General features: G+C 37.3%; 9 protein-coding genes across 14 annotated transcripts in view; 2 read left to right on the top strand and 7 right to left on the bottom strand.

Annotated features, from left to right (window-relative positions):
- The window catches only part of hikeshi (heat shock protein nuclear import factor hikeshi), a 6,341-nt gene extending 6,273 nt beyond the window's left edge, over positions 1 to 68 (bottom strand). For both annotated transcript variants that reach the window (XR_014530351.1, XM_083521982.1), the window contains exon 1: positions 1 to 68. This exon is cut by the window's left edge and continues 217 nt beyond it. The gene's annotated coding sequence lies outside the window, so the exon portion shown is untranslated.
- A 4,227-nt stretch (positions 69 to 4,295) lies between these two features.
- Positions 4,296 to 17,870, bottom strand: eed (embryonic ectoderm development). 3 transcript variants are annotated; one of them, XR_014530340.1, is made up of 12 exons: positions 17,687 to 17,870; positions 13,155 to 13,307; positions 12,890 to 12,982; positions 11,517 to 11,582; positions 9,641 to 9,766; positions 9,277 to 9,358; positions 9,109 to 9,200; positions 8,818 to 8,951; positions 7,827 to 7,932; positions 6,521 to 7,395; positions 4,756 to 6,462; positions 4,296 to 4,626 (listed from the first exon to the last, which is right to left on the bottom strand). XR_014530340.1 is itself a non-coding variant. In XM_083521946.1 (12 exons), the coding sequence occupies exons 1-12, from the start codon at positions 17,837 to 17,839 to the stop codon at positions 4,500 to 4,502; spliced, it is 1,365 nt and encodes a 454-aa protein (XP_083378072.1). In that variant the 5' UTR covers positions 17,840 to 17,868; the 3' UTR covers positions 4,296 to 4,499. The 3 variants fall into 3 exon arrangements, 1 of the variants encoding a protein (XP_083378072.1); XR_014530341.1 differs by having other exon boundaries at positions 4,756 to 6,467; positions 6,528 to 7,395; XM_083521946.1 differs by having other exon boundaries at positions 4,756 to 4,829; positions 7,237 to 7,395; positions 17,687 to 17,868.
- Positions 17,871 to 34,892: 17,022 nt separating this feature from the next.
- Positions 34,893 to 40,967, bottom strand: nfkbiz (nuclear factor of kappa light polypeptide gene enhancer in B-cells inhibitor, zeta). The gene is made up of 12 exons (XM_083522165.1): positions 40,641 to 40,967; positions 39,862 to 39,962; positions 39,705 to 39,738; positions 39,502 to 39,599; positions 38,975 to 39,369; positions 38,654 to 38,759; positions 38,300 to 38,446; positions 36,412 to 36,475; positions 36,042 to 36,211; positions 35,836 to 35,946; positions 35,331 to 35,498; positions 34,893 to 35,161 (listed from the first exon to the last, which is right to left on the bottom strand). Exons 1-12 carry the CDS (start codon positions 40,858 to 40,860, stop codon positions 35,105 to 35,107), a joined length of 1,671 nt encoding a protein of 556 aa, XP_083378291.1. The 5' UTR covers positions 40,861 to 40,967; the 3' UTR covers positions 34,893 to 35,104.
- A 3,615-nt stretch (positions 40,968 to 44,582) lies between these two features.
- On the bottom strand, positions 44,583 to 57,995 carry cep97 (centrosomal protein 97). The gene is made up of 11 exons (XM_083521815.1): positions 57,901 to 57,995; positions 56,986 to 57,131; positions 56,599 to 56,757; positions 56,419 to 56,520; positions 56,193 to 56,306; positions 55,927 to 56,093; positions 54,632 to 54,796; positions 53,502 to 53,647; positions 51,473 to 52,088; positions 50,804 to 50,879; positions 44,583 to 46,075 (listed from the first exon to the last, which is right to left on the bottom strand). Exons 1-11 carry the CDS (start codon positions 57,959 to 57,961, stop codon positions 45,617 to 45,619), a joined length of 2,211 nt encoding a protein of 736 aa, XP_083377941.1. The 5' UTR covers positions 57,962 to 57,995; the 3' UTR covers positions 44,583 to 45,616.
- Positions 57,996 to 58,064: 69 nt separating this feature from the next.
- On the top strand, positions 58,065 to 61,777 carry rpl24 (ribosomal protein L24). The gene is made up of 6 exons (XM_083521816.1): positions 58,065 to 58,200; positions 58,327 to 58,402; positions 58,907 to 59,017; positions 59,763 to 59,899; positions 61,194 to 61,257; positions 61,659 to 61,777. The coding sequence occupies exons 1-6, from the start codon at positions 58,196 to 58,198 to the stop codon at positions 61,737 to 61,739; spliced, it is 474 nt and encodes a 157-aa protein (XP_083377942.1). The 5' UTR covers positions 58,065 to 58,195; the 3' UTR covers positions 61,740 to 61,777.
- A 2,357-nt stretch (positions 61,778 to 64,134) lies between these two features.
- Positions 64,135 to 116,688, bottom strand: mxg (myxovirus (influenza virus) resistance G). Of its 2 annotated transcripts, none has more exons than XM_083522359.1 (14): positions 116,683 to 116,688; positions 70,919 to 70,974; positions 70,632 to 70,828; positions 70,287 to 70,424; positions 69,814 to 69,968; positions 69,592 to 69,730; positions 68,196 to 68,394; positions 68,025 to 68,103; positions 66,892 to 67,014; positions 66,671 to 66,803; positions 66,215 to 66,373; positions 65,354 to 65,430; positions 65,020 to 65,238; positions 64,135 to 64,735 (listed from the first exon to the last, which is right to left on the bottom strand). In XM_083522359.1, the coding sequence occupies exons 2-14, from the start codon at positions 70,972 to 70,974 to the stop codon at positions 64,511 to 64,513; spliced, it is 1,899 nt and encodes a 632-aa protein (XP_083378485.1). In that variant the 5' UTR covers positions 116,683 to 116,688; the 3' UTR covers positions 64,135 to 64,510. The 2 variants fall into 2 exon arrangements, with proteins under 2 accessions (XP_083378485.1, XP_083378486.1); XM_083522360.1 differs by lacking the exon at positions 116,683 to 116,688 and adding an exon at positions 71,070 to 71,168.
- mxh (myxovirus (influenza virus) resistance H) lies at positions 82,367 to 89,290 on the bottom strand. Of its 2 annotated transcripts, XM_083522354.1 has the most exons (14): positions 89,213 to 89,290; positions 88,943 to 88,995; positions 88,632 to 88,840; positions 86,426 to 86,563; positions 86,114 to 86,268; positions 85,887 to 86,025; positions 85,579 to 85,777; positions 85,420 to 85,498; positions 85,212 to 85,334; positions 84,997 to 85,129; positions 83,998 to 84,153; positions 83,093 to 83,169; positions 82,735 to 82,992; positions 82,367 to 82,620 (listed from the first exon to the last, which is right to left on the bottom strand). In XM_083522354.1, exons 2-14 carry the CDS (start codon positions 88,990 to 88,992, stop codon positions 82,396 to 82,398), a joined length of 1,941 nt encoding a protein of 646 aa, XP_083378480.1. In that variant the 5' UTR covers positions 88,993 to 88,995; positions 89,213 to 89,290; the 3' UTR covers positions 82,367 to 82,395. The 2 variants fall into 2 exon arrangements, with proteins under 2 accessions (XP_083378480.1, XP_083378481.1); XM_083522355.1 differs by lacking the exon at positions 89,213 to 89,290 and having other exon boundaries at positions 88,943 to 89,018.
- Positions 99,107 to 105,846, top strand: fdx1 (ferredoxin 1). Its single transcript, XM_083522509.1, has 4 exons — positions 99,107 to 99,520; positions 103,049 to 103,173; positions 103,403 to 103,532; positions 105,420 to 105,846. Exons 1-4 carry the CDS (start codon positions 99,351 to 99,353, stop codon positions 105,523 to 105,525), a joined length of 531 nt encoding a protein of 176 aa, XP_083378635.1. The 5' UTR covers positions 99,107 to 99,350; the 3' UTR covers positions 105,526 to 105,846.
- On the bottom strand, positions 109,115 to 139,076 carry arhgap20 (Rho GTPase activating protein 20). The gene is made up of 15 exons (XM_083522278.1): positions 138,695 to 139,076; positions 134,506 to 134,591; positions 130,526 to 130,696; positions 128,604 to 128,753; positions 126,566 to 126,607; positions 126,318 to 126,402; positions 126,156 to 126,230; positions 125,683 to 125,749; positions 123,598 to 123,786; positions 123,246 to 123,427; positions 116,969 to 117,133; positions 115,701 to 115,816; positions 115,423 to 115,612; positions 113,153 to 113,258; positions 109,115 to 113,071 (listed from the first exon to the last, which is right to left on the bottom strand). The coding sequence occupies exons 1-15, from the start codon at positions 138,794 to 138,796 to the stop codon at positions 111,390 to 111,392; spliced, it is 3,408 nt and encodes a 1,135-aa protein (XP_083378404.1). The 5' UTR covers positions 138,797 to 139,076; the 3' UTR covers positions 109,115 to 111,389.
- Between the last annotated feature and the right edge of the window lie 5,103 nt (positions 139,077 to 144,179).

The following is a 144,179-nucleotide window of genomic DNA, read 5'->3' as shown; positions in this document are numbered from 1 at the left end:
CTGCTAGAAACTTCGAAAAGTGGGCAGTCCTCCACCTGGAGCTGGAAGCTGGAACAACTGCTGTAACCTCTGACCCCGGAAATAAAATACGGAAAAGGCGTGACTGGTGGTCACATGTAGATGCGCGCGCACACACAAACACAGTCGTTTTAGTTTTCAGTCAAAACAAAATTGTTCGCTGAGACCGATTTATTTTTATCCCACGAGAAGAATAAAAAATATTAAATAATAATAATATTTATGATAATAATTCATAAATAATTCATAACAATTGCAACAGCAATCGTTTTAACTATATATATATATATATATATATTTACCTGCTATATATAAATCAATCATATTCATAATAAACATATAGAAAATTTATAATTTGACTATAAATGCAACTAGCAGGCCAAGCATTTCACCCCTTTGACCTTCAGTGGTGTTTAACCCGAATCAATCCACCTCTTAATACTATCATGACATCCCAGCTATAGAAACCATTCATATTATAGAGAAAAACAATGAGCTGTATCACAGTCTCTTATAGTGTAAATGGATGCCATTACTAAAGCAAGAGAACCGATAAACACAATTCAACAAGTTTCCTTTCACTGCAGCCAACAGATGCACCACCCGCATACATCATCTCTAGCAGAAGCATCAATCTTAACCTCGTAAAATGACCCTGCATGTTTTCAGTGCATTGCGGTTTTTCATGGGGATTTGAAATAAAGGGAAATTGTGTGTATTTGTGCAAATTCTGCAAAAAAAGAAAAAAAATCAAAAGGATAAAGGGTTCATGAAAAACTGATTTGACTGTTTTGGCCAACCTTTCCTCACAATGTCTAAATTTTCTTGAAAAGTCCTTGTAAGTGGAATCAAATCAATTTCTTCTCTGTCAGCCACTGCAGAATAAAAAAAACGATTAACCAATATGTCTGAGCTTGTGCAGTTTGCTACAAACGTGGTTTGCAAGCTCTGATTAGTGACCTCTCTGACTATTCATTCAAAGGATGTGAAAATGCCAATGCTATTGTATTTACGCCTGCTAGACAGCCCCGGTGCCAGCAAATCGCAATCTGATTGGTTGTTGTCATGTATTCTCAGCTACAGCGCCCCACACTGTTAATTCTGAAGGCCTCAAGGCATATTTCTTTGACCCTGGCAACACATAAAGAAAGAAAGGTGCTTTATACATGTCACATATACTTTACAGCAGTGGTCCCCAAACTTTTTTGCGCCCGGCTTAATGTCAGACAATATTTTCAAGGACCGGCCTTTAAGGTGTGGTTGATAAATACAACAAAATAAAATGATACGACCATAAAAACTGGTATTTTCTAAATATAATAATAAACATAAATCCACTGTGGTGTTTTTTGAAAATTTTTCTAGCTTGGGGGTTTCAATTTAACGGTAATGTTTTATGTGTTAGCGGCCGGAGCAGCCCATTTAAGAAGGTTGAGGATGGAGGTAAGACATGTGACCGAGGCGTATTGACATGCATCAAGAGAGAATCCGGTCATTTTCCAAAATAAACATAGTTCAGAATCAGATAGTAAATAAAACGGAAATAATGTAAATTATGTATTCTTTCTATGCGGCCCGGTACCAATTGACCCGGGGGTTGGGGACCACTGCTTTACGGCACACTGAAACCTTTTCTTTGCATATCTCAGCGATTTTAGGAAAGAGCACAGGGTCAGCCATGATACAGCACCCCTGGAGCACAGAGGGTTAAGGGGTTGCCAAAGGGCCCCAAGCATGGCAGTTTGGCAATGCCAGGGTGAACCTTGACCTTCTAATCGATAACTCAGAGCATTTCCCACTGTGCTACCACCTCCAACACATGATGGCCGAAATATGTTTAGATAGAAACTCTAACATAAACATACACTACTGGAGCAGCACAACCATAAGAAATGCTATGAAATGATGAAAATAGACTATTATTAATAATTTAATGTTTTTTTCATGGAAGAAATATTAAAAACGTAAGTTAGTAAGTCTGTTTGGGACAGCAGAGAAGGCCTTGATGGCCCTGACAAGCTTTCAAAGACTTACTATCTTACTATTGCATACTATTACAGACATATTTTATGAGTTGCTCAGTAGCTCCTAGTTTTATAACCACAAATGGCTGTGAAAGACTGTAGAAAGAAAATTACTCATAATCTTCCATTCCAGTGCTCATGTTAGTTCTCTCTCTCCAGTGTTCCGTATTGTTTAAAGATTTATGATCACACTCTTGATGTCACCCAAATGAGGATGGGTTCCCCTTTTAAGTCTGGTCCCTCTCAAGGTTTCTTCCTCATAACATCTGAGTGAGTTTTTCATTGCTACAGTCGCCATGGCTGCTCATCAGGGATAAATACACACCATTCACCTTAACTGTTAATTTCTGTAAAGCTGCTTTGAGACAATCATACAAAAAAAAAACAATAAAACAAAAAAACTTATTTTATACTGTAAATTTTAATAATGCAAATAAGCACCTATAAGTGGATTAAGTCTTTCGATTTTATGTTAAACTGTTGTTAGTGGTGGTTTCTTTGTGACTGAGGGTCAATTCAAATCCATTAACAAAAACAATATAAGTACACTTTATAACCTATATACAGTATTTCAGGATACTATTCTTGAAAAGACAGAACTGGTTTTAACTTATACTTATTTTAATAGTCAGTATTTACTGCTTAATAATCTAAACAATTAATTTAATATCCACTATTTCATCCATGTTTAAAAATGTTCAAGCGATATTCAGCTTGTGGATTTTAACCGACCACAAATCAGAGGATTTACACAGCAGGACGTTGTTTTCTTGTCATTATATTGGAACAGTATAATACAAAATCAGAAGAAATAATACCCAATAATATATTCTCTATTCATCAGACATGGCAACGAATCAGTTTTACTGAAATTGGAATGGAGATTCCTAGTATGTAAATCAAATGCCTAGTATTTGCAAGAAAAATGTCCTTGATGCAGAATAAGGAAATTTCCTTGAAAGGAACTGGTCATTCTCTTCATTTTGGAGTCTGGGGATGGTTCCATATGAACAGTCTATATATCCATGAAGTTACTGAGCTACTCAAGAGCTATATCTAAGCCCCCCATCACCAAACACCACACCTCAACAATGATGAATGTGTAATAAATGTACATTCGGTGCCACCCAGACAACAATGGGTTCCCTTTTCTGTCTGGTTTCTTTCTGTGTTTCTTCCTCAAACTCATCTCAGGAAGTTATTCCTTGCCACTTGTTCGCTCACTCGGGATAAACTTAAAATTATAAGAAACAAACGTATAGGCACTGAACTTATACATTCTTTTATACAACTTTATCTCTGCAAAGATGGTGTATTGATCGAAGCGCCATATAAATAAAACTAAATTTAAATGAATGGTCTTCAGAATGATGCTGGATTATAGGATTGTAAAAGATTACACTTTGAATATTATAAAGCGAATGTCCAATATTAGCCTCATAGCAAGAATGATCACAGCAGCAGTCCTTGTGTACGAGTCTACAGGAAACAAGTAAGGTTCTTACTAAAGATAAACTTGGGGCATATTATCAGTATTTACAGAGGGTTTCACCCCAGCAGTAGAAGGGAAAAGAAAAATGCAAATCTGAGAGCAAAAATAGAGCATGAGGATGAATCAGGCTGGTCCAGAGAGTGAGGAACCATAGCGGGTGTAGCATCACATCAGTGAAGCAGGAGATATTGTCAAGAAATTAGCTTTCTGAATGGATTTATATTCACTGGCCTTATTAAATTTTTATTTGTATAGCACTTTAAACTTTGAACATTGTCTCAAAGCAGCTTTACACAGATAAAATACAATCGTATTCAATCTTTCTTACGTTTAAGTTTTTCCCTAATGAGCGAGCCGATGGCGACTATGGCAGGGAAAAACTCCCTGAGACGGCATATGGAAAAAACCTTGAGAGGAACCAGACCTCATCTGGGTGGCACTAATGTTATGTCATGCCTGATCAGTGCATCTTGTGTAATTAACTTCATCACCATTTGTTTGCAGCAAAAATGTATATATAAAAAATTATTTTATAAAAAATAAAAAAGTTCAGTGGTTAAGGCATCGGACTCTGGATTGGTAGGTCACACCAAGGCACCTCCAAGCTTTCTCTGTTGGGCCCATGAGCAAGGCCCTTAACCCTCAACTGCCCAGTTGTATGTTGCTCGGGATAAGGGTGTCTGCTGAACGTCATAAATTTAAACATGCCGTTTTAGAATCGCTCGGACAGATCGGTCCTAAAAAAAAAAAAAAACGAGGTAAACAAGTAAAAATAGGTTTTATTAAAGACAGAAAAGGTAACAAAAGAAGAACAAAAAAGCAGACACATCTGAGGTAAGCAACTTCCAAAGCTTAAGCTAATAAGCATCCATAGTCCAGGTTGCTCAGGCATGCAGAACGCAGCCTGTGCTGAGCGCTTGTTTCTAGCGGTCCGGGGAAAGAAAGCATGAGGGTATGGATAACCATCAACGTAGCCTGTCCCAGCGCCAGATAGACGCATCGTCGCACACCGCTATGAGAATACTGCTGTCTCTGCTGAAGCTCGTCTGCCTGATGGCCGAAGTGCATTTAGGTAGCGTGAGAGTGGTGCACCTGTAGAGTGAACAAAGTGACCATCAGTGCTACAGTCAGATAGTATAGTCAGCACTATGAGTATAAGAGTAGCGGCTTGCATTAAAACGAACAGTTCTAGCATGTGAGGTAGGCGTAGATCGGTCTTACTTTGCTTTATGAGGATCTTCGACCTCCAGGTCCCACACGTACAGTTTCCCAACCTGATTTCCCAAAGCCAGCATCTGCAGCAATAAAAAAAATACACCAACATAAATACATAGAAAATAACACTGCTTCACTAACTTTATTATAAGAGGCTTTCACACTGGAAGTTTAGTCCGAAACTGAGCATAGTTTGCATTAAAAAGGCTGATACGCAGACTGGAAAAAGCCCCATTGTACAGATCATAGATTACATGTAGGAGGTGGTTTGAGTTTGGTTGCACTTGAATTTGTCATTATTTTGTGAATTGTCTCATTATTTTTGTAATCGTAAACGGCTATGCACGTGTTCAAGACATGTAAAACCCTGTTGTACAAGCAACCTATAGTACGAGCAAACGGAGATACGAGCAACCTTGTTCGTAAAATTTTACCCTATTTCACGAGCAAATTTCGAAAGCACGAGGAAACCCACGCTGCCGCTTCCCCGTTTTCGGGAGAGGGTAGCATCAGTCGCTCTCGTTGATGACATATCACTCGGTCGCTCTCGTTGTTCAGTGCAGCAAAAACTTCACTTTTTTTAGTTTAATATTTTTATTTCACTAGAAATCTTGAAAAAATGTCTCCCAAGAAAATCAGTGATGGTGCTGTGAAAACGAAAGTTAATAGAATTACCATGGAAACCGAGGAGGTTACGAGCGTGGTGCGCGTCTCAACCGCAATCAACCACTATCACACGAGTAAGTGTTAAATTATGTTTACATTACAGTAATTTGCGGTGTATTTGTTTGTTAAAATAGGCTACAAATACTTTTTAAGTGCAGAAATAAGCGATCGGATGAGATCTCGGAACGGATTAAATCGCTTTTACATTCATTCCTATGGGGAAATCAGTTCGAACGTATGAGCAAATGGACACACGAGCAATTTTCAAGAACGCATTATGCTCGTACAACGGGGTTTTACTGTACCACAACTCAAAACAAAGCACATCTAATGAATTTCACCATGCAACCCACATATACACAGGCGTCATTCACTCTGCGGCACATAACCCCATGAAACTAATAAACATTTATTTAAAAATATGGGAAACACAAACGGGGTGCATAAGAATCCAGTGCACTAACTATCGCACTTTAATTCAAACTGCAGCAAACATGCCCAGAATAAAACCAGCCTGAAACCAGCTGTTAGAAATCTCTCTGCTACTCCTGTAACAAAATTAATTGCCGACTTTTACTAAAGCACCAACACTGGACACTTTCTAAATTACAAAATATTGTGAAAAATGTAAAATAAATACAAAAAAAAAAAAAAAAAAAAGCTGAGACAAGGCCATGTTTTCCAGTGAGTATAATCTGTATACCCCTGGGAACTGAGGAGGACCAGTTGCTGGAGTCAGTTCATTGGAGTCTAGTTGCTCAACAGTCCTGGGTCTTCTTTGCTTTATTTTTTTTGTTTCATGATTCAGCAAATGTATTAAAATGGTGAAAGGTCTGGACTGCAGCAGGTCGCTTAAGCACATGGACTCTTCAACTACAAAGCCATGCTGTTGTAATAGTCGCAGTATGCAGTTTTACTGTCTTGTTAAAATATGCAAAGCCTTTCACCATATTAGGCGGCTTTCCAGATGTGCAAGTTCCACAGGCACTAACGCACACCATACAATCAGAGCTGCATGTTAGCTAGATAGCAAGCCAGATGGACCCCCTACACTTTGGTTTGTTGCAGATTGGTGAAAATCTTCCCATCTTTACCTCAGAGAGACTCTGCACCGAGACAGACACTGTTTTTACCCAGTTTTTACTCAATCCTGTTACTGATCTGTTGCCATTGAACCGACTTAACACTTACACAACACTTACTTTTCCAACCTTTTGTTGCCCTGCCCCAATTTTTTTTTTTTTTAAGACACAAGTACCTGTAAAAGGATTGTTCTATAATATAACCTGGTGATTTGCAATAAATTTAGAGCTGCTTTTAGAAAGTTATTCAACCAGATTTGAACAAGCAGATTGAAAAAAATAAATAAATAAAATCACATTTTGCTATTATCAATTCTATGAAATATTATATACCTGAATAAATGTAGACAAAAACGTTTATACACAATTCGAATTTTCTTCACATTAAAAATAGTACAGTGGCTCACATCATTCCCAATTGATCAAATACAAAAATATTTGAGGAAGCCATTTTGAGGTTCTCTCTGTAAAACCAGGGACAAAGTACTTTCTATCTATATATCTCCCTATATAATTACTCATATGTCAGTGTAAACCCAGTGTACTACACGTTAGTGCTGTATTCAATTCTAAAATTTGCGTTTGTATTTTGTGGTCAGTGTTTGATTGGGAATTTGGTAATGTGGAAATTGTTTATGAATTCACTCTCCTGCCTCAAATAGCACTCTATACTGTAAGTCCACATAGTAAACTGTGAATCAATGTACACTGGTGAATTGGTTGTGCATTTTGTGAGCACCTTTTGCCAGAAGTCCATGGAGAAGCGCATGTACCAGATGTCACACTGACTGTAGTCAAAGCGGCCCAGAATGGTCACGTTAGACTCGCTGGGCTTGATGTGGTCAACATCATCCTCCATCTTCCCAGGTTTCCAGCACACGATGGCATTTTCACAGGACTAAGACATAGAAAGTGATCGAGTACAGACAATTTATTGAATAATTCAACTTCCTGAATTAAATATAAAAAAATAACTCTTGTTCAGTCCCAAACAAGTCCTTTGCTGTGACTAGGGCAAAACGGTGGAGAATTTCCAGTAAATTTTGGAAAGTAAAAAAATATATATATATTTGTAAAAAAATATTCCAAGTTGGAAACTTTAGGAATTCATGGGATTTATTTAGAAATTTGGGGAAAATGATCTAAACTGCATCATATACAAACATTTTGTTCGGTCTAAAGCTGACATGCATGCAAACTAATACAGATGAAAAAATAAATGTCTTTGCCTTTGCTTTAACTGTAAGTAGACTTTGTTACATAATAGGTTACATACATATACATATATTACGGAGGAACCCTAGCTGTGAACCCCGCGATGTTGTGTACCTTTGAAAGAATTAAATCCCCGAGCCAGCGCACACAATCTACGTAGTTTCTGTGGATGTCCCGTGTGGAGAAATCTGGAAAGTGAATCTTTTGAGACACAAAAGGCCTGAAGAGGGGAAAACAAATTATATAAAAATTTGGCATTTTATAAACAAAAGTTTGTGGACACCTGACCATTACATTCATATGTGCTTTCTAAAAATCCCACCTCACATTAGCTCCCTATTTGCTGGTATAATAACCTCCACTCTTCTGGGAAGAAGTTCCAGTAGATTTTGGAGTTCGCTTGTGCAGGTTTGTGCTAATTCAGTCACAAGGGTGTTAATAAAGTCCAGCAATGATGTAGGTGAGATGAGGAGGCCTGGGGTGCAGTCAGTGTTCACATTCATCCTAGAGGTGTTTAACAGGGTTGTGGTCAAAGCTCTATAAGAGGCCACTCAAGATCTTTTAGTCCAAACCAGAGTTGTCTTTGTGCACAGCGTCTTTGTTATGCTGGAACAGGTTTTGGTCTCCTAGTTCGTTTAATGGTACCACATCCAATGCGATTACGTGCCTCCAACTTTGTGCTAACAGTTTGGAAAAGGACCACAGATGGCTGGAAAAGGTCAGGTGTCCCAATACTTCAGTGTAGAGTTCAAAATTTCATAGTCCATAACGTAACAAAATGGCAATTAATTTACAAAACATGCTCAACATTTCTTTGTAGACCAATCCAGAGGTCATCTACACTGACTTCAGGTCTTGTTTCCTGTTCAAATCTACAGTATCATGATCCGGCCATGATGACGATTTCAACACAATGGCATGTTTAAAGTCTATCTAAAAAAAAAATGAAGATAAAAAGGTAAGCATCTTTCCTTTTTTGATTTTTTTTATTATTTGCTAAAAGTGCTCATTTCCACGGTGTATGTAAACCTTTCAGCAAAATGTGTGGTGGCCCCATAAAATATTTTTCACAATACTTTGCCCTACAAAGTCTAACTGGCTTTACCTGTTGGTCTTGCTGGGGTTGTACTCATAAGATCCTCGTATTGCTTTTTGCATCCTCTCTGAATTTATTCTCCACAGCTTCAGAGAGTGGTCCATTCCACAAGACATGATCTTCTCACCAAGTAGGTCAAAGTCCTATAATCCACAGGATCGTATCATAAGGCTGCATTCCAATGGGAATATTTATCTTTAGACGTTAGACAATGTAGACACGCCTTACTGGTTCATTTGTAATTTATAACTTATTACACAATTTCAATTTAGACAGTATTGTTACAGATTTCAAACTTACCGCACTCAAGACCTCGTCCCGATGGCCCTCCACACCTCCGAAAATGGCTACGAGCGTATCCGTCTGGATGTTCCACAGGCGTAACGCGTGGTCTGAACAGCGACAGTTGAAATGTTAATTATGCATTTGAGTAATGGTTCATACAAGAGTATTTAATATGTTCTTTACCTTTGCTCACTGACAGGAGGAGGTTGGGATCTCTCGGGTGAAACTTCAGCTCGTTGATTGCGTTTCCGTGTCCAACGTAATGCTGCAAGTTGGGAAATAATCGAGTTATTTGTATGGACTTTCTGGGACGTACAATTTCGTAATTCGTATGATTCCGTGTAGTACGTATTTGCAGTCATGCATTTTACTGAAATGTACATTGCCCTCATCTTATATTGGTCACAATGATTACAGTTCAGACATCATACAGGAGGATGGTGTGGGAAGGAGAAAAAAAAAAAAAAAGAGCTCATGCGTTATCATATAATAACCCCATAGTGCACATGGAGTGAAAATGATTACATACGGAAAAAAAATAACTTACTTTAACACATTGCATAGTAATGTGGTTGATGATGCGGATGATGCCACGGGATCCAGCCACTGCCAACAGAGGGTGGCTGGTGATAGTGTCAAACGTCCAAGCGCAGGTGTAGAAGTTCTCATCTGCCTGTGCAGTCGTTAAGAAGCAATTAAATGCACTCAAATACTTTACAAATAACCAAGGAACGAGCTAAAAGGTCCCCCCCCCCCCCCCACACACAATGCCAGCTATTGTACCAGAGATGTGAAGAGAAGGTTGTTAAAAGTTGTAGAACCTTAAATATTAATGATATTGGCCATAATTTGTTTGGATTCTGCTTCACAATTCAATTTAACTGCTAGAATATTTCGAACATAAACGTAAACGAAGGGAAAGCTGAACAAATCAAAAGTTGAGGTAAATTATTAAAAACAACAATGTACTTAAAGGTTCATTATCTCCTCAAAATCTCTAGATTTGGCCAAAATTTGTTGAGATTGTCAATGTCTGGGGAAAATCATCTATTACATATGAGAAACTTCATAACAGCTTCAGGAAGCACGGGTTAATTTGCAATGACATTATCTTGAAAAATTCACCGCTAGAATGCCAAAGGTCTGCAAAAGGTGGTTTGAAGAAAAGATTGTTTCCTTGGCCTTGCGTTTGGGATCATCGTCTTGATGAAACGTCCACCCTCTTTTCATTTTCAGCTTTCCGGGAGATGGCAGCAGATTTTTATCCAGAATGTCCCGGTACATTTCTCCATTCATCCTGCCTTCAATAATATAAAGTCTGCCAGTACCCCTTGCTGAAAAGCAGCCCCAAACCATGATGCTTCCACCCCCAAACTTAACTGTTGGTATGGTGTTCTTGGGGTGGTGGGCAGTGCCATTTCTTCTCCAAACATGGTGTGTAGGAAAGTTCAATTTTGCTTTCATCTGACCATACTGTAGTCTCCCAATATTCCACAGGCTTCTCCAAATGATCTTTTGCAAACTTTAACCGAGCCTCAACATGCTTTTTGTTCAGCAACAGAGTCTTGCGTGGTGAGCGTGCATGAATGCCGTGGCGGTTCAGTGCATTGCTTATAGTTTTCTTTGAAACAACAGTACCTGCTGATGCAAGGTCTTCCTGAAGTTCTGCCCAAGTGGTTATTGGCGAACTCTCCTGATTATTCTTTAGACTCCTCGGACAGGAATCTTACGTGGAGCACTTGATCGTGGCCGGTTTATGGTGAACTGATGCTCTTTCCATTTCCGGATAATGGCCCCCACAGTGCTCACAGGAACATTCAGCATTCTGAAAATGCGCCTATAACCATTCCCATCAAAATGCTTTTCAACGATAAGATTACGAAGATCTTGAGAGTTCTTTGCTTTTACCCATCATGAAGTCTTTCCTGAGTGCCTCCTGGGTAATGAGAAGCCTTTATATGCCATTAATTAAGACTAAAGCAACTGATATGAATTTCAGGTGATCTCCTGGCTTTCTATGCCATTTTGCACTTTATCTTCATGTGTTCAACACTTATTCCCTGTGTCATTTCACTTTATTTATTATGACTCAACTTGTATACTTAAATGTTCTGATTTCTTTTTATAAATTCAATATTTGGCTTGATGGCTACATCTGGTGGAAATTTTGTGTCAATCGCCCACTTAGAAATCCCCTTACTGATAAAAATGCTGATGTGTCAAATACTTATTTTCCCTGCTGTATATAGAAGATCTAAGTGGTTGTTGAGGAGCTCCTTTGATTATTGCGTTGTGAGAACACTTAAATGATATATGGTGTAGCGTCGTATTAGTTTTGACTCCTAGGGATTTGAACCATCGATAAAAAAAAAAAAAATTGATAGACAAAAAAAGAAAAAAGAGAAAAAGTGAGACAAGGATACATCTGCATCCACATAAGACTGCAGTAGTCGGATTTCTCCATGGGAATGACATTCATATAAGGTGACCTAAGAGAAAATAACAGTACAATTAATCATTCATTCACGGGTTTCTGCAGGTTTCATTAAATCAAATTTAAGACTTTTTTAATACCAATAAGAATGAAACTTAAAACTGATATCACATCATCAAAAACACACAAATACGCTGTTAACAACTCTACTTAACCAAGCCTGGAATTCATTTATTTTCAAGTCAAGTATCTCAAACTTTGGACTTCCCTGTAGCTAAAAAAACAACAAAAAAACTACATTTTCTCAAAAGAGATTTGCGCTAATAACAGGAAGCTGATTGGCTCTTGTATGCATCTCATTTGTAGTTGTAATACAGAGAATTATATTTGGACTGGCCAAAGTAAGAACTACAAAACCATGGAAACAAACAAACCAAAAACATTCTGAAGGAGCATTTTAACAAGCCTTTTATTAAGACTTTTCAAGACCTAAAAGTTTGATGTCTAAATTTGGCTAGTTTTTCTTTTTACTTTTTAAAACCCTTTAGAAACCCTGATTAATAAATTCATGGTTTCAGGATGTTCCTACTAACTGAATTCTAAGCTTAAATATAGTACAGGTCTTACAATCTGCTCAGTCAGAGTATTTAATTAGGCGTTAAGCCATTATTTTTATGGGGGCACTGCTTTTTCCCAGAAACCCTTTTCCAACATAAAGAGGCCAACATGCTTCAAAACAGAAATATAAACCATTTTTCTTGGCCTTTTTTTTAAGCAATCGATTATTCTAGCGATTAGTCCATCAATTAAGTGCATTTTCTTTATTAAAGCCTCTTAAGATAAACCAGTAATTTGTATCCTTTTTAGAAACTAATTACACTTTTATTGCTGAAACTGCCTACAAGTATATCTGTCAAAAATAAACCCATTTGGTGCATTTAATTGCCATATCACACCAAAAAACAACAAAAAAAAATAATTATATATATATATATATATATATATATATATATATATATATATATATATATATATATATATATATATATATATATATATATATATATAAATAAATAAAAATCATTAAAAAGATCAATCAATTTCAAATCACTTTAAAAACGGTAACCGCACTGTACTGGGATTTCTTTATGTTTTCATTTGAGATGATCCCAAACTTTGGAAACTTTCTGTTGTGTTCTTTGGCCTGAATCTTCTCCTCGTCTTGTGTGTTTATCTGTCCAGGGGTCTCGTTGCTCCTTTATCAAAGAGACCCTTGGACACGCAAGACGCTGCACTTTCCACGCAAAAGTTGTGATTTGTAAACAAAAACAAACTTGACTGGAGAAATCTGGATCCACTCACTCGGTTGCTTCCCACTGTGGCGAAGACAAGGGGGTCTCCCTCCTTACTGTGCCAATTGAACTGGACACCAAATAAAGGCTGGCCATGGTCTTCCTAGAGGGAATAAAAACAACTTACAATTAAGAGAGGTTTCATCATGCCACCTAATCTCTCTAAGAGAAAACATTTTCATTATCTTAAATGTCTAGTTTTAGAGAAAAAGGAAGTAGTGAAATATTACATAAAGCCCAGTGTCACTGAAAAAGACATGCTGCTACTTTCTTACCCTCAGGCTGTTAACACACTTGAAGGTGTATTTGCATTTCTTCGACTTCCACTTGCCCTTGCCCCAGCTCTTCCTGCCGGGGGCGCTGGCCGTGTTGGTAGGGGTGTCTGGGCGCTCCGCGTTCGTTCCGCTCTCAACGCTAACAGCGTCGTCCTAAAACATAGCGACATGTTCATGATTGATGTATAATCAAAAATGGCTTGATGCACTGATTACATTTGGCAGTAAATCCAGCATCTATCCAGTAATAAACACAAACACTAATTCTAGGCTTTTTTTTTAAAGCTCGGAGCGATTGTGTAGCTCAGAACATGGAAATATTTGGATCAGTACCATGTATGATACACTATTCAAAACTCAAATGTCGACAATGGCATGGTTGGACCACAAAAAGGGATTTGGGGTCATCAAACGGTTGAGGCTCTGGATTTCCATTTGGGAGGTCGGTGGTTTAAGCCCCAACACCGCCATGTTGGTAATATGTGAAGAATAAATTTCAACATGCTGTAATGTACATGTGACTCTTCTCAACTGTAGACACAGCCAAGTATTTACAGCAACCAAGCACTTGAAATAGACTTCAGCTAAACTGACCAGTGTGTAAAAAAAGAAATAATTCACGGTATATGTTTCTAAAAAATCTAGTCTAGCATGGCTTTTGGAGCAGGTCCTGTTGTTATGCCTTGTTTTGTCTTCCAATAACTGAAATAGAGAAAAACAGACTTTCGCTGAACAGTTGTGAGGTGAGGACATGGTTAAAGATGCATTTAGTTTCGAAACAGAAGTCTCATGATTTTCATTACCCTCTGATCATATTTATGAATTGCTCTAAACCAGGGGTTACAAACTTATTCACAGTGGGCCAAAATTAAAAACTGGGACGAAATCATGGGCCAAACTCATTATTTATTGAAAAAATGACTGCATGTTTTCCGTCTCTAATGTTGAACCGTATCATATGGAAATAAACTTTAGTTTTGCATAAACATTAAATCTGGAACAACCAAAGTTTAATATTATAAACACATGAGAAATTAAATTTGAAATAAAACACACATCAGTGGTTTCTTATTATGTCTCTCTCTCTCTCTCTCTCTCTCTCTTTCTCTCTCTCTCTCCTTTCAAATTCCTTTATAATGTAAATCATTTTTCACTCGCCAACAACAAAACCAAAAATAATAATAATTTCCTTCAATTAAAAAAATCTATCTTTCAGCCATAGTGCCATTTCTCTCCGTAGTGAATCACTATATCTATCCTGGCACCAGAACACTTTCGCTGTGGTTAGAACGGCACAACAGCGTCGATACTTCTTGAGGAGATTTCAGCCAGCTGATACAGCTGCATCCTAACAACTCCATCACAGTGTTTTTTCCATCTACCATCTCCCTACTAAATTCTACCCTGCACCACTAGGACACCGATGACTCACTGATTTCACTGCCAGAAATCATCATGCAGTTCTGCTTCAACATGTAGATCATCTAGATCGTCAGACAGCTGCGCAAAGTCTTCTTCAGCACATCCTAAAGATTCTCAATGGGGTTAAGGTCTGGATTCTGATGAATCCTGGCATATGCCCATGCCATTAGAGAAGAGAAAATGTATTGATGGAATAACCTGGTCATTCAGTATATTCAGGTAGTCGGCTGACCTCATTCTTTGGGCACATAATGTTGCTGAACCTCACCAACTGCAGCAACCTCAGATCATAGCACCGCCCCCACAGGCTTGTACGGTGGGCACTAGGCATAATCAGTTGCATCAGTTCATCCGCCTCTCTTTTTACCCTGATGCTCCAATCACTCTGGAACAGGGTAAATCTGGACTCATCGGACCACATGACTTTCTTCCATTGCTCCAGAGTCCAATCATTATGCTCCCTAGCAAATTAAAGCCTTTTTTTTCCAAAATTAGCCACACTGATAAGTGGTTTTGTGAAGGCTACACAGCTATTCAGTCCCAATCCCTTGAGTTCCCTTCCTATTGTGCGTGTGGAAATGTTTTACTTTCACTATTAAACACAGCCGCGATTTCTACTGTTGTTTTGTTACGATTTGATTTCATTAAACATTAAAGTGATCACAATCATTCAAGATTTTTTCCGACCACATTTCTTCCTCTAAGATGTTGGTTTCCCCACTATCCTTCCAGTTGGACAGTTTTTAACCTAATTCTAGACGTTTCAGCGATCTCCTTAGAGGTTTTCTCAGCTTGATGCATGCTGGTAATTGAACCCTTCTGAAACAGATTAACATCTTTTCCACTGCCACAGAATGTGTTTAAGAAATGAGAAGTTGCTCACTGCATCATTTCGGGTTAAATAACAATGATCATGTTCATGTTTTTGTCTCCTTGACAAAACCATACAAATTTGGTGTGTTGAGTACAATTCTCTCATACTGACCACTGGATCTTCAACATGGAACCTCATGGTAAAGAGTCTCTGAGGATTTGTGAATTAGAATTGCTGCTCTCCACAAAGATGCTCAGGCTATAAGAAGATCAGTAACACCCTGAAACTGAGTTACAGTACAGTGCTCAGGGTCATACAGAGGTTTTCCAAGACTGGTTCCACTTGGTACCGATCTCACAAGGGTCCATTAAAGAAGTTGAGTCCTCGTGTTGTGCGTCAGGTGCAAAAGGTTCAGCAAAACAGACGTGTCAGTGTTGCAGCATTGCTTTAGAGTTTGCAGAAGCAGAAGGTTCGCTTGTCAGTGCTCAGACCGTACGCCAAACACTGCAACAAGTTGGTTTGCATCTCCATCGTCCCAGAAGGAGCCTCTTCGGAAGTTGGCTTACAAGAAACCCTACAAAAAGTTTGCTGAAGACGACCTGTCCAAGAGCATGAATTACTGGAACCATGTCCTGTGGTAAACTTGTTTGGATCAGATGGTGTCCAGCATGTGTGGCGACACCCTGGTGAGGAGAACCAAGAAAATTGTGTCTTGCCTACAGTCAAGGATGGTGGTGGTAGCATTATGGTCTGGGGCTGCATGAATGCTGATGGTACTGGGGAGCTGCGGTTTATTGAGGGGAAACATTGATTCCAACACGTACTGTGACATTCTGAAGGAGAACATGATGCCCTCAATTCAGAAAATTAGCCTAATGGCAGTTTTACAACGTACTAACGACCCCAAACACACCGCCAAGATGACAACTGCATTGCTGAGGAAGCTGAAGGTGAATGTGATGGAGTGGCCAAGTATTTCTCCAGACATGAACACTAGAACCTGTTGGGAACTCAAGCAGAAGGTGGAGAACCGCCATGTGTGTAACATCCAGCAGCTCTGTGATGTCATTATGGAGGAGTGGAAGAGGATCCCAGCAACAACCTGTGCAACTCTGGTGAATTTCATACCCAGGAGGATTAAGGCAGTGCTGGATAACAATAATGTTCACACAAAATATTGACACTTTGGAAGTTTTGACATTTTCACAGGTATTTAGACAATAATGGACAGTAAATCTGTACTGATATACAAGCTGCACATTGACTCCTCTAAAATAAGTTTCATTTCTATAGTATCGTCTCTTGAGAAAATCTAATTCTAAAGAAACCGTTGCACTCAAATATTTACACAGTGTATGACTTTTATAGCATTCTACATTCAATGTAGGTATCTCAAACTCTAAATTTATATATTATATATACATCCCAGATTTCTCTACATATATTGTGCCTTGGGGGACATGGTAGCTAAGGTTCTGGGTTACTGACCAGAAGATCATGGGTTCAAGCCCCAGTATTGCCAAGCTTTCACCCTTGGACTCTTGAGAAAGGCCCTGACCTTGAATGGCTGATTTTGCGTTCTGACCCCAGCTTCTTAACATCCCTAGGACAAGGATTTCATGGTGTCAATGTTTCTTTTATAGATCATATTTATGGTTATTTGTTTTACTTTCTCAACAGCTGCAGCACATTTTTCACTGCTCAGAGCCTTTATATTCATTTGTTGTACATATATTTTCATATTTGTGCGCAATTGTCAGTTTGCTATCCATCAGTCCACCTATCAGATCTTTTAGAGGAGTGATCAGTAAGATCAGCACTTCTGCCTATAAACACACACACACACACACACACACACACACACATCAGACATGATATTGCATGCAGTGCAACCACAAAGCACATGGAGTGAAATCAATGCGTCTCGGTTTTGTAACCATATTGAGTTAGTAATGGAAGAAATGACCTGAAATACCATTAGGAGGCATCAAAACAAACAAACAAACGCAGACCATTGTCCACCACGCAGCTCAGCTAGCAAGCTAGTATCTCCTTACAGTCAATAAAGCACCCTGGACTCTCAGGAGACCAAAACCATACGAAGATTTAAAACGTAATTAAGAGAAAAAAAAAACATGTGACATTCAGGATAAAGACACGGCCATGCTGCAGGTCCTCGTTCTTCTAAAACGCGCCATGTAAACTTTCCTACACACCACAATGGAGCTCGGAAAACCCAGCATTAGAACCAGCCCCGGCGTTAAAACAGTTTTTAAAAAATACACACTTCGCTTACATTTTCATCCCCTGAGAGGTCAGGGTTGCTGTTTTCATCGCTGCTTAGTTTCTGCTTTTTAGCCGGCATGATGTCGTTTCCCGCCTCGGCATGAGCCTCGGACATCTTCCCCCTCATCCTCCGCGGCCTCGCTGCAGGAAAGCAGGCGCGCATTGTCGCAAAAATGAGTTGCCGGATAACTTCCTAATACACACGCACTCCGTGTATTAGTGCACTACGTAAGGCACAAGAATCACGCTTTCTTCGCTGGAGGTAGTGCCCTACTCGTGTAAAAAAAAAGCACGATTTAGGACTAACCCTGTTAGGTAACCTAGTACACTAGATGGAGCTCTTTGCTCGTGAAACCGCGCGTTTCTTGCAAAAGAATTCTCGCTTCTGATTGGTCCAAATTCTTTGATTCTTTTTCTGTTAACAGCAGCCATGAGAATAGTTCCTGCTGCAGGGCTTATTCTTTAATTGTATTATTTTCTAATTATACTTCATGCGGCTTCCGGGGATAAATACATATTATTAGAGGGTAATATGCAGAAAATATAAAAATAAAATGTAAATAAATTAAATAAATTAAATAAATTAAATAAATTAAATAAATAACTAACTAAATAAATAAACAAACTTATTACTGTTATCATTCCATCTGCAATATTGGAATAAATTCTCTCTTTTACTTTAGTTGTACTTTAACCAAATGAAGATGATGATGATGATGATGATGATGATGATATTCTTCTTCTTCTTCTTCTTCTTCTTCTTCTTCTTCTTCTTCTTCTTCTTCTTCTTCTTATTATTATTATTATTATTATTATTGGAAGCGGTGGTTAAATACTATTTAAGTATTTTTTACTTTAAACTTCTTTTTAAATAATATTAATATTATTATTGTTATTTTCATGATTATTGAATTATTACTTTTAAAAAGTATTCAATAAATCAATAAAAATATAATTAAATAAAATATTTTATTTTAAAATATTTTAATATTTTTACTTTAACATATTTTTATTAAATAATATTTATATTATTATTATTATTATAATTATTAATTTATTACTTTTATAAATATAAAAAACTTTAAAAAAATCAATAAATAATAATTTAAATATTTCATTAAATAACTTTTTTCTTTTTAAATATTCTATTAAAGGTATATTACTTTTTCAAGAATTTTATAATAATAATAATAATAATAATAATAATAATAATAATAATAATAATAATAATAATAATGATTATTATTATTATTATTATTATGATTATTTTAATGTCTTGAATGTTCAAGAAAAAGGAATATTCCCATTATCCAACACTCAGACATTTGTTTGCAGATCCACTAGTATTTAGGATACAAGATAAAGTTTATGTAATCATCAGGTCAAAAACACGAGTGACAAATACCACAAGATGTACTTGCTAAATTTGGTAGGATCTGGACAATAATATCAACTTTAATCTGTCATCTTACCACAAAAATACATATTTCAGTGTGGCCCTTTTATGTTCTATATTCCCTTATTTTCAGTGAAATTGTAGCTAAAACAAAGTTACAAGGTTTCTTTAGTTCCAGCCTCAGGTAGACCCTTAAAACTTTGATGTAAAACCTATCAACTGATGTTTATTCTGAAACAAATAATAAAAAACCCCTACAATTTTAGAAATAAACCGAAATGATCACAATCCATGTAAAGTTAATCAAGTAAAGTTTATAAGGAACTTTATCAAATCCAAAAAAACCAAACAAACAAAAAAAAACATGCTTGTGGTTTGTACTAGTTGTGATATTTAGTGCAACAGTACGCAGGTTTGAACTTTGAGAACTTCGACTTCTCCTTGCACTTCCTATTGCCATATTTGAGCATGAGGAAGTGACCTGGTTACCTTCATGGGAAGAAAAGTTCAAAGGTCCTGTGGGCAAAAAGTGATTATGCACAACATGGGCTAAAATAATTGTGGGTTTTCTTATTAAAACCTAATGAATGGCCCTTATATCCATTATCAACCCTCATTGAGGGCTGCATTGTACCTCACAGAAGTGTAATTTTACACTGGTATATTATATTTCATGAGCCGGGAAATGAACTAGGGCGATGCGAGAGCATATCAATCTTGAACAGTGTTGAAACCGTTGCGTGATTGTGGGACATGCAATCATATGGAATGAAGCAAACTTTCTCATGCAGGTCTCAACAGCTCCGAGTGTCCAAGTTTATCCTACTGATATCTAGGATGAAAAGAAAAGCAGATTTTATATTGACTTAACTTCTTGGAAAGTATGCAGGAATTCCCATAAGTCAGTGTGTGTTTGTTTAAGTGTGTGTGTGTGTGTGTGTGTGTGTGTGTGTGTGTGTGTGTGTGTGTGTGTGTGTGTGTGTGCCATTGCCTGGGCATGAAATTCAACCTAAATTTTTGAATGATTGCGTGTGACTATTTTATAATCCCTTTGTTTACCAGGTTATTATAGAGAACATGATTGCATAATAAGGAAGTGCTAGGGTTTGTTGAAATAATCCTTAATTAACAAGGCAAATGAAAGAACAAATATGTTTATGTGTTATCTATTTGAGCAGTTTGTGACTATTAGGACAATAAACACATTCATTTGTACATTCATTTATTTGTCCCTGTTTTCTGTGTTGTATTAGCATTATTTTAATTCCAGAGTGTTGATTACATAATGGTTGAACTGAGTTTTGACAGGAGTCATGAAGTGGTGGACGATAAATGTCCATAAAGACAATAAAGCCTTTTGTGTATCTGTACTGTACTGAAGTATAATCATTTGGGGAAACTTTAACTTCACTACATTTTGCAAAATCAGCCGTTACTTTTTAATTATGAGTGGATAAAAACTTAAGCAGTCAAACACGCAGCAAGTCACCAATCAGGGTAGAGTTTTGATCCACCAATCAGGGTAGAGTTTTGATCCACCAATCAGGGTAGAGTTTTGATCCACCAATTAGGGTAGAGTTTTGATTGGCGCTTGGTGGTATCTACTTAGCATGAACGTACAGTTCAGCATCAGTAAAACAGCAAGCAGAACATTTTTAAAGGAATAAATGATGGAAGAAACTCCTGACTCGAATCTGCCACAGCACCCGTGGTTTTATTCGCACGATATTTTTGAAGCAGTCGAAAAGAACGTTTTGTCCTCATGATCATTTTAATACATTTTAATCAGTGTTTGACTCATTAATATCATTCTATTAACAGAACGGTGTGTTAAGAGTAACGTTAGAGTCTTTTCACATAAATAAATAAAAGAGTTGATTAAGCAAAGAGACTTGTTGCATAAATTATCATAGGAACATTATAGCCATAATAAATCAGAGACAAACTTACACTTCTAAAGAACGTATTCATTTTTATCACCACATTATCTGTGTAAAGCTGCTTTGAGACAATGTTCGCTTTCGTAAAAGCGCAATACAAATACAAATGAATTGAATTGAATTAAATCGTAGTACTTTGGATACTTAAGTACATTTGAAGGCAAATACTTTTGAGTGAAAAATGCACTTTTGCTTTTACTGAAGTAACATTTGATCTTGTACATTGTGGTAGTTCATGGAAAGGGGAGATGAACACATTCACTTTGAAAGCCACAGGCAACTCCCTCTAACTTTCACAACATTTGATGTTCCCTTGTGAAATGCTCTCTGTCATGGGTTTTCCAAGCCTGATCCAAGGAACACAATGTACGCATGCTCTTTCTTAGGCACCACACAGAAATGTAAAACAATGGGTTTGAATTAAGACTGGGTTCAATCCTTATAATGAACATTTGTGCATTGGCAGTTGAAAAACCCAATGAGCTCAGGACTATGCAAAGCTGAGCTACGACAAACACTATCTCTACAAACCATCTGGTGTTGTTTGTTCCCTCTTTTTCAAACAAGAATCAAACCGAAGTGTCGACGCGGCTAAAAACAATCATATGCCGTGTCATCGAAATTGCCTGACTATTCAAATGTGTAGGCTAAAAAAAGGTCCACCGGCTGCCTTCCCATGTCCCTACTTCCTCCTGGGGTCTTTGCATGGAAAAGTCAAAAATATTAGGGCACGTTTCTATTTTTTAGAAGGAATAGAAGGAATGAAAAGAAGAACAAGACTTGAGGGAGAGATGAGGAAGTTGGTAAAGACCCTAAGGGTGTAAGTGAAAGATGATATGAGTCAGTTTTTAAAAGAGGATATTTTAACACACGGGGGTTAAAAAAGAGAGTGAAGGAGATATATCGCAAAACACATTAAAGTGTGTACAGTACATGTGTCAGCTCAGCACATTCTTTGAGTGAGACTGCAATTTCTGAGTAATGTCAATTCATAGTGTCCTATCATCTTGTATTTTTAATAGGCTTTAAAAAAAAAAGTGACACCACATCATTGCTAGGAAGCTCCACAGGGCCAGGAAGTGCTGTTGCAAGAAGAAGTGGGAGTTCCCACCCAATGTAACATTGACGCTACTTGAGTCAACCACAGAGACTATGCGGCAGTCACTCTCGGCCATAACCCTGCTCATGTTGAAAGTTACTCTTTGAATGCTGATCCTCAGGCCTGGTTAATGTTTGGCAGGATGATTATGCAACACTCGGTAGAAACTGGCCCCAGATCAGTTCTGCATTCTACATATAATAGGGGAAATTCAGATCTATCTATGCAATGTACACATACATCACATTGTGCTTTATTTTATTATTGCTGCAATAAACGTCAGTATGGGAGAGAGAGCGGTGTTTCTGCTTTTATGTCTTTTCTTCGGCCTGTTTCACCGTGACGATGTTATACAGCCTGTGAAATGATTCACACAAAAACTAGAATCCCACGCCATTTAATTCTAGTTCAGAAGTTCCTGTTCCCATTTTCAGTCTCCGTAATGAAATTAAATGTAATGAAAGATTCGTGTTAGTAAACATGGCTGTTCACAGCTTAAAGATTTTGTGCATACTGAGTGTAATGATGATGATAAAACAGCGTTTCCCATAATACCAAAAAAAATCTTTTTTACAGAGCAAAAGATCTAATCGTATGAACCACGTCACGGATTTAACATTTTGGAAGGATATAAAAAAACAAAACAAAAAAAACCTGAGACTCATCAGGACATGCCTTATTCACAGTTTCTGGTATTCATAGATTTGCTGGTAATAACCATCATCTGGTCATTACAAATATGACTTTGCAGTTCACTATGATTCACAGATCGTAAGAAAGGTCCCCTGGGAGACAAACTTCTCAGCTATATGTCATGTTTTTGTTCCGTCATAATCATTTCGATAAAATCACCTGCCTGTTAAAAAAAAAAAAGATATTATATAAAATATATTATTTTTAAACGGTTGCAAAAGTTACTTCTTCTTCTAGCAGCGGACGTGTCTGTTGCTTCATGGACGTACAAATGATTTTGGTAAATGAGAACACGCCTATACTATTTTCGAGTAGTTTCAGTGCAAATGTCACCCTCTTCATATTTCTTTCTGTTTCAGTTCAACTATTAGAGCGTCCTCTTAATGCGCCTGTGTGATATAAAAGATGAGAAAAAAAACACAAACAAACCTGTTGCATTATGAAATGGAAACTTTTCATTGACTCAATAGGTTGTGTGTTTTGTTTTCTATGCAAAAGCTATGGTTAGAGTATCTTGTTGAGTTTAAGGGAAACGTGCAACAAAAAAAAAGACCCTTTTAGTTCAGCTTGCGCAATTTACATGCTGCAGTGCAAGCAAATTATATACAGTATGTGTGTGTGTGTGTGTGTGTGTGTGTGTGTGTGTGTGTGTGTGTATATGTTTATGTAAGAACACTTTTACTGTTTTCATAATTGGAAATTTGACAAGGCTTGAACCATAACGCGGACTGTCACGCCATCATTTGAATATTTAGACCTGTGTCCTGAAGGATACAATAAACAGAAAAGCATGAAAAAATAGCCGCTTGGGTGTACATAAAAAAACAAGCTTTGTCACGAAAAGGCAAAAGAGCGAGGCATTTCAAAATGAACGAACCTTCTAATGCACTGATCCAAACAAATGCAATTACGAACGCCATTGACCTTGAATGCTTATCTGGTACAAGGTATTTACAATATTTGTAAAACGGGTCCTGTATTTTTAGTGAGCTACAGCTTCACTCAGTAAACTTTCATACAATGTGTACATTCCAACAAGTCACATGTAACAGTGGAAGACCACCAGGGAGGTTTCCTCTGGAACTTGTCATTTGGACTTTCCATGTGAATGTTTCCATGCTTGATAATAAAGTGGACGTTGCATGAAGGGTAAAAGATCCCCCCTTTTCTCTATATCATGTAAATCCTCTGGCCTTTTTTCTCAACTCGAGTTAACAAGGTATCCGGCACCGTGATCGCAGAGCTAATCCGCGGTTCTGCTTCCTCACTTTCCATTTCATGCAGAACTTGTGGAAAACACACACATCATTATTCATTAGCATTTGTAACATACCAATTTAGTAAATGTCAAAAGATGGTAAATATCAAATATTTAAGTATAAATGTATCGGTAGTAATTTTTTTGAAAAACTATCTCTTACCATAAGATGTGAACTAACTGTCAAACCTCCTCCATTTCTTTAACACCATATGCAAAAGTATTGGGATGCCTGACTTTTCCAGGCATATGTTGTTCTTTCCCAAACTTTTTCCAAGGCAATACTGTATGCAGGATGTCTTTGGATGCTGTAACATTACATTGTCTAGGAGACCCAAACCTGTTCCAACATGACAGTGCCCCTGTAAACAAATCCATGACTCCATGAAGATATGCTTTATATTGTCTGGAGTGGAATATCTTAAGCGGCCTGCTATAAAGCTCTGATCTCAACACTGCTAAACATTCCTTTGGAATGAATTGGAATGCTGACTGCACCCCAGGCCTCCTCACCTGACCTACATCAGATGGGATGTTCAAAAAGCACATACAGATTTTATTGGTCAGGTGTCCACAAACTTATGTCCATATTGTGTATTGTATTGTACATGTTGCTTGGTGTGTAGGTTTGGACATGTTAAAACTTGAACCTGGAATTTTTTGTTGGTATGAACAGTGACATAGTTTTTATGCATACTAAAGTATACTAGGGCCAATTACGGTTTCTACAAGTCATGCACGTAACATCGCTAGGATCTTTTTTTTTATATAAAAGAACGAATATTAAGCTAGGAAATACATTCTGAATCTGCTTGATCCTTTCTGATGCCCTTCTTTTAGAATTCTCATTAACTAAAAACCACTCCCTGCTGCCAAGGTTGCCTCCACATGATCAGCCTAAAGTTACATGAGATTACTGTGGATGGTTCCACTTTAAAACCATGAAGATGGATTTGGACTGTAATAATTCTAAACAGTTTGCTCCAGTGGTTTGGGGCTACAACTGCCACAAACTGTTTTGTTTTTAAGTGTCAATCAATGAACAGTTTGTAACCTTAGCTGTGATGAAGCCATAATAAACGGATATTAGGAAGATGAGAATAGGTTCTTTTTCGTGTCTGGTTCCTTATACCATCTAAGGGATTTTTCCTTCACCACTGGCTCGTTTACTAGGAAAAACTAATTAGGGACAAATTTATTAATAAAAAAATTATTTTAATCTATGTTTCTGTAAAGAAATAAAAATGTTTATTTTTTTTTTTTAAATATAGAAATAAACTAAATTGAAATACGTTAAAAGGCCAAGTGTTTTTAACTACCTGACCATGTGTTTAATAAACGATCATAATAATGTAGTTCTACTTTTGCTGTTATGACGTACAATGTTCTGGGAAGGATTTCTGACAAATTTTGGTGTGTGGCTTTGGGAATTTGTGCTCAGCCTCAAGGCCATTAGTGAGATCATGCACTGATGTTGATTGGGTCTGGAAGGTCCGAGAAGCAGTCTGTCTTTCGGTTCATCCCATAGATTCTCAATGATGCCATGATTAGGGTTAGGGTTTGTGCAGCGTACTCAGGTTTTCAGACTCCCACTTTGGCAACCCTTAGCAGCATGGTCATGTTTGTGCCTCTTAGCTCCAATGAGGGGAAACTGTAACACTAAAACTTACAAAGATATCCTATACAGTAGTGTAGTTCCAACTTTTTGACAACAGTTTGGGGAAGAAACACGGTGGAAGTGCTACACCTACAAACTGTATGGACGTGATATCTACAAAATTTTAGCTATAAAGCGTTTGCTGTTACATAATGCACAAAACCTTCCACGATTCAGCCTGATGCTTCTGCTTAGAGTTTCAGCATTTGTGACTTACATTCGGCAAAACGCAAAAAAAAATGTGTTTATTTCCCTGAGTGAAAATTGTCACCTAAATATATCAGAGTTGTTGCTGTAGCCATAATCACAGAAATAAACAGAATGTGAACATAGTCAATACACAGCTCTAGGAAAAGACGGTTGAACAGATGTTCACTATGTTGCAAAGTCTTTTGGTTCCTTAAATCTGGGTCCTCAAGTCATCAGGGAGTTTTTCTCAGGCCTCACATTACCATTAAAATATCAGTAAGGCATCTGATTCCAAAGCATAATCCTTCAGCTTTTCAAAGTCAGTCAGGCTTACTGCTCATCATAGAAACAGTAAGCATAGTAACTGTAGTACTGTAGTGACCCGTGGCGCCGTAGGAACCAAACAGCTCTACTGAGCCCACCTTGATGTGCCTGATACAAATTTGGATTTATTAGAAAATAACGTTTGGCATATATTTATTTGATTATGTGAAAAGGCTTTGCGGTCCGGCTGGGCTTATTTTGCGATCCGGATTTGGACCGGAGTCCACCAGTTGGTGACCCCTGCTATAGAGTAATGCTAGGTGAAATATATCTTATTAGTAGGGCTGTAAATCTCAAATCCACTTTTAGAACATTTCCTTCAACCTGTCTCTGACTCATTGGCTTTTGTACCAGAAAGTCTTTTGTATTGGCTGCATTAGACATGTTCTTGGTTTTGACCAAGAGTTTGTAAAGAAGAGTTTGTGCTCTGTTATTCTATGCCTAATTGTATAAATGGAGCCAAAAAGCTGAAGTAAAAGTTTGGAAATTATACTTATTCTACTTAATGTACTTGTTACATTGTATTTATGTTTTTTTCTATAGATCAAGCCAGTTCAAGTCTATGCTCTGGCTGGGCCGCTCGGGGAAACACCAGAGGTGGTACAAATGAAGTACAAATACTTTGTTACTGTACTTAAGTAGATTCTCAAAAGCTGTCCATGCCCATGTTGATTAGAATATTAAAAACATGAAAAGTATCAATTTAAGGTACATTTCGAACAGATAAAAATTTGCAAATAAGATGCGATTAATTATGAGTTAACTTATGACTGTCAGAGAACCACCAGCCACGCCTCCCTCCAAGGCTCACACTTTCGCTCAGCCTCTCCCTGCTACTAATCACCTAAACCTGTCCTGCTCCCACTAATCACCTACACCTGTTCTCCATTTACCTGTCTTCTTTATAAGGTCCCTGTTCTCCTTTACTAACGGTCTGATGTCCCAGTTTCGACCATAGATCACCTAGATGTCCTACCATTCTGGTTTCCTGTGCTTCCTACCTCGCTGGTTTCCTGTGCTTCCTACCTCGCTGGTTTCCTGTGCTTCCTACCTCGCTGGTTTCCTGTGCTTCCTACCTCGCTGGTTCCCTGTGCTTCCTACCTCGCTGGTTCCCCGTGCTTCCTACCTCGCTGGTTCCCCGTGCTTCCTACCTCGCTGGTTCCCCGTGCTTCCTACCCCTCTGGTTCCCTGTGCTTCCATGCTCCCTGTGCTTCCATGCTCCCTGTGCTTCCATGCTTCCTGGCTATGCTTCTAAGAAAGCATTCAGTTAAGTGTGCCTTTTTGCTACAGTCTCTTCTCAAGCTCACCTGTGTTTGTATGTTGAGGACAAATAGACATTCTGTATTCCCCCGGTTTCTGACGCCTGGTCTATCTGTGATCATGACAATCATGCGATTAATCGTATTAAATATTTTAAGCGATTGACAGCCCTAATATTAATATGAAGTGAGGTCCAGTTACCAGCGTGACACTAAAACAGGTCGTAGTAATGGCTTCTTTTTACTTAAGAAGAGCCCAAACGTCTTTACTTTAACTTGAGTAAAAAAGTGTAGTCAGTACTTCAACTTTTACCAGAGTATTTTAAAACATCTACTTAAATGAAGGATGTGTACTTTTGCCACCTCTGGAAAACACACATCTTTGTGCCTCTATGTGTCTCTATGTTAAGGCCTAAAAACTTAATTTAGTTTTGGCAGATAATAAAAAATGTTTAATGCCCTGAGAGTCTTTTAGATCCTTTTGCCATTTTGGCAAACCGCAAATGAGCAGTCATGTGCTTATTATTGAGGAGCTGATTCAGTGTAGCTGCTCTACCATAAAGTAGAAAAATTATTATAATTTTTTTTTAATGGCTGCCTTTTGGGAATGTTTCGTTCAAACCCCTGGACTTCTTACAAAGTGATCTTTCATTTGTTATCACTTCCCCGACTAAATCCCTCTGTTCCTTTTCAAATCCTTTCTGACAGTATGATCTTTAATAAGCCAGAATACGTATCTCATAGATGATTAAAAGGACACTGGGTATACCTAAGCATGAAATGTATTTTTAATGTGTACATAAAGCCTACTTTTGCTTTCATAATGAAGGTTTAAACATAGCAAAATGCAGAATAGTTGACTAGTTTTTTCAAAGCATTATATAGGGGTTTACAGGAAATTTTAAGTGTAAAGACCTATTGTGTATCTTCTCAACAGTAACAATCAGTAGTCAATAAACAGTAATGCTTGGAGAACAGTGGCTCTATTTGAATATGGTTAAAAAAATACGAAGAAAACAAAACACCGTACCTTTAAGACCATTGTATGAGGCATATGTGTTCCCATGGTGGCTTTAAAGTAACTTTATAGCCAACACCTGTGCTGTGGGGTCTGGTTACAGTCTACATAACCTTCCCTACCTGTTAATAAGTTAATCATCAACCATAGCTTGAGCATGGAACTATTAAACTTCTTCTAATGGTCAAATTATTAAATGCGCTTATGTATTAAATTGAAAGCTGGCGATTTGCTAAACCAGTTATTTTGCTTCATGGATGAATGAATAACTCTGTGTAATTCTTAAGAAAAACAGCTAAAAAGGAAATGGAAATAGTTTAGATTAGGGTACTTTCCAAACTTGCTTTGGTTGTCGTCCAATGAAGCATTTGGAGACAGTATAGTTATAGTGAATAGTTCCATGTTATATGGAGATACAGACAAGTCTGTGATCAGATACTGGCTGTAAGAATTTGTGCTGTGCTCACTGATGACAGCAGATTTTAAAATGCAGGACATTAATAAGTAGTAATGGGCACCTGACTTTTCCCGCCAAAGGTGGTTCAACAGTTCCACAAACTGTTACTAGAAAGTTGGAGGAACACAACTGTGTAGGATGTCTTTGTATGTGGTGGCATTATATTTTTCTTTCACTTAAACTACGAGACCCAAACGTGTTCCAGCATGACAGTGCTGCTGGGCACAAAACTAGGCTCCATAAAGATATAGTTTACATGGTTTAGAGTGGAAGATCATAATTAGCCTGCTATTGATGCCTGACCTCAACCCTACTAAATGCCTTTGGGATGAATTGGAACAACACGCTAGGCCTCCTCACTCTACATCACTGCCTGTTTTTTTTCTAAAGCCCTTGTGGCTGAATGAGCACAAATCTCCACAATCACACTCCAAAATCTAGTAAAACTGAAAAAATCTGAAAAGTGAAGCTTATTATAACAGTAAATGGGGATTAAATGTGGAATTGGATGTTCAAAAAGCACATACCCATCTTACTATCAGGTCTTCTCAAACCTTTAGTATATTATTCCAATAATATAATCATGACGAGATGTCAGATAACTGAAGAAACAACGATGAAGGACTTTTACCTCAGCCGATTAGATATAATCGTGCTAATCATTGAAATAAGATCTTGTTTACAGTTGTAAGTTGTGTTTTTTTTTTTTTTTTTTTTTTTTTTTTACAGTGCTGTACAACTTGGATTAAGTTACAAATGTAGACATACACAATGTGTCTTTTGGTGGAAATAGATAGAAATGCAAATTTCCCCATTTCCACCAGATCTCTATCAATAAATACTGGCTCATTAGGACCATCAGTCTAAAAACTCTGTTGACAGGGAATATAATTAGAAATGCAAGTGGGAGATCCATGCAAAAAAGAAACATTCCCGCTGTAGTTTTGAGAACTGCATTTAATCTGAAATTTGTCCAGGTAAAGCGGCTTCCTAGACTGGCTTACATATAGTCAGGGAGGTAAAACTGAATTTACATTTACAGAAAAAATCCAATGACAGATTTCTTCTCTTTGTTTCCATACAACTAAAATAACTTTGCATTTCTTGCATTTTATTTCCTATTTGTGCCAGCATGAAACTACACCCATGCAAAGGACAATAGCATTTTTTCTACCACCCTGTCCTGACTAACTAGTCATTTATCAACTTTCGCTTGAGTCCCAGCCAACAAAAATACCTGCTGAAGGATCACGAGGGCATTTGATGCACCTGTAACTCTGTGAAATGTCAATCCGTTTGAGTTTTTTTTATGCTCTCGTCTTAAATTTTCCCAAAGTACTGAAAAGCAAATTAACTTTCCTTATAAAAACATTGTCACAGTCTTTTATTTACACCTTCAATTATGGACACTTTTATTATTATTCGGTGTGCATTTTCCTCCTGTATAAAAAGGGAAGTGTTGGTTTTACAGTAAGCTGAAACTTGTTATATAAAACAATTTTAGACTGTCTTACCTTTTATTCAGGTGTTTTTAGATGATTATTTAAGCAATACATTTTTGGCTTATTCACATATGATGGTTAAATAGTTCTCTAATATACTTGATGTATGAATCCTGATGTTCCTGGAGCACCTCCTCCCCTGTCCTGTACATTTCAGGGTTAACACACCTAATTCCGCTAATCAGTTTATGATTAGCCATTGCTGAGCTGAAATGTACATGTATATATAGCAGGGAATATATATTCACACTATTTGGTAGAGCAACTTACAACTCAGAAGTTGAGGGTCTTGTCCAAGGGCCCAGCAATGGCAGCATGGTGGTGCTAGAATTTGAACTCATGACTCTCCAAACCAAAGGCGTTAACCACTGAGCTACCACCTTCATGCTTATATAGTTAAGCTCTCCTTTACTTTCTCTAAAAAAATTTCAATGTGGTGTACACAATGATACCAACCAGTGACTACATGTATTCATTTAAATAAGATGAATGACTAATCACAAGATTGAAGAAGACATGTAGTACTAATTAAAGGAAAGTAACAAAAAAACCTATTATCTAATGAGGTTATACACTATGTGGACAAAGTTTTGTGGACACCTGATTGGTATGTGCTCTCTCAACAACCCATTCCACATTTAGTCATCATCTGCTGATATAATATCTTCCATTCTTCTGGAAAGATGTTCCACTAGATTTTAGAGTGTTCATGCAGATTTGATGTGGGTGTGGTGAGGAGGCCTGGGGTGCAGTCAGCCCTCCAACTGGTTCCAAAGGTGTTCAGTAGGGTTGAGGTCAGCCATATGCTTTACCCATGTAAAGCATATCTTCATGGAGTTGGGCTCTGTGCACAGGGCCATTGTCATGCTGGAAGAGGTTTGGGGCTCCAAGTTTAAGTAAAGGGAAAATTTAATATAACCAAATACAAAGATCCTATACAACTGTGCACCTCCAACTTTGGGTAACAGGTTGGGGAAGAACTAACCAATTCAAAAAACATGATTTGCAGAACATTGCATTGCATACTCCAAGAATATGGTTGAGCAAGACAGTGTTGGTGTTTATTTTATGCTTTCTGCTTTCTGCACATGGTAACCGTCCACCGACTTGAGATCTTAACATCATGAGACATCATGTCTGCGACCCGGAGATGCAGTCAGTTTGCAGGCGAACTGTGGCACGTTCATCACAAACAACTTGCACAGTAAAAACAGTGTACCCTTGGATAGCATATTATTATTACATTTTTCATATTAACAGATTTTGTTTCTAGATTTGTATAAGATTTCCTATAATCATTTTTTTATTTAATTGTAGTTGTAAAATACAACATATAATAAAATATATCTATGAATGTGAATATGAAACACAGTATACTGAATGGTAAAAAAAAAAAAAAATCAGATGAAAACAATTCCCTTTACTTCAAATGAGCAAAAACAATGCCTCCAGACATATTTAACTTGATCTTTATTCAACATATAAGACCGTATCCTATTATCCCTTTTTTACAATAGCTGTTTTGTATTAAAAGTTATATATGATATTATATACAGGTTCACAATTGCCAGTTCAACACAGTTCATCTCAGGCCCTAATACCCTGTGGTATCTGTTAAGATCACAAAAACATTTTTAAAAACAGGAGGAAGTTGGCATGGAGCTGAATTCTGATGACAAGCACAATAGAGTTGGGCAAAGGTCAGGTGTGATCACTGATTATCTGATAAGCATGCACTGTTTTTTTACTTGTTTTTTTAAAGCTGAGTTTATCCTCATATTTCCTCTAAAGCTTTGAATAAATGTATGTAAACTGTATGTAGAAATTGTTTGAGGGAAATAAAAGGATTAAACACATGCTAACTGAAAATAAGTAATGCATGGATACAGGTTGGAATCATTACAGGTGTTTTTGTTGTTCTTTCGGGGTAATGATTAAAGCAGTGGGAGTCCAGAGATTCCCAGGAAACCGGGAAGAATAGCTAAGTGTCTGTTTTTGTTATGCTGTTATTGCCAAATACACTGTACGGACAAAAGTTTTGGGACAACCTGGGTTTTCCAGCAATGTGCGGTTCCTCTCCAAACTTTTACCACCAAGTTGGAGGCACGCAATTTTTCAGGATCTTTGGATGTGGTTGCATAATATTTTTCCATCACTTGGACTTGGACACCCAAATCATGTTCCAGCATGACAATACTTCCATGTGAACTCCATGAAGATATAGTTTACATGGTTTGGAGTGGAATACCTTCAATGGACTTCAATGGAGAACTTTGACCTCAGCCCTACCGAACAATTTTGGGTGAATTAGAACACTGACTGCACTCCAGGCCTCCGTCTCCAGTACCTGATTTTACTAACATCTCCACAAGCATACTCTAAAATCGAGTGGAGCATCTTCTCAGAAGAGTGAAGGTTATTATAGCAGCAAATGAAGACTAAATGTAGAAATAACTTTTCTTGACTCTTGTCATGCTGCAACTGTCAAATCTTTATGATGGATGAAGAGCAGTAAAAGAACAGGATGACCTTCAACAATGTTTTTGTTCATCACATACTGATATTTAACCTTAATGGTCTCATAGTCATGTATATATATATGCATTTTCCATGTCATTAAACTTTGGATATATTTCATATACTTCCTGGTGTCTGTGTGAATGATATTCCGGGGCCTGTATTGGAGAGACTGAACAAGAATTTGTAGGAAGAGACTCGTGGAGTCATGGCTAACTCAGAGTAAACCTAACAAAGGTATTAATATAGTCTGTAGATGACTTTATTGGCCACTTGGATTCAATATATAGAATCCAAAACTTATTAAAAAAAAACTACAGTACAGACCAAAAGTTTGGACACACCTTCATTCAAAGAGTTTTCTTTATTTTCATGACTATGAAAATTGTAGAGTCACACTGAAGGCATCAAGGGCTATTTGACCAAGAAGGAGAGTGATGGGGTGCTGCGCCAGATGACCTGGCCTCCACAGTCACCCAAACTGAACCCAATCGAGATGGTTTAGGGGTGAGCTGGACCGCAGAGTGAAGGCAAAAGGGCCAACAAGTGCCAAGCATCTCTCGGGGAACTCCTTCAAGACTGTTGGAAGACCATTTCAGGTGACTACCTCTTGAAGCTCATCAAGAGAATGCCAAGAGTGTGCAAAGCAGTAATCAAAGCAAAAGGTGGCTACTTTGAAGAACCTAGAATATGACATTTTTCAGTTGTTTCACACTTTTTTGTTATGTATATGATTCCACATGTGTTAATTCATAGTGTTGATGCCTTCAGTGTGAATCTACAATTTTCATAGTCATGAAAATAAAGAAAACTCTTTGAATGAGAAGGTGTGTCCAAACTTTTGGTCTGTACTGTATATCTTGTATAATTTGTAAATTATGTGAGGTTTGTTTGATTTTCTATAGGCCTTTACACTAAAAATAGCATTATACTCATTCGAAAAAATAAACCCAACATCTGAATCAGGTTATGTACATAAAATAATCTGTACTTCGAATTTAATCTGAATTCAATTCACAGTTAAAGGGACCTCTTGCAGGTTTCTTCTTTCAAGATGATCTTGTAGTTATAAACTTAACCAGTAAAATATGACTAATGACACATGAGGATTATATAATTAAATTCTTTATTTCAGATTCCTTACACCATACATGGTCAAAAAACTATTAGACATATTTAAAATCCCATCACCAGTGTAATCAATATGTTTAGGTTATTGATACAAATGAGGATATACATACGTGTGTGTGTGTGTGTGTGTGTATATATATATATATATATATATATATATATATATATATATATATATATATATATATATATATATATATATATGTGTGTATATATTACACACACCAATGTAAGAGAGCGATACACTTCTTCAAACTTGAGACATATTCAAAGTCTTGGCATACCAGAGATGAGATCATATAAGAAGTGCAACTAAAAATACAGCATAGATAAGATGATAAAATGCCTTGAGTGTGAGCGAACATTATTAATGTGCAATAAAAAAATAAAAAAAACCAACCACCTGCAAATTCTAATACAATTCAAGCTGCTTATAGTTTCAGAATCAACATGCTGAAATAAATTTTTGTTTGTTTTTAGCTTATGCCCTTCGTCCTTTAGCTCTTTTATGCTCAAGAGAACATCGGTACAAATGAGGAAGCAGGCACAAAGCACTGAGCAGTGGTTCATCATTTAGATTAATATGCACTTTGTATTCCACCGACATATTCTTGGGAAAAAATCGATTACATGAAACAAAAAAATACCCGATAAAACCCAGTTATACATGCTAAATAATATAATGAAAAACAACCCTTTACTCTCCAGAGCCCAGAGGTGTCACAGATGCAAATTTGATTTGGAACGCTCGTAAAAGCTGTGATACACTTTTTAAAATTTAATATCTGCTTAGTTCCTAAATAAATCCTGTACTATGCACTCTGGGCTCGACCTCCCTTTTCTCTTCTACTACACAGTAGTGAACAATGTTAACTTTGTTTCATAGAAACAACTGACATCTGCCTTTTACCGGCAAATGAGACTGTACACTGATCGGACTGCCTGACTGACAGTGTTTCTGACGGACGGAGATCGGGCGAGATCGATCTTACTCGAGCATGCAGGAGCGAACCTGCGGGCCACGGCCTTTCAGGATCCTTCTCACCTGAAGGAAATAAAAATAAACAAAAGGTCTTTATAATCACAGCGAGTGCTCTTGGCAAAATGATTCTTTTTTTTACAATTATTATCCAAAAACATCAGTGTATTTTGACGTGTTTTTTTTTTTTTTCTCGATGCGGGAGTGTACTACGTCAATTGTATAGGATGCTCACCTGTTCCCCGACAGATCCCTCAGGCACTAGCTGAACGGGCTGCTCGTTCTCAAGGTTCTTGGCGCTTGGATCAGCCCCTCTTCTCATCAGAAGCTGGACGGCGTGCGCCTGTGCTTGACGGCCGTTTTGCGCAGCGGCCATGTGCAGCGCTGTGTTGCCGTTGTACGCCTGAAAGGGAGATGTTTTGCGTTTAATTCGTTTAATTTTCCACAACAGGCACTAATATCTTGTATATCTTGTTACTTGATTCTTTGTAATCAGTGTGAAGTATTAGGAAGCTCATGTTCATGTAATCCAAAAAAATTAAAAAATTAAGTTCTCATTTTGTATTAAATTCTGTTTTTTATGTTACTTCTGTGGGTTTCCTCCAGGTTCTCTGGTCTTTTCCCATCATTCCAAAAGCGAGTGTAAATATGAGTGTGTGTATGTGACTGACTGGTGTCTCATGGCTGAAGGTTAACGGTATTCAGGTTACGGATAACGAATGATGATAATGATGTCTTACCTTGGCATTGATCACGGAAAGAGAGTCGGGCTGATCCAGGAAAAGGCGCAGAAGCTCGACGTTGGCCTCCTCGGCAGCCATGTGCAGGGTGGTGCGTCCACTTTTGCGATCCTGGAAGAACCAACATCATTCAGATCCGGTGCAAAACAGGTTTTTTTGGTATAATAGAAACAGCTATAATGTTGAATTATATTGACAACACGTACCTTTGTCCCATACGAGGCGCCCATAAGCAGGAGAGTGCTAATGCATTCGCCGAGCTGCTTCCTCTTCTGCATCAGAGCTGCGGTTTGAGGAGACTGAGGTTCGGACATGTGGCTCAGATCCTGCACCACTGCATTGTGGGTCAGCACAGCCATGTGTAGAGCGGTAAGACCTAAGGATGGGGAAGGGGAAAGAAATGAAGACTTACGTTGAGGCAAGAGCTTTTCGCTTGTAGAATTAAGACAAAGTAGATTTAAGACTTGAGGTAGTATATTTGATCACACTTAATTGTGTCAATCCTATTCTTATCATATCTGCTTTTTAATTTAAATATGCTAATAATTTATGCACAGTCAAAGAAGTGACACTCACCATCATAGTTAACAGCCTCGACATTCACCTTCAGACCATTATTCTGCACAGCTTTATGAATGGCCTGCACAGACACACAATCACAAGATAGATTTATTTATTTTTATATACTTACCTATGAAATGTAACACCATTGGTATTAAAAGCAGATTAACAGGGCAGCTTTGTGTTTCCCCTCTGCACCATGCAAACTAAAACTTTCTCTGTCGTGTTAATTATTTATTTCTTTTAGGCAAACAAATAGAGCATTAAGGATCATGTCCATGTTTGCGTGCCAAGTCTGGTAAATGGTTGGCAGCACTGGGGATATGGTTGTCAGTATGTGACAACTGGAACCTGTTTTGCAGGATGAGGGGAATTTTAGACTGCGTTGCCTCCTGCTAGTTTGAGGAAATGAACAGAAGTTAAAGGAAGTCGTTTGGTAACAATCGGATCCCTCCACACATACACCCAGACACCCAGACACACACACACACAAAAAAAAAAGAAGTGCATTTTGATAAGTTGACAAGGAGCAAAAAAAAAAAAAAAAAAAGGGGATTAATTCAATCAAGATCAACTTGTGCCAGTCAGACAGAGTTTATTTGTTTAAGGAGAATGGAGCTCAGTGGTTAAGATGTTGGATGTGTGAGCAGAATGTTGTGAGTTTAAATCCCAGCTCCATAATGCTGCCAATGCTGGGCACTTGGTACTTAACCCCCAACCACTAGGCCGTGAACCAATATCAGGCCACACAGTTACATTTTTATTATAGATGCAATAATTAAATGAATGAATGAATTGTGCAATATATATATTAGTAATACAAATGCATGTTATTGTGTATAACCAGTATAGGGGGGAAAAAAATATTGGGGACTACTGGTAAAAATTATAATAATAAATCGTCCTGCATACACACAAAGTGCTGCAAGTGTAAATGTAAGTTTAGACTTTTATTGCGTTTTGGTTTCAAAAACCTTTAGAAAGGTTTATGAGTAAAGAATAATAATCACTGTGACTTAGATTGACTCATGTAAATCAATAGTTTTAGCTAAACTCAACTGCTAATGAATTAAAATTATCCAAACTTTTTTTTTTTATTCAATCATTTATGGTATGATGTTAGAACCAAATGTAAATCTATAAAGAATTCAATCCCACAACGCTGTCGTCAATTACTTTTCCGATAACAGCGCATCTCAAATGTTTGTATTTTTTTCTTTTCTCATCAAATATCACATTTTCTGAACTGGTAATAAATGTCATGAAACATCTGTGAAACTTCCTGTTATCACTTAAATTATAGGGGCTATAAACAAAAACCTGTTCCCGCAAAGGCTTCTCTTTTTTTTTATGTGTTTTGTTAAGTGAATAAAACACAAAATGCTGCTTGTCATGTTATAGAGGAAGGAAAAAAGAAAGAAAGCGGAATGCAAGTGTTTTGGTGTTTGTGACCGGAGAGAGAAATCATGCGTGTGATATACAGAAATATTGTAAATAAATATTATATATATATATATATATATATTTATTTAAAAACCCCACCTGATCCGTTCATTAATTAATAAATGATTAGACATGGGTTAGGTGGCGTGTCTATAACGCAAGGTTGTATATTTGTTCGGTCTTGTGTGCTTAACTGTATTGTTTGACAAGGTGAGTTTATTTAAGGCTTTTTGGGCGAAAGAAAGAAATGAAACTTACACGTGCGTTAGAGTGTTAGGGGTGTAAACTGTGGGTGTTCACTCTTAAGGGAAGGTGAGACGATGGTGCAAACAGCCGTTAAATAATGACTAAGACTCATTTCTCGTAATGCACAAATGTTGAATGTGTGATTTTTCACCTCGTTGCATATTTTAAAATAATTTGTAAAGAGTCTCCATTTCGAAAGTGTAGCACGTTTTACCTGTAGAATCAGTGCGTGTCCCTTCTCGGCACACACGTGAAGCGGGGAGCGGCCCCAGCAGTCTGTAGTGTTTACCGTGGCTCCAATTGAAAGTAGGTCTTGCGCAATGAGATGCTGGTTGGCTGCCACACTTACTTGGAATGCACTCTGAAGAGGAAAGAAATATTTAAACAAACATCAGTATCAGGTCAGATCAAGCCCTTTTTCCATTCCGCCTGCTTTGACGTCACCACATTAAGGCGTGTATAGGATTGGTGGCATTCTGATGATGGATTTACTGTCAAAGCAAACAGCTGTTTACAGTTTATAGACACTAGGAGTGTTTTATGGAATGGAGTGAACCGTAAGCCCTACCTGGCTGTTATGCTCTTTGACATCAAGCATGCCAATGTCATACATTTTTCGTGCAAGCACGTAGACCAGGGCTCGTCTTCCCTGTGCCACTGCAATGTGGAGGAACCTGAGGGACAAACAGGACGTCGAGTCAATGTCAAATAACAGCAAAATTTCACTGACTTAGAAAATTTTGGTTGTTGGATTTGTTCTTGGTGTTGTTTGGACAAACATGGATAAGATGTTTGGCTCTCTGCAGTATTTTTCTAAAATCTACTTCCAAATAAAAATTAAATAAATAAATAAATAAATAAATAAATAAATAAATAAAGCTTTACTTACGTATCTCCATCTCCATCCCTGGAGATGAGATCCAGAGGGTTTAAACCAGCCAATTTCTTTTCCTCTTGCTGGATCTGCCACTGGAAAAAGGAAATTTGAGGCACTGTGTTCCCACTGGGCCCGTATCCTTGCTGTGGACTCAGGCACTGGAATGGGGATGTGTATGGGCTCTCTGTCATCTGAGAAGCCTGGCAGCTGCTATACAGTGGGCTTGATGTGGTGGAGTACAGAGTAGGTAGTGCTTCTTGTGTGTCTTGAGCTGGGTGGCAGATTGAAATCTCACTGCCCTGAACCGTCACCGATTCAATGGACAGCCCAGTGTTGCTAAACATGTCCCCGAGTCCCTCGCAGATGTTCGGCTCTTTCGGCATGCTCTCATTCAAAAGATACGGAGACTGGAAAAACACAAAAACAGTTCGTGCATAACAGGTAATAAAATGATATACGATCGGCGGTAGTTTTGAAGTTAAAGTTGTTGAGCTATAAGGATGTGGAGAGTTTAATGGTGTAAGGTAAAAGATGATTACCAGGACATTGTTGTGTTCTGTCGCAGGTCTTTTAGTTATGCAGTTAGGCGAAGCATTCTCAGCTGATCGTTTTCCATTCTGAAGTAAAGTAGTTATGGCTAAAATACACAAGAAAATATATCATTTACCATGAGGGGGGCTTTACCAATTTCTTCGGCTCTTTATAAATAACAGCTCATATATTTTATCCTCATAATAATTACCTGGGAAATCATTTTCATTGTTATTCGGCTGGACCTGTAAAGAAGCAAAATTTCTGAAAAACGGACATCTTTTTGCCAGAGGCATATATATATATATATATATATACATTATATATAAATTTAAAAGTAAATTTTACACCCTAGAATTAACCTGTACCTCAATGTGGCGTCTCTGCAGGATGAGCTCTTTCACCGTGTTTTTCACGCGTACGCCCTGGTAACGTGCATTCGCCTGCCGAGAACCGTCCTGAGCTTCCACTTTATAAGGAACAAACATGAATCATAAGAAGCTGATCGGAAAAACTATCAGATCCCTTACTCAGACCTCTGCCTACAAATGCTGGAAATAATATTTTAGTGTGATTTTTTTTTTTTTTATTATAATGAGTTTTATTAAAATAAAAATCCTTTTGATTATTATACATATATAATAGTCTGTATTATATATTTAATGATGGATTATTATTATTATTACTACTACTACAGCAAACACCAATAATAATAATAATAATAATAATAATAAACATCTATTCATGTTTATTTATTTATTGTTATTTCTAGTACTGCAGCAAACACTAATAATAATAATAATAATAAATAATAATAATAAACAACATCATATAGTCATGTTTATTTACTTATTATTATTATTATTTCTAGTACTGCAGCAAACACTAATAATAATAATAATAATAATAATAATAACAATAACAATAATAATAACAACATCATATATTCATGTTTATTTATTATTATTATTATTATTATTATTATTATTATTATTATTATTATTATTGTTAAGTGTCCTAAATAAGGTGTTAAAGTCATTGTATAATAATAGCTTATGTATTAAATAAATAAATAAATAAATAAATAAATAAATAAATAAATAATAATAAACATGTTGAGACTTTTCTCTCTTATTTCCGGTCGTACCGTAGACCCCTGTGAAGCTGCTGTCAGGACGCTGTGGACTCCCCGCGCAACTTCCGCTGTCCTCGCCGTCTCCGCTCGCTTTCCACGGGGACAAGTGTCCCGCTTCCGTTCCAGGCGAAGAGCATCCGTAAAAGGACCACAGGTTCACCGGACTCGTCATGACGTCCGCGTCGTTGTCCACATACGCCGAATACCCCTCGCAAACTCGGTCAATAATCATGGCGCTCACTTTTCCTGTCCCTTTTTGTCCTCTTCTGTGCCTTTCTGTCCCTTGCTGTGTGCTTCTATCCCTTGTCTCCCTGAAGCAGATCTACAGCAGGGGCGCCGAACCGCGTTGTTTTTGTTTAGACTGAGCCTCCAAGCCCCGCCTTCTTCGAGCTGCGAGCCAATTAAATAACACAAAGGGCGGGGCTAAGACACTGAAGGTCTTGTTCTAAATAGCGTTTTGGTGTCCTCCAACATATCCACACTCCTTAGCGTGGCATTTGGGACAGTACCTAGTACTTATTTTCTGGAATAGTCTTCCTGACAGTTGGAATAGTCTTCCTGACAGTGTTCGGGGCTCAGACACGCTCTCCCAGTTTAGGTGTAGATTAAAAACATATCTTTTAGCAAAGCCTACACATAACACACATCACATATCATAACTTTGTGCTCCAGAACATCTGATCACATGCACATTATCAACTTGTGCTGTTAATATCATGAACAGCAGCTACACCAATTTCTCTCCACTGCTTCTCTTTCTCTCCCCATCCCGAGACACCCTGAGGTTTGGCCAGCTCCTGTCACCTCCCATCTCGTGATGATTACGGACCTTTGAAGAAGTAGATGCCGAACTCGCAAACATCCCGAACCATCTAGAGACGTACCAGTGCCATTTGGATCCCGCTACATGTGTGGAGTTTGACATTGGACCTCCTGGAGTGTTTAAAGGCTCTGGCATGGAGAAGCTGATGCTGGATCTGTGATGATCACAAATGCTGAGCTCATAAAACTAGGAGCTACTAACCATATAGACCGTATAAGACTGCAGAAAGAACATCACTTATAATCTTATACTCCAGTAATCATGTTATTTCTCACTCTCCAGTGTTCTGTAGTGTTGAAAGATTTATGATCAAACTCTTGATGTCACCCAAATGAGGATTGGTTCCCCTTTTGAGTCTGGTTCCTCTCAAGGTTTCTTCCTCATAACATCTAAGGGAGTTTTTCCTTGCCACAGTCGCCATGGCTGCTCATCAGGGACAAATTCACACCATTCACCTTCACTGTTGATTTGTGTAAAGCTTCTTTGAGACAATGTCTGTTGTGAAAAGCGCTATAGAAATAAACTTGACTTGACGACTTATTTTCTAAGAATTTGTGATACCAAGTATTTTCAATACCAGTATCATCGATATCGATATCTTTTTTTTGGACCATCATTATTCATAGTAAAATATTTAAAATTGACTGGACTTCTCTTTTCCCTTTATAGTGTTTATTTTTATTTTTGTTAGGGAGCGATTGTTGATATGTTTGATGTTTTCTCTTTCTTCGACCAGATCATCTCTTCTGCTTCAGAGAAAATGTTCTCAGAAGGTACAGCAGACTCAGAGATCCCAAGATATTACCAGAATGATGACTTGGAATGATGACAAATAGAGGCACAGTGGATGAAGAAACAGTTCCTATTCACGTTAAATAAGAATTACACTTACGTGTTTAAAAAAAAATCATAGGTAGGATCAATATTTAATTGAAAACATTTCTCCAAACTAATTATATTTTACTTCCCGTGGGCTCACCACCTGCAGGAGGGACCGTAAGGGACGGTGCTGTGGGGATTGGGCAGCAGTCGAAGGCGGGGGCCTGCTTAGACTGCTGCCCCCGCGACCCGAATTACGGATAAGCGGGAGAAAATGAATGAATGAATGAATAATTATATTTTATGACCGATTTGTCCAATCCCTACTTTCGTCATACTTGGTTTGGATCAGTCTAATATATAGTATAATGTATAATGTATAATTGTACAGTATAATGGTACAAAACCAGCAAAAAAAAATTCCATGTGAAGATGAATTAAGTTCATCATTTTGTAAATCCCACTGAAACAGCAACTCTATGAGGTCACTATAGAGTTATTATGAAGAAATCATCTGGTCTCCACATTAACCAAAAGCACTCAACAATATTTTAATTGAAGTAATAAAGGCATCCTTTGGACCCTGTTGCTGCTGGAAATAATATCATTGCATCCTACTATGAATAAATCAATACTTTGTCAATCTGTATTATTTCGCTTCATATACAGTGAATATATTTGGACTTACACATAAAAAAAAAAAAAAAAAGATATAAATTATTGTATTAGGTAAGCGACTGACTTTGTAAGCATTAGATGTGGTTTCACTTTCCCACTAAACCCTGACATGAGCAAGTGAAAACGAGAATGAAAAGCAGGCCTACCTGAAAATGTATAAGTTTCATCTCTGTACAAGGATGTTCGTTTTGACTGCAACGTATTTAAATGAACTGAGCAGAAATAACATCACGACACTTGCCCTGAAGCAGATATGTGATTCAGCAAAGGAAATTCCCTGCGTAATGCTTAAAAACTCGATCCTACAGCATGGAAACATATTTCCCAATAAATTCATTGGTACTATCTCCAGGACCTGCTTCTATATTCTCTATGTCTATTTTTACACGAGTTTCGGACATTCTGCAATTTCTTTGCGCTATAAACATTTGTCCAGATAGAGTAAAACTTTCTTTCAGCTTCTCCCATTAGGGGTCCATTACAGATCATATTCATGTTTTGATATGGCACATGTTTTTACGCTGGATGCCCTTCCTAACGCAACCCTCCCCATTTATCCAGGCTTGGGACCGGCACTGAGAGTGCACTGGCTTGTGCAACCCTAATGGCTGGGGTTTGGTTCCCTGGGGAACCCAAACTGAATGACCTATAATGCATGAGAATAAAGGTAATATTTTTAACTGGAATGTTTAGTTTCAAAATTTCCACAATAGACCTACAGTCTTGTCCCATTCTATCTGCTGGTAGATAATCTCACAGATTAGATACTGCATTTGATTGTCCTAATGCTAATGTAAAACACTTCTTTATATCCTTTTAACACACATACTGCAGTTTGCCATTACACCTGTATAATGAAACGATTTCATAATCCCACTATCCAGTTTCACAAAGAAAAGGACAGTTTCCCTTTGGAGCCTGAGACGTTGTTCCCCTTCGCCATTGCTGCCTCTGATTTCGGTAAAGCCGCTTTGTTAAGAGCGCTATAGAAATCAAATTCAGTTGACTCGTGAATAAAAAGTCTTCGCTTCAACCCACTAGGGGAAAAACGTGACGATTCAGGAAAGTGTTTTCAGAGCATCTGGATAATTAAATATCCACCACTCAAACACTCACAGAGTAAACACCAAATCAGTAAAGAGATTACAACATTTTTGATCCAATCTAATTGTTGTATTTTTTTGTTGTTTTTTGAGGAGTCAACAGAAATAACCTCAGCTCACTTCTATTAATAGCCTGTATAAGGTTCCCTGGTGGTCTAGTGGTTAGGATGCGGTGCTCTGCGGCCCAGGTTCAATCCCCGGTCAGGGAACCAACCCCAGCCATTAAGGTTGCACAAGCCAGTGCACTCTTAGTGCCGGTCCCAAGCCCGGATAAATGGGGAGGGTTGCGTTAGGAAGGGCATCCAGCGTAAAAACAGGTGCCAAATCAAAACATGAATATGATCCATAATGGACCCCTAATGGGAGAAGCTGAAAGAAAGTTTTACTCTATCTGGACAAATGTTTATAGTGACCTGGCTATAAGATTAGTGCTTTCTAAACATCCCATTCCACATTTAGTCCCCTATATGTTTTTATAATTAACCTCCACTCTTCTGGAGGTTAATTATAAAAAATGACGGCAAAAAGAACGGCTTTTCAACACGTTTTATTCGTAATAGGTGCGTTCACAAAACATGGTTAGAAAAATAAATAGTGTAAAAAGAGGACAAACTGATTTGCAAGTAACAAAAACACTCAAAAACAAGCAAGATATCTGATATACTGTAGTGAGCGTCATTTACACAAACAAATATTTACAGCAGAAGCATTTCAACCGCCAGTGCGTTCGTTTCTGCGAACATTCTGAATAACGTCAAGGTAATGCTTGTTCTGTCAGGGATGAGTGCAGAATTGATCATTTCCATACAAAAAGAAAACACAAAAAAACACAGAATCCTGTTAAAATCCACGCATGTAGATGTACACCTGGTTATAATGTATGCAGTAATACCACAAGCATACATCCTATTTTTGTTAACAATCAACGGAAAGCCACTTAGAATTTCAGACAGCCAAAAAGCTAAAAAGCTAAAAAAAAAAAAAAAAAAAAACAGTCTAAAGGTGGTGGGTTTCAAAACCAGATCTGAGTTTCCATGTGATTTCTCCGTTTTATGATCCCATAATCAGCTGATCTAGCCATGCTACTCCAGCAGATAATGTAATCAGGGCTGGACTTGAAAACCAGTGAATTAAAGGTCAAGAGGAAATGAGTTAGGACTTGTTGGTTTAGCTAGCTCACGATACAAGTAGGTAAATCAGATCTTATAATGAATAATATGTATAATATACCCCAGATTTAAGTGTCAGGCAAAATGAAATCAAAAATACAAAAACCTATTTATTAACGTCTAGAAAAATAAAAAAATTTAACACAAAAACAGCAGATTAACTCTGTACAAAAATGAATTTCGATGCCCAATTCCAGATCTAATCTGTGTTACTCAGTAACAATGGTGTTAGTCAGTGTAAAAGTACTAAGAATATCAGGGATACTAGAAAAGATGATTTGTGATTGATCATCTCTCAGTATAAATGCTCATGTCCTCAAATCCTTTGAGAACAAAGACTCCAGAGGTAGTGCCAGAGCAGCCCTTTTATCTATAATGACTGCTCTAATGATACATTCACAACTCTGCCTCCAGGGGACTGTTCTCTTGTCTTTCGTCCACTCCATCTTGACAGGAAGATGCCTCAGAACCGTGAGCCGGAGAGAGGAACGAAAAGCATCCTATTCCTTCCTCTTCCTCCTCATCCTGACGCTGCACAGAGGACAGGTACTGCTCCAGCAAGCTGCCGTCCAGACTGTCCCAGTCTGGCCCTGCTGCAGGCGAGCTCGTAGGCTGCAAAGTCCGCACTGTTTCTGAGGAGCCGCCTGTAGCCATGCTGCTTATACTGTCTTCCAGCGCCCCCTGCTGTTCACCAGGAGAATGAAAGCCTGATTCGGGGACGGAGACCTCACTTGGCATAGAGGGAGCTGTGACTTCAGAGCTGGCGGGAATGGGGAGAGCAGCGATGCTTTGCGAGGGTGAAAAACAGCTAAGTTGCTCCTTCACCGAGCACTGCCACTCCATCATGGCCTGAAGCTGTAAATAGGAGAGAAGGAACTATTAATGCTATTTCTTCCCTTTATTTCAATTTAGAGTTGTTACAAACAAACAATTCGGATCGATGCTTCGAATTTAAATTAATAACAAGTGAATTCGAAACAACGATGATAAAACTATTACTATTGGTTGCCCTCTACTGGTTATTTGCCTCAGTGTTGCCCATTAAAATGTCTTACTTATACAATAGTTAATCCCAGTCCACTAATCTGATCTGAACATGGAGTGTTCCAGGATAATGGTACAGTTCCTGATACGCATCACTCTGCTCGTCGGTTTTTACTAAATAAGTCAGCAATTACTACACTTAATATAGCGTCTCTGTGTTGTATGGCAAGATGCCAAATTCAATTTCTTTTTTATTTTTATTATATTTTTATTCATTTCTCACTAAAACAACAACAACAGAGCCGATCAGTCGACACACACAGCATACACTCAAGCATATTAATAACAACAATATGTTGGTAATATGAGAAAGTGACCATTGAAAGGCAAAGGGCAAATCAAAACATGAGGGAAACAATTACAAATGAATGAACAAAACAAAACACTAAACATAAATCAGGGCTAGGGTCTTGCCTGTCCAAGTAAATCCCACAAAGGGGCCCATATCCACCAGAATACATCGGATTTATTCTGCAAGTCATATGTTTTTCCAAAGGGAGAAGATTAGCCATTTGGCATCTTTAAAGTTGGTACCTGTGGTGATGACCATAGAATAAGTATGCATTTCTTTGCCAGATAAGTAATGATATTTAATAAAGACTGTGAGTCAGTAGAGAAATCCAATGATGTTTTGCAGTTTAGTAAATAAATAGTTGGAGACAAAGTAAATTTTCTAGCCAGCGTTTTTCTGAACCATATCGTGTACCTCACGCCAAAAAAGTTTAATGTTCTTACAGTCCCAAAATAAATGCATCAACGTTCCTATTTCAGATTTACATTTAAAACACATCTGAGATACATTTGGGTACATTTTGTGGAGGCGTACTGGGGTAAGATATATCCTGTATAAAAACTTAAAGTTTTGTTCATGCACAGAGCTTGAGATTGATTTATTAAAAACCTCCTCACATATAGAGAGCCATTCGTCATCAGTAAATGATTGGCCCATATCTCTTTCCCAAACCTTTCTCAAAGGATTTAAAGTGGAAGAGGTTCCTTATAACAGAGAATACAGATAAGAAATCTGACCCTTTAGTGCCCCAGGAAGAAGAAGACTATTCTCAACATCAGAAAGTTTTCCAGTCTCATTTCAGACTGAATAAAATGACGTAATTGGAGAAATTAGAAAAAAAAATCTGTTTTGGGAATTTGGTAATCTATCCTAAGCGTCTCAAAAGATTCAAAGACCTTTCCTGTAAATAAACCAGACAAATTAGACACACCCTTTTCTGCCCAGGCCAGAAGGCTAATACCGGCTAACGAGTCAGGGAAGTCAGGGTTTAAAACAATTGGGGATTGAATGGACAAATTCTTGGAGACATTGAGATACTTCCTGACATCGTCCCAAGCCAAAAGAGTGTTTAATAGCAAAAAATTCCCAGCTACTGTGCAGACCTCCTTAAAGTTATGAATAAACGGAAGGGATGTTAGCATTCTTGGTGCACATGCAATAGATTCCATACTGACCCACAAGGAGTCTGTATCATTTAAAAACCACCTAAGCATTTGTGCAGCCCAATAAAATAGCTGCATATTGGGCAAAGAGCCATTCCCGCACTCCCTTGGCTTCAAAAGAGAAGCAAATTTATTCCTAGGCGTTTTATTGTTCCATATAAACTTACCAATAGCTGCATGCAGATCTTTAAAAAAGTTCTGGTCCAAGTAACAGGGTATACACTGAAATAAATAGAGTAAACGAGGGAGCACATTTATTTTGATTGTATTAATTCTTCCAAAGAAAGAAATTGGTCAAAGGGGCCATCTACTCATATCTATTCATGTTTTGCTTAAGTCTTGCCATTAAGGGTGAGTAGTTCTTTGAGAATAAATCCTTTAAGTCAGAGGTTATGTGTATCCCCAAATAAAGAAACCCAGAGTCAGTGATGTGAAAGGGACAATGTAAATTAACAGGTTGTGGGGTATTCAAAAATATGGCCTGAGATTTTCCAAAATGTATTTTATATCCAGTAAACTGATCAAATTTATTAATTGTTTCCAACAGACTGGGAATGGATAACTGTGGCTGCTTTAAGTAAAGAACAACATCATCTGCATATAATGATAGACGGTGTTCCATCCCACCTGCCATCACCCCCCCGGATTCCCCTATGCATGCAAATACTTTCTGCCAAAGGTTGAATAAATATGGCAAACAAGAGTGGCGACAGGGAACAGCCCTGACGGCAACCTCTTTGCATTGAGAGTCTACTTGATAGTAAACTGTTAGTATTAACCACAGCTGACGGGCTAGAGTGTTTGTCCAACACTTGAAATTAAATCCTCCACTCAACCCTGTCGAAAGCTTTCTCTGCATCCAGAGATATTATAGCAGCCGGGTCACCATCTACAGTCAGATGCTGTATTATGTTCAACAGATGATGAACGTTGTCTGAACCATAACGGGATTTAATAAATCCGTTTTGGTCTGGTTTAATGATCATAGGTAGAATCTTCCCCAGGCGACAAACTAAGGCTTTAGCCACAATTTTAAAGTCTACATTAAGTAAACTGATTGGGGGCGATATGAGGCACAGTCTAATGGGTTCTTTCCTTTTTTGAGGATCAAGCTAATAGAAGCAGTCCGCAAGGAATCTGGAGTAAGACTGTCTTCCAAAAGGTTATTAACTTCTGGCATGAAAAAAGGGAACAGCACATGGCAAAAGCCATCCAACCCTGGTGCCCTCCCACTAAGCATAGACTGAGGGGTCAGAGGGGTATTGAGAAAGGCCTGATCCTCGTCTGAGATGAGGGTAGGGGTATCCTATCCAAAAAAGTTAAAACTGGAATTTATTTCAGCTGGATCATGTGAAACTACTCCCTCAGCGGTTTCAGTGGCCCTAATGGACCTTTCAGCCTGTTCACATTTGAGTTGATATGCCAAGAGACGACTGGGTTTATTCCCATACTGTTAAAACCTTTGCCTGCTGAACATCACTAACTTTTTTACCTGTTCTGAATACTTTAAGTTTAGTTTAGATGTGGCACCAATTAGAAGGTTCCAGTTGTTTTGCATGAGTGAAAGTTTATGAATCAATTGCAATCCTTTAACCTCTTCCTCTAATGCTTTCCTGTTCCTCAAGGTAGACTTAGCTGCATCCCATTTGGTGGTGCTGTTCACTGGACATAATTCATTATCCTGCCAGTACTGGCATATTTTTTCTTCAAGAAACTGGCAGAAAGCATTGTCATTAAGGAGAGAACTGTTAAATTTCCATTAAGAAGATTTTGGGGTTGAAAATCCTGTTACACTGGGCTATGGTCCAAAAGAACCACTGGACCAATTTCACAGGATTTTAAACAATTAACAAATGTGGAAGGCAAGAATAGATAGTCTAATCTGGAATAAGAATTATTGGGAGAAGAATAAAATGTAAAATCCTTGACCCCTGGGTGTAGCTCTCTCCATATGTCCACTAAGACTGAAGCACGACACATATTTTGCAGAGTTCGTGAAAAACGGGCAGATGATCTTGTGAAAGATGATCTGTCTAACCTACCATCCATGACACAGTTGAAGTCCCCAGCCATAATCCCCAGGCCATTACACTTATGATTAAACAATTGGACCATCTTTGATATAAAGTCAGGGCTGTCCTCATTTGGGGCATACACGGTAAAAACAGAAAGAGGTTTTCCCCAAGATGTGACCAGTAATCAGAACAAATCTGCCTTCAGGATCTTTTTCAACCTGTTCTAAGATAAAAGGAAACTTTTTATGTATCAAAATGGCCACGCCCTGTTTATTTGATGAGAAAGAACTAAAATATACCTCTCCAACCCAGTCCCTTTTATACTTTAAATGTTCTGTGTCTGACAAATGTGTCTCCTGTAGGAGTGCAACAGTTACCCTTTTCTTCTTCAAGAGTGTTAGAACTTTCTTTCTTTTGACTACGTTACCCATGCCCATTACATTCCATGTGACCACCCTAGTCAGATCAGACATACATCAGTGCTGTTTAACGTATTCGAATGCTGTGGACTGAGAGAAGTAAGATTAAGGACCACACAGGCCAGCCTTCGCTCCTCACGACCTTGTCGCCGGTTCACCACTGCTCCTTTCTTGGACCACTTTTGATAGACACTGACCACTGCAGACTGGGAACATCCCACAAGAGCTGCAGTTTTAGAGATGCTCTGACCCAGTCGTCTAGACATCACCATTTGGTCCTTGTTAAACTCAAATTAATATACTCGCCCATTTTTCCTGCTTTCAACACATCAATTTTGAGAAGAAAATGTTTATGCCTAATATATCCCACAATCTAACAGGTGCCATGATCAAGAGATAATCAGTGTTAATCACTCAAAGGTCATAATGTTATGCCTAAATAGTTTTTTATAACATTTCTGGGGATTCCATTAATTTGACTTTTGTAAAGCTGTTTTGGGGGAAGTCCCCGTTGTTAAACGTGCAAATCATATTGAATTGAATCAATTCGAATGGCTGATTTGGTATTCCAAGAGCGCCTACATTTCCTGTAAACACACCGAGACGTTTTACTGTGTATATCCCTTTCACAAGTAAGTGTTAAGGCAAACCTGCTTCCAGAGGAACTTCACCGCTTCTTCCTGGATCATCCTCTGCAACTTCTCCTCCTGCTGCTGCTTCTGCACTCTACACACAAGAGAGAATGTACAGAGATGCAGAACAAGTTTTCGAGCTCCGTCCTTAATAAGAAAAGGAATAAAACACAACAGGGTGTGTGTTCGTTGAAAGCTAATTATGGAAGGTACGAGTTGAATAAAAGTTGAATATAACAGCATCCCCCAATGTTTTATTAAATATTACTTAGAAGAAATGTAATAATAAAATAAAAACAAATTTGGCTGCAAAACCTCAAGTTAAAGGTTTTGAATTGATGAAGCAGCAACATTGGAAACTGTCAAATTAACACCTCCTCGAAGAAGAAAAAAAAAAACCACACCAAATCAGCATTTACACCCTACAAAAATAGCTCATGCAGAGGGTCTACCATATTAGGATTTGCTCTATAAAAATATAAATGAATGGTCAAAAATGTAGGCGTGACTGTCCAATGCACCCAATCCAAAACTGACCACTACATTTTAGAAAACTGGTGTGCATCTACATATTTTTGGCCAAGCTATCAGAGCTGCTTCTGATCATTCAAGCGCATTTCAAATGTGAGAATCCAGCATGCTTTGGTGAAATCAAATCTACAAGCGATTGACGCTTTTTGTTTTTACCTCTCCAGCTCTGCTGTAAGGTAGACGATGTGATCCTGGAGTCGGCGTAGACGGATCTCACAGCGCACCTCTTTGGCCTGTGGGTGCCGTTGTCGAGTCCAGTATCCCCTCCACCAGGCCTGGATCTTAACAGCTGCTGCATCTGGATGGCACTCTTTCATGTTAGCACTTGGTCTCCTCGGCTCTGTGGTGTTTGCGACCTTACTGGCTTGCAAATGAACCATTCTCTCAATCTGCAAGTCCTCTCCATCCTCTGCAGTGTGCTCTGTTACATTTGAATGCAAGCGATTTTGATTGGGTAAGAAATAAGAACTTGTTGCTGCTTCCACCTTCTGAGGAGGAGTTTGGGCTGAATTGGGAGCAGCCAGTGAATCTGGATCATTAAGCTCATCCTCTTCACTGTCAGGAGGCGACGGTGAGCGCACGACTGAGCTCACAGGCAGGAAGGCAGACTCTGAGGAGAGCAGGCTGCCGTTAAGCTTCTCTTCGTCAGTCTGTATGTCTTCTAGAACCAGACTGTCCTCGCCGCGAGGAGAGGCAAGAACGGGACTTCGGATGTATGCTGAGGATGTATTGGCCATCCAAGTATTCACCTGGACCACTGGTTCAGAAGATTCTGTCGTAATCAGCAAAAAATGGAGTTTAGAGGACAGGCGTATGTGAAACAGACATGGTTATATTTCACATTTATTTCCCATGCACATGCCTTTCAACAGTACTTAACTTAAAATGAAAGAGAACGAGCTGATCACCAATTTGGGACAGTATAATATTTATAATAATCAAACAGCAATTATTATACAGTAATAATATAGTCTCTCTCGGATAGCACGATAGACCGAAAAACTTATAGGGAATGGTTTTTATGGAGTTTCATGTTGAAATAATTGGAATTTATTAATAAAAAATATACCGTAATTTCCGGACTATTAAGCGTACCCAAATATAAGCCGCACCCACTGAATTTCAAAAAGATTTTTATTTTAAACATAAATAAGCCGCAGGTTTGAAACTAATGAACTTTACACAGGCTTTAACGAAAGACAGTGTCTGTAACACGGCTTGTATCTAAACAGTAGCCTACTAAGAAAGTCATTGTTCACTGTCTTCCTCCTTCCTTTCACAAATATTTCAAGTTTTTCTTTTGGCATCGTCGTGCGTTTAAAAATCACCATCGGTGAAGCTTTTCTCCCGATGCCGTTTTTTTCATGCCCGGTTGTTTTCAGCGTGACGAATGATTCGCCTTTCCTGTAGACCGTCCGAGTGAGCGGCAGGTCAAACGTCAGAGGAACCTCATCCATATTTATGATGTGGTGCGGCCCGATTCAGTGGGAGCGCATCTGATTTAATATAAAGATTTTCATTGATTCACCTGAACCCGTTCGGCAATTTCATTGGTTTAATGTTGTGATGAGGTTCAGTTTTTTTACTTGAAGCTTGTGAAACCGGGAAAAACTCAGGAAAAATCCATATATTAGCCGCTTCATTGTATAAGCCGCGGGGTTCAAAGCGCGGCTTATAGTCCGGGAAATACTTAATTATTAATTGTAAAATAAAGTCAAATGTTAATACAGTACAGTACCCCAGTCTGGGGTGGTTTTGGAATGTAACCAACGCAAATTATAGGGGGATTTCTGTATTATTATTATTATTATTATTCAATTCATTATAGTTTTTTTTTTTTAACAATCGACACTGTTAACTGAGAAAAAACCTGCTAACAAGAAAATTCTATCGGATCAAATTTGTTTGTTTTATTTCCGACACTGTCAGGACTTTGCTGTTAGCATGTCACATTATATGTTCTTGATTCATAAATGTAGATCGGTGGTTATAGATGTGTCATTTTGTCATATGTGACAGCATCATTCATTCATCAGTTCATTTATCCTACAATTATTTTCAGTGGTGTGATATTTGATGAGTTGTATTGGTATGATGAATAGAATAAATAACAAACTATAAGGTTCTCTTTATGTTGTATATTTAACACTGCTGGAATGTATTACACCTGAGACTGTGTACGAACCTGGCTGACTGATGCCGTTAAGGACCTGGGTTGTGGTCACGTCATTTAGTCCTTGATCAGTCCAGTGTTCATCCATATCCAGAGTCTGGTGAAGAGGAATTGAGGAATCGTAATGGCTTGCCTGGAGCAACTGTTTCTGGTGTTGCCTGTATGAGCACATGTGAAAGGGAGTGTACTGATTTAGTTAAATTATTAAAAAAAACTGGAAAAGAACAATTAGAACTTACAAAGTTTATATAATAAAATTACAGTTCAACCAAAAATTTACACACCCCTAAAGACGATGGAAATCTTTTTTTTTTTTACAACTCCAGACATTTCCTATTGCTATATGTTTGCTATAAAGTCAATGAGATAATTTCTATGGGATTTAAGTCAGGCTTTTCTGGTGAAATTCCAGCACTAACATTTATATTTTAGCTTAAAGTTATCCTAAAGTCAGTCTAATACAACTTTGGATGTACGCTTAGGATCACTGTCTTGCTTTAAGTCCAAGTTGTGGCCAAATTTAAATTTTTTGATTGAAGTCTTAAGATGTTGTTTCAGCTTGGATCCTGATGTCCACATGCTTCCCAGTTCTTCTGCAAACTTCAGTCTGGCTTTTATATGCTGGTCTTAGAATGCTTTATCATTGCATGTATACTTTCAAGCCATGGCAATTCTGGACTCTCTTAATGGTGTGTAAATATACCATGGTACCTGGTGGTTCAGCCTCCTTCAGCAGTTCCTTTATCGTTTTTTTTGGAGGTCAAGTGAACCTTTTGGACCAAAGTTCCTCTTAATTTGACACATCTTTGCATGAAATTGTCGGTAGAGATGTTCATGGTACATTCAGTTAGAATTGGAAATTGCTCCTTAAGAGAAACTTGTTTTGTGGAGGGCCACATTTTTCTTGGTTCTTGGTTACATTTCCACATGTATAAAAGGTGGAAAGAATCAAACAGTCTCTAAATACTTTTTTATAAACACAGCTATACTGCTATTAAACATCTAATTATAACAATTGGCCAATCAAAAGCTTCTAAATGTAACTGTAATTCCTGTCATTTTCCAGACTGTCAATTTGGTGTCTAAAAAATTTGGACCCACTTGAATAAAGTTGAAATAAATCAGTCTCTTTGCAATGTTACCTCTGTTTGCTGAGAATCCTCTCGAGCTTGGCATCCTCAGCTGACTGCAGTGAAGATGAGGAGGTCAAGGGGCAAGTTGAGGCCAGGTACTGGATTAGCTGTATGTGTTGTCCAGGACGAAATGCACGGCCTTTTCCTTGGCTGTACAACCACTCTGCTTTAAGCCTGGAGTTATAGGGAAACAAAATGTTTAGAAAAACATGAGCCTAATGGTACCATTTTGAAAATGTAATATGGTGTAATAATGTACTTTGGACTTAACCTAAAGAAGCCTGCCAAGAAACATATTAAATATGTTTATACAGAGATATTTGTGGGCGATTCTAGTGATTTGTTGGTTGGTGATGCCACCTTTGGGCATTGACAGCATGGTCACAATAATGTTTAATAGAAGAAAAAATACCTCAATGGATAATAGTCTGGTTTTGCTATTTAAAGGTATTTTTCTTAGTCAATCTTTTTTCGTAAAAAAGTTCAATACTATACACACAGATACGTGTACAGCAAATACTGTACACACAATAAATACAAGAGGACAAGTGAGATGCTATTGGTGGTGGTATTAGTTATGAATGTCAAAGCTCTAAAACACAATGCATTTCAGAAGAGTGTACAGGGTGAGAGAGCTGGACATCCCATGTGACATTCACAATATGCTCATATTGAACATCTTTTCAATGCAGTACTATTTACACTTCTACCCCTATACAGTGATCTGCTGTCTCCCAGAATAAGATGTCGCGGAGTCTGGTTCCTCTCTGGGTTCCTCCTTAATGTAGTCTCAGGGAAGTTTCTTCTAGACACTATATTGCTTGCTTAGAGAACCAAATTTGCTGAATAACTTATTATCTCTTCATCCATGCACCTGTTAGTGGGTGGGATATTATTAGGCAGCAAGTGAACATTTTGTCCTCAAAGTTGATGTGTTAAAAGCAGAAAAAATGGGCAAGCCTAAGGATTTGAGCGAGTTCGACAAGGGCCAGATTGTGATGTCTAGACGACTGGGTCAGATTATCTCTAAATTGAAATTGCTTTGCAAATAGAATTAGATTGAATTCAATCGAAAAGGCTGTTGCTCTCTTTAAGTAGAGATGAAGCAAGGAATAATTGACACTGGCATCACTACCAGCAGGCCCTTGAAGATCATTGTGAATAATGCAGGAAACCATTAACCAACATGCCAAAGGAGGAGGACTAATTACTAATTATTAATATTAGAAACAGAATTTTATTTTGAACACTATGCCATACAATGTTCAGGTTTAAACAGCCTTTAGTTTAAACAAACGACCAACCCTTCTTTTTGTGACACCACGTATCCATCCAGCACCTTTAAACTGAGGCACCAGCTCACAACATATGGGCGATAATCACATCCAGGCACCGAGGGTGTAGCCATCACACACGGGTTGTTCATGATGGACAGCTGCTCAAGGTTGCTGAGAGGTGCTAAGTGCGACACCTGAACGAGACATTTTTTCAGAAATGACCGCAGGTAATGCAAAAATCTGTCAAAAAAACACAAAACATACAAGTTAATAAGGACGAATAGCATGACTACCTCACTAAGGTCCCGGATTTCGTTTTCAGCCAATGAGAGAACAGCGAGGTTCAGAGGAAAATGGGTGGGGCATGTACGGAGACTTGTGATGATGTTGCCATGAAGGAGAAGTGTCTAAAAAGGAAAATAGAACACTGTATTAATACACGGATTTATTCATGATATAGAAGTTTTGTCACATCCGTTTTGTACTGTTCTTCCACACAGTTAATATTCTGACACTCACCTTTAAGGCAGAGAGCTTTGAAAGATCACCTGTGTGAGAAATGTTGTTGTCAGACAGATCCAGATGTTGCAGTGCTACACAGTTGTTTAACTGCTCAATGACCTGAAAGAATAGAGAACCCTGAAGAACTGAGACCAAACAAAAACTCATCGAATGGCTGTACTGTAGTAATATGTGTACCTTAATGTTGTTCCCTGATAAATTTAGCCACTCAAGATGCACCAGGTCTTTCAGGCCCTCGATATAGCCGATGCTATTGTTAGGGAGGTTCAAAACCCTCAGCTGTCTAAGTTTCGACACACCCATCATACGAACGAGCCGATTACAGGCAACAGACAACTGTGCAAGGGGAGAAAGTGAAAAACACAGTTGACAAATTGACAAATGTTGGGTTTGAACCCTCCCTGAACATGAGTGATCCTGAGTGTATCAATGTTAAATATGTGCTTGATGCAGAAATGTTTCTCTTCTATGCCACTTCTATACACTGGTGCAAATGTATTTAGTCCAAATTTGATCATTGATACAGTTCAGAGGAATTGACCAGTAAATAAACAGTTTGTGTACCTGCTGCACTGCTGCATTCTTCTCCAGATGTTCCAGCTTGATGATCTGGTTCTGGTCTAAGATGAGTGTCTGGGTGTCATCAGGTGAACAGAAGTCAGGCTCCAGCTTGGAGAGACCTTGCCTGGAAAGGTCAACCAGCCCAGGACCTTAGCATGAACACAAGTCAGAAAATTAAGTCTGGTAAAAAATTGTGTGTGTGTGTGTGTGTGTGTGTGTGTGTTATGTTTCCATAACAATGGACATTATCTAATGGACATTATACAATGGACATTATCTAAAAGCAGGTTTGTGTCAAAAAAGAGTTAATAAGATTGTTCTCTATAATTGTAAGTTCTAATGAGCAAGCCAGTGAAGAATGTGTGTGTGTGTGTGTGTGTGTGTGTGTGTGTATGTATATATATATATATATATATATATATATATATATATATATATATATATATATATATATATATATATATAAACGTACAAATTATAAACAGTGTTTATACAGATGATTTACAGATACAACAAATAAGTAGAAAATAATTTAGAATATTCTGTGAATGTACAATTTTATGGTTATGGATGATTTAGAGGAACAGTGGATGATTTAGATGATACAAAATGGAGCTGATCTACATTATGATCAGGTCCTTAGCTGCATTTAATAACGGTCAACTAAGATATTAAACCTCCAGGAAATTAATAATACTACAGAACAGAAGAGTTCTCTCTGATTACCATTACAACTGTTTACTCTCACTAAGGCTAGTCAGTCGGATGAGTAGCTAACGATCGATATTATAACAATTTCCGTCGCGAAAAAAACGGACCTCAAACGCTTTCACACGTCATGTTTTTTGAAACCAGATTTACAAAAACCTGTACAGGTATTTATATTCTCGATTATTGACATGAATACCACGAGCCTACCGCCGCATTTCGCCATTTGAGCGCCAGGCTGAGGAGCGCTAACTTCCTGCGTCGCCTCCATACTTCCCGCTTTCGCCCATCACCATGGCAACCGAGCTCGAATTTGATTCGCTATTAAAGAAAAACAGAAAAACGAAAATATTATTTTTTTCCCGACACGTTTTAAGCTTTATATTTAACGCGCAATTATCTACACGTCTGTCGTTTGCAAAAATATTGCGTTTTTATGAAACGACTATCTTTATAACCCGGCTACCCACAATTCCACTTCCTCTTTCCTGTTTCACTCGCCGCCATGAAGTACGTGTTTCGTGTTTTATCCCTATTCATCTAACTTCAAATCTTCGAAATATGTCCGTATTTACACTTTTGTGGTACATTAAAAGTACATTACTTCAATCATGTCGTTTTATTTCTGACTTGCAGGGTTGAGTTGTGCAGTTTCAGTGGCTATAAAATTTATCCCGGCCACGGCCGGCGATATGCCCGAATCGACGGAAAGGTAAAGGCTGTTTTTATGCAACACACTTTGTTTCATTTTCTTCTTTTTTTTTTTACATTTAAGTAAGATTTATTTATTCTTGCAGAGTTTAGGCTGTTAAAAGCTCTGGGGCAGTGAGTTATCAAACACACGCTAATCAGTTGACTCTGTTAGCATAGCAGAGGCCTGTTAGTTATTAAAGGCCTTCAGGTTCAGCAACTGTTCTTGATTCAATTCTATTTTATCCATTCATTTTATACAGTTTTGTTTTTCAGCCCAAAAGGAGTGGATTTGATTAGAAATGGCTACCAGGTTATTATACTGAAGAGTAGGTTAGCTAACTAGCCATGTTGTATGACAGTCTGGGGTTTACTAGATGACAGTCTGGAGTCTGGGGGGGGTTGGATTGGAGTCTGGGGGAGTTTGCTGTATCCCAGGTGCCTTACACAGTATTGTTCTCCTTGTTTACCTCATCCATGTTTTATATATAATGCTCAGTGTAACGTCTCTCATTTTCCACTTCAGGTGTTCCAGTTTCTGAATGCCAAGTGCGAGTCTGCGTTCCTGACCAAAAGGAACCCCAGGCAGATCAACTGGACCGTTCTGTACAGGCGCAAACACAAGAAAGGCCAGTCTGTAAGTTTGAATTGCTTTCCTGATCCTTACTAGGAGGAGCTTCATGGAATTTGAGTTGACTTCCTTGAACTGGCCCTTCTACATCCTTAGCTAGTCTTGGGTCTTTAATTTTTCTAGCTGCTATAAGTGACGTTTACCTTGTTGAAATTCTGGCCTGACTTTGCCAACACAAACTGCACTGACATCTCTGATAACGTTTTGGTCTAAACTTGGGTATTTAGACTGGTGTTCTTGGAATGTGACATTCAGTATTGGGCACTGATCACTGTTCTGACTCTCCCCTTCTCACGTTTCTTTAATAATGAGTAAATGGGATTATTATCGGATATTATTTTGTGCATGAGGTAAATTTGTGCTAATTGATGGGTGTTAAACTTGGATTTTCTTAAATTGCAGGTTAATTAGATCATCTTGTATACATTGAGACGGAGGGCAGTTTTTGCACGGCCCATTATATACATTTGTATTAAGATTTATTTTTATTAGCATAATCTCCTACAGTGTGAGTAGTAATCTGAAATGATGTAACTCGAAACTGGTGTTAATGTTGCACACTGTTATTTGGAGAAATGGTATTGGGTCTGGACAGTATGACATGGTGCAATGTTTAAGATTTCACTGTTGGGCTCAGTTAACATATTTTGAACTTAAATCTATCTCTACAAAAGCATCCTCAGATTAAGCATGGCAAGTCTGTTGACTTCATTCGCTTCTCTTGGTGATTCCTTGCATTTTGCTCGAACAGGAAGAGGTGACCAAGAAACGCACACGTCGTGCTGTCAAGTTCCAGAGGGCAATCACTGGTGCTTCTCTCGCTGAGATCCTGGCCAAGAGGAACCAGAAGCCTGAGGTGCGAAAGGCCCAGAGAGAGCAGGCAATCAGGTTAGTGCTAATGTCACTGAAAAGCTTTTTACTTGTGTGGAGAAACACTGGACCTTTTACATAGATTCTTTTGCTTAAGGGACTTTGTAAAAAAAAAAAATATTTATCACTATAGTGGTGAAGAAAATCTATTTTTGTAGATACTGGATGAAAAAATTGAAAAACAATGTATTGCCCCTTGAGGCGTTGCAGTACGACTCTGTGTCGTTCCTGTGTCATAAGGTGGCATAGAGCAAAGGGCTATGTTTACGCCTAGTCCCCGCATCTGGCAATGGGTTCTCCGCGTCTTCATAGCCCTACAAATTTTAAATGAGTAGTAGCTGTTCAATTCTTATTACTAAATGCTTGCAAAAGAGAACTTTAAAAAAAAAAAAAAAATTGTACTTTAAGGTTTCAAGCTAAATAATGTGAAATGCTTCATCTGTTGGTAACTTGTCTGTAGTAGCTGAATTTAATTACAGCTGAAGGAATCATGTCCATAGGAATTCAAATGTAGGGGGTCATGTAGAGATTTAACAATCTAGAAATGAGAGTTTACATTTCAAGAGCTTGCATGTGACTCGTGTCTGATTTTTTTTTTTTTTTTTTAACGCCATTAAATCCACTTGAATCTCATGTACTGTGTTCGAGCACAGAATTAATAGACTTGTTTCTTGTTTTGCCATGTTGTTGTTTATAGTGATTTTACATGTTATAGAACGCATGTTAAAGTAAAAATTCCTCTAGCTTAATTCTTACATATTCCCTTCTACTTATTAATTTCTTTCAAAACCTTGTTAAAATCAAACTGACAACCCCTATATATCATGAAAATTGCATGTGGTGAAGTGTTGGACATTATGGCGATGTGGTTAGTTAAACCCTTGGCCTAGTAAAGTGCTAAGCCTAGTCAGATGTAAAATATTTCATGCAACAAATTAAGCGGCACAGAATTCAGGCGCTTTTTTTATGCATTATCTCCTGAAAGGCTGATTGTGGTATCACATTCCTAAGCCTTGTTTGTGTAAAAATGGTGAATTAGTGTTTATCAGAATCATAAAAAATATTTTTAATTCAAAAATCATTATCATGGGTTAGTGTTTTTTTACTACACACACACTCTGCTCTGTACAAGTCTATCAGACGCTCACTTGGTTAATTTCTTGGTGGTATAAATTAACACCTTAGTCGATATTCTGGACAGTTTTTGCACTGGAAGGATTTGTGATGATGGATCACTGTTTTCAATCTGTCGACTTCATTGTCAAACCACACTTGAAGTTTGTTTATTGACGTTTACCCTCCTCCCATTTAGGGCTGCCAAGGAGGCCAAGAAGGCAAAGCAGGCAACCAAGAAAGTACCTACCCAGAGTACCAAGGTAAAGCAAAATTTAAGAAGTAAAATAGAAACTTGAGTGCAATTTCAAGCCTGGTCAGGCGATTATACATGCACGTACAAGTGTAATTTGTTTTTGTGTTGAAGATGGTTAAAGTAATTGCACTTTTTTATTATTGCCCCTTGAGGCGTTGCAGCACGGCTCTGTGTCGTTCCTGTGTCATAAGGTGGCATAGAATATAGGGGCTATGTTTACGCCTAGTCCCCGCCTCTGGCAATGGGTTCTCAGTGTCTTTATGGCCCTACAAATCTTAAACGTGTTACATTTACTGAATGCTTCTATGTTGGTTTCTGGCAAAACAAATCTTAATTTCTAGTTTTTTTTTTTTTTTTTTTTTTGGCAAATGAAAGTTGTCAAGACATGCAATGTTTTATTTCCCACAGGGTCCCAGCAAGGCTGCACCCAAACAGAAGATAGCCAAGCCCATGAAATCCAGTGCTCCTCGTGTTGGCGGCAAACGTTAAATTTCTATGGTGTTTTGAGTACAATAAAATAATTAAAACCATATTTTGAACAGTTTCTGATTTCTTCCTTTATTATATTTTCACAGCACTTATGTAACCATCCCCACGTTAACTTTTTCAACAACTGCCTAAAACCAACAGATGCAGAGTTATTTTATTTAATTTTATTCTTTTTTTTGCCTTTTGATGCTCTGCCAGGATTTTACTGTAGTATACAGTAAAACACTTTATTGGGTTCAGGTCTTAGGATTTGATTCTGCTATTGCGAGAACTTTTTATTTATTTTGTGGTCATTGTCCAATTTGAGAAGCACCATATAATGGAATTTGGTTGAATTTGAACATGTAGTTCAAAACATAATTCACCCTGCGGCATTTGCTTGCAGTTTTATTAAACGCTAGGGAACCAGTGGCCTTCAAAATCCATACATGCCCACACCACATGGTGAGATAATATTCTGAACATGAATATCTCCCTCCTTTCTCTGATCTCTTCCTTTCGTTCAGCATGATTTATTTTTTTTTTTAAATCTGTTCTTTCTGTTATGGCTTACAAGTGGTTTACATTTGATAAAATCGGTGACTAATCTGAATTTTTTTTGTTCTATTTAACAAAACATGCCTACCTCCTAGTGGGTACACCTAAATACCACTACAAAATCTTGCACAAGTTATCAAGTGTGATTTTTCCTTACACGCTTGCTCCTAACTCCAGTACACCAGGAATGAGCAAGATAAAGCACTTGGAAAAATACTTAAATACTACATACAGTTTAAAAGAACAAATTACACTGCTGTATATTGTGATTAAGGTTTTTTTTTATGTTTAAAATATTCTAACAGCGATTAGTCTATGGTGATATAATTTGGAGAATTTTGTACTGATTACTTATTTATTAATTGAACAAGCCATGTACAGAGTTTTTTCCCTTTTCTTCACTATATTGCCATATTGCATGTGTAGTCACCCAAGTTTGGCCCACTCTTCCACACAGATCTTCTCTAGATCAGTCAGGTTTCTGGCCTTTTGCTGAGAAACATGGCGTTTGAGCTCCCTCCAAAGATTCTCTATTGGGTTTAGATCTGGAGACTGGCTAGGCCACACCATCCTTGATATGCTTGTTACAGAGCCACTCCTTGGTTATCCTGGCTGTGTGCTTCGGGTCATTGTCATGTTGGAAGACCCAGCCTCGACCCATCTTCAATGCTCTAACTGAGGGAAGGAGGTTATTCCCCAAAATCTCGCAATACATGGCCCCGGTCATCCTCTCCTTAATACAGTGCAGTCGCCCTGTCCCATGTGCAGAAAAACACCCCCCAAAGCATGATGCTACCACCCCCATGCTTCACAGTAGGGATGGTGTTCTTGGGATGGTACTCATCATTCTTCTTCCTCCAAACACGTTTAGTGGAATTATGGCCCAAAAGTTCTATTTTGGTCTCATCTGACCACATGACTTTCTCCCATGACTCCTCTGAATCATCCAAATGGTCATTGGCAAACTTAAGACGTGCCTGGACATGTGCTGGTTTAGGCAGGGGAACCTTCCGTGCCATGCATGATTTCAAACCATGACGTCTTAGTGTATTACCAACAGTAACCTTGGAAACGGTGGTCCCAGCTCTTTTCAGGTCATTGACCAGCTCCTCTGTGTAGTTCTGGGCTGATTTCTCACCTTCCTTAGGATCATTGAGACCCTACGAGGTGAGATCTTGCATGGAGCCCCAGTCCGAGGGAGATTGACAGTCATGTTTAGCTTCTTTCATTTTCTAATGATTGCTCCAACAGTGGACCTTTTTTCACCAAGCTGCTTGGCAATTTCCCTGTAGCCCTTTCCAGCCTTGTGGAGGTGTACAATTTTGTCTCTAGTGTCTTTGGACAGCTCTTTGGTCTTCACCATGTTAGTAGTTGGATTCTTACTGATTGTATGGGGTGGACAGGTGTCTTTATGCAGCTAACGACCTCAAACAGGTGCATCTAATTTAGGATAATAAATGTAGTGGAGGTGGACATTTTAAAGGCAGACTAACAGGTCTTTGAGGGTCAGAATTCTAGCTGATAGACAGGTGTTGAAATACTTATTTGCAGCTGTATCATACAAATAAATAGTTTAAAAATCATATATTGTGATTTCTGGATTTTTTTTTTTTAGATTATGTCTCTCACAGTGGACATGCACCTACGATGACAATTTCAGACCCCTCCATGATTTCTAAGTGGGAGAACTTGCAAAATAGCAGGGTGTTCAAATACTTATTTTCCTCACTGTAAATATATCAGTAAAAGTAAAAAAGCCAGAAAAAAAAGAAATGCATTGTCAAGTTCTTTCTAGTAATGGATTTCTGTTCTGTATTTGGTTTCGTTAGGAAAAAGAAAACAACTTTATTTATTTATTTATTTTTTTTTATAAATAAACTCATCTGTTATGTATTGGTACAGATATTGGCATGTCTATTGTAAAGTAATTTATATATATTAAAAAAACAACCTAAAAGCTGGTATTAATATACAGATATTTCATGTTGGAATTAAAGTTCAGACGTCATGACACTACATAATTCATTAAGAAGTGTTAATATCTCAATGGTTTAAAAGCTTTTCTCAAAAAAAAAAAAAAAATATAAACAAAAATTTGTCACTGATGGTCATTCATGGACCAGAAACAAATAGGGATTAACATTTTTTCCCTCTTTTTACACACCACATAACAAAAATCTTTATTCAAGATGTTGATTCAGGTGCTAAATTTAAACTATTCAGTGGCCTCCTGACTAAACAAAGTTGCTGAGTTTCTCTTGAGCAAGGCTAAGACGGTCCACACGGTTCTGCATGTCAATGCGGCGTCTGCTGACATCCGTCTCTTCACGTAAGGCATCGGCCACGTTGGCACAGTCCATCAAACCCAGCATCTCGCTGCACAGCAGCTGGGCCGATTCCTTCAGCATGAAGTATCTGATCAACATGGGCACCTGGTCAGCCAAGCGCTGCGCTACGATCTGTTAGGAGAGAAAACACAATGTTTCCTGGTTTTAAGGTAAAATGGATGTGTATCTCGCCTATACAACAAACATTTAGTATTGAGGCATAGCAGCCATTAGCATTACACTGGAGTCTACATTTTTATAGAAATACAGTGAGTAGTTGTAAGATTTTTAATTAATTAAATGTATTTGTGATGTGTTTTTTTATGGTACAATCGATATAAATGTTTCAATATATATATTAAAATATACTGTATATAATTATAAATGAAGCCAAGATCATCACTACTGAGATTTACCTCATAATAAGCCTGCAGCATTTCAGGATATTTATTTCTGCTGTCAAACCCAGCAAAGTTTTCTTCTGAAGCCTTTTGGCCATTAACAGAGTGAGTCTCATTCAGGGTCTTGAAGTAGATGCCGTCTTGAGTGTAGACCAATTGCTCCATTTCAAATTGCTCCAAGATCCTCTGCTCGACCTTTGCTTCTTGCTTAGACTGGATGTTGTCTATCTTGTTCTGGGATATTGGTTTTAAGTTTGTGATTACAGAGTTTCACAATGAACTTTTTCAGTAATATTCATTTGAAGTTAATAAAGGAATGCTTTAGAATTTGCTTTAAAATCTAATTTACCATTGCAACACACTGGAGGAAGGGGTAGGTAAAGAAGCAGGCCTTGGACACATCTGAAAACTGTTTCTGAATGGTGTCTGAAACACAGAAGATTGCACAAGATTGACAATTCATGCATTAATGCTTTGTTTTCTTGTGGCCTTTAATTCCATTCCTTATTCCTATTCACAAGTTGCTATGGGTTGTGCTACTCTTGAAGAAATTTGACCTTTGTGGTAACAGTACCACCATGATTATTTTCCTATAATATTATCAACATAGTTTACTTTTAATTGTTATATTCCTTATAAGACATGAGGTTTGCATAGTTTAGTTTTATACCATAATATAATATAATGGGCCACCACTGGCCTGGTAAAGATTGTAAACCAGTAAACCAAATGAATTTAAAGTCATCTTGTGACTAAATTAAAAAGATTTTTATTTATTTATTTATTTTTTTTAAAGGTCCCTGTTATGCCACTAATGGGTGAAATAAAGCAATAAAAACTGCATATTAAATGATTTTTTAAAACAAAAAATAAATTTTTTAACAATGGTCATTATCAAAAAGCAGCTCAAGACAAACTTTGGAAGCTGAAAATGTAATCCCACTAATCAATTTTCTAATGAAACTAGTTGACGTTTGCGACAAAACAGTTCAGTTGGTTCTGTTGTTAGTCGGGTCCTGTGGATATTGCTATTTTTAGATTTACAAGGCACTGTATGATAAAACTATTTTTTTAAATAAATGTCTGTTCATGTTAGGTGATATTCTATGGTTCATGCACCATACAAACACAAATACATTTAAACTGAGTTGTTATGGTTTTGTTCTACTAACTGATTGAATGTTGTGAAAGTTAAGTGGTGAAAACATACCTCTGATGAGCCTGAGCGTGTCAATAGCTGGTCCTGTTAGTCGGATCACAAGCTTCTGCACCACCATCTCAAACACCTTGTAGTCACTGAAACCAGGCAGCTCTCGTCCTCTGTGTTTCAGGTCATATTCAGTCACCACATCCTGGACTGTTTTGTGAACTGTATTGGGTTCAAAATTTGACCACAAATCAATGTCATCCGGTTCCCCCGAGTACTTAAGCCTAGTTTCCATTAATAGCTGTCATTTAATAGAGATTCCACAAGGCTTATTATATTTACTCTCTATACTAGACAGTGTTTATGGAAAATATTTAATGCATACATTTTTCATTAAAACAATGTACTTAAATAAAAATAAATAAATAAATAAATAAAATAAAAAATTATATATATATATGCACTTAAAAATAATTGGAATGAGTTGCCAAAGCTTATACAAATAATCTGCATACTCACATGATGCTTTTGAGTTGTCAAGATGGTCATTCCACTTTTTGAACTCGGACCGTAGCAGTACAAACAAGTTTTCGTCGTTGACCACTTCCCCGGTTGCCAAACGGTTGATCTTATCATTAAATTTCGTCAAAGTCTGAAGAAACAAATGACCATTACACATGATTTAGGTGAGCAGGTGTAGAGTCCTGGACTAAAAATAGATGTAACAGATGAATACACACATCAATAAAAAAGGCTTTTCGCATCTGTGGGTCCAGGGGTGGACCAGCTTCACAATGACCTAGCTCTTTCCTCAAGCTCCACAGTTGTTTCTTAATCTCTTCTGAGATCAGAGGTAATGATTTCTAAAACACACACAAAAAAAGCAAGCAAAATTAGTTCAGAAAAACAATTAAACAGTTATATTCCCGCACAGCCTGCCGTTTTCCAGTCAACGTGTAGCTTCAGAAGAAATTCCAGATTTCCCAGAAGATTTAACAACTGATTTATATTTAAGCTCAGACTGTAAAGTCAAATTGTGTCACATGCTCATGTGTGTCAGATGATTACACCCTGCCCGTGTCAGGGATTCACCCTGCCACGCCCCCCCCTCTGTAGCTGTCAGGGATTCACCCTGCCACGCCCCCGTCTGTAGCTGTCAGAGATCCACCCTGCCACGCCCCCCTCGATAGCAGTCACGCTGCTTCCCAAGATTACCGACAGCTGTGGCTCATGAAAGATCAGACTACATAAACTCACGTTCTTGAGTCACAGGCTGTCGGTCGTTGTATTGTCATGCAGGTAAATCGCGTGGCTGCTCAAACGCCGGGATTCACCGCTGGCTATTTCCTCCGAACTCCATTTCCTTATTGAAGTACTCATTGCCGAAAGCTTTACTTGCATTGGGATTAGGCGTTTGACATTTGCGCTCATAGTGGATACTTCGTTACGAGCGGATGTCTGGGTTTGCTTTTGTTTTCATTGGTGTATGAGTGTTTTGTTTTTTGCACCTCAATAAAGAACATGATTGGACTTTATCTGCTTCCGCGTCTGCAGCCTGACAGCCCGAGTGACTGCCCCCTTCCATGCCTCATTCTCTTATATATTTTTTGAGTTTCACTCAGGTTTTAACTTTATCCATTAACATTTATAGTTTATTTCAAAGGTTTATGGGTTTGTTTTTTTTTTCAACCAGGTTCACTGACACATTTATTACAAATCAACAGCAATGATGTCAAAAGTTCATGAGAACAGTCATGGGTGTAATAAACACAAACAGGATAAATTAGTTACTCTATTATCCTAGATGCTTCTTTTATATGTTTTGATTACATTGTAATAAATATTAGTATAAAAATTATAAAATCAACTATACTTTGATGTGATCAACAAGGTCTTGAGTCAGTTTGGTGGCAAGACACTGAATAGTTGCTTTCTCCTCGTACAACAGGCAACTGACAATAAAACAAATGACAGGAAGTTTTAAGTAATCACACATGGGTAAATAATGTCGTTAATAATGAATGAGCTCTTATATGAAGGTTACCTGAAGAATTCATGACGTCTGAAGAATTCTCTCTCCACCCGAGTAGCATCGGTCAATGAGGTCTTATCATCAATTTGCTTTTGGCCTCTGCATTTAACAATGACATATCCTTTGCTCAAGGGAATGACCTTATTTCGGACTATATCCAAGATGTTTTTCTCTGTTCCTCTGTCTATGAGGTCTGGCTTTGTAAGAATAGCTGTTAGAATAAAAAACATAGAATACACAATACATTTAGCGGTTTCAAACTTTCACTTCATTAACGGCATTCTCAAAATATTTAGAATCTCATGTGCATTCATGTATACAAAAATAAGAAGTTTCAAACTGGCAAACAGGAAGTAAATCCAGACAATGAGAAGTCTACAATGACAATTCTACATCCACTGGAGGCTCAAAGTATAACTGTGAGTTCAGCAAAAGTACTTTAAATGAAACACTGAAAATTCTCAGGTGGTGCAGTCATTAAACCTTTTGGGGAGATTAGTACAAAGCAGTGGTGGGCCGCCAGGGTCAGCAAAGCCTTCTCTGCAGGCCTAAACACTATCAGAAGCACTAACCTACATTTACAACCTAAATTCTAATATTTGTTCCATGAAATTGTATTAATTTATTCCCAACAGTTTATTCTCTTCATTTCTTAGCGTTTCTCTTGGCTGCACTGCTTCCAGTACGTGTATTTGGATTAGATTTTTTTTGTCCAATCAGATTTCAGCCATCACAGTCAGTAGTGCTGGCTTTATTACCTTAGACTATATTAGCTGTTTCTTCAACCAATCAGATTTCAAATCTGCTAGCTGGCCCAGAGTAGCATCAGCATTTTTCCATCTTTTTTTACTCTAACCCTAGATTGGTTGGTCAGAGGGAAACTGTTTTAGCCAAGTTCGACAAATGTTGTAGGAATGAGAAGGAGGACCAAAAACCCACAGATGTTTGACAGGTAATATGAATGAATTTCAGGTGCTGTTATGCATTCAATTAACCATACTCCAGGAACTTACAGAAATGTACAAGTAAAAATTACACTATACACTACACTATTGTCACAGTTTTTGGCCACAAGATGGGGCAGTCACAAAATCTCTTGAGTACATTCAGGGTGTATCCATGAAGATACTGATCGGGTTTCTTTTAGAGACACAATGCTGATATATACTTTCACATTCTGTTGTTTGCAGTTGTCATTGATTGTTATGTGCCAAATTAAATTTTTTTTAACATATGGTTCCATGGGCTGCTATAAACACCCTAACCAGAAGAAGATGAAGGGGAAGTGGAAGAGGATGGAAAGAAGATGGAGAGTGATAAATACATTGTTGTTTATACATAATAAAAATAATAATAATAAAAATAATAATAATGTTACTTTTGTTCATTAGCTTATTTGACACCTTACCCAAAGTCCTTTTTCCTTCCGGATCCACTTCCTGTGCCATTTTCAGAGCTTCTGTTGTTGCAATGTCAACATTACATGGGACCACGACCAAATTAATAGTCTGTTCCTTATCTATATATTTCCGTATGAGGGATTTGATCTAGGCAACAATGAGACGAGCGTTACACATGTTACCATTCAATTAAAAGGCCTTTATTTAAAAAAGTCACAGGTTACACTAACCTGATGTCCAATGTCTTCAGGCTGACCTCTTACAGGAACGCGGGCAATCCCCGGGAGATCGATCAGTGTGAGGTCACACACATCAGGAGCCATGATCTCCAGTGTGATGAGTTCATCACAGATACCAACACCTTCTCCGGCCAACTCATTCTGGGCTGTTAGAGAATAATAAGTGATAAGTAGTATTATAAAAAAACAATAAACATATCTTATTGAGTCTACAGGGAATTAGAGATGGTTATAAAGATTAAAAAGAATTGTGTATATAGTTATAATGATGATATAAATGGTGATTCTGATAATGAGCTTAATAAAAAGTAAGGGAAGATAATGGCTTTGTAAAAAAAATAAAAAAACCACTAACACTGGACCGACATCATAAAGCAGAACCTGACAGCACAGTTTCACTTTCAGAATCATAAGAATGTATTTTTTGTTTGTCTTCATATGTTTATCTTAATAATCTTACCAACCTGCCTCAACATAACTCTCAACCAGCAATGGGTCTTCAAACTCAATGAATTCCTCTTTGTAAGATATTACAGCTTGCCATTTAATTCCACCTTTGATCTTTCTCAGCTTTAGCTCCAGCGGACACCTTGTTACAATACCTAAAGTTGAAAAAGCACATATATCAACTTTAGCTTTTCCACTTCTACTAATGTCAGACGACAAAGGCACAAAAAAAAAAGAGAAGTGAGAAACGTTTTTCTCTAACCCTAGAAATTTTGAGTAACTCAAATGTAACTAGTCATAATATATTTAATAATATAATGAAACTTGTAGTAATCTGAAAGACAAATAGGAAAATGACTCACCACTCCCTCTGGGCAATGCCACTCCAGATAGTGCTTCTAACACAGAGCTTTTTCCAGAGCTCTGATCTCCAATTACAGCTATAGTTGGTAAAGCTAAATCTTTGTCAATACCAATCAGCCTCAAAGAGTCAATCAAATCAATGTAAGGACGAACCCTCTCCTCTAGATGGCTATGGAAAACCCCTTCCATTGGCTTACTGTGAGCAAAATAAAGATTCAAGGTTTTATACATTTATGGCATTTACACAAGTTGATGATTGCTTGATCTGATTTACTTTATGACTAACCAATTTTCCTCAGTATAAGCAACCTCTTCATAAGTAGATTGTTCATTCTCCATCATCTAGACAACAAAATCCATGTGTTGCTATGGTAGCATTAACACCTTTTTAAAAAAAAAAGTACAAGTAACCAAAGAAATAAAGGTATTTTACTTACTTACTAGAGACAGTGGTATTCACAGAGCATGGAAATAAACTGAAAGTGGTGTGGCTCTATATATACATGTGCACACACACACACACACACACACACACACACACACACACACACACACACACACACACACACACACACACACATGCCCCACCTCTAACGATGAAGTGGATGAAGAACTGTAATAAAAGGTTACCATATTTGTGCAAGGAGTTAAGAAACCAAAAGTGAAACATCTGAAGATCTGGAATTTCCATGTATCAGGTTTGGGCTTTCCGGGTTCGAAGTAGAAAGGATCAACTGCAATATTATAATTTTTGTGAGGAAATTTCACAGAAATGCTTTCACTTTCACTAGCATTACTTTCACAAAATTGCTCTGTTTCTTGTAAACCCGTTAGGACAATATATGTTTCAAAACATGAACTGAAAAATATATTAAGTAAGAAATAAATACAGAAATCTGGCATTCACTTACAGAAAAATATCTGATGTTGCTGTTACATTAAAAACAATTCACAGGATTCCCCAAATGTCTTTCTTTCATTTGGTCTACATGAATAAATTAGTTCCTGTTTTCGTAGTGTTAATTTGTAACACTACGGAAGTTGTTCCTGCACTGGTCTTTTGTTTACTTCTCTTGATAAGATATAAGATAATCCTTTCACTGTTTCAGAAACACATCATTAATGTTTTACCTCTGACTGACCATGTGCAGGCAAGTATAAAAAAAAAGCTACAAAAATGTCTCCATAGAAAATTTCACGACATTTTACACACATTAGTATTTTAATATTAATATGACTGCATTAATCGGAACCTGGGACATGTTTTACAACCAGAAACAACTGATTGGTGTTTTATGGGGTTTATTTGATAAATTTCAGTTTGTAAAATGTTGATGTGCAGTTCCCGGCATTAGTGTGCACGTGTCTGTGCTGGTATGGTTGCCATTCAGTCTGCCACTGCTGTAGCTGTTTTACAAATTGTCACCTTTTGTAAATTGTTCTATCTCAATAGCTGAGACCGACAACTGCCCTTAAGAGTTCTGCATTAAAGTCACTATCAAGAAGCATTTAATAACCGCAAAAATCATAAATGAATATTTGGTATAACCCAAATGAGGATGTGCTCCCTTTTGAGTCTCGTTCCTTTCAAAGTCATAACTATATTGTCTCAGGGAGTTTTTATGATTTTTTTTTTTTACTGTGAGGCTACTTTGTGACTATGTCCATTATTCAAAATGCTATGCAACATAAATTAATTGTGATCAAATTATCCAACCACCAGTTTCTCAGTCTCTTCAATCGTTACAATTTCAGCTTTCCAACCCTATCTTCCTGTATTGTTCCCTTAGGCCAGAGCCGAATATTGTCAGGTAAAATTAAACAAGTAAAAGTAACAAACGTAGCATCTATTTAGTAACCATTATACAAACAGGTTTTTAAACTGGTCATATATAGTAGTATGTTTTTACATTGCATGATCTCCATCACTTTAATGTAGCAGTGAATAAAAAATTTGACTCCCATAAAACAATGAGTTTGAAATTTTCTTTCACACTTTCAGCTCATAATAATACAAAATTGGGTAAAGTCGTTTTGTGTGTATACATAAAAAACAAAAAACTTTAGAGACTCCAGTTCGTAGTTAAAGGCCAGTCATGAATTATTATCTGTTGCAATGTCCTCCAAAGTATTTCCAGCTTGTGGGTTCTTTGATGCCAGACTTAAATTAGATCATGAATCAGATTTATCAGATTTTCCCAACAAAGAAACAACATGGAACTGGTTGTGTTTGTGCATTTTTTAAACAGACTGTAGCAAGCTTGCATACCATACTTTCTTATTTGTTTGTAAACATGTTACACTATGACATAAGGTCTTACATTCTTCTTTTGGAACTTCTTCATGTGGTTAAGGCTCTTAGTTACTGTTTGGAAGGTTGGGGGTTCACTCTTGGGGTCCTTAACCCTCTGTGCTGCAGGGGTGCTGTAACATGTCTGACCTTGTGCTTTGATCCTAACATTGCTAGGATATGCGAATAAAGAATTTCTCTGTGTCGTAAAGTAGATGTGACAAGAATAAATCACCCTTTCGTTCTTTTGCTTTCACCATGGTTAGAGTTGTGGTCTATTTACATCATGAAAATACAAGGATATGTGTTGTCACTTAGTAAACAATAATCTGGAGGCAAACACAGCACAACGTAGTGGAATGTACTGAGTGCTTAAAATAGATACTGTGGTAAACTGTGGGTGATGGTCTACTAAAACTTATCATAGTTCACCAAGTCTTGTGTTTTAAACTCTAAGCAGTCATAGTTTCTGTTTTACTTTGTTACAGTCAGTCACATGCATTTAAGAAAAGGATCAAGATTTCACAGACATTTATTTATTCATTTTTAATTTAATTCAACCTTCTTCATCTGACCTGGCAGTGAGGTGAAAACAGAATGTTAAACAATGCAAGGATTTATTTTCCACTTTTTTTTCCATTAGTCAAAAGTGGTAGAATTAAAACCATAACCAATGTAAGTTTAAAAATTGTATTCATTTATATGCATTTCAGAAGTTTATGTTAATCATTTCATGGGCCAACCATAGTGCTTCCATGTACTGATGTGTCTTCTTTCATCCCAGAGGACATGAGTCCCATTATGCAAGTCGTCATGGGAGATCAACATAGGAATTAAATTTGCCGAAAGCTAGTAAATAATCTGTTGGGAAAAAAAGGATGGCACTTAGTTACAGACTAACAATAGCATTGATTCAGTACTCTGAGAATGCAACCGAAACCAAAACTGAACTAGCTAAGGGGTAAGAAAACATTGACACACAGTTTCTGGACTTTTCTTATTTAGGTTATATAAAAGTATCACAAACACATGAACATATGACTTAGTGTGACCGGTTGAATAGCTTTTAAAATAAAGACAAATAGACAGGCATACATAATGGTTTAATTTTAAATCCGAAGACACGCCCACTGCTGCAGAGTTGCGCTTTGACATTGAGCACACCTGTGCCACGTAATTAGTTTAGCGTGTTCTTGGCTTTATAAAAAGCACTGTAGAGTTTGGTTCTTTGATACCTTTCCTATCTGTAGGCTGTGTGGCTAGAAAAGGGATGTGCGCATGTGCGCATGAACGCAGGTAGCATAAAGTGACAATAGTTTAACCCCGTTTATGAGGTGCGGCCAAAGAGTGCTAGCTGCTGTTTTATAGATATTTCTACAAGCTGTTTTATAGATATTTCTACAAGCTGTTTTATAGATATTTCTACAAGCTGTTTTATAGATATTTCTACAAGCTGTTTTATAGATATTTCTACAAGCTGTTTTGTAGATATTTCTACAAGCTGTTTTATAGATATTTCTACAAGCTGTTTTATAGATATTTCTACAAGCTGTTTTGTAAATATTTCTACAAGCTGTTTTGTAGATATTTCTACAAGCTGTTTTATAGATATTTCTACAAGCTGTTTTGTAGATATTTCTACAAGCTGTTTTGTAGATATTTCTACAAGCTGTTTTGTAGATATTTCTACAAGCTGTTTTGTAGATATTTCTACAAGCTGTTTTGTAGATTGCCATTTATGTAATTATTTCCACATGTAATTATCTGATGAGCCGTGATTTGAGACTTAAACAGAAGGGGAGAGTATGTTTGTGTGTTGGCTTTGTTTTTGGTTTATTTTTTGGTTTCATTGTTTAAGAATTATGCACTGATTTGCTGGGTGTTTTGTCCCTTCGGTTTAAAAAGTGGAATTAATCTAGTCTCTCCAATTGTGGGTAAATAATTGGTAGCCTGTAAATGGTATTTAAAAATATTTGTAAGCATTTTCTGTGAAATAAACTTGTACTACTTTTGGAAAGTCACGTCTCTGTCTTTAACCCCATCTGAACCAGCAGGGTCCTTCATATTTTTGTAACTTTTTGGTTTAATTTTTCTTTTGCGTTCAATTTATTTTCCTGGGTGAATAAATAACCCAGGTGGCGTAGTCAGTTCCTTTTTATTTCTAATACCGTTAACCAAAGGTTACATTAGGATCAAATTGTGTAGCTAAGAAACACCATGAGCATTTTGCCATCTATAATTATAGTAATTATCCATTTCTCAGGCTTTGTCGACCAAGCTGTTGGTAGAGGTTGCATTGGGTAGAAATGTATTTATTGAGAATTATCTCAGATATATAATTTAATTAAATAGTCAATGTTTCCTGAACAAATTTGATCTTTTATAAACACTCCATATACTTTTACTTTCCTACACTATATCTCATATAAGCATGACTTGGAAACCAGAGTGTACATTGAACTCACAATAATTTTACCAAATATCTGTAAGAAAAATGTTAGTAACAAAGAAAGAAATTGATTACGAAATACATATAGGGGATATTTGGGAACCAGAAAGCACACGCTTAGTAATCAACCTACTCGCCTTTTTTGGGGAAGTGGGAGGATACTGGAGAACCTGGAGATAACCCTCTGATTTATTAAATTTCACTTTAAATGTTGACATTGTTGTTAAAAGTTGCATTCTCTCCTGTATCTAAACACACAGACTCCCACCCCTGCCTCTGTCTAACAAACCTGAAGAACTTATCTTGTCCTGATAAACCCTAATATTCTCCAGCTCAATCAGAAGCCTTGAACATAGGTCCATATAAGCAGATTTGAATTTGCTCTGTCAAGGACAGCAGTGACTCCAATAAATATGGAGGAACATCTGAATTTCAGATTATTTCAATAATCTGTCTTTAGTTTTGTACCTTCACTCAAAAAGTTCTCATTGATGTTGTTTTGACCTTACATTGCACCATTTTTTTTACCTGCAAAATCAGCCTCTGGCACATTATCTGTTATGTTTGCTTTGTTAAAATTGTTGTGGAAATTAATAACTAAGAGCAAAGAAGAGATGAAAAACAAATGGTTCAGTTCACAATGTTCAATTAAATGTATTTAAACTTAAGTGATTTTTAAAACACAGTATGGTACTTAATCATATTGCAGTTTGACATGAAGGTGACCACATTCATTCATACTTTCGTGAATTTGCTTCATCATTGTCAGGGTTGCAACAGCACCAGAGAAAACCCTGGGTAATTTACCTTTTCCAATCCACCTACTCAGCTGTTTTATGGAAGTGGGAGGAGACTGGAGAATCCGTGGAAAAGCCTGGGAAACTACTAGATATTTATTTAGATTTTATTAAAGCTTTATCTGATTTATTTTCTTGATTATGATTTTCATAATTTGTGAGTGAATTCTTTATCAGGGTTTTGACCTGCTATTGGATAATATATAAGGGGATGGATAGGCAGTAAACAATGCCATGTAAAGACCTTTGTTTTGATCATAAAATGAGTACCTATGTTATGTAATCTAAAGAAGTTTCTATCAATTAAATTCATCAACTGTGAAAATCCTGTGTGTAGATTTTCCTACCACCATAAGCATCTGATTGTGATTGTGAACATAGCACGCACATGTCGTAACATGAAACTCCATGCAGGATGTAGCCTGAGCTCAAGATTTAATCGACCTTGGAAAACATAATATACTTTGCCAATGAGCTGCCCAGGGTAACACACATAAAAGTAAAAAAAACAATTTTTAAACAAATATTAAAGGTGATAAAGAACCCAGCTATTAGGGTTGCACAAGCCAGTGCACTCTTAGTGCTGGTCCCAAGCACGATAAATAGGCAGGGTTGCTTTATGAAGGGCATCCAGCATAAAACGTGTGCCAAATCAAATATGCGGATCACGAATGAGAAATTCATACCGTATTGGTTGAGGTCTGGGTTACCAACGACCGCCACAGGTATTGTTAAGTGCAAATTGGGCTACTTTTGGCCGAAAGAGGAGAAGGAGAAGAGGCAGACGTCAAACAGAGACAGCAGGAAAAGGAGAAATGTAGGAGAGTGGAGGTTCGGGTTGGTACTTTAAATGTTGGTACTTTGACTGGTAAAGGGAGAGAGATAGCTGATATGATGGAGAGGAGAAAGATAAATATGTTGTGTGTTCAGGAGACCAAGTGGAAAGGGAGTAAAACCAGAAACATTAGAAGAGGTTTAAACTGTTTTATCATGGTGTGGATGGAAAGAGAAATGGGGTAGGGGTGATTCTGAAGGAAGAGTACAGTAAGAGTGTAGTGGAGGTGAAGAGAGTTTCTGATAGGGTGATGAACGTGAAGCTGGAAGTTGAAGGGGTGATGATAAATGTCATCAGTGTCTATGCTCCACAAGTGGGTCATGAGATGGAGGAGAAGGAAAAATTCTGTATTCAGTTAGATGAAGTGGTAGAAGGTGTACCTAGGAATGAAAGATTGGTGATTGGGGCAGATGGCCATGTTGGTGAAAGCAACAGAGATGATGAGGAGGTGATGGGTTGGTATGTTATTAGGGAGAGAAATGTGGAAGGCCAGATGGTGTTAGATTTTGCTAAAAGTATGAAAATGGCAGTGTAAAATACTTATTTTAAGAAGAAGGAGGATCATTGGGTGACTGTAAGTTGTTGGCAGGGGACAGTGTAGCTAGACTGCTGTCTAGCTACACTGTCCCCCTACACTGTTGAATGGTGGTCTGTAGGATGGCTTTGGAGGTGAAAAAGAAGAGGAGGAGAGTGAGGACTGAAAAAAGAATAAGATGGTGGAAACTGAAGAAGGAAGACTGTAGTGTGAGATTCAGGGAAGAGGTTAGTCAGGGGCTCAGAGGTGGTAAAAAAAAAGGTGCTGGATGATTGGGCAACTACTGCAGAAGTAATAAGGGAGACAGCTAGAAAGGTACTTGGTGTGACATCTGGAAATAGAAATTGAAGACAAAGAGACGTGGTGGTGGAATGAGGAAGTACAGAAGAGCATAAGAAGAAAGAGTTTGTCAAAAACAGAATTGGGATCAACAGAGTGATGAGAAAAGTAGGCAGGAGTACAAGGAGATGCGGAAGCAGGTAAAGAGGCATGTGGCAAAAGTCAAAGAAAAGGTATATGAGGAGCTGTATAAGAAGTTGGACACTAAGAAAGGATAAAAGGATTTGTACCGATTGGCCAGGCAGAGGGACCGAGGATAAAGATGGAAATGTGAAGGGGTTGAGGGAGTATTTTGAGCAGCTGATGAATGAGAAAAATGAAAGAGAAAGAAGGGTGGATGATGTGGAGATGGTGAAGCAGGAAGTGGATAGGATTAGTAAGGAGGAGGTGAGAGCAGCGATTGAGGATGAAAAGAGGGAAGTCGGTTGGACCAGATGACATACCAGTAGAAGCATGGAGATGTTTAGGAGAGATGGCAGCAGTGTTTTTAACTAGGTTGTTCTGAGCCAATCTTTAAGAATAAGGGAGCTGTGCAGACCTGCAGTAACTACAGGCGAATAAAGTTGATCAGTCACACCATGAAGTTATGGAAAAGAGTAGTGGAAGCCAGGCAGCCTGTTGTATGGTTTAGAGACAGTGGCCTAAAAGACAGGAGGTGGAGCTGGAGAGGTAGCAGAGCTGAAGATGTTGTGATTTTCATTGGGAGAGATGAGGATGGACAAGAATTAGAAACGAGTTTATTAGAAGGACATTGCATGTAGGACGTTTTGGAGACAAAATGAGAGAGGAGCGATTGACATGGTTTGGACATATGCAGAGGAGGGACATGGGGTATATCGGTAGGAGAATGCTGAGGATGGAGCCGATGTAGAGGACAGAGTAGTATGGACATATGGCTCATTTTGTTTTCATATAACAAACAGAGACTTTCCTTAGAATGATATAACCTGTCTATTGCTTTAATTAGCTTAATTGGAGTCACATGTCTGTGAAATCACATATTCACAATGCTGTATAATTTCATTTTGATTTTTGACAACCCGCCATACACCTTAAAATAAACTTTAGAAAATCTCCAAACATTTAAATCATGAATAAGTAAACTTGAGTGATTTTTTTCTTATTTTCCTCACAACTTAAGAGCAGTGTAAATAGATACCAAATCAGTAGACTGATCTTTTATCATTGCCTCTGTGTAAAAGTGACCAGGCAGTGCTCTTTCCAAAACCCAGAAACAAAACCAAAAAAGAGTAATGAAAGAGATCCTTGATTTTACAGCTCTCAGGATGTACAATTTATTTTACATTCTGAAAAAATGCAAGTGACCTCTTTTGACTCAACAGCAATTTAGAAACGTTTTATTTAACAGTTACAAGTAGATTTTGTGTTGATTTGCTCAAGTTTCTTGTCAAGTCTTTTGCTTATAAACTGCTTAAATATTAGTCATTTTGCACCAGTCCATCCCAGATTAAGCTTTAGTGATGGATAGCAAAGGAAATGTATTGTAATGTGGCACATGTGGAACTACAAATTGTGGATTGGTCTTGTTATCTGGATCCTCTGTGCCACAGGTCTTATTTATTCACCACCTCCAGGATCAATTTAGGAATTTGTTAGGGTTGATGTTTCACAAAGAAAAATGGGTTGAAAAATTCATTAGCTTGATTGAACTTTCATTTTGCAATGTTTGCAAAAACAGCAGTATAGACCAAATATGTTTCAGCTTGCAACTGCTGTTCACTGAGGGTTTGTTCACTCTAGGTAAAGATCTCAAGACCCAAAATAATCCTTTCAATAAACTTTCCTTTCTGTTCTACTTGGCTTCCTTTAAAACATTTGCATTTATATTTTCGGCATTTAGCAGGCTTTGAGTCTCTAGCAATGAATAAATCTACACTGGTACGCTAGATTACAAACTTAATATAAATATAACTCTTGAATTCTACAAAGCAAACTTGGAAAGTGCTCATAATAAGCTAATTTAATAGGCATTTCCACAAGGCTGAAATACAATACTTCTTAAAGCTACTTGTTCCTCTGTGCCTTTTGCATTTCCTCCATTATGCTTAAAAAACAATTTGTCATTTGAAAATGATTCAAATTCGTTTGCATGGCTTCTGGCCCCTGTCTTTCCACTTTTTGAAAAGAACCAAAACAGCAAAAACAAGCTTTCATTTCCACTTCCTCAAAAAATAATCTTATCAGTAAATGTCTGAACTAAAAAAGAAATAACATGAACAGGTTAACAGAGCTGATATAGATCTATGGAAAAAAAAACATCATGTTTGTCTTTTGGTTCAGTAAATTGTTTAGGTGTTGCTTCTCATTTGTTTATGTTTATGTAAAATGACATAAGTGCATCAGTCATCAACTAGCAGATTTGTATTTCAGTGAGTTAAACCAAGCATTCACAAATATAGAAAAGCTTCAATGTATGAAAGTTTCTTCACCTCAATTTACTTCTAATCATAAACCATCACATCTTCAGAAGCAGATCTCCTGATACAGCTTGCTTATCAATGGCATGTACACATTGGAATTTCATTCACCCTCTCAGCTAGTCTTGAATAAAAAATGCCTCACCTTTTCAGATTTGGTGGCTTTACTTAAAAGTGGTCATGTTTTAACTATAGAACAAAAATCTTTATTTTTTTTTCTTCCTACATCTCTATAATAAGCTACCATAAATCCTGACCTTAACAATTTGTCAGTAATCTAACTTTAGGCTGATATTAAAACTTCTGATAATCTTGAAAATCATTTTAGATGAGAAATTAGAAAAATGTATAGCTCAGCAACCTGGAGATCATGAATGTTTGACCACTGTTCCTGCCCCTCTCCCCTCCGTGGATCTTCCCACTTCGTCCAGGCCTGCCTCTGGATAATGTTCTCTTTGATTGGATGCCAGTCTGTGCAGCTTGGGACGGTTTCTCTTTAACGAATTGGGTGGTTCCATGAAATTCCGGAGTAAGAACAGGAGCTTTGAGGATGGATTGGACTGTAGTTAATGTCAACAGTCTGCTACACTGACTCAGGACTACAGTTCGCTTCTGATTATCATCACTGCACCCCGCGACATTGTATACCTGCTATAAATGGACATTCGGTGCAACCCAGATGAGGATTAGGTTCCCTCTTGAGTCCGGTTCCTCTCAAGGTTTCTTCCTTATGCCATCTCGGGGAATTTTTCCTTGCCACAGTCACCACAGGCTCACTCATCAGGGACAAACTTGTTAACAATGTTAATTTTTAAAAGCGCAATACAAATAAAAATGAATTGAATTGAATTGAATTGAATTGAATTGAATTGAATGAAGGTGACATTTTAAAGGAATAAATGAAATCTTCCAGGCAACATTTAAGGTTCTTCACAGTACTGAGACAACGCTAGTTAAAGTAGTAAGTGACCTACTAGTGGCCCTTTAATCAGGGCACAACTTCCTTGCTTGTGTTGCTTGATATATTTTAGTAGGATTTGTATTTGTATTTTCTTTTCCAATGACTGTATAGACAATTTCTGTGAAGCTGCTTTATGAACATGTTTATTTTTAAATACAATTGAAGTGCCATTATGAGACGAGACATAACCATTTTAACCAAATTGCTGACTTATTAACAGTGGTGGACAGTAATGGAGTAAATGTAATTTGTTACTTTTTTCCACAAATCTTTACTTTACTGATGTATTTCCATTTGGGGAATTTTTTACTTTATCTTCACTACATTTCAAAGTAAACATATTTTCCTTTTTACTCAACTACATTTTGAGAAATCAGTCATTTCTTTTTTTATTAATAAGTGGAAAAAGGTTGGACTGGACTAACATGCAGCAAGCCGCCAATCAGGGTAGACCACTTGTTTTGATTGCCACTTGGTGCTTGGCATCTACTTATCATCAACAGCAAGCAAAAAAGTAGTTGAAAAGAAGGTTTTCATGATAATTTTAATAGATAGCAATCAGTGTTTGACTGATTAATATAATTCTATTTATAGATAGGTGTTTAAGAGTAACATTACAGTCTTTTCACATAAACTGAGTTGATTAAGCAAAGAGACTTGTGACAAAAATGATAATAGGAACATTATAGCCATAGTATTTTGGATACTTAAGTATATTTGAAGACAAATACTTTTGTACTTTTACTCAAGTGAAAGTTTAAAGGGCACTTTTACTTTTATTGATTATATATTAATATTTTATCTACTGGATCTCTACTTTTACTCAACTACATGGTTTGTGTACTTTGTCCACCACTGCTTTTTTATTGGAAAATATTTTTAATTGTATAAAAATGCATGCCAGATGCCAGCCGTTCACTTGGACATTGTAATTTTCTGTAAATAGATTTTTGGTTAAATAACTCCAATTTGCATATTAATCTTTGGAAAAAAAAAAAAAAGCTTGAATGGTACTCATTCTTTGGCAAGTTCAATAGTTTTCCAATTGACATACCAAGCCTGTTGTTGTATAATGTATATATATGCATGTTTTCAAATTGAGGCAAATGATGCAAGATTTCAGATATTAATTGTGATCCTCTCCTGGGCCATCCGTAGTCGTTCCATGCGCTGATGTAACTCTGTTCTCCTTCGTCCTGACTCTGAGTCTTCACTGAGCAGTTTGGGCACATCAGCAACATTACGCAGATCCATGGATTCTGCCCGCAACATGACAACAGCTTCTTTCAGTATAAACAACAGGATTAACATGGGGATGAAATCTGCTAAACGCTGGTAGACAATCTGTTAAAAAAGGAAGAAGAGTTAGGTTTAGTGTACACAGTATAATAACTAAGGGAGTTTTGAAAGCTTTTGTCCTGACATTAACACATAGTTAAACATAGCTTTGTTATATACCTCATAGTAGATTATCCATTTGTCAGGTGTTAGCTTTCTGGTGTCGAAGACAGCACAGTTGTTGGGAGAGGTTGCATTTTCTCCAGTGTCTAAACACACAGACTCCTCCTCCTGCCTCTTTTCAACAAACCGGAAATCGACCATCTTCTGGGTAAAAATTGGATCTTGGGTGAACACCAGTTTCTCCATGCTGATGTACTCCATGATTCGCTTTTCCACTTTTGCCTCCTGTTTTGACTGAATGTCATCAATCTGATTCTGAAGACATGTAGATTATTAAATTTTTAAGCCTTAACATGACAAATATAATCAGATTTATATCATATATAGGTAAACATGTCCTGATAATTTTACTTACTATAATCATATATCTCAGATGAGGATAGTTTGGAAAGCACAGCTCACACTGGGCTCTAAACTCATTTTGCACAATGGCTGTAAAAATAAAATTGAAATAATTAAAAGCTAAAAATAGTATTTTCATGGGCCAATTACCCATATGCAGTGAGCTGCAATCTCACTGTTATGCTACAACTGTTGTCTAAGCAATTACTGGAAAGTCATAACTTAAAAGAAATTTAAAAGCGGTTTCACTCATGATAGGCTATGGAGAGTGTTGGAATTCTATGTGGGAGAAAAGGTTTTCAATTTAAAAACATAAAAGTGTGCTGGAGTATATTAAAATGTGATACACATTTGGTGGACACTGGGCAAAATGTGGTGAAGGAGTAGCAAACATGGCCATTAGATATAGGCATTTTTACCAGTAGGTCATGGAATCATGGTAGCTCATGAAATTTGGTGTACAGCCTCAGGTCATGGTCCATTAAGATACCTACAAAGTCTTGTGACAAAGTCACTGTTAAAATACAGCCTTACTTCTGGTTTGACAGCTTTGCTGTCAGATTATTAACATATTACTGGCAAACAATTTGGAGCATTTAAATTTTTGAACAATCACATTAATAGGGTATGTTGAACTTGTCTCCACCAGGGACATTCAAATATGACTGACTTTTACATTTGAGCATTTGCATCACTTGCACCAACTTTGGTCTAGATGTTCCTTAGACTCTCTCTAATCAGGGTGGCAAGTATTACAACATTAAACAACCCAGTCAGAAGTAAAAGTGGATCAAGAAGAAATATCAGAACAACAGTGGAATCTCTGTGCACCTTCTGTGCTTGATCCCCTAATAAAAATAGAACAATAGGGTTCCTACACACATTTGGTGCTTGTATGTATGTAAGATTTCACATTACCTCTAATAGTCTTCAGGGTCTCGATAGCTGGTGGTTTGAGGTTGTTCACATGCTTCTGGATCAGCGACTCATATACACAGTAGTCACTGAACGTTATTATCTCTCTCCCGCGATGTGCCTCATAGTTTTCCGTCATCTCCTGCACTTCGTAACTGACTTCATTTAAACCAAAGACAGAACATGACTCAGACAGTCAATTTATGATTTGGTTACCATGTGGAAGTATACAATATTAATGTTTGGATAAATTTCATCTTAAAAAGAAATTCCTTTTATAGATATAATGTACAGGAATTAATATCAAGATGATTATAATGCATGCTGCTCACTTAACCATTTATACCTAGCTAAGAACAATAAGAAGAAATAATGTAAATATGAAACTTGCAGACTTGCAAACTTGTTTATTCCTAGTTATTTTGTCTGTATAGCTTAGGTAATTATTTGGTTAGAATTTCCAATCATGTGAAATGGATTTTATGTGTGGTTTTTCTGCGTATTGTTTGTATTCCTAATACTTAAGAAGACAGCCTGATATAATGAATATATTAAGTTATATTTCAAAATAAAAGGGATGGCCATAGAAAACGGGATTCCCATTGTAAAAATAATTTGTAATAAATTTGATCATAATTTCCATACTTTTTATTCTAATTATCCTTTTTTACTGATTCAAGCATGTTTCTTAGAAAAAAATGGATAATCTGATGTAGGATATTACTTCTAAGTTATAAAGAAGAATCTAAAATATCCTCTTTTAACAGAGCACAGTGGGAATTGAATTATAGCTAGACAGTCGTTTTAACATGTCACCAAGACCCTGTAGGGTTTTAGTGTGCAACCCTCTGTCAAATCCAAATTTTCCTAATGGTTCATTAGCACACATTTCCTGTTACTCTTTTTCTGATTATTCCTTTGTACAGTCCTAACCTTGTTTTATGTAACATGTTTAAGTGTTTATGAAAAAGAAGAAAGAAAAAGACAAAACCCATGATGTACATAATTCTTTGGAGTTTTTAAGAAGGGATTCCCATTGCTTGAACACAGGTCGCAGGAGAGAATAGATGTTTTTCTCTCCTGATGTCCCGGACCGACAGAGCTCGCTGATTTGATCACTGAACTCCAGGATTCTCTGCTCAGATATAATTAGAAATTAAAAAATCCTCAAAACACAAGTATTTATTACATCTCTGCTAAACACCTGAAAGATTTACCTTGCTTAGATAAGAACCCATCTTCTCTGGCTCCATTGGAGGCCCTTGGCCATAGTGCCTGAGTTCCAGCTTAACAGCAGACAAGCGTATTTGAATTTGCTCTGTGAGGTTTGGCAGTGATGCCTGTGAAAAAAATACAACTTATAAGAATTCGGCCCTGTTGTCATGTGATCGTGTATAAATCTTTTGAGAAAATTTTAAAATTTGCCTTGATATGTTCAACCAGCTCTTTGGTGAGCTTAGTGGCAAGACAGCGTGTTGTGACTTTCTGTTCTTCTAAAAGATAGCTGAAGGAGAGAGAATGATATTATCAATAGTGCATTATGCTGTATTATGTTTTGTATTTTGTATGAACAAAACCAGTTACCTAAAGTGAATGTGGGACTTGAAGAATTCAGTCTCCAATTTCGTGGCCTCAGCCAAGGAGAGGTTCTCATTAATGTCGCTCTGACCCCTACATCGTACCATGATGAAGCCTTTTTTCAGAGTAACAACTTTACCCTGCATAACCTGCAAAATATCAGCTTCTGCTCCTTTATCCACCAAATCTGGCTTTGTCAGAATTGCTGTGGATATAAAGAGAGCAATGTGGAACTGCAAGTCTGGTCCTTTGCATAAATCTCAAAGTCAATTGACTCTAATAACAGGGCTTTGAATTTTTATTTGAACTTTTACCTAAAGTTCTTGTTCCATTAGGATCCACCCCCTGTGCCATCCGCAGTGCCTCGGTTGTTGCTATGTCCACATTGCAGGGTACGACAACCAAATTAATGGTTTCTCGCTTTTCAATAAACTTCAGAATAAGCCGTCTAATCTGAAAAACCAAGAGGTCAACAATTAAAGAAAACAGTTCCAAAATCCTGTATGGATGCATTAAATATTCATGTAAATACTTTATACACCTGATCTCCAATGTCTTCGGGTTGACCTTTCACAGGTACTCTAGTTATTCCAGGTAAATCAATCAGGGTGAGGTCACATACATCAGGAGACGTGATCATTAAACTGATGAGTTCATCACAAATCCCAACACCATCTCCAGCCAGAATATTTTGGGCTACACACACACACACACACACACACACACACACACACACACACACACACACACACACACACACACACACACAGAGACAAATAAATTTAATTTAATTTAATTAAACATACAAAAAAAAAGATATTGAATAAGATGTATATTTCTGAGCTATTCATACCTCTTCTGACATGACCCTCAACTTGTGAAGGATCCGTGAATGTCTCTTGCACATCTCGGTAGGAAATGACAGCCGTCCAACTTGAGCCTTCATGCAGCTTCCGCAGTTTCAGCTCCAGCGGACAACGGGTGACAATTCCTAATGCAGAAGCAAAACTTTAATTCTTTATTTAGGAGCGCTGTAATATTATTGCTTATTCATAAAATTTGACTATGAAACAAATGACTTCCTATTCTAGTTTTATCTATTAACCATAGTTCCTTTTCGTATTTATTTCTTTCTTAAAATTAAATGTGGGTAACAATTTAAGGAAACAGAACATAAATAAGCATGAACTAATATGCAAACTAAATGTTACTTTATTATGAACTAATGGTGAGTTAAGGCATATACAAATCAAAAACTAAAGTTAACTACATCACAGTCACATGAATTCATGTGTGAACAACGGCTACCTTAATTACGTTAGTACACGTTTGTTAAATAATGTATTAATCAACACTTTATGCTAAGCTAAATATAAGCTGCTCTATGAGAAGAAATATGAATTCAAAGTACACAATTTAAAATACATTACAAACACCATTGGATGTTGCTAAATTATCTATTGTGCGTAATTCACATTCTTTCTAAAGTGTTAATTAATACATTAATTAACAAACATGTACTAACATGTACAACAATTAAGGTAGCCATTGTTCACACTTGAATTGACTCATGGTGTAGTTAAGGTTAGTTCTTAAATAGTATATGCCTTAACTCATTATTAGTTCATTATAAAGTAGTTTACATGTTAGTACAAGCTTATCTATGTCCTGTTACTGTAAAGTGATACCTGAATGTGACAAAAATGCACAAAGCCCTCTGTCCTTACAACTTTCCTGCCTTGCATGGAAGATAAGAAAGAAAATCTCCAACAAGAATCCTTAAAGAATTCCTCACAGAAAGCTACATCACAATAATTACACCTGTTGTTTTTTTTTTTTTAATACATTTATGGGAGTATTTGCCATTTATGTCTCTGTTAAAGTTGTTACAAAAGCAACATTTGCAAATGGGTACATTTATGTAAGCGTTGCAGCTAAAACTACAGTCAGAGCTAGTGTTATGTAGAATAATGTTCATTAAAGTATATTTTAAAGTCTTATAACTACATTGGATATCCAGCATTAGTATATGAATATTTTTTTACATAAGTAATGAAAAAAAAAACCTGAAATTCAAATAATTCATACTATATCTTATTTCTGTGATTTGAGCAAAAACAAACAGAAATGTTTTAGTGAAGAAAGGAAAAATCCCAAACGTAATAATATTGAAATTAACAACGATAACCTGGAAGCATAAATGTGTATAGTTCTTAATAATGGGGCAGTGACTGTACTAAGAATACATGTACTCATAACCAATCGCTTTAAAACACAAGTAAAAAAAAATAATACAAATGTCATTAATGAATTGATTCTGATTAACCCACAATTAAATATCAGTTATTTCTGTTTGATCTTGAAATCTTCTAGGGTTCATCTGTCAGCTCATCAAGTCATGGTCAGCCAAAGGTTTACAAAGAATGGGAAAAGATCTAATATTAAAAACATTCTAACAGAGTAGTGTAGACCTTTTATATCCTCTGTCATCTCTCTGTTAGTTAGATAGTTAGTTGTGCCTATAAAACTCAATAGAGTAATTTCTGAAAATGTATACTTTATGGACAAATGTACTGGGACATTAGACTTTTCCAGCCATATGTGGTTCTTCCCCAAACTGTTACCACAAAGTTGGAGGCACTCACTTGTTTAAATGTCTTTGGAGGGTAATATATTTCATTTACTTGAACTAGGAGACCCAAACCTGGTCCAGTATGACAATGTGGACAAAGCCAGCTTCATGAAGGTATAATTTAAATGAAGTGAAAGATCTCCAGTGTTTTGACCTCAATACTATTGAACTTCTTTGGAACGAATTGGAATGCTGACTACATCCCAGGCCTCCTCACAGTACCTGACTTTACTTACACCCTTTGGAGTACATTCCAGAAGAGTAGATACATACACAAGCCTTCATATAGCTATATGCAATTGCCCTCAGTGATATTTCTTTTCTTTGATGTTGTGTCGAAAGTATTAATTTCTCTTTAGTAAAAACTAAGAGCTTTTTAATATGACTGAACACTTGGCATGTACTAATGAGCAGATATATCTCTTACCACTGCCTCTGGGTAGAGCCACACCAGACAATGCCTCCAAAACTGAGCTTTTTCCAGAACTTTGGTCTCCAACAACTGCAATGGATGGTAGGGCAAGATCCTTCTCGATGCCGATACGCCGTAGGTAGTCAATCATTTCAATGTAAGGACGAACCTGGGATTCCCATTGTTTGAGAAACACCCCAGACCTCTCTTCAACTATTTGAAATCTGATTTAAAAAAAAAAAAAAGGATTGTAATGAAATACTTAAAAGTAAATCCAAAATTAGAGAACATGTATTTTACAGGTTATCTATGACTTGTGTACTCACTTTTCTGTGACTTGTGATTCATTATCCAATATTTCTGGTGATAAATCCATGTTCTAATTTAAAAAGGAATTTTTTCCTGTTACACACAACACATCTAGTGAAAGCAATTTCATTAACCATTCACAATTAAAGGAAAATTCATGGAAATAATAAGGAATAGCTTTCATAATGTAACAAAAATAATAATATGACAAAAACATTTAAAGTAAAACAACATTGAACATTTGGGGCCCTTATGTCTGGATAAAGTTAAGGTTTGATTGCACCTACCTTTGGTATATAATTTGCAAAAAAGAACACCACAGACCCTGCTTTGGATGCTAGCTATAATGATTTATGACCAGACTAATACAATGAGGCGAGGCTTTAAACATTTAAGAGTGCTTTTTATAGCGATCGAATGAGATTTGTGTAGCTCAGGGGATTTCCATTTGTAATAATAATAGCCTTTTCAAAAGCATTAATACTTTTATGCATACAACAAAGTATAGATAGCAACACACATGTTCTTGATTTGAATAGAAATTAAAGGAACTCAGGATTGCAGTTTCATAGTTTTTGAGAAAATGCTTGCACATAACATTTTTTTTGTTGTTTAGCATAAGCTTTAGCTTTTTGTGGAGGTGGGGGTGGGGTGTAAATAGAAGTATTGAATGAGCACATCTTAGATAAGAGCATTTTTTGTTTGAATCTAAATCGCATTGGCGCATTATGTAATTATTTTCACTTTTGCATTTTTTTGCAATTTAAAATAATTGTACATATCATGAGGTAGTGCTGGATTGATGGAATTTATTTTACAGCTAATTTAAGACTCAATTATCCCTATATTGAGCAGCTTCTTCTGAACTTTTTTTTAATGGTTTGTTATTGGCAGGCACACTATTAGCCAACATTAATGTGGTACGCTATGAGATTAGTGTCAACAGGAAAAACACATAAGAAAACTTTGATTGCAATAAATATAGTGGTTTTTGTAATTTCAATAAACCCAAAATCAAAAGTAATAAAGACATATTTTTCACGGCTTTCTTTGCACAAATTTACCAAGGGTGCCAATACCAATGAATCGTACTGTATATCAACTAGGAAGTAAGGGTTCAAGCTCAGGGTCAACCATGACACAGTGCACTTTTAATCTTAACCACTGTGAAATTTTACCATTACATAGTAAAACCATAAGAGTGCAAAGAACACCAATTACTTAATTATACTTTATGCCTTGGTGCAATAAAACCAAGTTGTATGGCACCTACCTCTGGTGTATGATTTCCTAAAAGAACATCACACACCCTGTTCTAGTTGCTAGCTTTAATGATTTACCAAAATAAAAAATACAACAATGTGAAGCTTTACATATTTCAATAGCGTATAATGTGGTTTGTGTAACTCTGGGGATTTCCACTTGTAATAACAGGTGCCCTTGATTAGCATTATAGTGTGTATTCCTGCAACACAAATATAGATAGGCTCACATATGCCCTTGATTTGCATACAATTCAAGGAAGTCTAGAATTATAATTGCATGGTTTAGGAAAAAATGCTTGCATGCAAAATCTGTTCAAAATTGTTCTATTGTAAACATTTTCAATGTGTATTGAAGTATTTTAGTGTGCTGTTTAATCCTTAAAATCCCAAATATAATATATAATATATTATATATATTATATACCCTGTTCTTCAAAATGATATATTTTGAAAATATGTGTTAAACATAATTTATTAACACAATGTAAAATGTATTAAATGGAAGATTTTATTTACACAAAGTTCAGTTGAGCTGGGTTACAGACAATTTTCCTGAAAGCGCCTTTATGCCCTTCATACTGCCTTTCACCCTAAGACATTGGCACATGCTCAAATGGGACGCATGACTACTGTCAGCTGAGACTGCAATGTTGATTAAGGAAGTTTAATTTTGCTCACATATTACAGAATTGAGGTTTTAACCTTTAATGCAATCAAAAGTATTAAAACCAAGAGACATACTGTGCAAATGAAAGGTTAACGCTACCCCACAAAATGAGAATGCATTTAGACAAAATCATCATATGAGTCATAAAGATACAAACAGTAAAAAGAAACCACACACAGCCCTTCAAATTTTGATCTTTATATTTCATAAATTATAAAATAAAAATAGTATAGCCTTAAAAAATGCACATATACAAGATACTATTTTGTTAACATTTTGTCAGAATTCACTAAACAAGTATTTAAAGAAACTTGTATATACAGTATCCCACAAAAGTGAGTACACCCCTCACATTTCATCAACCATTTTAGTAAATCTTCTTATGGGACAATACAATAGAAATTAAACTTTGATATAATTTAGTGTAGTCAGTGTGCAGTTTGTATATCAGTACAGATTTACTGTCCTCAGAAAACAACTTAATATGCAGCCATTATTGTCTAAATAGTTGGCAACAAAAGTGAGTACACCCTAAGTGAACATGTAAAAAATGTGTCCACATTTTGTGTGAGGACTATTGTTATCTAGCACTGCTTTAATCCTCCTAAGAACGGAAATCACCAGAGCTTCACTGGTTGTTGCTGGGATTCTCTTTCACTCTTGACGATGCCCCACAGGTAATCAATAGGGTTCAGTTCTGGAGCAAACTTGGCCCTTCCATCACCTTCACCGTCAGCTTCCTCAGCAAGGCAGATGTCATCTTGGCGGTGTGTTTGCGTTCGCTATTATGTTGGAAAACTGACGTTCGGCCCAGTTTCTGAAGAGAGGGCATAATGTTCTGCTTCAGAATGTCATATTACATGTTGGAATCCATGTTTCCCTCAATATACCGCAGCTTCCCAGTACCAGCAGCACTTATGCAGCCTCAGACCATGAAGCTACCACCACCATGCTTGACTGTGGGCAAAACACAATTTTCTCAACAGGATGTCACCACACATGCTGGACACCATCTGAGCCAAACTTAAAAGAGGCTCCCTTCTGGAACGATGGCCATACAAAGAGACTTATTGCAGTGTGTGGTGTATGGTCTGAGCACTGACCTTCTGCTTCTGCAACCTCTAAAGCAATGTTGGCAGCGTCTGTTTTTTTAAGACAGCATCTGATGGACTGAGGACTCAACTTCTTTGACCGACCCATGCAAGGCATTTTCTGAGTGGAAAACCTTCCTAAGGATTTTGGTCTTTAGCCACTTTATCTAATTTACTAATACAAATTTAAACTGCTCACTTCATCGATACTTACTGTGGGAGACAGTTGCAGATTTGGTCCAGCTAGAATAGCTGTGAGATAAATTGTGAGAATAGAGTCAAAAAGAGTGAATGTTTAGAGATCTCTTAAAAATCTAACTTGGGAATTGGAACTGGAGCAACTGGATAAGTTTAGCATTTCTCACTTTAATGTGCATTATTACCTTGACAGCCCATCAAGCCAGTATGTATATTTTTGCTATGCTTTATTGTGCATATGACTGCTTTGGATACCTGTGTACAGAAACACTGACACATGCAGACGTGGGTTTTTTTTTTTTGTTGCTAGATCATGGGTTATACCACAAAGACATCTCAGCAAAACTGGTGTGCAATCTTGTGACAATGTGCCAGTTGACTCACTTGAAAATAATGAACTTACTTTGGATATAAGTTTTTTTGTGGATAACAGAGTTTCATTAGGTGACTGTCCAGGCCTGCTGATACATTGACACAACCCAAAAGATGACCTGAACTAGGAATAGCTGAAGGGAACTGTGAATAACTGTTTGGTGAAGATTGCTGAGCCCAGGACCATCATTTGTGTGTGTTTTGAAAACACTTCCCCTAAATATAATGCAAGGAAACCTAAACTGAAATAGCTCCTCTAGAAGAAATGTGTTTGAGAGGTGGGAAATCTGTGCTTTAACAAGAATAAGACTACATCAGGGGTTTCACTAGGGTTCAAATAGTTTGCATAAATCTCGAATGATTTTAAGTTAGCCTTAAATGTTTTTCAAGGTGTTTGGTCGAGGTTTCATTGGGTTTTTTTTTTTACTTTTTTAGTTTTAGTTTGTGCTGTTGCTGTTTATAATGTGGGATTCTCACTTTTAAACCCTCCCAGCCTATTCTAGAATATTAGCAATAATAAAAAAGATTAAAAAGGATAAAAAAGTAAACAAGACTAGGAAGTGGACACAACACAAGAAGCAAGGCAGACAACACTGAGAGAAACAAGGAAGGAGTGTAGTAAAGAAAGAAAGAAAGAAAGAAAGAAAGAAAGAAAGAAAGAAAGAAAGAAAGAAAGAAAGAAAGAAAGAAAGAAAGAAAGAAAGAAAGAAAGAGCATTATAATAGTACTAACATAAAGAAAGGAATAAAGTAGGGATAATGGAGGTGGTAGTAAAATGATACAAAAGGGTCTATACTGAATAGCTTTGCATCTATTTTATATGTAACTGTAAAAGATATATAACGTTACATGGAATAACTATTTGTGTGTTTGAGAGAGATAATTGTTAAGAAATAAGAAATTTTTTTTTTTACCTCAATCTTATTACCAAGGCTTTCAGTGAAATGGTGAGAATGAAAATGGGTCAGACCATGAGGTGAAACTGTAATTGTGTTAAATTGATATAAAGATACATTATTTGTGTTACTTTGTGTTTACTAATAATCTATACTTCATAAATATTTCCTTTGGGCCCTCAGAATGAGAAAGAAATGTGAGCAAATCAGCATAGATTGTCACTCCTGTCTAATGGCAATAAAGAGATTTATCACCAGAGAATCACTGATGTGTTTTTCTTACTGATCAAGGTACAAACTTTAGCTCCAGGTAGCTTTTCAGCTTTAAACTGCAACCTGATTTACAGGCACACCTTGCACCTTTATTTGAACTTTCTAATACTAGCACAAGACACACATCAGACCTGTAAGCTGTTTTGTTAGTTTGACAGCAACATCTAACTGGTACTAAATCAATTTGGGATGTTAATGGTAATTATAAATATATACAATAATAACTATATCCAGTCAATACAATACAATTCAATTCATTTTATTTGTATAGCGCTTTGAACAAAGAACATTGTCTCAAAACAGCGTTACACAGATAATGTGGTGATAAAAATTAGTAAAATGTTCTGTATAAGTATAAGTTTGTCCCTGATAAACAGATCGGTGGTGACTCAATATCAATATCAGTAAATATTAACATGACACTACATACATGAATACATAATTTACTTTATGTCATAATGCTGAATAGGTGCACACCATTGGTATACCATAAATGCACTGATTTGCTCCAAATGGTGTATAATGTGTGCATGGTTTTTCCTATGTTGACAGTTATCATTATTTTCTTATTGGACAGAAATTGTTTAGCATGCAAACAGATGCAACGTCTGCTTGAGACAATTTTTTCAAATTTGTAATATGAGTAGAAAGTGCCTTATCTGGAGGATGTAAGAAATATTTAGGTCATGAATATTTTGAAAGACTTACTAAAGGTGTGCATTGGTTGAGGTAAGCTTTTGTGGTTGGTGATAGACAGGGAACTGAACACAATGCAGACTGAGCTGCTCAAAGTTAGCGATACCCACAGTAGAGATACGAGTCTAGTTCTCCTTTGCTACTCAGATTTCTGAACCGTGAATTTGGCTTGGCCTACTTTCATGCCTTTAACCAGGCGTACATTGGATAACTCGTTCTAGAGAATATTAAGTAAATGGTGGTCAAGAAGGATAGAAAAAACAAGGATAGAACACAAAATAATTTGTGTGTATCACAACAGGCACGCTCTGAGAGAAGGTTTTAGTTCAGCCTGTGGTGGGAGGCAGTGTGAGTGTTCTGAAGTCCAGGGCACATCCTGTTCTTAATATTTCTCAGAAGGGGTTCTTCACCTTGCTTCCAAACTGGGGTCTCCCAGTTTAACAGTGAAAAGTTTGACAAACTGAGCAATATTCCCTTGTTCATAAAAGTGAGCATTGGAATAGGAACCCCTAATACTGATTGTATTATAACTTCATTTTAATTACAGATGTCTAATAAAAATCATGAAAATTAATTTCCTATTACACCCCTCTGTCAAACACAACATACATTGTAATTCAAAATTTATTTCAATGAACATATATGTGATTTTGGCTTGACATTGTTGAGGTAGGTGATGTGTAAATTTAACATCCACATCAATGCTAGGATATAGGTTTTCCCCAGGACAACATTGCCCTGAGGGTCACGTTGCCTTTACTAGCTTGCCATTTTCTCCCATAGTGCATCCAGGTCCCATCTCTTTCCCAGGTAAGCAATACACATGCATCCGTCCATCCATGTAAGTGAAAAAAAAAATTTCATTCATCAAACCCTGCCACCTTTTCCACTGCTCCATTGTCCAAATCATACATATGGGAGAAAGAGCCATGGCACACCACCGAAGCCAAGTGGCTGACAAACCTTCAAACGGACCACAGCAAGCTCCCAGAACAAGATCCAGTTTCCATCATGAAGGTAGATATACAAAAGCAGGTTTAAGGCATAACAAGCTGGACAACTAAGTAATCTTTTCAACATTTGATTTTTCCACATTCGATTTAGTACAAATGAATGAATGAATTTAATATAATGAATCAAATCTGTGGGTCACATTTGAAACATATGCCATAATTCATAAACTTTTGGACTATTATCTAAGCATGCTTAGAGGAAGTTAGGCTCCTACTTAATGCTCTGTCTGCTATTACCTCAGGGCTGCCACCTAGTGTAAAAAAAAGTTAATGGAATTTACATGAAAACATTATGATCCACTTCAGAGAAGCAAATTTGTCCCACAAGTCTTGTTAATAGATTGTGTTCATCCAAAGGAAGGCATCCAACAACATATTTTTGTTGGACAGCACAGGACCTGAGCCACACCTAGTGGCTGAAGAAGCAAAGAATGAACATCTGGAAGCACAAATGAGTGAACTGCTAGGTAACCATGTCCATAGTTAAATATGGTGGTGGTCTGTAATGTTTTGGGGCTGTTTTTGTGCCAGAGGACCGGGTTATTTTGTTAGGGAAGACGGCATTACTCTATCAAATATCAACAAATATTAAAAGAACACCTGACTGTCGGACTGCCGGAAAGCTTAAAATGATGATGGAACTTCTAGCAGGACAACGGTTCAAAACGTACATTCAAATCAACACAAAAATGGCTTACTGACCACAGAATTCAGATCATGTCATGACTATCCCAGTCCCATGACTTGAACCCCTTAAAAAAAAACGTAGGGTGAACTGAAAAGGAGAGTCCACCAGTGTGAACCTTCTTGGTAAAGGAAGGTAACACACACACACACACACACACACACACACACACACACACACACACACACACACACACACACACACATAGTGTTTCTGTTTTTTATTCTAATCAAACACAGCCTTTTTGGCTCCTATTTAGCAAGGGTGGCATTATTAATGGAGGGCACTGTGTGTAGCTGGAGGAGGTAAGATGCAATTTGTCTTTATTGTATAAGTGGTAAAAAAAAGGCCAATCTTTTTCATTGTTATTGTGAATATCTTAAGAATGCTATAAGCATTTCTTGTATATTTGATATATACACTGGCGATCAAAATTTGAGAACAATTTATAAACAATTCTGAAATAATGTCATCTTCACTGCTCAACAGTTGAAGGAGTTCTTGTCCTGTCTATACCATGCTACCAGAACACCTTTTCCACAAAATAACTAAGGCATTTAAAAAAAAAAACATTATTTTGCAGAAAACACACTGATCTTGAAATATAGTCTTTACAAAGAATTTTATATTGAAACTAGTGTTGCACAATATACCGGGTACTAGAAATGTATCGTGACAACCTGCTTTTAAAAACGATACTATTCCTCATGTTCCAAAACTTTAAGAGTGACAGCTGTAGTTCTGAGAATTTGACAATAGGGGGCGGTGTGTGGGCAGCGCACGTGCCGAGTCTTAACAGGCCATGCATTAAAAGCTTTATGATGTTTTTGTTTTCTCGTGATCTTGACATAATATTTGTCATAACAAAAGTTCGTTACACCACAAACTTGCGGTTGTAGTGTAGAGGTTTGGAGCTTGATTTAGTAAAATGGTGTTCACCCTCCATATGTGAAATGCCTTTCTTTCTGTAATGCCACGCGTTGTTATATTGCGTTTTTGTATAGTATTGATGGTTTCTATAATTGCTACGTGATAGTGGTGGTATTAAGAGGCGGATTAAGTCGGGTAAGGCCCAGGTACCAAATGCACGGCCCGCCACTATATATAAACGTATACAAATTTGGTCACAAATACATTTAAAGATAAAGTGCTTCGATTTTATCGTTTAGAAATTCTACATCTGGCAACACAGCCCCACACAGGGCGGCAGCGTGTGCGCGCGCGTTTATTGGACGCGGAACTATCGTTTTAGTTCAACGGTCAATGGCACACCACGTGACCCGAATGCGGACTATATCCCGCCCACATCTCTACGTCTGACGCTGATTGGCTATAACCAAATGTCAATTGATATCTTGAAGTTTAATTTATTTCAGCGCGTTTGGACGCGGCACTCGGTGAAATAACTATGTTTCCGTTGTAATGCATAATATAGGCATGGTCTAATTTTTTTGTATTATTGTTTATACATTTTTAATCCTGTGTAAATACGTGAGCGTTATTATAAGGTGTTATGCAGGGGCGTGGACATCATTTCAAAAGTGGGGGGGATGAAATGTCTAGTGTTACCTGTTTTGTTTTGTTGTTTTTTTTCTCAGGTAACCCTTGTGTAATTGACAGGTTTTATTTTGGATCATAATTTTTTTTGCTTTATATGCTTTATGATTATATATGATTATAAAACAGAAAGAAAGAAAGAAAAACAACTGGGACAGTGCCCTTAAAAGGACATCTTTGTACCTTATTTACCCCAAAAATGTATAGTTGTACATTAAGGTACACATTGGTACTCAAAGTTAGTAATGTGTACCTTTTTGTGTATAAAGTACAAAGATGTCCTTAAAATGGTAATGAGTATATTGTTTACATATTTTAAATTGTATTTTGTGTATGCACAGTACATGGCACACAGTAATGGAGACTTGCACATTCAAATAAAACTTTATTTTGTTCTATTCTACAGTCCATGTTTCAGGAATAAAACAAGTCATTCAAAACAAACTATTGAAAGAAAATATGTATTTAACTCAACATGTCAAGACCCGATATCAATTATACAATCAGATGAAATACACATTAAGTGTCACTTATTTTAAGCTTCCTGGCTGCTTTGTTTACAAGTAGTAGCTTTTTACACAGTGTTAAAGCTAACATATATCTCAATATATAAAGCTACCTAAAACTGTAAAATGAGTGCAATAATAAAAGAGCAGCCCATAAAATAAAGATCGTTCCTATCAGCATACAGTAACGTTTCCCCTGTCATCCACCCTCATTCACCGGACTACATTACCCATGATCCTTTGCACCCCGTCATCCACCATGTTTGTTTCCCGTCTTCACCTGTCTGTTCACCTGGACTCTATTTATACTCATCACCACTGTCTTTACTCAGTGTCGGTTATCGTCTTTACTACGTTGTATGTATGTGTGATTTTACCTGCTCCTTATTATTAAAATCACATCTTTAATGTTACTATTCGTCTCTCCGTGTACATACCGTGACACACAGAGTTACACATGCTGGAAAATCTCACTTCAACATTATCTTTATTTTTATTTGAAGGGTTTTGATAACACACTTGTTAAAACAAAAGATGTTATAAAATAGTTTGAGGAAAATACCTTTAAAACTTCTTGTTTTTCAACAAGAGCAGCAGTCAGAGTTACTAAACATTGTGCAACACAATTCGGATGCCATATGCCAACTTACACTGCTTGACTTATTTTTTGTAAAAAAAAAAAAAAAGGAGTGAAGCGGTTTTTTGCCGTTTTGAGCTCATCACAACCGAATGTGGGACCGCGGGTGCGACTCGAGCTACAGTACTAGGGCGCATGATGATGACGTGCAAAGCGAGTGACTGATTGCCATGGATACGTGAACGTTATGTATCTTCTCTCTTTGAATTTTAAATCACTCTGCATTTATATACATTGCTCGATTAAAACCTCAACATCCCGCGAACACACACACTCTCCACTAAAAAAGGGGGACGAATTTACTTTTTTATAAAAAGGTGCGGGGGACATGTCTACGTAATCTACGCCCCTGGTGTTATGCAACGAATGCACCAATTGAGGTTGGGCAACTCGAACGTTCTCTGTACTCTGAGCCCGAGAGCATTAGCCACCAGCGCTAACACACTGCCAGGCGACTGATTCCTGACAAACTCGTTTATACAAATCAGGCCAGGATTTAATCTGGGTCGATTACAGAGTCGGAGGATAGTTTCTTTTCCTTCTCTGACCTCTTCAGACGTTGCAAAACAATGTCTTTTTCATCGGCAGCAAGATTAGTCGGGTTAAACCTTCCGAGGAGCTCCTGGATCCTTTCACGGGGGACGAAAACTTTAGCATCGCTGAACAGACTCTCTAATCCGAGCAAAGACCTCATTCGCAAAAGAGACTTAACATCCTGCAATGTTGTTCAGCCTCTCAGGTAAAATCACATTTTCACGATATCAAACGCTAAAGTTGATTATTCTCGGCTGTATCCCAAATACCCCCATTTGCACTATTATAGTGCACTACATAGGGCATATAAGCGGGCAATGTATACCCTTTGTAGTGCACTCCGGTAAGGGCTAGTTCTCTGTTTGAGGTGCGGCCTTTGACTTTGACTTCTAATAGAGTTTGTTAGCATTATTATTCATGAATCTTGCTATTAAACATCTTTTAATGAACACCGTGAGCCAATCTGGTGAAAGTTTAAGGATGATTTAATGGATTGTGACTGATTATAAGGACTGAGACGTGACTGGAGACGTTTTGTTATCTTTGTATCTTAGATAACATTACTGGAGATAAAGTTGAGGGATGGTTGAAGTTCCTGTTGGTTTAAAGATTGAAGATTGTTTTCTGGGGAAAGGTTTTAGTCTGAGATTAAATAGGCTTTGTGCTTTTAGTTATTTATCCTGTCCTTTATTGGATACTACACGTCCCTCTCATGTCTTTTTATGGTTTAATGTTCACTGGTGGTTTTCCCATTATATAACAGCAATGCAAAAGCAATGATTTGACTGATAAATAAATTGGTAACCAAAGCCATTTGTACTGAACTGGTTCTACAGTACAGTGTGTGTGTTCTGGTTATAGTGATGACAGGAAACATGTATTGTTTAAAGATTTATGATTACACTCTTGATGTCACTCAGATGAAGATGGGTTCCCCTTTTGAGTCTGGTTCCTCTCAAGGTTTATCTCTCATAACATCTAAGGGAGTTTTTCCTTTCCACAGTCACCATGGCTGCTCCTCAGGGATAAATACACACAATCGTTCACCTTAACTCTTAAATTCTGTAAAGCTGCTTTGAGACAATGTCTGTTGTGAAAAGCGCTATGGAAATAAACTTGACTTGACAGAAAAAATTCATCCATGGAAAAGTGAAAGACATGAAACAGCTATACAACAATATCAAACATATACTTGTTTAAGACGCTTTTTTTTGCTGCATAATTCCACACGTGGCTCTTTCATAGTGTGGATGTCCTCGGTATTAATGCATGTTGAAAATAAAAACAAACCACTGAACGAGATGATGTGTTCAAACTTTGTTTATATGTATGTGTATACACTATATTCAAAAGTACTGGGTCACCTGGTCATAAGTTGTCATAAGTCTGGTCATGTGATTTTTAAGAATTACATTCCACATTTAGTCTCAATTTTCTCTTATAATTCTCTCCACTCTTCTGGGAAGATGTTCAACTAGATTTTGGAGTGTGCTTATTGATATTAGTGTTCATCAGTCACAAGGGTATTATGAAAGGCAGGTACTGATGTAGGTGAGGAGAACTGGGGTGCAGTCAGCGTTCATGTTCATTCCAAAGGTGTTCGGTAGGGATGAGATCAGAGCTCTATAGCAGGACACTCAAGATCTTGTTCTCCAAAGCATGTAAAGCAGATCTTCAAGGAGCTCACTTTGTGCACAGGGGCATCGCCATGCTGGAACAGGTTCGGGTTTCCAAGTTTAAATGCAAAACTTTATTATAGCGCATCTACAGACAATTAAATGCCATCATCTTTTTTTTGGGGGGGGGGAAGAACCACCTATAGCAGGAAAGGTCAGGTGTCTTAATACTTTTGGTAATACAGCGGTCTCCTGGAACTCGCAGGGGTTACGTTCTAAGACGCGAGTTCGGAAAATCGACGAATTCTGGACGCAGCCCCTATGGCACTTAAGTGAATTCATCTAGACATCGTCACTTTAATACAATAATGTTTTTTAAATATTTGTATGCAATTTGTTAGTAAAAACATAGTTTAAAATTATATACCTCATGTTCCTGAACATTTGTGTGTGTGTGTGTGTGTGTGTGTGTGTGTGTGTGTGTGTGTGTGTGTGTGTGTGTTTAGTACCAGTCAAAAGTTTGGGGACACCTTCTCCTTCAGTGGTTTATTTTTTTATTTTCAGCAATGAAAAACAAACAACTTGGCACACACACACACACACACACACTCATTCTCTCATCAGATTCATGAGAGTCACCTAGAATGGATTTCAATTAACATTTTTGTCTTGAGTTAATTTGTGACATTTCTTGCATTCTTAATGTGTTTTAGAACGATCAGTTGGTAAAAATGGTGAGTACAGAGTCGAATGCCCGATTAGTGCTACATCAACATCTGTGAAAGCCCATATTATGGCGAGAAACACCCAGTCCATCATTACTTTAAGAACTGAAGATCAGTTAATTTGAAAAAGAACTTTAATGAAGGCTAATTTGATTAATCCGAAATAAATGTAATAAATATTCTGGGTTGTTTAACACTTTTTGCTTACTGCGTAATTCCATACATTTTCTTTCATGGTTTGGATGCTCCGAACTTTCATCTGGTAGTGTATAAAATGTCACTCATGATCGGTACTAATAGTATGTTGCATGTTGGAGTGGCAAAGCCCATAAATGCTGGTTCTCGAGTGTCTTCCTCTTTCTGGTTCAGCCAAAACTAGTTACAGAACATGTTCTGTGGGAAATGGCTAATAACGCTTGGAATGTTACATGCCTATTGTCAGAGCTCAAATACACTTTTCCCTTTAGTAATACCCTTAGGCTTTATCCATGTTCCTCACAGCTCCTGGGAACGAGAGTTTTTAAGCAGTAGTCAACAAAAAATGAAAATAGTCGTCTGAACTAAATTCAGTTCAGTTTGCTGCTTTTAGATTTAGTGTTTGTTCACACCGTTTTATTTGAAAACTGATGCTCACGAGTCACGGCACGAGCCATTTGCATAACTTCAAGGTACAGTTTTCTTTGTTGCTTTTAATATAAAATGCTCACAAGCCTTGGATGATTTGGGATGCAAACTTGTTCCTGCTGCCGGTTGACCCTATATTTGTTGATAACGAATTTCATTATGGATTATTTTCAATTTTATCTATTAGTCTAATGCATATAAATGTGTGTGTGTGTGTGTGTGTGTGTGTGTGTGTGTGTGTGTGTGTGTGTGTGTATTTTTTAACTTGTTAATTGGTGCTAAATTGTATTGTATGGGACATTGTCAGGTTTCACTATAATTATTCTCCTGTGAAGTTGAATCTGATTTTGATGAGAAGTCCCATATAGACGTGGTGGAGAGGGTAAACATTAGAATGAAGATTTCAGAATACAGTCCAGCTATACATTGATAATGGGAAGGGGCGGGGCTTAATGTTCACTAACATTATTGCAGAAATCTTTCGGTATATTATGCTTTCTTAGCCACAAGAGGGCAGCACGCAATCAGTGTTTGTGTGTGTAAAAAAAAAAATATATATATTAATAATAAAGCAGAGGTGCCCAAACCTTTTCCTGTGTCTTTTTGCAGCTCAAAAATAAAATAAATAATTTACTGTGTTGAAAAAGTTGTGAAGATCTGTGAGTTTTTCACTTCTAATACATGGAGCATCTCTGCATTTAAGGAACTTGACAACTTTGATACTGATGAGATGTGCAGCATGACTGATGTTTCTCTTCTTGACGCCAGGTCTGAAAACAAAGTGACCGTCAATTTCATCAATCGTGACGGAGAAAAGATTACAGTCAAGGCTTCTCCTGGTGACACACTATTAGATGTTGTTGTTCAACAAGATCTTGACTTTGATGGTTATGGTGAGTTTAAAACATTTCTGGGCAATTTTTTTCAATCAAGCGATTTAACGTGAGCTGATGAATTTGTATTTAATACGTCTGCAAATTTCATTTGTGAAACAGATCTTAAAAAAAAGGCCATTGAGTTTCACCCATAGGGAAAAATAAGGAATTCAATAAAAGCATGTGAAAGTCAGTGAGGGCCTTGAAAAAGAGAGGAGCTCGAATCATATTATATTATTCCCACCAGGGGCATGTGAGGGAACTCTGGCTTGCTCCACGTGTCATCTCATCTTTGAAGAGGAAACGTATAAACAGCTTGGACCAATTAGTGACGAGGAAATGGATATGCTGGATCTTGCCTACGGTCTCACAGATACGTAAGTTTCCTTTCCCGCTTAGTTTTAGAACAAAAAGTCGGCCTTAATGGTAGTCACACATTTCTCAATTGCCATAAGATAATGATTCTTTAAGTAGAGCTTGTCAGTACGTGTATGTAGCATTCATATGACGATCTCACAGGACCTTGCACTCATTGAGTTGGCCATGAACATGTATACCAAAGTATTCTAGAGCCAAAAAAAAAAAAAAGCTTGGCCGAAATTGGGTCATGTAACAGGACAATGATCCTAAGCACACCAGCAAATCCACAGAAAAACAGAATCAAAGTGTTGCAAACTCAAAGTCCAAGTCAAAGTCCAGACCTCGGCCTGACAGAAATGCTGCGGCAGGACCTTAAGAGACCTGTGCATAAACAAAGCTTGTGAACCTCATTGCCCTGAAGCAGCATTGTAAAGAAGAGTGAGCCAAAATTCCTCTACAATGACGTCAGACACTGATAGTCACACCGAACAGGATTAAAAGTTATTGCTGCTAAATTTTGTTCTACAATCTATTAAATCATAAAATGGATTAGGTTCTTCCACATGACTTCTCCATTTTAGCTTTATTTCCGTATTTACCCAATTCTAAGACCTGATTAAGTGACCACGTGAATGTTTTTAGGTCCAGATATGTGAAACCAAAGAATTTTTAAGCGGGTGTACTTTCATTTTCACATGACTGTCTATGTAACTTTAGTACATTTCATAACTCCGTGTTAGCCATGCGGCATTAGAATCTTTATCACTACTGCTGATGAACTTTTATCTCTAATTTAAAAGTTATATTCCTGAGTCATTTGCTGTTTCTAACTACTATAGTAACGGTTTTAAAATAGGAATTGGCATTATACATGGTGAACACTGGCAACCAGAGTGATACACGTAGTAAAATTCCCATATAGTACAGTTATACTGATTACACTACACTTTGCATGTGCTTTTTAAACATTCCACATTTAGTCCCCCCATTCTTCTGGGAGGATGTTTTACTAGATTTTGGAGTGTGCTTGTGGAGATTTGTGCTCATTTAACTACAAGGGTGTTGTAAAAACAGGTATTGATGTAGGTGAGGAGGCTTTGGGGTTCATTCAGCATTCCACTTCATCCCAAAGGTGTTCATTAGGGTTAAGATCGGAGCTTTATAGAAGGCCACTCAAGATAAAAAAAAAAAAAAAATCTACTTGGAGTTGGCACGTTCTGGAACTGGTTTTGGTCCCCTAGTTCAAGTAAAGGAAAAATATAATGTTACTGCATTTATAGACATAAAATATAACTGTACAACTTTATGATAACATTTTAGGAAAGAACCACATATGGCTGGAAAAGTCAGGTGTCGCAATGCTTTTTTTTTTTTTTTTTTATGTATTTATTTATTTTTTATTTTTTGTATGCACTCTTGGAATGCCAGTTAACCATTTTAACTTAATTTATTGGAACTAACCAACCCCAGCTATTAGGGTTGCACAAGCCAGTGCACGTTTAGTGGCGGTCCCAAGCTCGGATAAATGGGAAAGGGTTGCGTTAGGAAGGGCATCCAGCGTAAAAACGTGCCAAATCGAACATGCGGATCATGAATATGGATAATCCGCTGTGGCGACCCCTAATGGGAGAAGCCGGAAAAAAGAAACTAGCTTTAAATAGCTACCAAATTTACTAGTCTTTCTTTCTTTCTTTTTTTTTTGAAAGTTCCATCCTCTTGCCCACTTGTGAACCAGTGTGATGACGAAGTTATGAGTGTGGGTCAAAGCCCTCTACATTTAAACTTTTTAAAATTTTTAAAAAATACGGTGCATTTTTCATCCCTTACCTAAGCTGCAGGTCATGAAGGAAAAAAACTAAAATGTGCATTAAATCTTCTTATTGTATTCATTCTTTCGTCTACAGGTCCCGCCTGGGTTGCCAGATCTGCCTCACAAATGCTCTGGATGGCATGACGGTGCGTGTTCCCGAGAGCTCGGCAGACATCAGACAGTCGGACGGCTCCGCCTAGTTCCTTACCCACCTCGTGCCTGTCTATAGCACAGACCAGTGTAAATTGATCAAAAGGCAAAACGTGTGTGTTTCGATTGAGGTCAGAAGAGTGGGATTGAAGTTCGGATTCATGGTTTTTGTCCTTTTATGGTGACAGCACTGGGATGTAGTTTAATGGCTCAATTGTAGAGCTATGTGAAAGTTGTAATAAATTTATCAGCATATTTCTGACTATAAGAATGAATTACGAAAGTGTGCTATAAATTGCACCAGAATATATTTTTTAGATTATAAAGTGAGAAATCTTTGTCTGGTGAACTGTAAGTTCAAAACCCATAAACAAACCAAAACATGCCAGACTGTGAAAATGCTGCTCATTGTAAATCATAAAGGCGTCTGCTAAGTAGCATAACGTTTTAGGTAACGTCATGCTTATGAATTAGCTATCGTCAGTTTGGGTTGTAATGTGTTTTGCACTTACACGCCATCCTCGTTTAGAGTATTGCCATGATATACAAAAGAATTTCTCATACTAATACTTTTGACATTGATTTCTCAAACACAGTGTAAATAATTAATGCCGTTAACCCGGAAAATCTGTTAAACCACTGACTGATTCAGAATCTCAGAACTAAGCTGTTTGAATTAAATATTATATATAAAAAAGTGTGTATTTTGTTTTTGTGTTACTTCAATGTGACTCAAAGTCCCCCCCCCCCCAAAAAACCAGATTATTAATGTTTTTGTACATTCAATTCAATTATTTTTTTTATTTGTATAGCGCTTTTAACAATGAACATTGTCTCAAAGCAGCTTTACACAGATAATGTGATGATTAAAAGTGAATATGTTCTTTATAAGTAAGTTTGTCCCTGATGAGTGAGCCGGTGGCGACTGTGGCATGGAAAAAACTCCCCGAGATGGCATAAGGAAGAAACCTTAAGAGGAACCAGACTCAAGAGGGAACCCATCCTCATCTGGGTAAACATCTGGGTACATAGTGTTGGAAGTTTGTAACCTATTGTTTATGAAGTCAATGATCATTCAGTCATGAGCGTAACAGTTAGTAAAGCGGAGTCCTGGGGTGCAGTCAGTTCATCCCACAGGATATGTTCATGGAGCTGGCATGAAGCTGCAACAGGATATGACCACATCCATTGTGTACCTCCAAATTTGTGGTAACATTTCGAGGATGAACCACATATGGCGGGAAAAGTCAGGTTTTTGTCTTTGTAACTATTAGTGCCCACATGAGCAATAAAAACATTGTGTGAGCCTTCTTACTCTGAGGACCATCGTAAAGACAGCTTTTATCAGTGTTGCAGTGGAACAGTTACTGTGTTCATCCTCTCCCACTGACTATAGGTCACTTGCCACACCCTAAAGTGTGCATGAAAGAGGAAGTGGCTCAGTGTGAGGGGAAAATGTCAGCTTTGAAGGCAAGCTTCTGGAATTCAACACGTGAAAGCTGCTGGACGTTCAGAGCAGCTTGGAACTGGAAAAAGAGATTTGCTGATAATGAAACATTTTGACCAAATGTATCTTAATCAACTAGATTTAAAGTACAGGTTTAGGATTAAACATGCTAAACTTCAGTGGTATGGAAGATTACATTGCAGCTCGTTGTGTTTTGCACTTCTGCATGTGCCTTTGGGGATGTGGTAGCTCAGCGGTTTGATACAGTCAGCAGTTCTGAGTGAAAGGAGATGTTTTGAAATTCTGTTGCTAGGCATGAAGGTTTTAATGTTTGGTGCAAGAGGCTTTGACACCTGCTTGTCCTCATGGGTTAAAGTTCATTATTTACTTCAGGTCCAAAGTCTGGTGCTTCTCATCTATGCAGATATTTTATTGACAGTTGCTAGAATATGAGAAGTTCAAGCATTGTTTATTTTACTAAGTAAAATAAGTAAACGTATTTCCAAAAATGCTGATCATGAACCAGGTGAAGCCAGAAAACAAGACTGCCAGCGCTTATTAAAATCCACCCCTAACTGTTAACTCAAACAGCTCAGTCTGCAACAAGACTGCTTCCATGCTGTCAGAAGTTCAAATGGAAAATGTTTAAAGCTTGTCGAGAAAATACATCCACTAACATCACTACAAATATTTTGACAAAGCGTCACGCCGAGTGTTTGTACTCGTCTGGCCGGTTCAAAGGTTCAGCAGCAGGTTAGTTAGGTAAGATGGAATTTGGCAGTGTCTCAAGTATTTGAGAGGGTTTACTGAAGTGCCTCCTTTAAAGGACTGATATATTCATTTTAAAGGAAAAATAAATTTTATCAACGGTCTAGAAGTGAAGTGTTTTGAACTACGGTTCTTTGTTATTGTACTATAGCACTTTATTATTAGTTCATTGCCAATCGAAATAGAGAATCGGGCTAAGGGTCACTCATGATGTAAAGCGAAACGTAATTTCAGGTGTTATATATTAAAATATACAAACCACAACACAGTTTTGTAATAGCAAGTAGTTTAAGACAGCAGCATAACAGGCATGTACAAAAATGCATTAAGAGCCTTAAGTCACAACTGAAATCAAATACAAACATACACTCATGTACTCATTATTAAAAGCATCTGCACATTCAGCAGTTGTCTAATCAGCTAATCATGGTGCAGTAGTATGGTGCAAACAATTATGCAAGTACAGATCTCAAGGAAAAATGTGCTTGATCATGGCATGGGTTTTGGTACCAGTACGGTCTGGTTTGGGTATTTCAGAAACTGATGATCTGGGAATTTCACACACAGCAGTCTCATAACAGTCTGGTGTGAAAAACTAGAAGTGAGTGACAGTTCAGTGGGTGAAAACGTGGGCTTGAGGGGACTTCAGAGAAGAATGTCCAGGTTGATTCAAGCTGCCAGAAAGGATACTGTAACATATATAATGAGGTGAAAGATCACACTGGGCTTCATTCACACAAATATTTTTTCAGTCTTCAACTGTCTTGTTTCGGTAAATCTGTCTCCATAATAGTTTCTTGTTCTCAATGTTTAATGTATGTATGCTTTAAAACGCTTTTTACCCCTGCTTACTACAAGAGTTACTATAAACTTCCTGTCAGCTCGGACCTGTCTGGTCATTGTCCTCCAAATTCTCTCATCACCAGAACCGTTGCTCACAGGATGGTTTTTGTATTTCACACCAGTCTGTGTAAATTGTTCTGAGGTTGTTGCGTGTGAAGCTCCCAGGAGACCAGCAGTATCTGAAACACTCCAAACAGCTCATCTGGTACCAATCACCATGCCATGCAAAACATTAAAACAATGTTTGTTGTGAATATAAACTGAAGCTCTTGACCTGGATCTGCATGATTGTCTTGCTGCCACATGGTTGGCAAATTGGATACCTGCAAGAATTTGCTAATGTGCCTAATAAAGTGGACAGAACATGTACACAGAAGTTATGTCTGCTCCCAAAGTTCTCTATAATCATCCTAAAAAGGCAGGACTTTCAACGTGGGCTCTCTCTAAAGCATAACTTTACAGAGAAATCAAAAACCAGTGCTATTTTATTTATCAGAGAGTTTAAACAACTGGCTTGACTGGTCATGTTAAAGTATGTATATATATATATATATGTATATATACAGTATAATTGTAACGAGAGAACTCCTGCCATAAGGTAATACGAGTATAAAGAACTGGCAGCAATGCCATGGGGGAAAAAAAAATCTGAATATATGTCTTAATAGAGAAGAAAATATACTTTAAACATTGCTCTTTAGATTTTTATAAATATACACTATGTCTACAGATGAGAAACATGGCTTCCAGATGTGCTGTTCTCACACTGCACCTTCATTTACTAGTTTTCTGAAAGAAAGCCTTCCCAGTAGCAAATTCATATAAAGAATTCAACACACCATCTTAATCTTATTAAATAAGCAAAACCTTTGACTGTCACCAAATACAATGCAATACCATTTATAACTGAATATTTACATCTACCAAAGCAGAAGCTCAGGCGTCAACATGTTTGTGGCCAGGAATAAAAACGTTTCTTACACATTATTGACAACTAATTACATAACTGCACTGTTTGTGCACAGGAATTTGTACTTTGCAGCAGCAAGCATATTACTTATATATTTTTTTTTTCAATACTCTCAATCATATTGAAGCAAAATTTGTAAGCCCATAGTGATGTATTCTAATAAACTGAACTAATAATTCCCTTTAAAGAACTTTACATAGTATTGGTAAGCTTTTTCCACCCCATAGATTTTCTATTAACTATGTTTACACAATTTATGTAGATATTTAACTTACCACAACTTTTAAATTAAAAGTTATTTCAATGGTAATACAATACATGTTCATTCTGGGTCATTTCTTTGCCGAATATTGTAATAATCAAAAAATCAACTTACATCTGTAGCTAGAAATTATAATTGCTTCTGTCCTGTTAAAACTTTAAAGTAAAGAAATACTGAGCATTTAACTTATTGTATGGAAACAGTAAGCATACACAACCTGGCCACATTTGCTATTAGATATTTCAAAACCTTAATAATACAATCAGACCAGTATTACTGGCACCCTTTAAATAAGGGATAAAAAAAAAAAAGTTATTAAAACCCTTGTGATTTTTTTTACTACATATGCATCAGATACGGTCATCCCTGAATTTTGTACTTGAACTTGTCTCCTTTTGACAACTCAACAGCACTAAGTCATCTTTAAACCATAAAGTATACATAGAAATGATTCTAAAAGCACTCTTACATACAGACTCTCTCCAGATACTCCATGATCCTAGTTACCTCAAGAGGACTCTGCACTTCATTCCACCCTACAGGTTTCCAACTGGTTTAAAAGGATTGGAATGGGCAGATCAAACTCATGATTATTTAGTGAATGAGCCAGTTTTTGTGTTGATCATTGTCCTCCTGGATCCATCATGATCCACTTGTAGCTTTTCGGGAGAGGAAGTCAAATCTTCATTTAAAAGCTCCTGGCACTTTATGTAGTTCATGATGCTGTATCTTTACACGCTTCTTAGGGCCTAGAGATGAAAAGCAGCCCAACATCACAGTGTTCATCATACTTAATACTGGGGAACTTGCCTTTTAGACAAAACCCACTTATAATATTTGTTGCCAAAATGCCTTTTTTTCAGAATTTTTTATCTCTCATCTCATCCTAGTACACATGTTCCAGTTGAAGTTCCAGTAGCATCAAGAAAACTCCAGGCACTTACTTTGTGGTTAGTTGAAAGTTTTTTTTTTTTCTGGCAAGCCTTCCAGACAGTTTGTTGGCATGCAGCTGGCTTCTAATTGTAGATTTGGAAACTTGCAAAGTCCTAAATGCAGCTGTTTTCTGCAAAACTCCAACTGTGATCCATGTTACTTCTCTAAACTCCTCACTGTGCTCCAGACAAGTTCATTGGATCCAAAGTTGTTTTAATCTTCTTAGATTGCGCTAATATGAGTATTTCGGGTATCTAGGTATTTTAATAGGCACTGCCTAATTTTACGAAGGCCAACACATTTTTTTGTCTAATTTCACTCATGAATACTTTTATCTTTCTCATGACTAAAGTATTTGATTCAGTCACTTCATGTTTATACACCAATGAAACAGAAAGTCCTGCATGAAGATTTTCTATGAATCATATTTTGGTTATTGGTTATTAATTAATCACAAAATCGTTCATAATGTTTTATACCCATCTTTACCACCATCCAGGCACCATTCATTCTGGAGCTGACTGTATTTAGGGATGTGCCTTGCTAATCTAGTCCTATATTTCTCTACACAATTAAAATCTATTGATTATTTTTTGTTCAAAACACAATTGCATTTACCACAAACATCATAGTGAATCAGATGCCTATGCATAGAGTGAATTTTGGAAATACTGCATTAGAACCTATGAACTTAAACATAAGATTCCTCAGAGAAAAGCATTTTTTCAAAGTCTTCCAGCTGCGTGTCACTACACCTCCTGTTCCACTCTCGTTTGCCATGGACAACAGCCAATGCCACTTCCTGACTCTTCTTTAGATTACTCTCGGTATCTTTACCTCCTTGCCAAAAGAAGTAGTTCCGTACAGCCTTTGTGGCAGCAGGTGACAAGCCAAAATTAGGATTACTATACTTATCATCTTGCTCCAGGTCAGACATTTTAGATCCACGAGTAGATGGGTCAGAATATGTGTCTTTTGTTTCTACAGCCTGCCTGTGGATATGCTCCAGACTTTTTGATATCTGCCGATCCAGCCCGAGAGTCTGTCCAGGTTCAGATGCTCTACGTTGAAGCAGAGGAGCTACAGTGGAATTCTCCTCGACAGGAATGAGAGAGTACGATTTCTTTCTGTGCAAGGCCAAGCGGCGGACACTTTGGCCGTAGAACAGAGACTGTGGCAAACTGCCGGTATTATCTCCTGGTGTGCTTTTCTGAGAGTACTTCTGCACATGAGTTTGTTGACTCTGTGAATATGCCTGATTGTGAATATCTCTCAGTTCTTTCACTGTTAGTGTTTTTTCCAAGGCGGATGAATTGACTGACCTGGAATGCTGTGTTTCAAGCATGGGTTTTTCATTGCAAAGTGGGCTGGTAGATCTTTTCCCAACATGTGGAATACTTGGCTCCTGAACTCTCTTCTCCTTGCTAAGGCCTGTTTTGGATAAATGCTCAGAATGGAGGAGTGGATCACCAATGTCCTTGTCGTCCAGGCCTCCCTTAGACAAAGAAAGTCTGTGGTCTTTCTTAAGCCAGGTATTTGGATGTAGCCCATGACTGCTCCTTAAATGGCTCCAGTCTAATTTCTCTTTAGGTGAATATTCCTTGGGAGAAGGTATGGTTGGACCAGGAGAAGTTTCAGACACAATGCCAGGGGACCTGGGAGAAGATTTCACTGATGCCTTGATGCCACCTACTATAAGAGGGCATTGTTTATTGAAGTCAGCAGAGTGCTGAGAGGAAGCACTGTCCAGAGAGCTCACTGAAGAATGTACTGGTGAAGTCCCAGGGGAGCAGAGATTTGTACAGCTGGTATCTAAATGCAGAGGTGAAGGTTTCAGTTTCTCTTTCGGTTGATGAGGGACATTCCTCTCATTCTGACTAGGATCACACTTTTTGTCTAGCCTCAATGTGTATAAATCAACCCCAAGGTCTACATCCACATCACTTCTTCCTTGGTTTGTCATTGACTCGTAACTGCCCTTTCGGTGTTCCCTGCGTTCTAGGTACCTGGTCAATGATGAAGTTGAATTCCAAATGGCAGGCTCAGAGGAACGTCTCAGCTGACGAACACCCTTAGGAAAAGACGGTTCCTTACAAGGAGAAAGCAGGTGAGAAGTGGATGGCCTTGGAGCTGAGGTTGTTTTTGCTGAGCTGGCCAGTGATGGGAGTAAAAGGTGTGGGTTTATGGTGATGCCGTGGTCAGTATCAGTTTGATCCAGGTCACAGTCGCTTAGTGTGAGCACTGAGTCATAGCTACAACTGTCTGGCTTGCCTCGTGATCTCTGCATGTGCTGGAAAAGTAATCCAGATTCATCATTCAGCTCATTCTCAAGACTATCATAAGAGGAGTCAGTCATCTGATAAGAAGACACATCTGCAAGGCAAAATGGAAAAGGTTTAGTTTGACAGAATCGTGTTGCACAAACTATGTACCATCAGAGTGAGATTTCATTACCCGATCTATGACTGCAGCTCTGAGGAAAACCATCAAATAGTGTGGTCACATCTTCTTCCATTATTGCGTTGCAATTTTCAATCATTACCCGTGTCAAGTTACAGACCTGAAACAAGGATTGAATTTATTGAACTAGTTATTTTTCCATGTTCTTACATCTTCCATAACCTTTATATCCTGGTCAGGATGCCACTGGATTTTGAGCCTATTGGGAAAACGGCGCATTAACCAAGAATACAACATGAATGAGATCCAGGAACATACACATTTACACCTAGGGCAATTAAGGATAGTTAATCCACTTAGCCATTTTGCCAGTAATTCATTTCCTTTAGAATACATTCATGATAGCTACACTAGAATCTAAAAAAAAAACATTATAGTTCTAGAAGAAAATTACCCCATTTTATAAATCCACACTTTTCTGCTTTCTGCACTTGATCAGTTGTCAACTCAAGATCCCGAATCATAGTGTAGCTCTCAAATAGACATGACAAAAGTGTTAATTGTCGGGTCAATCCTATGTCTCAAAACATTATTTTATGTCTCATTTGAATCATAATCATAATGCAAATCATAAAAGTAGAGTAATTTTATGTTCATTTTGATAAAACCATTTTGATAGAACCATAGAGCCTAAAAATCTAATTGATGTATAGTCCTTGCATGTCCCTCCACTATGCCAGTAAACAATAATAAGTAATAATATACTTTATTTACTGATTCAAGCTGCTTTAGGCTGTGAGATCAACCTGGAGTAGGTTTCCTCCAGTTTGCTTTTTTGCTTCTACTGAATGGTTGTGTATAAATAATTTGTGATTTTAGTTTCCTACCAAAGTGGCATCATATCAGACTGTAAAAATGTCTTGTTAGTATGTGCCGAATACAAACAATAAAATACAATGTAATATGTACAATATAATATAAAGAGTATAAACTAATATAAACTAGCATACTGGCTTAGAGCTACAATTGCCATGAACAGTTTTGCATTCAAGTGTGTATCTGTGAACATTTGATAACCTCAAAAATGATAAATCTATAATGAATGGACTTTCGGTGTCACCCAGATTAGGATGGGTTTCCTTTAGAGTCTGGTTCCTCTCAAGGTCTCTTGAAATCATACCAACTCAGGGAATTCTTCCTTGCTACTGTTGCCACTGGCTCGCTCAATAGGGATAAAATTGTAGGGTCTAATTTCTGATGCAAAAATGTATATTTGTAATCGATATAATTCTGTAAAGCTGCTTTGGGACAAGCTTCATTGTTTAAAGCGTTATACATATACCACTGAAGTGAACTAAGATAACACTGAAATATGAAATTATATTACCAGTGCTAGTGAAATAGGCCCAACCACAACATTATATAATATCTTTAGCATTTAAACACATCTAAAATTGCCTTGTATATTTCTGTAAGGAGGCAAAACAACTCATTATTATTTCATTAAAGTCTAGACAGATGTTTATCTCACAGTATGTAATTTTATGCATCAGAGTTATAGAGCCAAATAAGAACTGCAGAGTAAAATACCGAGATTCTTATTATCCCTCTAAAATAGAAAACATTACTACTACAATAAAACCTACGCAAACAAATTCTGTTTGGATTGTGATCGCGGTGGTTTACTTTGGCAGCCTTTAAGCCAATGTTGACACGATCAGTGTTATTGGGGAATGTTGAAATCTACATTTTTGGGGCCTGGATGGCAACACACAGGCTGCCACAAGCATATACAAACAAACTGAATGACTTTGGAGCTCCATCATAGAGAGATAATGAGAAAATGACACTGACCTCAAGAATCTAAAGGAAATGCTTGAAATAGTTCCCAGTGAACACAAAAGACATCCAAAAACAAAATGTGTGAAAGACTGTCCGTACATAAGAGATAAGAGACTATACCAATTTCATTAAATTAGCAATTTTGCTATGTGGAAGACTCCCTTATCCAGGGCAAATTACAATTGTATCATTTATATAACTAAGAAGTTGAGAGTTAGGGGCCTTGCCCAAGGGGCAACCATTGGCAAATTGGTGGTGCTTAGATTTAAACATCTGACCACTGTTTGAAATGTCTTATCCACTGAGCTACCACTTTCTAATAGTTAAAGGACCATTAAAATGCCATCTATTGTACATATATATTGTGTCTACAAGCACAATACAATAAAAAAACCAATATATAAATAAGAAATTATACAGATACAAATTAATTCCACATTTTCTTGTCATTAGGATCAATTTTCTGAATGGGTGAAACCTACCTTTTTGGTACCCTCTTCCTCCATCTCAGGGGTGCTAGGACCTGGGGACCAGAGCATACTAGGAGAAATGCATATGGACAGGTTAAAGGAATTCATTTGGTTGTCGTCCGCATGGAGCTGAATGTTGTAGAGCACTGCCAACACATGCTTTAGTAGTCGGACATTTTCAGAAGGAAGTGACATCACCAAGCTGAAAGAAAAATAAAATAGGTCAAATAAGCTTACTGACATATTATATTAATGCTGGATTTCTGGCTCTGATTTTAGATTCATTGTACCTCTGAATGGCCTTTAACTGACTGTCCTCTGTTTCACCAGACAAATCCATGGTGGCCATCCACTTCTCATAGAGATCTGACAACAGCAGACTGCCTGGGATGCTGCGCAGGAAGTCCTACATTAGATACACAGAGATGGACAAATAGAAATTTTGGCAAAACTATAAAGTTAGATTGGGTTTAGGTTTGCAAAGAGTTTATAACAACTAAACTGATAGGGTGTTCTGATAAAGTTTGTCAGGGGTTCAAATAAAATTTGGTTATCGGGGCAGGTGAGAACAATCAGTCCGTGACTGCTAGAGTCCTGTTCCAAGAGGAGTTTGACTGCAGAGAGAAATCAATTTGGCCATGAATCCACCAACTAGGAAGTAAACATGACATGATTTTTGTTTTGGTGGGTTTTTTTGTGCTTTAAACATTTCAACCAACAAACTTAATAAATAAATGAATGAATAATAAAAAAAAATACATAAAACCCTGAGAAATATTAAAATACACAAAATGTTGAATAGATCTTTTCAATTTTCTTTGATTACTTCTGTAATTTCTTTATATAGCATCGGCTTCATGTACACCACGCTCGGCTGCTGCTTTCTGGTTTGATTGGTTTAATTGTCAAAATAAGCCGAACCAGATAGTAAATGCAGAAAATAATGAATTTGTCTCAGGCACAGGAACTAATAAGTGGGATGATGTTCACAGAGACGCTATGACAAAAGTAATGTCTTGCAAAATAATGTTTTGGTTAACGGTTTAATATATTAAATTACAAAACATTATAGAATAATCTGTATATCTGTATAAGTAAAATGGGCCACCTGTCAACATAATTTAATATCATCATGTAGTATTTCTCCATTTATCAGACTCAAAACTGAAAATCTATAACATCATCACACCACTCATAATTACAGTACTAAAACATGCAGAATGAATAATTTCTATAATATATGTATGAATGTTCCTGAATGAATGCCTGCATTTCACAATTTCATTACAAAAATCAGAGACATTATCTGTTTGCTATTACAGTATTGACTTGCTCTTTTTCTGTAATGAAATGACCTCAACATGTGGGATCTCAACATGTGGGATCAGACTCTGTTTTCATAAACAGAGTCTGATTCCTGGAAAGACATCACATGGCTACACAACAGCTAGCAACAAATCGAGAGGGAATGATTAGCAGCCATGGTGTACAACAAACTTAATTTGTTCTGATGATCTGGCAACAGCAATTTGGCAATGTATCACAGTATAACATTTACCTTCAGGACAGCAGCAATCACAAAGATGGACTGTCGACTCAGAGGAACAACCTGGATTCCTGAGTCCAGTTTATCTCTCAGCTCCCTGCAGGCTTTGGCCCCAGCAGAGCGCCGGAAAATTCCCCTAGTGAACGGCCCCTCTTGGAACAGAAACACTAGCATGTCCTGCAGAGAGAGAAAATAAAGTCTGATATACATTATGGACTATATTATTTACTGAACATTCCAGATGTGGAAAGTCTGGAATTCCTGTTAGCTGATCCTAAGAACTGTCATTGTAATAAGTGTACATTAACTGTTTAACTGAAGTGATCATCATCAGTCATCTTCATGTATTCTTGAAGGCCCCAACATTTCTATCAGTATTACTACTCAAACTATTCAGTTAGTTAATAAAAATTTGGCTTGGGAAGACTCTTAATAAATGTCCTGCCACAAGAAAAAACTCAAGTATGGATCTTACCATAGCCAAACAATTGTTGGCAAATGTGGGCTATTTTTATGTTTATTATTATTATTATTATTATTATTATTATTATTATTATTATTATTATTATTATTATTTTTTTTTTTTTTTTTTATTATTATTAATAGTAGTAGTAGTAGTATAATTCTTATTATACCACTGCACTGTTGAAAGTTAAACCTTTAAACGTTCAATACATTATTTTTTCTATAGTAACAGTTCATATACAGGAACCTTTGTGTGCAGACACTTCACATAGTCTTGGAATAATAATGAACAGATTAACAAATTTAAAAACAGTGCAGCCAGAAAATATTCACAGCACTTTAATTTTTCCACATTTTGTTATGTTACAGCCTTATTTCAAAATGGATTAAATTAATTTATGGAATAAATACTAAAATTCAATTTAGTATTCAAAATAAAAAAGAAAAAGAAAAAAAAAAAATCACATTTCCATACAGTATGTATTCACAGCCTTTGCTCAATTCTTTGTTGAAGCACCTTTGGCACCACTTACAGATTTTTGAGTATGATGCAACAAGCTTGGCACATCTATTTTGGGCAGTTTCTCCCATTCATCTTTGCAGAACCTTTTAAGCATCGGTGCACAGCCATTTTCAGATCTCTCCAGAGATGTTCAGTCAGGTGTAAGTCTGGGTGCTTGCTGGGCCACTCAAGGACATTCACAGAGTTGTCCTTTAGCCACTCATTTGTTATCTTGGCTGTGTGCTGGGGATTGTTGTCCTGTTGGCAGATGAACTATCGCCCCAGTCTGAGGTCCTGCTCTGGAGCAGGTTTTCATCATGGATGTCTCTGTACATTGCTGCATTCATCTTTCCCTTGATCCTGACTAGTCTCACAGTTTCTCCCGCAAATAAACATCCTCGCAGCATGATGTTGCCACTACCATGAATAACTATGTAAATTTTTTTTCCCTTTTTTTTTTTTTTTTATAATAAATTTGCAAAGATTTCAAACAAACATCTTTTACATTTTTATTATAGGGTATTGTTTGTAAAAAATTTGAGGGAAATAATGAATTTAATCTATTTTGTAATAACACTTTAACATAAAATGTGGAAAAAGTTTAGTGCTGTGAATATTTTCTGGATGCACTGCAAATAATCGCTGCTTGCCATTTATCTCTTTAACATTTATGGAAGGAGTGTCACTCGTAAGTGCTGTGTAATAGTTTTTCAGCTTAGGAAAGTATTCGGGACAGGGGAATTACACTTTCCGGTTTCCCAGTAAAATAACATTTCTGTGAGTGAGAGAGAGGGAGAGAGGGAGATAAAAAGAGAGAGAGAGAGAGAGAGAGAGAGAGAGAGAGAGAGAGAGAGAGAGAGAGAGAGGGTGGGCTAATGAGCTAACAACTGCTTATCACAGCTATAACGTAGTCCATAACAGGAACTAACTTATCTCTGGGATGTTCCACAACATTAAATCGAACTGTAAAATTTTCAAATGTGTAACGTGTCACGGTCATCATTGCAAATTTGCTGTGTTGTAGTGCACCCCATTACACTGTCTGCTGTGTGTTATTCTTCTATACGTACTCGGGCTTTCATTCAAACGATTTAAATAAAATCGCTAGTTTTAATATGTCATCACTCTGGTGGTAAGAAATCAATCACACAAACTATCACAGCAAATGTTTTATAAAATCTAAACCTAATGATAATTTGATAAACATGTCTTCAGGACAGAGCAATTTGCTTTCTGAGATGTTCATGTTAACATAACAAGCTTTTTCTATTGTTTGTTTTTGTAACTGTTTTATTTAAGAGAGGAATAAATAAAGGATGGTCAACTGTTTATAGATGTTATAATGTATGCAATAAGAGGAAATCATTCATTTTGAGGATATCCTGAGGACATTCCACAATACGGTCCACAAAACTTAACTCTAAATACAGTATATCAAAAGTATGATGTGTAATTTGTTGGGATATTAATTCTAACATTGCAGTGTTACAATTATCACCTGACACTACCACCTTATAGAATTTATTCTTACTACAACATAAATAATCAGTTTTTATTCTAGTCTAATTAACCTACTCAGCCCTGTCAATCTTGCATGGAAAGCAACAAGGAGTTTTCACAGGATCGGTTTGTTAGTTTGTTTATGTCAATAGTAGCTTTAAATAGCTGCTCAGGGGAACATAATTTACTCCAACCCAACCCTTTCACAACATTCAATAAAGTTTGCTAATTTTACCCATCAGCACAAAACTATTTCACATAACAAATTAAGTTAGGGTAGGAAATATAGTTTGGCAACTCTCAAGACAGCAACAGGGGCATTTAAACCTAAACAGAAACAGAATTTTAGGGGTAAAAACGTAGATTAAAAAAATAAAAAATAAAGAGTACACTGTAAAATATATATAAGCTTGAACTTAAGTGTGATGCCTTAACAGATGGAATACATTCTGAGATGTACGTATATATGCGCACATAGTATAAAACCATTAGAGATATATTCCACATTGTCCTGTATAAAGTGACAAGCAAAGAATGGAGATGTTTAGGAGAGATGGCAGTGGAGTTTTTAACCAGATTGTTTAACAGACCTGCAGTAACTACAGGGGAATTCAGTTGATCAGTCACACCATGAAGTTATGGGAAAGAGTAGTGGAAACCAGGCTGAGAGAAGAGGTGACCATCTGTGAGCAACAGTATGGTTTCATGCCTAGGAAAAGCACACAGTGAATGTATTATTTGCTTTGAGGATGTTGATTGAGAATTATAGAGAAGGTCAGAAGGAGTTGCATTGTGTGTTTGTGGATTTAGAGAAAGCGTACCAAAGGGTACAGAGAGAGGAGCTGTGGTATTGTATGAGAAAGTCAGGTGTGGCAGAGAAGTATGTGAGGGTGGTGCAGGACATGTATGTGGACAGTGTGACAGCAGCGAAGTGTGCAGTAGGAACGACAGACTGTTTAAAGGTGGAGGTTGGATTGCATCAAGGATCGGCTCTGAGCCCTTTCCTGTTTGCAGTGGTGATGTACAGGTTGAAGGACGAGGTCAGACAGGAGTCTCTATGGACTATAATGTTTGCAGATGACATTGTTATTTGTGGTGGGAGTTGGGAGTAGGTTAAGAAGAACCTGGAGAGGTGGAGGTACGTGCTGGAGAGAAGGGGAATGAAAGTGAGTAAGAGTAAGACAGAGTACATGTGTGTGAATGAAAGGGAGGCAGTGGAGTGTGCGGTTGCAGGAAGAAGAGGTGGAGAAGGTGGAGGAGTTTAAGTACCTGGAGTCAACAGTGCAAAGTAATGGAGAGTGTGTTAAAAAAGTGAAGAAAAGAGTGCAGGCAGGGTGGATTGGGTGGAAAAGTGTGATTTGAGATTGAAAGGTATCTGCAAAAGTGAAAGGGAAAGTTTAAAGGACTGTGGAGAGGCCTGCTATAGTTTATGGTTTAGATACAATGGCATTGACTAAAATACAGGAGGTGGACCTGGAGGTAGCAGAGCTGAAGATGTTGAGATTTTCATTGGGAGTGACGAGGATGGACAGGATTAGAAACGAGTTTATTAGAGAGACCATGCAGGTAGGACTTCAGAAGACAAGGTGAGGGAGGCTAGATTGAGATGGTTTTGACATGTGCAGAGGAGGGACATGGGGTATATCGGTAGAAGAATGCTGAGGATGGATTTGTTAGGAAGGAGGAAAAGAGGAAGGCCAAGGAGGAGGTTTATGGATGTTGTGAGGGAAGACATGTAGGTAGTTGGTTTGAAAGATGCAGATTTAGAGGACAGAGAGGTATGGAGACGGATGATCCGCTGTGGCGACCTCTAATGGGAGCAGCTGAAAGAAGAAGAAGTAGTCCTGTATAAAGTGACAAGTGATAAAGGGTACTGTAGTGCATTTCGCAGCAAAGGGTAAGCTTGGTTTAAATGGTCTGGGGAATTACTGGAATAGCTGTAAAGCCATGGGGAATTACTAGGGTGATGGCAGCCACAGCTTTGGGAAAGAAGAACTTTAGTCTGCTTGTGTGCGACTTGATGGCCCTGCATTTCTTCCCAGATGATAAGGGAACAAACACTTTGTGCCCTGGATAAATAGAAGCTTTGGCAATGCTGCTGGCCTTTGTTTACAGCCGGCTAGCATGTACAGTGTCCAGGTTTGGGAACTCAGTGTCTGTGATATGCTGTGCTGTTTTGACTGCCGGACAAGTATAATGGAACTGTGCTCCAGTTAGTTAGAACATTCACAAAATGCAATAGAACCATTAAAGCTGTCATATTTTATATTCATGTCATGTCATATCATGCTGTAATGTTTTAAATAGGTTTATATGTGTTTACCTCTAGTAGAGGTGGTACCACCACTCTACACTACAAAAGTGGTGGGACAAAATTTGACCCTAATAAGATAAAATTTTTGCTGTGCAGTAGCATTACATTTTCTCTTCACTTAAACCAGAGGCCCACATTTTTTCAATCATGACTATGCCCTTGTGCACAAATCCAGTTCCATGAAAATGCTCTACATGAGTTGGAATGGAAGATCTTGCATGACCTGCTAATTCATGCCATTATACAATTAGCCAATCATGTTGTAGCAGCACAGTAAATAAAATCCTGCATATACAGGTCAAGAGCTTCAATATAGAAAAAGGGAAAATGTGATCTTAGTGACTATAGAGCTCTAACCTCATACCTATTGAACATGTTTGTGATAGCCCTACAGCAGGACCTGACTTTACTAACACCCTTGTCGCTAAAGTTATAGTTTACATGGGTTGGAATGGCAGATCTTGAGAGGCCTGCTCTGATCTCAACCCTATTGAACACCTTTGGAATGACATTAGGACCTGACTTTACTAACACCCTTGTGGCAAAATGAGCACAATCACACCCCAAAATTTATTAGAAAATCTTCCCAGAAAAGTGGCAGTTATTATAACAGCAAATGGGGACTAAATGTGGAATTGGATGTTCAATAAGCACATCTAAATCTGATTGTCAGGTGTCCACAAACTTATTTTTTCCATATAGTGTATTTAGTATAATAAAACTGGTACTTTTACTGCATGTATCACTCTGCTAATCCGTGTGTACCAACATAAAATTACAACTAGGAAGTTTTCACAGTTACTACTGTTAGAAACAACACATGCAGAAAAATATTCTACTCAGGCATAGAAGAATTGAACAATACTAACCCTAGAAAAATTGTCAAAAGTAATACTAGCACTAGTAGTAGTAGTAGTAGTAGTAGTAGTAGTAGTAATAGATTTTATAGTAAGCAGATGTTTATGCCATGTCAGCACTTAGGGCACTTGGGGCTTGGGGTTACACAAATTTTAAAGTTGATACAGGTAGCTAATAACTTTATTTAAAGAATGTAATTTGTGCATCATTCCTGGAATCAATTTACAATACAGGATATGTATTGTATTTATAATACAGGATATTTCTCACTTACAATTTTAAAAGAGCTACTAATCGCTGAAGTGTGGTTAACCCTTTACCCTGCCAAAACATGCCTGTCTGTTCCGGTTTCTGTTTTCGGTTTCTCAAACAAGTCAGGCCTTATTTCTATTGCCTGAAGTGCTGGGTCACAGTGCCAGTAGCTTGAAAAGTGCTGGGTCAAAAGCCAGCTTGTCCTTGTTGCTCCATTAGCTCTGGCCCAAAGTACAAATCTTTTTCTATTGATAAATATAAGCTTTTTTCAATTGCAATCTTACTGATAAATGAGCTATAAGATTATCACTGACTCATTGCATGCTTAGAGATCATGAGAATGACTTCCAATGACTTCCAATGTGTCTAACCATTGTGACTATGAATTCTCCACTCACCATGATGGGTTTGGGAAGACTGTCATCCTTGCATACCATGCTGAGGGGAATGCCGAAGAGCTTATCGGTTGTGGATGAAAGGGGGGATAAAGTAGGATCATCTAGTTGATTAGTTGAGCCACGCCAAAAAGCCCAGTTGATAAGTGACCGTCGTCTTTTGAAAGGCTTCTGGTCTGGATCAACTGAGGTCATTAGATGGTAAAAGTGGATGTTATTCATACACAGTATTCATACATCAGTGCATTCATATATTCTCATTTTGAAAGTAAAGTGTATCTTTTTGACCTTGCTTTCTATACCTTTTTAGAAAAAAAAAATAGGGTGGCATAATAGGTAAGATAAGAAGACTTACCAACAAAAGAGTGGCCCACAGAGACCCGGCTTGGCCTCAGGATGAATTGGCACTGACTGTCTGTCTGCAACTGCTCAAAGAGTAGCTCCAATTGATTTTCAGGTGGAGTTATATCATCACTTTTTTCACCAGTTTCATCCAAAGGCTCTCTTAAATGGCTCATCTGTATACTGAAAGGAAACTCATGACCTGTACAGATGTAATGAGTAACAAAATACAATTAGTCTGGTGTAAAAGTATCTGTATCTTACTTGATTTTAATTCTTTCAGTGAATACTTTTAATATTTACTTTCTACACGTCAGAAAGAAAAACTCTTTCTGTTCATTACTTTGGAAACCACCGCATCACTACACATCTCTATAGTCATACAGTATACATAGAGATCAACTATAACACTAAAACCACCAGCCTAATTTAACAAGACCGTTAAAAGTGTACTGAGGTATTTTACACCAAGACGTTAGCAACAGATTTTTTGTACTGTAAGTCCTGCAAATTGCAAGCTGGGGGCAACCAAAGATTCGACCTGTTTGTCCAGCACATCCCACAGATGCTCAATCGGATTGAGATCTGGGGAAATTAGAGGCGAGTCAACACCTTAAACTCTTTGTGCTGTTGTCATGTTTCTAAAATTTATTCCTGACCAATTATCAACTGGATCACTTATCAATCGGTCACTTATCAACTGGGCTAGTGGGGGAGTGGTATCTCAGTGGTTAAGGCGCTTAGTGGGGGGTTCAAGATCACTTGGATAAGAATATATGGCCTTAAATAAGGGGGAGCAAGGTTTAGTTCGGTGGTATGAATTAAAGTAATATCCACAAACCAGGCCCCAAGGTTTCCCAGCAGAATATTGCCCAAAGTATCACACTGAATCTGCCGGCTTGCCTTTTTCCCATGGTTCACCCTGGTGCCATCCACTTGGTGTTCTGATGCTCATGTGCCCATTGCAAATCCTTTGGCAGTTAAACAGGGTCAGAATGAGCCCTCAGATTATTCTGCAGCTATCCAAATTGGCCAGGTGGCCTTCCGTGAATTACTTTTGGAAGGTACTAATAACTACATACTGGGCACAACCACAACCACATTTTGGAGATGCTCCAACACAGCCACCTAGACATTATAATTTAGCCTTTATTGGAGTTGCTAAAGACCTTACACTTGTTGAAGCCCATTTTTTTTCTGCTTCCAACTTTAAGTATTGTCACTTGCAACTGTCACTTGCAATGCAACTGTCAATGGCTTTAAAGTTATGGCTGATTGGTGCATTTGTAAAGCCTTTTTTTTCTTTTTATAGTTGTTTTTCTTCTTAAAAAACAAACAAACAAAAAAAACTATCATTCTTAATGGATCATGCTAGTACGGATCAGGTAATAGTCAGTTGCCAATTGGTTTTTGCAGTCATACATGCAAAAACCAGTTAGTTGGCACTCTGTAATTTATAAGTATTTTACTGTCCAATTGTTTTCTCTGATTGTAATGAAAAGTAGCTTGTATGCTGTAGGCTATTTGTTACATTGGCTTAATCCTACAAATATCCATCTAGTCAATCGACAGTGAATGAAATTATGCATCGACAGCTCAAGAGCTTTAGTCCACAAAGGAAGAAAATGTGATCTAAGTGACTTTGACTGTGACATGGTTGCTGGTGCCAGACAGGCTGGAATTTCAGAAACTCCTAGGATTTTCACACATGGCAGTGTGTACAGTTTACACAGAATAGTGCAAAAATCTCTGCTCTGTAGATAGAAGTTCCTTGTGTATCAGAAAAGTCAGAGGTTAATGGTCAAACTTGAGGAAAGTTAAGGAAAGTCTACAATTACTGAAATAACCAATCTTTACAATTGTGTTGAATGGAGAAGCATCTCAGATTATACAATACACACTGCTTTGAGGTGGATTGACCACATAGGTTTTTATTCCTGTCAGCAATAAATAGGAATTTGGGGCTAGATAGAGCATAGGAAACTGGAAAGCTAAACATCGGAAAAAAACACCAATGTCATTTATAATTTTTTATAAAAATGGCTGATAAGTGCAAAAGAAATTAATAATTTATAGTAATGGTTGATCGCAAACTCACCAATAAGTGGGTAAGGAGCATTGTCTTTTCTGGAACTCACCCACAGTTGGAAGTCCTTCACAGAACCCTGTATACCCAAAGACAAACAAATTCACAGAAATGTTGTGCTTCAGCAATGTTTCACCACTAACCTATATGAAGAACCATATGAGGGCATGTCTTGTCTTTGGACATGTATTTTGGGTTCAGCTATAAATACAAAGTTAACTAAAGTGCATTGGAATTTTGTGTACTGTTAGAGGTGTCTTGATTTGATTAAGTAGATGTCTGTGCACACACTGTTGCCTAAGGAGAACATAAATAGTCTCAATGTTACTGCTCCTCTGGATAGCTTTATGCATAGCACATATGCCAGTATATTAAGACCTCTGCATCAATGCATTTACATTTATTTATATATTTACAGAGAAAAATCAAAAATAGGCAAATGAAAAAACCTTAATTCTAACGACTCAACGTAAATAAAAACTTACCACAATCCCAAACTGTTGCAGTGCAAGACGAATAACCTCATTGGCACTGTCAGAATTACTCACAGCGATGGTTTTCTAAACCAAAAGAGCATCAGATTTTGATTTGCAACAAACTGGAACAGTTGAAATAAATATATCTGACTTGAGTGTGGGAGAACTTACATACGAAAAGTTCCCCATGTCCTTGGCGTGCACTTTAAGTGGGATTGTTTTTGGATTATCTTTCTCCTTCTCCTCTTTTATTCGACTGTAGAGAATAGAGAATTCAAAAGAAATATGCAATAAAAGCAAGTGAATCTGTCATGCTGAGAAAGGAACTTTTACTCAAATGTACATTCAAGAAAAATGTGTTAACATGAACTTATAAATAGAATTTGTTGCATCTGTCAATTCCATGTGACTCCATGTACCTTTTTATAAGAGAAAGCCATCTCTCTTTCTGTTCAACTGAGCTATGGAGAGAAGAACAAAACATTTTCATCAGCAAAATCTGTTTAAGATACATTATTTGAGTTGCTATCATGCGATCATGGTTATTACAATCTTAGATTTTAAAGGGTTCCTTTGCTAGAAAACAATTAGTTGCAGGGTTTTACATAGAACCTATAAGGCTTTCCTCAAAGAAACAACCTAGAAATGCTTCAAGTATCTAATTTTTTGAAATTTTTTAAAGAGCTACCATTGATTTTAGGATTTACCATTCACAATTATTGGAAGCAATAATACATGCACACACACTATATGGACAAACAGTTTGGGACACCTGACTTTTCCAGCCATATTGGATGGGATTAAATTTTCACTAAACTTGAACTAGGAGACCCAAACCTGTTCCAGCATGACATTGCCCTAGCACACAAAGCCAGCTCCATGAAGTTATGTTTTGTCATACGTTGGAGTGGAATATTTTGAATGGCCTGCTAAAGATCTCTCAACCCTTTAGAACACCTTTGGAATGAATTTAAATGCTGACTTTATCCTCACTTTGCATTAGTAACTGATTTTACAACATCCTAGTGCCTGAATGAGCACAAATCTCTCAAAGCTCACACCAAAATCTAGTGGGACATAGATTTGTTAAAAGGACAGACAGACAGACAGACAGACAGACAGACAGACAGACAGACAGACAGACAGACAGACAGACAGACAGACAGAGAGACAGAGAGACAGAGAGACGGACAGACAGACAGACAGACAGACAGACAGACAGACAGACAGACAGACAGACAGACAGACAGACAGACAGACAGACAGACAGATAGATAGATAGATAGATAGATAGATAGATAGATAGATAGATAGATTCTAAAGCTATGGCATTGAAAAAAAATGTGCAGACACTGTTGTAGAGGAACAAGTAGAAGGTTATAGGCTTATGGCATTAAAAAAAATGTGCAAGCTCAATAAACAAGTCCACTTAATATACACACACACACACACACACACACACACACACACACACACACACACACTACTTTTATATATATATATATATATATATATATATATATATATATATATATATATATATATATATATATATATATATATATTTTTTTTTTTTTTTTTTTTTCACTTTAGCTTATCATGTTTGAACAAAGAAAGGTTTCTACTATATACCCTGCACTGTGAATTTGAAGTATGGATGTGGGAGGAGCTTCTCATAAAACATTAATGGGACATTACGCATCATCAAAAAAAACATAAATAGAGTGATGTACTGGGACATACCACAAGAGAATTCAATTTAATCGGCCAAGAAAATGAATGCCCTAATGTTGCTGCATTTGGATATCCCCCCACTTTTAATTTAGTTTTTTTCAGTCGTATATTAACTCAATCTCATGAATACATACATATTTCTAAGTCGAAAGCACTGGAAGTATAACCAATAATAAAAGAAATAATCTACTTTTAAGATTTTGGCAGAGTGAGCAAATCAAAAGACTATATATTGTCTAATCCTTGTATAAATACACAAATCTTATTTCTCAGAATGCTCAAACAGCTGGTTACAGGATCCACTACCTCACTCGGTTTCCCTGAACTGCTAATCACAACTGTTCTCAATAAGCACACTCTCTATAAATAAACCAGACTTTCATTGAGGCTTTACAAAGTCTTGATCCTAGCACTCCATATAGCACTCCATAGCTATGTTTATAAGCATTTTGATTGCGTAAACACATTCTGGCTCTGACCTGCTCTGAATTAATGAGCTCGCTATCTATTGATTTTTTTGGCTTTGTCTGCTTTATTCAATAAAACCCCGCATTTGCATACAAACTATGTCTGTACCAGAGAGAATCTTGAGTGTATATTACTAGCATATTCTTATAAATGCAGCCTGTTTTTTAATGGGGTTGAATGTTTTTTAGAATATGTTTCTGTATATGGCCTCTGTTGATGAATAATGGGTAGTAAAAAAAATAGAATATACCATACCTGAAGGTAGCTACACAGTTGCAAGTCGGCCAACCCATCACAAAGCTTTTGTCAAGACATGTACTCCCCTCACACACTTCTTCCATGCAGTTTGCTATCCACATCTCACAAACCCGTGTCTGTGCCTTCAGCTTAAAGTTGGTTGAAGATCTGTTCATAAAACATGACTTGTAAGGAAAGATTGTATGTAAACTAACATGTTAGTTCAGTCATTCATTTATTTCCAGTAACTGCATTATCCTGGTCAATGTTGCAATAGATCCAGGGCCAAAAATAAACTAGGAATACGCCATGCACATAGATTTTCACACGCTCGTCTGCACTTAGGGGAAATTTAGTGTAGCCAATCCATCTACTGTCAATGTTGATGAAATCTGTACACATGTTGTGCATGGTGTGTGAAAAAAACCATGTTAGCTGCAAGTATTAGGCAAAAGTTATCCACTGTTTTGTAATGACCAATAAAAGCTTGTGTTCTAGCAGATCACTAAGTGCATACTTGGAGTTCCCTTTTTTAATGCATACCTATTAACCAATCTTAAAGTTAATGTGATTTATTTTAACTATTGGTAACTCTTTATGAGTTGCTCTTACAAGTTAGCAATTATGAAAATAGCATAGCAGAGAAAAAGAGACAAATGAGTCAGTGCACTGGTGCAAACTTTCAAAATGCAATGCTTTCTGTAGCTGGACTGTCACAGTGGCAAACATGACTGATAATGAAACTGCACTGCTACTATCTCCAAACACAAGGGGGTTTTTATCTCCTTTTTTTTTTTTTACAGTCATTACTTGGTTACTGATTTTGAGCTTGCTTGAATCATTGCTATTAAATAAAAATGAATAACTAAAACCACTTTTGCTACTTTGCTATTCATAGTAGCCTGGACATTGTCCTCATTTTTCTGTTTTTCTGTTTTGTTCATTTCATTCACCCGAGAAAGTGAGTTTACATCTAGGAGAATCTTAGATATAAGGACAAGATGGTTGATTTCTGGTATTTCCTTAAAGATATAAATTTTTACATTGCATTCATAGGAGTGATGCCTAACTGATTGGTGTTTGATATTACATTTTTTCATGAAGCAATCTCAATTTATCAGTTTGAGAAAATCTTGCATAGCACCGCTATTATAGCTTGAACACAACTTTATTTATATATTAGTTTTAATATATTAGTTAGTGCCTTTTGCATTTATTATGGTTATTAGCATGTTTTCAGAATCAAATCTACTGACTTTAAACGTCCCCCCTTTTTTTTACACAAGTACGTGAAATGGGACTAGACATGACATATTAAATATAGGTCAGAACCACACAATAATGATAGGTCAACATTAAGAGAACGTTCGAATGGATAAGCCTTGCACTGCCAACTTCACAGTGGCTGCATTGGCTTCGATGCCAAGCTCTCCTTCAGATCGAGTTAATTGGTGCTTTGGGTGGTAATTACTGAGAAGGACCCTCTGGCTATGTGAGACACTACAGGAAAAGGAAGGAGGATGTGGGCCACTTGATCCTATGAGACACAATTAAACAAGGGAGGAAAAAGGGTGGAGGAATGGCCCAATTCTTCCCACCATTAAGCACTCACTGGTAACTCCCATACATGGGCGTTTCAGCTCATACGTTTTCTTGACTGCTCTACTCAGTGAAACATGGATAACAATAATAACAAAAGAAATAACAGCCTTTTTCATTTTAAGTTGCCAAATTGTACAATACATATTAATGGCATTGTTTCTTTTAATCATTCTACAGTGTATGAAGAAGCTCAGTATGGGTTTAAGCTAAATAAATTGTGAAAGTTATGTAACACATTTAATTCCCCATTTTAACACTTACAAATGTTTGAAACCTGAAGCAGAATTGAATTAAGCATTTATTGAAATATTGATATGTTCCCGGCATATAGGTCTTACTTGGCTTTGCTGATGAGTAGGATGTCAGTAAAAAGAAACATATGCCTCTCCTGGGTCTGCAGACCAGTCTTCAGCTGGGCATATACATGGCCAATAAACATCCTTGAAGGATTAAGAAATGATTGTACCAGTAGGCATGTCTCTGGGCTGACCGGAGAGAGACTGTTATCCCTGAGAAACAACAGCAAAATGGAAATCAGTAATTACGTAACCACAGTTACATTTAAATGTGCACTGGTTTAAATATGCAGCAAACCATGAGATTTAAGGTTATGTTGAAGACATCTTTATTTAGGTAGACATGTCCATCTCACTTTAGTGTTTGAAATGATCATGAAAAACCCCAGGATACAGAATACGGACCAGATTTCTACTTTGCTGCTGTAGCCGAACCAGCTTCCAAGTAATATTTACACATGACTCACTGTCAAAAAAGCAAACAAAACAAAACACCACCTAAATAGATTCTTACTTCCGTTGAACTCTGTACTGTGAATAAGATGAATATGGCACGTGCGCTGGGCTCAAAACATATTTTCATTTACAACATGCGAAGTATCTAAATAGGGGTTTCAGAAGACATGTGGGTGCAACTGGTAAACATGTTTACAAATCCGGATTACGGCCCTGGTCACTCTAAATTAGAAGTCACTAATCGTCCTCATGCCACCCTGAAGAGTTTAGTTCCAACTCGATATTGTAATTTATAGCTGTTTGGTATTAGCATTCCCAAAATTGAAATATAAAGCAAAAGGCGTAACCATTTAAATATCCACTTATACAATTTCCCCCTATATTTAGAACTTACACAATTTTCCCCTATATATAGAATGCACCAAATTTACACAACTACACAATCAATATTTAGAGCGTAAACAATTATCCCATATATGCACAACTCAGCAGGCAACAAAATGACTTTAATAACACGTTTACCATCATTACTGTGTGCCTATGGGGTCAAATGTACAGTATGTGACAAACAGTGACCAAACATCCAGTGCTGCTTTAACAAGGTTATTCTCTTCCAGTGTATAAAGGCCTAAGGACTATATTTAGCCTTTATATCCCCTAGAATTATCTTTGTGAGGAGCTTAACTACTGTTGAAAATGCTGACCAAGTCATTCTAGGACACGAGACCATGAGAATGTTAGTTCCTTTATGGCAACTCAGTTTCAAGTTCATCTTCAAAGCAATGTTACGTCACTGTATTAAAATTTCATTTTTAATAGGAATCTCATTTGTTAGAGAAGCTGATCAATTGATTAGAATTTTTTTTTAATAAAATATAACGTTTTCACACAAAATATAAATAGTAAAAATAAAATAAAACCAATTATTGAGCAAGTCCATCATGAACTCATTATGCTAAAGTATATACAGTATCTCACAAATGTAAGTACACCCCTCACATTTCAGCAAACATTTTTAGTACATGTTCTCAAGGGACAATACTACAGAAATAAAAATTGGATATATTTTAGAGTAGTCAATGTGCAGCTTGTATAGCATTATAGATTTACTGTCCTCTAAAAATAACTCAAAATACAGCCATTATTGTCAAAATAGTTGGCAACAAAAGTGAGTCCACCCTAAGAAAACATGTCAAAACTGTCCAAATTGTCAATATTTTGTGTGAACACTATTGTTATCCAATTCAATTCAATTTTATTTGTATAGCGCTTTACACAGTTAATGTGGTGATCAAAATGAATAAGATGTACTTTAAGTTTGTCCCTGATGAGCAAGTAACTGTGGCAAGGGAAAACTCCCCCAGATGGCATAAGGAAGAAACCTTGAGAGGAACCAGACTCAAGGGGGAACCCAGAGCTGCACAGGTTGTTGCTGGGATCCTCTTCCACTCCTCCATAATTACATCACAGAGCTGCTGGATGTTACACACATGGTGCTTTTCTACCTTCTGCTTGAGGATGCCCAACAGGTGCTCAATAGGGTTTAGACGGCAATGAAAACCCACTTGTTGCAGTGTGCGACGTATGGTCTGAGCACTAACAAGCGGACCATCCGCTTCTGCAACCTCTGAAGCAATGCTGCAGCACTCATGTGTCTGTTTTCTGAGGCAACTTCTGCACCTGATGTACAGCACGAGGACTCAACTTCTTTGATTGACCCTTGTGAGGTCTGTTCCAGTCTGACCACTGAACTGTAACTCAGTTTCAGGGTGTTACTGATCTTCTTATAGCCATGTCATCTTTCTGGAGAGCAACAATTCTAATTCTCAAATCCTCAGAGACTCTTTACCATGAGGTTCCATGTTGAACTCAATGAGAATTGACTTCAAAGCACAACGTTTTAACTGCTCAAATACAAGATACACAAATTTGTATGGTTCTATCAAGCAGACACAAACATCAACAAGAATAATACATTTGGCTTTGCATAGTTAAATGACATACAGCTGTTATCAGTTAGGGTGTACTCACTTTGTTGCCATCAACAGTGTTTGCAGATTAATGGCTGTATGTTGAGTTATTTTTAGAGGACAGTAAATCTGTACTGCTATACAAGCTGCACATTGACTACACTAAAATATATCCAAGTTTCATTTCTAAAGTATTGTCCCTTGAGAAGATCTAATAAAATGGTTGCTGAAATGTGTACATGTATATGCAAGCATTACTCGCTTATAATGTCAGCAATTTACATCAAAAACAACCCAAACCCAAATAGGAGACATGGAAAACAAGTTTTATTTAAAAAGAAAACGATTAATTAATCAGTATTGGTTAATGCTTTTCATATAATTTGATCAAAACAGTAAAATATTATCTTCTGGGTCACAGTGAAACTAGTACCTAACCAGAAAACGCTAAAGAGAGAGTTACTATAATACACATTTATTCACACCCATGCTGCATAAACATATTATTGCATTATAAAATATCAAAGCTTAACATGCAAATGAAGGTCATGCAAAACTACTTTACGGGTTAATAGTTTATTATTATAATGTTGTCTCTTGACATAAACTGCCAGCAAAACAAAAAAAGAAAACAAAAACAAACACCGTGTACACTTTTAAAGGTAGATAGTGTAGACATTAAAAAAAAAAAAAAAATATATATATATATATATAAAAACCACATCTATTACTCACATATCGGGTTACATATGTATCTTTAATTGCATGTGTAATATCTCTAGCTTATCAAGTAGCACTGCAAACCTCAGCCAGAGCTGAGCTCTCGAAAATGACCTTATAAAAACATCAGATCAATTCTGTGATATAGTGTGCATTCGGTGAGGATGGTCTTTCATTTCTGAGCAGAGCGGTTTGTGTTATCTCTTGATGCACATAAACTTATTGCATTAAACATTTACCCGTTTAAAGCATACTACATTTACATAAAACCTGCTCTGTACTCACATACATGATTTGGAAAAAAGATCGTTCTAAACTTTTTCTTGATATTTTGGTCAAACAATGTTTGGAGAATAGGATGGCAAATGATCACAGTGGGCACATTTCCTTGTGAGACTGAGATTGCTTTAATAATTAAACAAGAAAAAGAAGTAAAATCGTCATCGTATGCACACATAATATTAGGACATTCTGGATGAAGTGTTATTTGAATCAGATTTGTGTGTGTTTCACAAGAAGGAATATTTAGACTGCAATATAGCGAACTGATTTTTGATGTTTATTGAATGGGTTCTATCTTCTCATTTACACTTCACATCCTAAATATATTTATTTATTCAGTTTGTTTTTTACAGCTTGCTTTTATGTAACAAAGCTGAAAATCTCACATTAGTCACCTCTACTGAAGAAAAATCCGCTGTCATAAAAAGCAGGGTCTTACTTTTTTTTTTTTTTTGAGTGAATGGGCTGCCCTGAAAATCAACTTGAGCACAAACATAACCCCAGTGTACATGTAAAAGACTCTCCCTGCGTAAATATTGACATTACCTTTGAACTTAATTTGCCAACTCTGAATACGGCACACAGATTCCATACCTGGATATTGTTCTGGATCTGGTAAGTGCTTTGCTGATGACCAAGGAAGGAGCAGACTGCCTGCGGCAAGACAGCGCCTTCGTCCTCTAAGAAGAAAAAAGCAGAATCCTTACTTTACATGTTCAGGGTACAAAGTCAAGACCACACCAAAACGATAATTTGTAACCGAATCAGTGGGAGGATTTTCTGACTTTATTCATCAGATATACAACAAAATGGATCTCACTCCATTAGAAATCCTGGAAGATTCTGAACAAACATAATATCAAAGAATTACACGCCATAAGTGAATAAAGATGAATCCTGTCTACTCTTTAGTATGATTTCTTTTGAGAGACACCTTTTATTTTATTCATTGAAATAATAATTACACCTTCCACAAGTATCACAGTTATTATTCAGTGTTACGGGCATTTACTTTTTGACATGGTTGTGATATTTGGCCTAATTAATCATTGCCAGTGCCCATAATGATAATAAGAATAATGTGAGGGAAGCTATTGCATAAGTGCAGACAAAGACAGACTTTTGCTTTTGTTTTAAGTCTGTGATGTGCTACTTGCTCATGCTGTATTGCTTCGAAATACCGACCATGGTATACAGTAACAAACTCTTTCTTTCAAAGAAGAAACAAAAATTCACCCGACTGCACATTTGAATAATTTGTGCTTTGATTAGACAATGAGTGCTGAGTGTATCTACTAGATATCTAGCTAGAAAAAGGAAGATACAGTAAACAAACCACACTGCTCTTGATGACATTTTGCATGCACTTTCTTAGTCACTGCTGATGATGTATTATGGATGAGTCATTGAAGCAGCTGTAAAATACCAACCAAAATGAAGATCAAATCTTGATGTGTGTTTTGCTCTGTTCTCACATGACACTGTCTGGTTACTGTATTGTTAACAAGCTGTGAACTGTGCAATGATACGATGTACTATAGTATATCAAATAAAATCTGTATATAACCTTCAGTCTATGAACTCATTAGTGCATGCAATACTTACTGCATTCTCTATTTACAGGCAAAACTTCTTTTCACTTCACCACTCGCACAATTATTTTTGTTTTTATCATGACAGTGATAGTAAATGGGTAAAAAAAACCATGATCACAAATATTTCACTAGATAATGAACTCAAACTTCATATTAAAGTAAGTTTTTCCATTAAGAAATAAAAAACTACAATATGGATAAGTGGATAAGTAAGAATCAATTCACTAACAAGTATAGGCAGGACAACAGGGTGTTTCTTATGAGGAAAAGGTCAGAAGCTCTAATCAGTTTAGAAGGTCAAGGTTTAATGGCTATTGGCTTGGCAAAAAAACAAAAATAATAATAATAATAATAAATGAATAAAAAAAAACCTAAAGAAACTAATGCTGACAGTAATAAAAAGGCACATAGTTCCCTTTTCAGTTTCATTTGCTTTCGTTACAACATTAGAGACACGTTATTTTGTCATTCATTCAAAACACTTTTTGCACTTAAATAGATAATCACATATTCAATCAATCAATTGCAGATTTTACATCAGCATCCTCAAATAGCTTCAGGGTGAGTTATCATGATTACTGACACACAGTTATATTTTATTGAGCTTAGGCAGACGGGAATGTTATATGTGAGACAGGGAAGACAATGGGGTCTTTAAATGTAAGCAACAGGTTTGCTGTACTATATGATATATTTAGAAAAAAGGTCAAGAGATTGAGAACTGTCGCAGCCAGTTTTGCTATGAGAAATAGATTTGATTTCTTGACTAAAATATTTTGTATTTGTTTAAAATATTAAAAAAAAACTAGTATATGGATGAACACACAATGCTCCGATTAGCTAGAGATTAGCAAGCATGCTAGGATTTATTCAAGTTCTGTTTCCTCATTTTGAGGTTATGTGCAGCCTTGCAACGTAATAAAAACAGTTTAATCTTCCTTTTACTCGCTGCTGTACCAACAAAGGTGAATAAGCTTACTGTTGCCGATAATCAAAAACATAAGACTGAGAGTCAGCAGCGCTGTCACTTATATATTAAATCTAACTGCATATATTCAGGTAATCACATTTAATCCTTTGCCCAGCTATTAAGTTTTATTCAACTGGTATTTTAATACAATTCAGTATTGTTCTGTGTAAGAAAAAATACATGTTGAACATTTCTACAAGTACGTTTTAACAGCTCTCGAGTTTTATAGCAATTTATAAGCCTTTATGGGAAAATTTGAGACATTGCTTTCCATGCAAAGTACTTCACAACTCAAGTTTATATCTTAGCAACAAAACCTGTAACGCTGAATTACTCTACAGGCACTGGGCTGTGGCTGAACCTGTGGTTGAGAAAAAAAAAAGATATTCCACCACAGTTGCTTCAAAGAAGGGATAAAAATTTTGACTTCAGTCCTTGGAATATGTCAGGAAGTGTACCACGATGATTTTGATGCGATTTTGAAAAACAAACAATTTTCCATTCTTCACAGGAAACCTGCAGCAGGGAGAGTTTAAATGATACACTGTCCAGCATGTCCAACCCTGAACACTAATCTGCCTTCGAGTCCGTTCACTGTGTCATTTCACGACATGGCATGAGCCTGTAATAACCGCTATATTCCGAATCCTGTGATCCGTCAAAGGATAACCTGATGACCTGCGTTCTGAGGAACGGTCCTTTTAAAGGCTCACCACTCACTTTTGGTTTAATCCATCACACATGTTATCTACTGTACACTGCATTATATTGCAATACAAAGAAATGTTCGAGGGAGAGAAGGCAGAACTCAAATATAGGCGTATTAAAGATTCAAGTGTTGCTAGACTGCAAGCATAATAAACGAAAGAAAAAAACAGCACACACACCCTATAGAGCAAATGTCAGCAAAAATATTAGTGCTTTTGTAACTTAGAACAACACAAGTCATGGCCCAATAGATCTATAAATATTAGATAAGTAGAGAAACTTATATCACACATCAAACATTGGCTCTTATAATAATTTTAAAGTGTTTCTCTTTAATAAAACGCCTTAACACGTCGACTTGTTCGTATCATATAGACTTAGCTGTCAAACAAAAAGAGGAACAGGTACTTCCAGACAAATGAAGCCAAAGATCTCGGCCAAGCTGAAATGCAGCCCTTCTCCTCAAGCCAAGGAAAGATGACGATGAAGAAAAAGAAAGAAGGACAAAAAAACCCTCCACATTGGGTATGCTAAAGTGAGACAAATCACATAGGGAAATCCAAACACATGCAACCAGGAATGACAAACAGGATGGTCTAACCACTGGCATCCCAGGCTGGAGAGGGTTCCCTGAAATAACTCTGCATAAACATGGAATTACTGCTCAATTCAGCGCCGTTCAGACGCCAGCTCGGAGACCACGGAGCATGACTTTTCCAACTCTTTATGACTTTACAAACTATAAGAGCAAATCCTAAAGACAGGACTGAACTTGGTAGTTTGAGATTTTATAACGTCATACTGCATATCCCTGTATGCTGGCTGGTGTTTATCAAACTGCATTTGGCTTTTGCTGCATTTCAATGATGTACTTACTAAAACAGATATTGCTATAAGAGATTTAAAAAAAAGAAAGAAAAAAGTCATGTCTGCCCCCCAAAAAAGGGAAGAAAAAAACCTATAAGTAAAAGTCATATAAGAAGTTACTCTGTTCGCAATGACTGTAGTTAGATCTAACGTGCACGCAGATAACTAAGGTAACTAACATTTGCATCATAATCTTATATTTATTAATATGTCACAGCAATTTGGTGCACTGGATGAATTGAGTGGGCAAATCGAAATAGTGTGAAGGGTGCCGAATGAACTCCCAAATGAGAACTTGCTGGAAAGCAGAAATAACTGCAAGAACACACCAGTCTTCAACATATGGTAATAAAAATATGCAGAGCAAGCATTTCTTCTTAGTACTCTATTAAAATGATTGACAGGGTTCACAATGATCACGACTAGATTGTGCATATAGTTAGTCACAGGGTTGTGGACATACTGTGTGTCCATATTTCCTATAAGATAATAATAATAATAATAATAATAATAATAATAATAATAATAATAATAATAATAATAGTAATAATAAAGCATTCTTAGGCACCGATCTATACTAAATCACATGCTGATGAAGTGTGTCTCTCTGTTTGCATTGAAGAATAAAAGCCTTATGTCATACCCGCTTGTTATCCAGATGTGCGCACATGTTGGTCTCGTCAGTGAGTGATGAAGAGCGGCTCTGGCTAATGTTTGCGTGCTGCTGCGGTGACATACTTTCCATTCAGACGCTTACAGGTGGTTGGACTGATCCAAGACAAGTGAACCCCTGTGCGCAAAAGTTGCCAATTTATCCCACGACGGAAATCATATTAACGCACAACCCGAAATCAGGACACACCTCGCACTCATTTGACCACCGGCGAGAATAAATGCGTAATAACCATAGTCCTGAGCAGGTCATATCCACTGCATGGGATAAACACAAGTCCCGAGGCGCGATCTGACAACCCGAACCCAGCAACCACGTTTATTCAGCTCCGCTCAGCACTTTCAGCTGTACACTCGAGCCGCTCCCTGGGTCCTAACGCCCACTATTTGCTTTCTAAACAACAGTTTGGCTTTAGAAGGCTCCTCTACTGGACATGCTCTACTCTACTCATCCACTCACTTACTCGCTCATTTACTTATTTAATCAACCACTCACTCACTCATCCATTCACTCACATATCCACTCATCCATTCACCCACTCATTCATTCATCCATTTACTCACTCATCCACTCACTCACTCATCCACCCACTCATCCATTCATCTATTTACTCACTCATCCACTCATCCTTCACTCACTCATCCACTCATCCATTCACTCATCCATTCATCTATTTACTCACTCATCCACTCACACACTCATCCACTCATCCATTCACTCACTCATCCACTCATCCATTCAGTTACTCGTCCACTCATCCATTCACTTGCTCACTCACTTACTTAATCAACCACTCACTCACACATACATCCATTAACTCACTCATCCACTCATCCATTCACTCACATATCCACTCATCCATTCACTCACGTGTCCACTCGTCCATTCACTCATGTCCACTCGTCCATTCACTCACATGTCCACTTGTCCATTCACTCACATGACCACTCGTCCTTTCACTCACTCGTCCACTCGTCCACTCATTTATTTACTTACTCGTCCACTCATCCAATCGTCCACTAATCCACTCACTCACTCATTTAGAGTAACCATGATCAGATTAGTGGTGGATCCAGAGTCTAATCTTCAATGTTTGCAAGGTGAAAATAACTCTGAATGGGACACCAGTCTATTACAGAGCACCATGCATACACACATTCAGACACTAGGGGCAATTTATCTTAGCCACCCCACCTACTGGAATGTTTTGAGAGAGTTTGGAAGAAAACCCAAACAGAGACGCAGTGAACATGTGCAGAAACTCCATACAGACAGTAATCCAAGCTCAGAGATCCTGTTGTTCAATGTTACAATGCTACTGTTATGCCACCCCATTGCTCCTAATGATGCTGATGACTATAATTATAATGTAATTAATATTTTATTACTTATATGCAGTAGCATTGTTCGTACAAAAATTTTGTTTTGACTTATATATGTATTATTTTAATTCCTTTTATCTTCATTGCTGATGCTGCATTTGTATTTCTTTGATGTTTGCACTTACTGTAAAAAATCTTTGAGCTTGAATTTAAGTTTTATATTCAACTCCAGTACACCTCATTCAATGCAACACCTAATTACCAAATGACGGAGGTATGTATCAATTCTGTACTCTAGCCATCCAAGATTTATCAGTAGTAATGAAAGTATACTTTAGTGTTTAGCTTAGTTCAGAGGTTAGATCAGTCAAAAAATTTAGCTTTGGTGAACCCAGAATATGAGACCATTTTATATATATTAATATATTCCATTGTTTGAACGAAAAAAGCATACCGTTTGGTATAAAAAAAAAAAAGAATTAAAATAGTCAAGTTTATTTCTATATGGCGCTTTTCACAACAGACATTGTCTCAAAGCAGCTTTACAGAATTTTACAGTTAAGGTGAACGATGTGTATTTATCCCTGATGAGCATCCATGGTGACTGTGGCAATGGAAATCTTCCTTAGATGATATGAGGAAGAAACCTTGAGAGGAACCAGACTCAAAAGGGGAAACCCATCTTATTTGGGTGACATCATGAGTGTGATTAAAAGGGGAACCCATCCTCATTTGGGTGACATCAAGAGTGTGATTATAGTCTTTAAGCAATACAGAACACTGGAGAGTGGGAACTAACATGAACACTGGAGTGTAAGATAAGTAAAGTTCTTTCTAAAGTCTTATACAGTCATTTGTGGTTATAAAACTAGGAGCTACGGAGCAACTCTTAAAATAGTTTAACATTTGAGATCATCACAGATCCAACACCAGCTTCTCCATGCCAGAGCCTTTAAACACTCAAAGAGGTCAAGTGTCCAAACTCCACATGAAGTGGCCAGTTGCCGCTGGTACGTCTCTAGATGGTTCGGGATGTTTGCAGGCATCTACTTCTTTAAAGGTCCACAATCTTCATAAGGTGGCAACCTCAGGATGCCTTGGGATGGGTAGAGAAAGAGAAGCAGTGGAGAGGAATTAGTGTAGCTGCTGTTCATGATATTAACAGCACAAGTTGATGATGTGTATTTGATCAGATGTACTGGAGCACAAAGTAATGATGTGATGTTTGTTATGTGTAGGACTCGCTAAAACGATAAGTTTTTAATCTGCACTTAAACTGGGAGATTGTGTCTGAGCCCCGAACACTGTCAGGAAGACTGTTCCAACGTTTAGGCTAAATGTGAGAATGATCTACCACCTTTAGTGGACTTTGCTATTCTTGGATCTACTAGAAGTCCAGAGTTTTGAGATCTCAGGGAGCGTGATGGATTGTAGCATGTTCGAAGAGTGGACAGATAATTAAGAGATAAACCATTTAGTGTTTTGTAAGTAAGAAGCAGTAGTTTGTAGTCGATTCTAAACTTAACAGGTAGCCAGTGTAGGGCCGATAAGGGGTTATATGGTCATATTTTCTCAACCTTGTGAGAATTCTGGCTGCTGCATTCTGGACAATCTGTAGCTTGTTTATTAATGATGCAGGACATCCACCTAGGAATGCATTACAATAGTCTATTCAATCGAAATAAATGTATCGATTATTTGTTCTGTAACTGTTTTAGCTTAGTCATGGTTCCAGAGATTATATATAGGTTATATATTACACTATACACATCGGGTGGGATTCACAGAGTCCCGTGCACACCGATTTCACACACAGACATTCTCATATAGGGGCAATCTACAGTTGTCAGTCCACATATCAGCATGTTTTTACAACATGGGACAGAATCTGGAAGAACATGCAAGAAACTTATATATAAAACTTAAATTGAACTGAGGACCCAGGAGCAGTTGAATGGCAATAAGTCACTGTACCAGCATACCAAAATAATGTATTATTAGTATGTACAAACCTGTTTTGATTCATTTGTCAGAATAAAAATAATGATAAAAAAAATGATTTGTGTTAAAGAAAGGAAAAGTAGGACATGAGCTATAGTAAGCTCGAAACTCAATGAGAAAGTAATGAAAAAGACTGTGCTTGAGGCATCAACAAGACTTTTTTTTTATAACAATAAATAGATATGATTTTATTTCACTAATTGTTAGATGTCTCATGAGGGAGCAACTGGCCCATCAGTTCCAGCTCTAATAAAATAGAAAAACAAGCTCCAGTGAGGCGAGTTTATGTATTTATTGTGTATGTGTATGTCCTGAAACAAATCCCTGAATCTATATATTATTTATTATTATGTGTATGCATTTGTGTGAACATAATCCTCTCTCAATGTGCTGAATATAGTTTAGGTATGTGGGCAAACATTTATTTATTTTATAATTCATAATAAAAACCTCATTTTGTATCTAATGTTCACTATAGTCAATTGCTTAACTACTGAAGGATGAAGGACGACTATATGAAAATAGGTTGTGATGATGATAATAATGATAATGATAATAATGACTACATACATCATACTTTATACCTAAATTCAGGACACCATAGCTTGTGTATAATCCAACTGCTGAAACCACAACATGGACACAGTCGATGTTGTGGAGAGACTTTAATTATCAGTAAATATCCTTTTAGGAATCTGGAAAACCCTCTTGAAAAGAAAATCTTTGCATCTTTTTCCATTATAGAAAAGACTAATAAAAAGAAAGGAGTTGAGTAGCTGTCCCCGCCCTCCACAACACGCTGGCAAAGGACAGAAATAGTCAGAGACGGAGTCGCAAGCAGCAGTCTCAGCTTTCCACTATGCGCTCCACTCTGTAATTTACTGGATTGGTTAATGGAATGAGTTCTTGGGTTAGTGGCAAGAGCGTTCTTTGTTTTTGTCCATCCTGTACGTCTCTATCATTATCATTTTTTTTCCTAGCAAGACTGGCAGGAGGGGAAATATGGATGCCACATGGTGTTTTTAGGAAAGACTTGTTCAGCTATTTGCTCTCGTAGTACAAAAACAGGAAGCAACAACTAGCACAGGATAAATTTGTTGTATTAATGGTAAAGTTAGTCCTAAAGACGGATGGATTTTGGCAGTGTCATGTACGAGCTATCAGTTCTAATGAATTTCTAGATTGTGTAAATGATAATGTTCGCAGAAAAAGTGTGAAATGGTGAATGCGGTCTCTATCTACAGCTTAAACCCCTAATAATGTATTGATTCTCTAAAATGTAGCAGAAAACATTTAAAAAATTGTGTTTATTAGGTGGACAAACCCACATTGGTTCTTATATCAGCGACACCTACCATGTAGCTCATTTTTTATTTGTAACATGGGTGGAACATACACAAATGATTGCACTTCATACAGCAGCAGATCTTTTAAATGGTGAGAGGAAACCTATATGGATATGATATTTGGCCATGACATAACAGAGATGTCCAAGGGGAGTTTGAAGCCCAAGTGAAAACTGTAAAGTTTATAATAAAAGTTTGTACAACAATGTAGTTATTAATAGGTAGGTGGCATGTATCAAAGTAACATGCACATAAATGCCAGGACTCAAGATTTCCCAGCATCCCACTGCCTTCACCAGTTTACTTTCTTGCCAAAGTGCATTCTGTTGCCATCTGTTACTCCGGTAAACCATGAACCCGGGTGTCTACATGATGTAAAAGAAAATTTAATAAATACATTTTGATGCTGATGTGCTCATTATAGGTGCTTTCAATGGTGTACAGGTGTCACTTTGACTGCTCTGCAGCTACACAACCCCATAGACAGCAAGCAGTGATACACTGTGTGTTCAGTTTTTTTATATTTTTTTTTTATCATCAGATTCAGCATGAGCTTCAGATTCAGTCAACTCAGACTCTGCTCTGTTTGCATATCAGTGAACCCTGGATATCCACAGTGTTGCCATGTTGTTGGTTAATCGGTGTCCTTCATTCACTTTTGGTAACCACTTAAATTGTTATTCATGTCACCTGTCAGCGGTTCTAACGTTAGGGCTAATTAATGTAGTCAATCCATGGAGTTACTGTGCAGCTGTGCAGGACAATAAGGATAGATTTGGACTGTAA

This window comes from Silurus aristotelis (assembly GCF_946808225.1).
Source record: "Silurus aristotelis genome assembly, chromosome: 20".
NCBI classification, from domain to species: Eukaryota; Metazoa; Chordata; class Actinopteri; order Siluriformes; family Siluridae; genus Silurus; species Silurus aristotelis.
The sequence above is the reverse complement of the archived record's forward strand: the minus strand, read 5'-3'. Positions and strand labels throughout refer to the sequence as shown.

Bases quoted from the DNA above. Each gene is read 5' to 3' on its own strand.
- eed (XM_083521946.1), bottom strand. From the start codon at position 17,839: ATGCGCGCCTGCTTTCCTGCAGCGAGGCCGCGGAGGATGAGGGGGAAG. The intron at 11,583-12,889 runs GTGAGTGGATCC...ATTTTCTCTTAG, and splicing joins CCACAGTGGGAAGCAACCGA to GTCACCTTATATGAATGTCA. The intron at 9,767-11,516 runs GTATCCTTGTCT...ACGACTGCACAG, and splicing joins AGTCTTATGTGGATGCAGAT to GCAGATGAGAACTTCTACAC.
- nfkbiz (XM_083522165.1), bottom strand. From the start codon at position 40,860: ATGATTATTGACCGAGTTTGCGAGGGGTATTCGGCGTATGTGGACAAC. The intron at 36,212-36,411 runs GTGAGTGTCACT...CCCCATCCTTAG, and splicing joins CGAGGCTGTTAACTATGATG to GTCTTACCGCTCTACACATG. The intron at 35,499-35,835 runs GTAAGACATCAT...TCTCCCTTTCAG, and splicing joins TTTCCGTGATCAATGCCAAG to GCGTACAACGGCAACACAGC.
- cep97 (XM_083521815.1), bottom strand. From the start codon at position 57,961: ATGGAGGCGACGCAGGAAGTTAGCGCTCCTCAGCCTGGCGCTCAAATG. The intron at 57,132-57,900 runs GTAGGCTCGTGG...GTTCATGCTAAG, and splicing joins TCAAATGGCGAAATGCGGCG to GTCCTGGGCTGGTTGACCTT. The intron at 56,094-56,192 runs GTAGTCATGCTA...TGTCTCGTTCAG, and splicing joins AAATCCGGGACCTTAGTGAG to GTGTCGCACTTAGCACCTCT.
- rpl24 (XM_083521816.1), top strand. The intron at 59,018-59,762 runs GTAAGTTTGAAT...TTGCTCGAACAG, and splicing joins AACACAAGAAAGGCCAGTCT to GAAGAGGTGACCAAGAAACG. The intron at 61,258-61,658 runs GTAAAGCAAAAT...TATTTCCCACAG, and splicing joins TACCTACCCAGAGTACCAAG to GGTCCCAGCAAGGCTGCACC.
- mxg (XM_083522359.1), bottom strand. From the start codon at position 70,974: ATGATGGAGAATGAACAATCTACTTATGAAGAGGTTGCTTATACTGAG. The intron at 67,015-68,024 runs GTATAGTTGATT...TGTGTGTTTTAG, and splicing joins ACCTTGTTGATCACATCAAA to AAATCATTACCTCTGATCTC. The intron at 64,736-65,019 runs GTAAATCTCAGT...CTCTCCTAACAG, and splicing joins TGCTGCAGGCTTATTATGAG to ATCGTAGCGCAGCGCTTGGC.
- mxh (XM_083522354.1), bottom strand. From the start codon at position 88,992: ATGGATTTATCACCAGAAATATTGGATAATGAATCACAAGTCACAGAA. The intron at 85,499-85,578 runs GTAACTGGTTTT...TCTCTCCTTCAG, and splicing joins AAGTCCCACATTCACTTTAG to CTATCTTTTAGAAGAACAGA. The intron at 82,621-82,734 runs GTATATAACAAA...CTTTTTTAACAG, and splicing joins AATGGATAATCTACTATGAG to ATTGTCTACCAGCGTTTAGC.
- fdx1 (XM_083522509.1), top strand. From the start codon at position 99,351: ATGTCTTTTTCATCGGCAGCAAGATTAGTCGGGTTAAACCTTCCGAGG. The intron at 99,521-103,048 runs GTAAAATCACAT...TCTTGACGCCAG, and splicing joins AATGTTGTTCAGCCTCTCAG to GTCTGAAAACAAAGTGACCG. The intron at 103,533-105,419 runs GTAAGTTTCCTT...TTTCGTCTACAG, and splicing joins GCCTACGGTCTCACAGATAC to GTCCCGCCTGGGTTGCCAGA.
- arhgap20 (XM_083522278.1), bottom strand. From the start codon at position 138,796: ATGGAAAGTATGTCACCGCAGCAGCACGCAAACATTAGCCAGAGCCGC. The intron at 128,754-130,525 runs GTAAGACCTATA...TTTTATGAACAG, and splicing joins CTACTCATCAGCAAAGCCAA to ATCTTCAACCAACTTTAAGC. The intron at 126,403-126,565 runs GTACATGGAGTC...TATTCTCTACAG, and splicing joins TGGCTTTCTCTTATAAAAAG to TCGAATAAAAGAGGAGAAGG.